The sequence below is a fragment of the Lynx rufus genome, unplaced genomic scaffold (assembly GCF_022079265.1).
Source record: "Lynx rufus isolate CCGP_SWC_20201006 ecotype Redwood Valley unplaced genomic scaffold, mLynRuf1.p SCAF_3, whole genome shotgun sequence".
In the NCBI taxonomy this organism is placed as follows: domain Eukaryota; kingdom Metazoa; phylum Chordata; class Mammalia; order Carnivora; family Felidae; genus Lynx; species Lynx rufus.
In genome coordinates this window covers 51,714,334-51,858,512 of record NW_025814845.1, presented here as the reverse complement: position 1 = coordinate 51,858,512, position 144,179 = coordinate 51,714,334, and the positions used below count along the sequence as shown (strand labels likewise).

Below are 144,179 nucleotides of genomic sequence, written 5' to 3'. Positions count from 1 at the left end.
ATAAGTTTGGTGGTGTCTGGGTTGCTCAGTTGATTAAGTGTCCGACTTCAGCTAAAGTCATGATCTCACAGGTTGTGGGTTTGAGTCCTTGAACAGGTTCTGTGCTGACAGTGTGGAGCCTGCTTGGAATGCTCTCTCTCTCTCTCTCTCTCTCTCTCCCTCTCTGCCCCTCCTCAACTTGCACTTTCTCTCTCTCTCAAAAGTAAATAAACTTAAAAAAAAAGTTTGTATAGCACTATCTTCAATTAGGCCTTCAGTGTAGGCTCTCTTTCCTTTCTTAGCCACAGATTCAGTTCTGATTTCCTAGAATAAAGAGGTCAAGATGTGGGCTGAATGGCCCATGTCTTAGCATAGTCATCTCAAAGATTTTTTTTTTCCCTAAAAAAACCAGTAAGAAAAACTTGAAGGAGCATAAATGCCATTATGTACCTGACGAAGTCCAAATATCAAAAAGTCTGATCCTGGAGGAAACTCTTTCTAAATGGAATTTGCTGAAAGAAGGTAGGAAAGGGTAGAAACTAGTGATGGTTTGGGGACAGGGACCTCCATCCTCTCCTGCTTGACTTTGTTCTCTGTTTGGCAGACAGTATGTTATTTTTAGAAATCTAGGTAAAAAGAGGACACTCTGCTAACAGATTAAGAGCTTTCACCAATTTTGATCTTATGTCTTAAGTATTTGTTGACTTGCTTCCATATATGACAATGATTGTATTCCTTTTTTTGAGAATTTGTGAAGATGGATGCTTCCAAAATCATCATGTTCTAGCTATTTGATTATTGCTTTTGACATTTTTTAGTACCTGGAAACTGAGATTGGCAAATGAATATTGTTTTTTTCCCACATGGATTCTACTCTCTTAATCTTGACTAAACTAGAACTTTGGAACAGGAATAAGCAAAAACATTCAAGAATATAATATCTTCAAGAACATAATTATCTATGTATCTGTCTATCTATCTATCATCTATCTATCATCTATCATCATCTATCATCTGAGAGCACTAGCTAATTAGATTACCCTGGATTCCTATCTGATATTGTCTTCCATGATGGAGTAGATGGAGTGATTTTTCTATACATACTATGCCCCATTCCCTCCTGAATTATTTATGAAATTGATCCTAGCATATTCTTTTGTCGTTTCTATCTCATCTGGTCTGCCATGTGCATTCACATTTCCCTAAGTATTTCTGCCTCTTTAATAGCAATTTAAAAGTCTAGCAGCATAGTTGGTGGTGGTAGAAAGCAGATTTAATTCCTGGTAAAGTATTTCTGGGTGCCATTAGTTCTGCCCAAGGTTGCATATTATTTTCTTATTGTATTTTTACTTCACGGTTTCTACACATATGCTCATAACTACATTAAGGATGAATTACCAAGAAAATAAGTCCACCTATTTGAGGACCCACATTCATTATAGTTTTATTCATAGATTCATTTTATGTTCTTGTGGTATTCAACATTCATCTCTCACATTTGAGAAATCCAAAGTTGGAGTGATTCAGGGATTAGTATAATTCCATGATTTCCAACTTAAAAAAAAAAATAAATCCTCCTCTGTGGACTCTATCTATCAGACAAACTGTCTTTATAAACTAATAATTAATTTGTAGTCCCATATTTTTATCATTAATAAAATAGCAAACTTCCAAGCAGAGCTTCTGATCAATCTTAATAACCAGATTGAATAGCAGTTTAATTTATTATGCTTTTGTCACATGTCAAGCACTGAGAATGTAAAGGTGAATAAAGCATATTCCTTCCTTCAAGGAGTTTATAATCTAGTGGGAAAGATATACATCAATGTAGTCTGAGTTCATACAATGTAGTCCCAAAGTAAACTCATTAGTTTTAAGATGTTCTATAGCCTTTTATTAGATAAATTTGATTTTCATTAAATTTTTGAAATTAGGTCAAAGCTCTTCATGTCTGTTTTTGAATGGGTTGTTACTAGCCACACTGTGATGAATTATCATTAGATGAAGTAGGTTTGCATTATGGGGAAAACACTGGAAAAGCAGTTTTTGTTTGTTTTTTACAGTATTTCATGCAGTGGTGATACAGTTGAAAATATTAGATTTGCTCCCAGTCTGTCAAATGTACCCAAACCACAGGAGGGAGAAACTACTGTTTTGCAAGAGGAATTCTAGAAGCAATCTCTTTTGTGAATGCTGGTTGGCATTTTTTACCTGGGCAAAGCCTCAGGGGAGAGTATTCTCTAGTGAGCAATGCAGCAGAGATGAACAGTGAAAATCTGAGATTTATTACAGTCAGGTAAAATATAACTCTATGTGTTCTAGACTCCGATTTCTTTTACTGGCTAATACCAGAAGTTTAGGGGGAAAAAGGGGGAAAGTTTCACTCCAAGGCCTCTGTTAATATACATGGCTTGTCTTTCTCCTTCACACAAAAACACATAAGCACTCATATTTAAACACACACACATTTATACACAAAGCCTCCAGTGATTTGGACAGAGCTATTTATGGAAGTGGTAGGCTCTGGTTCCTAAATCCCACAGTAATTACTTTATTTCTTGAAGCATGAGATTTGATTACCCATATATTATTATTATGCATGCTGTGTAGTGTTTTTGACTGTCACTTCATGCAGCTCTTCTTAAATAAGAAAGTCTCACAATTTAGCTAAGGAAGACCAATGTTTTGCATAGACAGGGCATATAATGGCAAGCTGTGGCAAAAAATCCATAGGGTTTTAGGAAGCCCTGAAGTAGAAGCGTTGTCCAAGGGAAGAAGTTTGGACATATGAAAAGATGAGTGAATTTGAGGAGGGGAACAGGTAGCTACTAATTAAACAACACATATTAAATGTAGTTTCCATAGCTTAAGTGAAGGTGGAGTCCCAAATGAGGAGACGAAATGTAGGCTAATTAATTTCCTTTACATACGATGCAATAGCCAAGGCTAGGGCTAGGGCTAGTGGCTCGGTGAAAACCTTTTACCATTATGAACTCCTACCCCACTATGAAATCTGTGTATTTTGGGAATATGATGGATAATGAAAATGACCAGAAAGCAAGGGGAAGGGACAGTTACAAATGGCATTAGAAAAATCTGATTTCCCATATCGGGAAAAAATAAATCTGATCCCTGTTTTACCAATCCAACAGTAAATCTGATGGATTGAAACTATTATGAAAGGCTAAGTATCACTTATAGGGAAACATAGGAAATATTTTGTAATTTAGGGGAAGGGAAAAATTTTTAAATGAGATTCTCAAAGCACAAGTTCTAAGATGGGAAATAGTCAGATATAGTTACATTGAAGTGAAATATTTTTGCTCAGTAAAGGATGCCATTGACCAAATAAAGTGATAAATTGCTCCTCAGGAGACAACATCTGAATTTTGTAAGATGAAGAAGGGCTCAATTTCTAGACTATAAAGTGAATTCTTTAGAAAACAATTCTTTAAAAAAATAAAATTCCTTTTTTAAAATTTATTTATTTATTTAGAGAGAGACAGAGACAGAGTGAGTGGGGAAGGGGCAGACAGAGAGGAAGAAGACAGAGAATCCCAAGCAGGCTTTGCACCATCAGCACAGAGCCTGACGCAGGACTTGAACTCATGAAATCTGTGATCATGACCTGAGCCCAAACTGAGAGCGGGATGCCAAACCACTGAGCCACCCAAGCACCCCTAAAAAACAAAATTCTTTTAAAAAGGCAGGAAAAATAGGCAAAGGATAAGAACTAGCAATTTACATAAGGGAAAGCCTGATTTGCCACTGAGTATACAAAGTAGTAATCCAAGAAATGGAAATTAACACACTGAGATACAATTTTACGTATACATTGGTTTAGTCATCATTAGAAGGAAGTATGCTGCCAAGGTTGGAGAGGATGTAGGAGACTACAATTTTTATTGTGCTATGCTTGAGAATGCAAATGGTGCATTTTTTTTTTTTTTTCCTGGAAGCAGAGTGCCGGTCCTTAGTAAGATTAAGAATATGCATGTTTCAGGACCACTTCACCCCCATGGATAAATGCCAGGAAATTTTTTCACAGGTCACTAAGGAAGCTTGTATAGGAGTTTTTACCAGGCTATTGTTTGTGGTAGTGGGGAAATAAAGGTAGAGTAGGCATCTATCACTAGGAGATAAATGAGTAATCTGGTGGCTGCACAGTAAGGAAAATCTCATAACAACTGCAAACGGTGAACTAGGTGTACGTGCAAATCTCGAACAAGATACGGACAAAACAAAGATAAGGAAGCAGAATAAGAGTCACAGAATAAGTGCATTTTTATAAGTTAATACATGCCTTTTTGTGAGCACCTGGGTGTTGTAGGTGAGTGCTGAATCACTAAATTGTACACCTGAAACTAATATTATACTCTATGTTAACTAATTGGAATTTAAATAAAAATTAAAAAAAAATTAATGCATGACATAGAAACCCATTTGTGATATTGTGATTTATAAAAAGAAATATATATTTAATCTTTGTCTTTGGCTCCTGGCCAGAGCTCCTAAAACCTTTGTAACTTCTTAAGTGATAAAGGTGCTGGGAGTATCTTTTGTTCTAATATTTGGTATTGGCCCTGTTCCCAAGACAAAGTTTCTAAATCTCTTGTAATTTCCTAGGTGTTGGGAGCATCTCTTTTTTCTAGCAAGGTTGCTCTTGGTGGGCTCCTGGAGAACTTCAGGATGGGGGCTGGTCATCAGGAAGACCAAGTCATGTTTAGAAGCTTGGAGCTTCAAGCCCCATCCCTCATCCTCTGGAGAGGAAAGAAAGGCTGGATATCGAGTTAAGAATGAGTTGTGCCTATGTGATGAACCTTCTCTAGAAATCCCTGAACCACGGGGTTTGGAGAGCTTCCAGGGTGGTGAACACATCCACATGCTGGGAGGGTGTCGTACCCCAGCTCCCCAGGGACAGAAGCTCCTATGCTCAGAACCCTTCTGGCCGTTACAGCATGTATCACTTTATATGGCTGTTCATCTGTATCCTTTATGACATCCTTTATTATGAACAAACTAGTAAACATAGTATGTATTCCCCTGAGTTTTAGGAGTCATCTTAACAAATGATCAGACTAGAAGAGGGCATCATGAGAACTCTAATTTATAGCCAGTTGTTTAGAAGTACAGGTGACAACCTGTGTCTTGCAACTGGCATCTGAAGTGGGAGTGCTCTTGTACGATCCTTGTGGGATCTGACATTAACTCTCTCTAGCTAGACAGTGTCAGAACTTAATTGAATTGGAGGGCACCCACCTGGTGTCAGAGAATTGGTTGGGGTGGGGCAAAAACCCACACATTTGGTGGCCAGAAGTATTGTGAGTAGTTGAAGAGAAATATGGGAGTTTTTTCCATGCATGATTTTGTAAGCAAACATGCTAGGTTAAGGACAGATGTTGAACACAGTAAACAGGTGCCTGAGGGGCAGGAGTGTGGGTGGTGGGGACAGGAGTAGAGAGCAAAGATGAATGGGGAAATATATCACAGAAACAAATAAAAGGAATTCCATGTTTCCTCCTGGCACTTCTCAAACAAAGATGGACTTTGAAGTATTGTGTCATTTTTTTAAAAAAATTGGCATTCATCTTGGAAATAATGATGGAAGGAGCCAAAGATCCAGGTTAGAAAGCACGCTTTTGTTCTGACTCTGTTATAATCAGTAGAATGATCTTGGCTTTTGGATGCTCATATTTCTCAGCTCCAAAATAATGATCCTACTAATGCTCCCCAATCTTGAGGCCCATTAAGTGAGTTCTAGCATGTAATACTTCTTTGTAAAGCGTAAAATGCTTTTCCAGTGTTAACCAATTTCATTTTCCTTGTAGCAAGTTTATTCACACAAAGAAGCTTTGTGTCTTTTTAATAAACCAGATTGAAAATTGAAAACCGAGCTTTCCTTTCACTCTCATGTGGCTCTCGATTCACCTTGGAGCAAGTATTGATCAGTCTTCTTTGTCCTGAAAGGGACAGTTTAGCGAGGTCGTAGTCATTTAGAGCTAGCCTCAGGAGTCAGACTGTCTGAATTAGAGTCCAGCTCCCACTTGATCTGAGTGACCTGGGGAAGTGACAAATTTTTATGTGTCCATTCTCTCATCTGTAAGGTGAGGGTAGTCACACTGACCTCAGGGCAGACCTGCGAGGAGTAAATAAGCTAAAGAATATAAAATACTTAGAATAGTCCCTGTCATATAGTCAGTGCTCAGCAAATGTCAGTTGCTATTGTTACTATTATTACTTAGGATAAACCTCAGGGACTGACCTTGGCCACTCTACTTACATTTTTTTGCTAAAAATAATCCAAATTGCTTCTAGGAAATATCAGAGAAGACAAACAAGCAAAAAAGATAAAATTGATGAGGAAATGGTCCAGATATCTTCCAAAGTATAAAAGCATTTATGGCAGTTATGTTTTACTTACCAAAATGATCGATGTTCACACATTTTGGAGGTTGGATTCGAGTCTACTCGGTTGTTTCCAACAGTGGGAAACATTTAGTTCAGTAATCTCTCTTTCTTATTTCTTTTAATTCTGCTCTTCTTGTCTCTGGTTCAGAGTTGATTGAAATCGATGACCACATCATACCCCCTCAGATATTTCATTTTTAATATCCGTATTTTTTAATGCTTTAAATAGAATAGCATTCCTTAGACTGTTCTGATTTAAAGAGTAATATGTTTATGGTGGGAAATTTGGAAATAAAAAAAGAAAAAGGATAAAATTGAAATCATTCATAGTCTATCTAAAGAATAATAGTTTACGTTTTAAACTAAAAACACTAAGTTTAACTTTACTTGGATTTGACAGAAGGAAAAAGATACTACAATGTAACTGAAGGGGATAATAACCTTTAATTACTTGAAAAGATATGTATTATCAGTTGCTAGAAGTTCCACTAAAGTTAAACTAAAATACTAAGAAAAAAATGAAAAGATTTTAGATAAAGTTTTATTGTTGTGGTGGTGTTTATTAAATTTTTTTAAGTTTATTTACTTATTTTGAGGGAGAGAGAGCACACACATGTGAGCGAGCATGAGTGGGGGAGGGGCAGAGAGGGAGGGAGGGAGAGAATCGCAAGCAGGCTTCCAGCTACATGCTAACAGCTTGAAGCCCGCTACTAGCATGAATCCTGCTACCAGCGTGGAGCCTGACTCAGGGCTTGAACTCACGAACTGGTGAGAACACGACCTAAGCCAAAACCAAGAGTTGGACACTTAACTGACTGAGCCGCCCAGGCACCCCCGTTGTGGTGGTGGTTATTAGTGAGACTTGGAACTACGCATTTTTTAGCACAGACTGAAGTTTCCAGATAATAAAACTTAAGGTACTATCAGTTATTAATAAAAATCAGATAATCCTTCGCTAATTTAAAAACAAGTTTAAAATTTAAGACTACTTTTAGGATCACTCTTTAAGAGAAATTAATATGAAAAGACTGATCTGTAAGCAAAATGTATGGTAAAATGACAAATCACTTTTAGGAAACATACAAAGAACTATACATTGTGAGTATCAGCTTGGTCTTATTTGTCCTTCTGAGTTACATGACTACGTGGCTTCATTATTTCTGAAAGTTCTCATAATCTTAGCTGCTCAAAATTATACCATGTATTACTTTGGATCATAACTTTTTATGTTTATTTGTTGATAATTAAAAACTTTCTTTGTGAATTAAGAAGAGAAATACTTTCTCATTAAGGGCATGTTATAATTTATACACTCTTCCTCAAAAATTTGTATAGTAGTATCTAGTCTAATTTTGAAGGCAGTTTTCACAAAGTTCGCAGACTTCCTGCTCTGGTTGGAACCATTTTTTGCACTGACACAGTGTTCCTACAGAGATTTCTTTTTTAAATTGCATATCTTAGGTGCTATGGACTGAATTGTGTCCTTCCCTGCCCCTCCACCCCCCAACCAATTCGAATGTTGAAGCCCTGATTCCCAATGTTACTATTTTTGGATATAGAACCTTAGGAGATAAGTAAGGTTAAATTAGGTCTTCAAGGTGGGTTACTTATCAGATAGGATTAGTGTCCTTATAAGAAGGGACCATAGAAAGCTCATTCTTTCGACAGTGTTCAAAGAAGTTACAGGGATATGGTGGCCATCTGTGAGCTAGGAAGAGTTCTCACTAGAAACTGACAACCCTGATCTCAGATTTCCAGCCTCCAGAGCTGTGAGAAAATAAATTTCTGTTGTTTAAGCCACCCAGTCTATAGTATTTTGTATGGCAGCCCAGGCTGACTGATGCATTAGGTGATTTCACCATTTCTTGGATCCTATGTTTGTCTTGTGGATTGTGTTTTCATTTTGCTGGAATTTGTCCAGGAATAAACCTTTTTAGGAGGAGTATGTGGATGGTGAACTTTCTGGGTCCTTGAATATCTGAAAGTATTATTTTGAACTAAGATATAATGTACTGTATTTATCCATTTGTTTTTCCTTCTTTATATGTAAGGTCAAATTCTTTCACATTTTAAAATACAGAAATTGGCATACAAAACTTAATCAATAACAAAAGCTCGTAAATTGTGAAACAGAAGGTAGAAAAATAAATACAGCCAAGGTGATGCAGACCTTAGTGATGGTTGAAGTTATTTATTTGATGATCGCTTCAGTTACTTTTATGTAATAGTGTCATCATGTATTTCTCTAGTAGCATACATTTGTACAAAAAATTGTCATTTAAAGTCATTGAGTTCTGCATTAGCCCTTGTATTGTCTACTTGAAGACTTGTTGTGTGAGATAGTTAAATGTCTTTATCACTTTGCCTACCATTAGCTGGGATTATGTTATTTGCACCTAAATGAAGGCTATGTGATATACATCATGGATTTAGCTGTATAATTTCAAACTATATTCTTCAGCCATTGCAATGGAAGAGTGAGACATTGGCAGTTATGCCATCATGGTGACCCAGAGTTTTTTCTTAGCTCACAATTGCAATCTTGAGCATTATAACAAGCTTACAATTATATGATATTCACATTTAGTAATCTCAAGGTTTATTCTTTGGTAAAACTTGCAGTTTTAATTTTTTCTTAATTGAATGGCATGTCACAGTTAGTTAAAAAGCTTCTCTTAAAAATCAACCAGTGAGTCCTGTTAAATAGATGCAATGGTTAGAATAGTAGTTCTTCATTTTACTTGAACTAATTACATAAAAACTTTTATTCACTAGAAATTCTTTCACATATTCTGAATTATGGCACATGCCCGGCATCTTATATCCTAAAATAGAACCACTTTTTATTTCAATGCTTCAGAAAATTTTGTACAATATTGTCCCATTTTATAAAACAGAGAATGACAAACTCCTCTTTTATAAGTATATGAGTATGTGTGTGTGTGTGTGTGTGTGTGTGTGTGTGTGTGTGTGTGTGTGTGTTAATATACATTCATGCTAGGAAATAACTGATCCATCAGCTTTACTTATTTATAGACCTTTTCTTTTGTATTTGTCCAGGGTGAAACTGCGGTTCACATCTCCATCCATCTCCCCTACATGAGAAGTAGAACTACTAGTTCAGAATTTCCATTGGTACAATTATTAATTACCCACAATTTGCTTTCACCTTCTGTACTTGATGACTCTGTGAGAAGTTAATCCAGAAGTCTGTTGGAAAGAATAGCTCTTATTTTTTTCAGATCTTTTATGTCTTTGGCCTACATTTTTCTGGGCTCTTATTTCTCCATCTAGCTAATGCCAGAAGCTCTGTCTCTTTCTTCCAGAAAGTTCTCATAACTACTTGCCTGGGTAATTATATTTTAAAGAGCATTTGAATTAATTTTGGTTATGTTTTCTGTCATTTCAGTGGGATTTTGGGAAGGAAAGGAAGCAAACACATTTACTCTTACCACCTTCTTGTACTAGATGTCTTTCTTTCTTACATGATTCCCCCCATTTATTCAGTTAACAACTTTAGGGGCTCCACCTAGCCATCATATTTTTCTTGTTCCTCAGAACAAACAAAATTACCATCCATGAGGCCATCAGTTCTCCTATCACTTTTGTAGCATCTTATTGGGGAAAAATATGTTTACTACTCACAAATTATACTTTTCACCTCTGACATTATAGAAAATTTGTTATTTGTTTCTTTTTTGTGAAATTAAAAAAAAGTTACTTCATTTAAGACAAGTACCCTATACTCTAATTTAGGTCCTATATATCCTAAATATATTCTTCAGAAGTAAACTTTACTTCTAATTTGGGCTGTAGAACACCATGATAAGAAGTTAAATACAGGAAAAGAAGTAAATAAAGATCCCTTAAAGTAAATATGAAAACTCCTGGCTTAGAACTTTAAACACATCAAACTTTAAAGACATCAAGTTGAATAAACTTTCATGGATAATAAGGAAGTTAAAGTAATTCCTATTGTACCAGGACCTCTTTCAGGGATTGAATCAAAATGCCAATATTAAAATGCAAGGCAGACTCACTGTGCAAACTCTTGAGACCATGGCTATACAGGTTTTCAAGAGAACTGTAGTAACATTGGTGATTTATGGCTGGTTGAAATAATGCTGTTCCTGTCATGAGCCACTCTGGACAATCCCAGGAGACTAAAGCTTCCCTTTTCCCATCAATCATTACCGGGGTATTGAATGGGAGGCTAATGATGTTGTTGGCCTGTGGTTATATTCATGTCTCTTTTTTGGAGAACAATAATCTTCACATTTCTGCCTGTGGCCCTGGGCAGAGCTGGAAATGAGAATAAAATTTTCTATTTCCCATCCAAAGAATGGAAATGCTGCCCCAGAGTCTGCTCATGATGAAAGCTGAGACTACTGTTCATTCTCAATTGGTGCTCACCTCCTCACCAATAAATCCATAGTTTCCAAACTCCTGGTGGAAAGTTGAAAAATAGCACCTCATGTTACTATTGATCCCAAATTTGGGTTCCTTGACAATTAGATGATTAATTGAATAATTATTGCTGGCACTGATAATGTAATTACTACTGCCCAAAGTCACCACAGTAACCTCAAAGCTGTGATTCATGATAAAGAACAGTGGTGTTTTCTGACTTAGAAAAGACCATGCTGATTTAGGCCCTGTGCTGAAAGAGCACTCAAGTGATGACAGGTTGAGTATGAGCAAGGCAGCCCAGTGACATCAAACTATTTACATCAGACATAGAGAAAAATAGGTCACCTAGTGTAGATATGTCATTGCCATACTTTATAGTCTTTTTCCTTTTTTTAAAAAATTCTGCAGTGTCTATCTTTTGTTCCCATCCAATATCATATTTTCCCATAGTCTTCACATCATTCAATATATTCATGTCCATGAATACTGTGTATTTTGTTTTTGCTGTTAAGTAGAATACTGCTATGAATTTACTCTTCTGATCCTATCCTTAGTATTTATGTAAATTGCCCAGAACTTTGGGCATTTCTACTTCTCATTTTCATTCCCTTTATTAACTGTGGGATATTGGGTGAATTGTTTAACTTCTCTGAGTGTGATCGATACGTAGCATGTGAGGCAATTTTGAACATTCTACAAATTAAAGTTCTACAGATTCAATTAAAAAAACATCATTTCTGTTCTTTCTATCAACTTCTAGCACAATATCTTATGCATAAGAAACATACTGTGAGTTCATGAGATTAACTAAATGAAGACACAGCCTTTGCCCTCAATAAAAGGTTGATTGTTATAAATGTGTGACATCAGTTGGGAGCTACTATAGCCTTGTGTTACTTAGCTGAGAATGGTGACTTCAATTCTCCGATTCTATGGTCTGTAGAAATTCAGAGCCTCTATCAGTATGTCTGTTTATTCTTTGTGTAGAGAGGGCAATGAGAAACTTAGGTAGCCTGGAACTCTTCAGGTTTTTTTTTCTTCTTACTTTGTTTTTGTTCTTCAGTGTATCGCTCCAAGGTGAAATCTAGCTCTTTAATTGATTTTTCAGTGCCAAAATATCACTCGAGCAAGTATTCATGAATACAATAGACTTTATTTGTGTTTCTCTGTTAAATTAAAAAAAATATTTTTGTATAAAATTTCCCACTCACATCTACTTTCCATACGAATCTACCTTCTGTGTCCTTATTTTTATACAAATGCATATCATAAAATGTATGGTAATATGTAATATACTTTATGTTTGTAATATGTTTAATATATATGTTATGTGTTTAAAACATTCACACAGTGGCATTTTGATGTGCTTCTCATTCTACATCTGATATTTTTCACAAAACTTTAGTTTCTAAGATCTATGTTGATATATGTAATTTTAGCAATCATACCTAACACAACATTTTATTTATCTTTCAACTTGGATATTTAAAGATGCTTCCATTTATGAAACAAAACAAACAAGCAAAGGGGAAAAAGAGAGAGAGAGGCAAACCAAGAAACAGACTCTTGGTGATAGAGAACAGACTGATGGTTACCAGGGGACAGGTGGGTGGGGGGATGGGTGAAATAGGTGATGGGGATTAAGGAGTGCTGCCCTTGTCCTGATGAGCACCCAGTGATGTGTGGAAGTGTTGAATCACTACACTGTACACCTGAAACTGGTATTACACTGTGTGTTAACTGGAATTTAAATAAAAACTTAAAAAAAAGATGCCAAAAGTGGAGTAGGGCACAGGGTGTGCATATACTTGGTTTCACTAGTCTATCAAACTCATGTACCTCAAAATGATCCCAATAATTCATAACCCCACAGTTCTTTCTAACATTTCATGTTGTCTGAATTATCATATTTGTGAGTCACATTGGTGTAAAGTGGATATGATAACTATACATGGGTGGATCTCTGCACACACATGGATCTGTTTCTAGATCTGGCTTCTTTCCTATTATTATAACACTGCCCTAATTACTAAAGCCTTGTGAAATATCTTAATATCTTGTTGATTTAAGATCTGCTATTTTCTCTACTTATTCAGAATTATACAGTTATTTTTAGAACTTTCTTTTTTATTTTAAAATTTGCAAATTATGACTGCTACATCGTGTGAGTCCAAGGGTCACCATTCATGTGGAATACAAACTATGACAATATGGTCCTGTGGTAAATTCCTTTAAACTCTTTAAATGTTTTGACTGCATTTGCCACTGAATGTGAAGGCTAACTTGGCAGAAATAGACATATTTATTTTATTATGGGCTTCATGTAGTTATATATTTATATATAATCTATGAGGATACAAATTTTCCTTCATTTTCTTTTTCACTGCTGCAACCTAGATGAGAGTCTGACACAGCAGGAACTCAATAAATAATTGCTGAATGAATTTCTATTCATTCATTCATTCATTCATTGATTCATGTGTATGGGATATCTCTCCACCTATTTTGGTCTATCTGGATGTATATTAAATGCCATTTAACGCCATTTACCTGTTTTCCAGAATGGCTTTGTAAAAGCTTTTGTTAGGTTAAATCCGACCCTTACAGATCTTATTGTTATTATGACTGGCATATTACTCTAAATAGTAACTATTGGCATAGAGTAACTTTGCTTTTTTTTTGTATGACGTTAAGTTTCTTATTGCTACATTGTTGTTAGTTGTAGAAGTTTATCCATTGATTCTCCTTTTTTTCTATATTCATGATCCTATCTTTTTGAAATGACATTTTGATCCTTTATTTGAATATTTAAGTCTCTTTTTATCTTGTTTGATTGTATTGGTCTCCATGAAGCATGCATGATGTTTGCAGTATGTTTTTCTAGGCACCTGAACACAGTTAAAGATTTCCTCTTTGTCTATTTTGCTAAGAGTTTTTAAAAAATAAGTAAAAGTTACATTTTATTGAATATTTTCATTTTTACATTATTTGAAATGACATATTATTCCCCTTTAATCATTTACTGTAACTAATAAGTTACCTAATTTTGGAGCATCTTTAAATTTGTAAAATTAGTATAATTTATAAAAACAATAGAACTTATAGTGTCTACAAAATACTGTTGGACTCATTTAGGTAATCCTTACATAGAAGTTTTGTAAATATATTCACAAATGGAAATGATTTAAAACGTTAATTTTTTAAGTGTCTAATTTTGTCATATATGTTATACTGGTCTTATAAAAATTAGAGGCCACTTTGTCTCTATTTCTGTACTCTAGAAAAAAATTATAGAAGCTGTAGGTTATTATGTGTTCCTTGAATGGTTAGTAAAAACTGTCTGGATAAACTATCTGGGTGGAGACTTTCGAAGAGATGTTTTCATCTATCATCCTATTACCTTTTTTTAAAACAAATTTTTTTAGTCTTTATTTATTTTTGAGAGAGAGAGAGAGAGAGACAGAGTGCAAGCAGGAGAGGAACAGAGAGAAAGAGACACAGAATCCGAAGAAGGCTCCAGGCTCTGAGCTGTCAGCACAGAGCATGATGGAGGGCTTGAACTCACAAACCATGAGATCATGACCTGAACCAAAGTCAGACACTTAACCGACTGAGCCACCTAGGTGCCCCAATCATCCTATTACTTTTAATGGTTACTTACCATGTCTAGTCCTTTTTCTTAGGAAATATTTCCTGGCCAATCTTGGCAATCAAAAGATTGATAATAATAATAATAATAATAATGATAATAATAAAAATCTCTGCTTTATAAGCAGTGAGTTTCCCTCTTTCATTCTGAATCTTGCTTATTTATCAGTGTTTTCTTTTTTCTTCATGAATCTTACTAGAGAATTGCCTTATTAGTTGCCTTTTAAAAATAGATTTAGTTTTGTTAATCCTTCTCTTCTTTTTCCACTTCATTGATTTTTGCTCTTATCTTAATTATTGGTTTCTTACATAGTTTTAAAAAGTATTATTGCAAAAAATCTTCCATTGCTTATTTTCTAACTTTTGAGTTGAATGCTCAACTAATTTTAGGCATTTTATTCCCTGTTAGATGTTTTCATCTACATTTTACTTCATATATGTAACTTTGCTTTCAAAATTATGGTGTGCAGTCCTTTCATGGTACTTTAAGTATTTCATAATATGAGCTATTTACTCTGACCCATTGATTTTGGGATGTAGGATAATGGGTTTTCAATTATATGGTATTTCATTTTCTTTTGCTATCCTTTTGATTTCTAATTGTTTTAAACTGTAGTAGCTATTGGAGGCCTTAACAGGCGAGGGTGACACAGTCTGTGGTAGGGGCAGGTCCCGTTTGGAAGGCACTATTCTCAGGTCTGCAGGAAGAGGAGAAGGAGGAGGAGCTTTGGAGACGGAGGTAGGCGGCCAAAGCCGTGACAGTACCGGGTATTACCAGATGAGCTCCCGTTCAGGACCTTTGCTGGCCTGACGTTCCCGATTTCAGATTGGTACTGTGCATTCAGGTTTCTGTGACCTTGGACCTTCGCAGACATGGGATTGGGGACCCAGGGTTCAGTGCCAGCAGCCTGGGTTACCATCCCGGTGCCTTTGGTCTCTGGAAGGTGAGAGGCTTGCGCTGCAAGTATGAGCAGTTCACTCCCCCATTCCGATTTCTGGTAGTCCTGCCCCTGAACTGCTTTTGGGCTAGAGCTTGGTCCCTTACGCTTGACTGGGCCCATGGGGCGAAACACCACCGCATCGTGACTCTGATTAGGGCATTTGGGGAGGTGTCCATGAGGACTGGGGTTTGCTTGATAGGTGCCATGTGTCGGACTCCTCAACTATGAGTCTGTGATGAGAGACCTCTGGCACCTGTGGCACTCAGGTGTTTCTTATCCAGTCCCCACAGATCTTCTGAGATCCCGTGAGATTAGGCTTCCTCTGGGAAGAGTGGTGTCAGCAGCAGTGGCTGGGGCCCTCTCCTGCCATTCTCTCAGCTGCCTCTGTTGCTCTGCTCATTTCAGCTTTTCCTCTCCTTGCCCTTCCATCTGGAATCACACTTACTGCCCCTCACACACCCAGAGCCACAATGCAGACCCCGCCGGCTCCAACTACATCCTGTTTGCCTCCCAGGGAAACCTCACGCTCCACTCACCGGGACCAGACCTCAGCCCAACCTGCCTCCATTGCCTGTGATTTGTGTGGATGTAGAGCAAGTGGGGTTTGGAGGGGACCATACACAGGGCTGCACGAAGACGAGAAAGAGGAGAATGCTGACTGACCTTGGAAGGTGGCCGAAGCTTCCAGACCCCGGGTGTTATCAGGTAAGCTGCCATTCTGGTCCTCTGCTGGCCTGACACACCTTATCTGATGATTTCAGGATGGCATTGCACATCACATTTCTGCATGCAGCCTTGGACATTGGCATTTGGAGGATTGGGCCTCTAGGATTCACTGCAGTGGAACATTTGTTAGAACTGATGAACCTACATTGACACGTTATTATCAACTAAGGTCCATAGTTTACATTAGGGTATACTCTTGGTGTTGTACCTTCCATGGGTGTGGACAGATGTGCCATGGCATGTATCTATGTAGTATCATAGAGAATGGTTTCACTACCTTGAAAATTATGCTGTGCCTAGTCTTCCCTTCACCCCTTAACTCCTGGCAGGTAATAACCTTTTTGCGGTGTCCATAGTTTTGCCTTTTCCAGAAATGTCATATAATTGGATTCAGACAGTATGTAGCCTGTTCAGATTGTTTTTTCACTTATTAATTCCTCCATGTGTTCTTCAAAGGAGAGCTCATTTCCCTTTAGTGCTGAGTAGTATTCCACTGCGTGGAAGCACCATAGTTTATCCATTCACTGAAGGACATCTTGGTTCCTTCTGAGTTTTGGCAGTTATGAATAAGTGGCTGCAACCATCAATGAGCAGGTTTTTGTGCGGATATAACTTTTCAAAATTTTCAGTGACTGCAAGTAACACAACTGCCATATCATGGTAAAAGTTATTTAGTTTTGTTAGAAACAACCTGTCCTCCAAATTGTGCCATTTTGTAACTCCCACCAGCAATGAATGAGAGTGTCTGATATTGTTTCTTCACCAACTTTTAGGGTTGGTCAATATTCCAGATTTTGGCTGTTTCTTGTTTTGATTTGGGTTTCCCTGTTGACATGTGATGTGGTTGGCCTTTTCACGTACTCATTGTTATCTGTCTATCTTCTTTGGTGGGGTATATGTTAAGGTCTTTGGCTCATTTTTAATTGGGTTATTTGTTTTCTTGTTGAATTTTACAAGGTCTTTATATGTTTTGGGTAACAGTCCTTTGTCAGATGTGCTCTTTGCAAATATTTTCTGCCAGTCCATGGCTTGTCTTTTCATTCTTTTTACAGTGTCTTTCAAAGAGCAGAAGTTTTTAATTTTAATGAAGTCCAGCCAATCAGTGATTTCTTTCACGGATTATGCATGGACATCTAGGTTTCTCCTATTTGTCTTTTAAGAGTTTTATAGTTTTTTTATTTTTACATTTAGGCCTGTGATCTGTTTTTGAACTAATTTTTACGAAGAGTGTAGTGTCTGTGTCTAGATTCATTTTTTTATTAATGTTCATATCTAGTTGTTCCTGCATCATTTATTTAAAAGCCAATATTTTTCCCATTATATTTCTTTTGCTCCTTTGTCAAAGATCAGTTGACTGAATTTATGTGTGTCTATTTCTCAGTATTCTTTTCTGTTCCACTGATCTGTTTGTCTGTTCTTGCACCAAAACCACACTCTCTTAATTACTGTAGGTTTATAGTAAATGCTGATGTCAGGTAGCCTCAGTCCTCTTTTTCTCCTTCAACACTGTGTTGACTATTCTGGGTTTTTGCCTCTCTGTATAAACTTTAGACTCAGCTTGTCAATATTCACAAAATAACTTGCTGAGAGTTTGATTGGGATTTCTTTGAATCCCAAGATGAAGTTGAAGAGAACTGATGTCTTGATAATATTGAGTCTTCCTATTTGTGAACATGGAATAGCTCTCCATGTATTTAATTCTTTGATTTTGTTTATCAGTTTTGTAGTTGCCCTCAGATACTGTACATATTTGGTTAGATTTATACCTAAGTATTTTTGTGGGTACTAATGTAAATGGTATTGTGTTTTTAATTTTTTTTAAAGTTTATTTTATTTTTGAGAGAGAGAGAGAGAATGGGGGAGGGGCAGAGAGAGAGAGGGAGACACAGGGTCTGAAGCAGGCTCCAGGCTCTGAGCTGTCAGCACAGAGTCTAATGTGGGGCTTGAACTCATGAACCTTGAGATCATGACCTGAGCCAAAGTTGGCACTTAACTGCCTGAGCCACTCAGGCGCCCCTTGTGTTTTTAATTTCAAATTCAATTGGTCATTGCTGGCAAATAGGAAAGTGATTGACTTTTGTATATTAATGTTGTATCCTTCACTTCTTGCTATAATCACTTATTAGTTCCAATAGTTTCTTGTTGGTCTCTTCACATTTTCTACATATATTATCATGTCATCTGTAGTGATAGTTGCAGAAAACAATGCTGGTTTTATTTCTTCTTTGCCAAGTTGTATATCTTTTATTTCCTTTTGTTGTTTTGTTGCATTAGTCAGAACTTTCAGTATGGTGTTGTAAAGGATTGATGAGAGAGGACATTTTTTGCCTTGTTCTTTATCTAGCGGGAAAGCTCTGATTTTCTCACCAGTAAGTATGATGTTAGCTATAGGTTTTTGTAGATTTTCTTTACCAAATTGAGGATTTCCCCTCTATTCCTAGTTCATATCATGAAACTTTTTATCATGAGTGGGTATTGGATTTTGTCAAATGCTTTTTTTGCATCTATTTATATGGTGACATTTCTTTTTTAGCCTATTGATGTAATGGATGATAGTAATTAAATTTTGAATATTGGACCAGCCTTGTATACCTGAGACAAATCCCACTTGATCATGATGCATGATTCTTTTTATACATGTTTGGACTCAATTTGCTAATATTTTGTTGGTAATTTTTGCGTCTCTCTTTATGAAAGATATTGGTCTATAGATTTCTTTTCTGTCTTGTTTTAGTATTAGGTAATGCTTACCTCATCAGATTACTTTTTAACCTGATTCATGATGGATTTTTGAGTATATTCTGTGTATGTGAAAAGAATGTACATTCTATGTTTACTGGACCTACTTTTTTTGATATATTCATTAGGTCAAAGTTGAAAATATAATTCTAACACCTAAAGCTAATGTAACATTGTGTCAACTATACTTCAATAAAAAATCATAAAGATATTCTTCTAATCTTTTTTTTTCTTTGCTTGATCTGTTGGTTTTTATTTTATTTTATTTTTTTAAAACTTTTTAATGTTTATTTATTTTTGAGACAGAGAGATACAGAGCATGAATGGGGGAGGGTCAGAGAGAGAGAGAGACACAGAATCTGAAGCAGGCTCCAGGCTCTGAGCTGTCAGCACAGAGCCTGACGTGGGGCTCAAACTCACGGACCTCGAGATCATGACCTGAGCCGAAGTCGGGACACTTAACCGAGTGAGCCACCCAGGCATCCCAATCTGTTAGTTTCTAGATGAATGTGTTTGAATTTCTACTAAAACTAAAGATTAATTTATTCCTGGTATTTAAGTTTTTGCTTTGCATGTTTTGAGGCCCTATTATTGAGTGTCTGTATTTATGATTATTAAGTTATTAGCATGTTGTTTCTTTTTCCAGGGTGAAATGCTCATCTTTATCTTTTATGGAATTTTTTACCTTAAATTATATTTTAGCTGGTACATGTTGCTTAACATATATTTTCATCCATTTGTTTTGCATCTTTTTACATCTATTTCTTTGTTATTGAGACTTCTAGAATAACATTGTTGGATTTATTTGTAAAAAATTTATTTTGAAAGTTTTTATTTCATAAAAAGTGAGTTTAACTCAGGGCACCTGGGTAGCTCAGTCGGTTAACCATCCAACATCAACTCAGGTTATGATCTCACAGTTCCTGCGTTCTAGCCATGTATTGGGCTCTGTGCTGACAGCTCAGGGCCTGGAGCCTGTTTCAGATTCTGTGTCTCCCTCACTCTCTCTGACCCTTCCTGCTCACACTTTCTTTCTTTGTTTCTCTCTCTCTGTCTCTCAAAAATAAGTAAACATTAAAAAAATGAAAAAAAAGTGAGCTTAACTCTACTTATTATAATTAATGTAAGTCAGGACTTATTTCTAACACTTTATTTTGTATTCATACTTACCGTGCTTTATTTCTTTCCCACTTTTGATTGGAGATAAAATTTCCTTTGTTCAGATTTGTTTTTATTTCCTGGATCCTTGGGTGGAAAGAGTGCATTCTCTTTTTATTTGTCTATTCATTACCACTATAATTAAGATCCATAGTTGTATTTATTTTTTCCTATCAATGAAAAGCAACAACCTCAATTCAGTTTCAGTTTTAATTCCATTCTTCTCTCCCCACTGCCCCAACCATGCTTCATCTTCATTCTGATTCTTCATCTGATGGGTTTGGTGCAGTGGAGGGGATCAATGACAAGTGCCTTCATTTACTTTCTAGAGTGGACAATCAAATTGACTTTGGTGAAGTTATTTTGAGGAGTGAGATTTTGGGAATGAGTAACAATTCATAATCCACAGACTGTTGTCCCCAGCTTGGTTTCTTTTCCCCTTCTTTTCTCTCCCTTTTCCCTTCTTACACTTCAGTCCTAGATATTCTCCAGAAGCTCCAGAGACTTCTATTTCTGTTGTTCAGAGATGTATCCCCTTACTATTGAACTTTTTTTAAAAAAAATTTTTTTTTCAACGTTTATTTATTTTTGGGACAGAGAGAGACAGAGCATGAACGGGGGAGGGGCAGAGAGAGAGAGGGAGACACAGAGGGAAACAGGCTCCAGGCTCTGAGCCATCAGCCCAGAGCCTGACGCGGGGCTCGAACTCCCGGACCGCGAGATCGTGACCTGGCTGAAGTTGGACGCTTAACCGACTGCGCCACCCAGGCGCCCCATGAACTTTTACTTCAACTAATTATATTCAGTCTCTTGTGGAAGACTCTCTATTAATATTACAAATCGATGAATTTTTCCTAAAAAAATTTCCCTTTAAGAGGATATGTTGTACCACTTGGGGAAAAAATGGAACAGTGTTATTATTATTATTATTATTATTATTAATTTATTTTTACATAAGATAATTCTTGTGTAATTAGGGGGAGTAAAATCGGAAAAGAAAATCTATTTAAATATTTGTATTATGGATCAATGAAAATTTGGAAGGAGCAGAGTCCTTACAAACATTGCTAATGAGCTTTAGGATTTTTTTTTTTTTTTTTTTTTTTTTTTTTTTAGCAGTGAGAAATTCTTCTCTGTGCAATTTGGTTCAACTAAAATCTATAGTATAACAGATGATACATATTTGGTGTGTAAGGTTAATGTCTTGGCAGAGAAAAGACTCTTTAGGAGGTGAGTCCCCCCCCCCCCCCCCATCTCTGGCAGATTGCAATGAGCAATTTTTTGGAAGAAAAGAGTGGTTAAAGCAGAGGGAAGCAAAGCAACAATAGGTTTTTTAATGATGGTTATGGTGCTCAAGTAAGTAACTTATACTCTATATTTCTGCATTATAGGACTTGAAGACACTACTGAACTTGAGTCTCAAGATTTCCAAGTTTTCGACTGTTAGTAGGAAATGCTAGGATAATTACTTGCTGGTAAAGTGCTTTGAGATCCTTAAATAAAAGCTTTCAGTGTGTGAGTTTAGAGCTTTACTTTAAAGGGACAGAGAGAGAACCTTTTGGTGGTAGCTTTATCCATTTTTTTTTCTGTATTATAATTTTTTTTTCAGACACATTAGGGTTCTTTTGTGGATTGCTTCTGTCTTTATGGAATTCTGGCTTTTAACTCGTACCCAGGCAGCTTTTGGAAACAAAATGATGACAAAAGCAACATGCAGTCACTTCTTTGTTGTGTGGGTTTTTTTTCTCCCCCTTTAGTCTTTTATCTTTATATGTTCCTTTCTGTCTGACATTTCTGCATTCATCACCCTATGTCTAGTTGCAATAAGGCTATTATAAGATGGATGGATGAGGAGATGGCAGGAATACAGACAATTCACGGTTTTCATTTCCTTTGTAGCTGAAGTTTTAATAGTTTTCTAAATCTGTATTGATCTTCTTATCAAACCTCCCCCTTTTTAAATTTTTTAAATTTATTTTGGGGGAGAGCACAACCAGGGGAGGGGCAGACAGAGGAGGACACAGGATCAGAAATAGACTCTGTACTGACAGGCTGACAGCAGCAAGCCTGACGTACAGCTCGAACTCATAAACTGCAAGATCCTGACCTGAGCCGGAGTCAGATGCTCAACCGACTGAGCCACCCAGGTGCCCCCAGAACCCCCTTTTTAAAGCAGGCAGATAGTAGTCCTTCTTTCTATCTTATTCCCAAAATGTTTTCCATGAGTCCTCTTTTTACAATATTAAATAAGTCTATTGCAAAGATACGGAGATATAGATTCACTTATGATTCAACGAACTGACAACTTAGTATGTGCTCAAAGGCTTCAGAACCCCCTTCTCTAGAAGTTAAGGTCATTGTACTCCTAGGCTTCCTTTTTCTAACTCAATGAGCAGGAGCCTGTGGAACAAATATTCAAAGGGAGGTTTTCTGATGGGTGGTCTTGTCATTTCCAAATTGTGATCTTCCCGTTGAGTTGGAAATGGAGCTCAAATCAGAATGTTTAAATGAGTAAAATATTTCCTCCCTAGAAAGTCAAAGTCAATTACATGAGAATCACCTTTGGTAGGTTGTACATTTATTTTTTTAAAACAGTCCTGTTGTTCACTCTGATTTCATTCAGAATTAATATAAAAAATGTTACAGCACGAAGACACTATAAAATAATTGAAAATGAATTTCCAAAAGTAGATGGTACACCAATTTTATTCTTTCCTAGGTGGACTGTTTTTTTATATTTGGAGGAGGCACTTACAGATTATTTGAGTACAACACAGTATGTGTAAGACAGTCACAATTATCTTTTCCCATAGCACCAAGATGTCCATAACCAACAGTGAAGGTTCAATCTATCGTTTGGCTATTGGTCACCTTTATGTCATATATATTTAGAAACATGTGACTTGAACTAATGCACATTTCAAGGTTATTCTATGTGTTTGTTCAGGTAGAATAAAATATCTGGATAGATAAACCTTTCACTGACATACAGTTGATATGGTTTACCTTGTTATAGAATTCCACCTTCCTTAGCCTTTGCAGTCCTTGCTGTTTTTGGCTTGCAGACCTAGTGTTGCCAATTCTCTTCACCTCCGATGGCAGTCTGTGCTTTAGGAAGTCCATGGCCAGCCATAAGTGGAGGCTGTTATTCATCGTGCTGTAATAGGCCTGGTGTTTGTAGTGCATAAAGTTAATCCTGGGACCCTGTAGTGTCTGATAGGAAGGCTTTTGTAATCCCCATTGTATTTTCCAAATTCATGTGGTTGGGTTTCTGCTTTGATTTTGTTATTTTTTCATTCACTTCTGGCAGGACGTCACTACGCTAGGTTAGGCTGTGACACTGTATAGTCTTCCTTTGTCACCATTTCTTCATTTTCTGTGGTTTCTGGGTCCTATTGTCACTTGCTCAGCTCTAAATGTTGCCATTTCTTGAAAATTTCCTCTGCTTCCCACCCACTATATTGGATTATAGACCCCTGCAGATATTGAATTTGAGTTCACCGTACAGTTTGGATGCTATTTTGGATCTCTCCTGAAATCTAGTCCTCCATGCTTATCGATTGTTTTATATTGACACCATTCATCTGTAACTTCCTTTCCTTGCACCATCTTGTGATGTGATACTCTGGTATTTTAGAGCTGAATCAATTAAAGCTAGGACATTTTTTTTTCTTTTTTTAATTTTAATTTTTTAAATTTTATTTAAAGCCAAGTTAGTTAACATACAGTATAATGATGGTTTCAGGAATAGAATATAGTGATTCAGCTAATATACTTGATACATGCTACTGAATGCAAGAACAGATTTTCTTCTCTTGTGGTAGATGTTAGAGGTTAGATGTTTCAATAAAAGACATTACTTTCACTTGTATCTAATTCAAGATCTTTTTAAAAAATCAAATCCTAAAAGGTTTATATATAGTTTTCCTTAACAAGAACTTTGAATAAATGAATTGGAAGTACTCTCTTGACAATCGTAGGGTTGTAACAATACTGACTCCATCTCTGGCCCTCAATCTTGTTCATGTTTGCTTGGCCACCTCTCTTGGGGCTCCGTGTTCCAGGGTCCTTGAAGATTAGTATGTGTACCTTAGAAATGCCTGCTGAGGATGGGACAAAGAAGGCTTGCTCTGGCCTCCCATGAATCTGTTAGAGATAACGTAGTGTTGCCCCTTCCTAATGCACAGGTGGTGCCACAGGATCTAATTAAAGATTAGCCATCTATTAGGTGCATGCAAGTCCTTTGAGGTGCAGGTGGAAACCCTTGCCCTCACTACCATGCATGTCCTCTTTATAAAATGTGTGGACTAAGGTCTGGGCTTTGTGGAAAATAACTGCAGCTGCCATGGACTGTCCTCCAGCTGATACCAACCCCCACTCCTGTCACTTAGTTACCCTGAATAAAACTGGTCTCAAAATGGCTTCTCAGTTTGGGGAATACTTCAGTGTCTCTCCTCCACTTCTAACAATATTATCTTTTCAGTTTCTGGTATCATTTTACCTCATTTTACTGGTTGTGTGTGTGTGTGTGTGTGTGTGTGTGTGTGTGTGTGTGATCCCAATGCTATCCTTGCTTGAAATTTTTTTTCCAGCTCTATGGAGGTATCATTGACAAATAAAATTGTAAGATATTTAAAGTGTACATATGGTAACTAGATATATATATTGTGAAAGGAGTCCCACCATCTAGTTAATTAACTTATCCATCACCTCACACATTTATCTTTTTTTTTTTTTTGCTAAGAATATTTAAGTTCTACTTTCTTAGCAAATTTTGATTATATAATACAGTGTTATCAATTATAGTCACCATGTTTTATATTAGATTCCTAGATTATATTTATCTTATAGCTAAAATTTTGTACCCTTTAACCAACTTTTCTACTCCCTCCACCCCACAGTCCCTGGCAACCACTGTTTCTAAGAGTTTGACACTTTTTTTTTTTTAAGGTTCCACATGTAAGTGATGCCATGCAGTGTTTGTCTTTCTCTGTCTGGCTTACTTCATTTAGCATAATGCCTCTAAGATCTATCCATATTGTCACAAATGGCAAGATTTCCTTCTTTCTCATTGTTGAAAGGTATTTCATTATATATATATATATATATATATATATATATATATATATATATACTGCATCTTTTTTCTCCATTCACCCATTGATAGACACTTAGGTGGTTTCTATATCTTGTCTATTATAAATAATGCAGCGAATATGAGAATGTAGATATATCTCTGAATTCTTATTTTAGTATTTTTAAAATATATATCTGGAACTGGAATTGCTGGATCACATAGTAGTTCTGGTTTTAATGTTTTTGAGGAATCTCCATACTGTTTTCCACAGTGGCTGCCCTAATTTGTGTTCCTCTCATGGTCCACAAGTATTCTCTTTTCTCTATATCCTCACTAACACTTGTTTCCTCTTGTCTTTTTGGTGATAACCATTCTAATAAGTGTGAGGAGATAACTCATTATGTTTTTAGTTTGCACTTACCTGATGTTTAGTGATGTTGACCATCTTTTATATACCTGTTGCCTATTGCATATTGCATCTTTTATATACCTGTCTTCTTTGGAAAAATGTCTGTTCAGTTCCTCTACTCATATTGTACATACTTGAATATTTTAATAAACTTTTTACAGAGATAGAGCCCTTGAAGTAAAAATATCAAACCCCAGAAAGCTGTCATTACCTTACAAATGTTTCCATATTTTCCTGTTTACAAATTGATTATATGTTAATATTCCATGTGTATGTAAAAGTCTGATATATGACACAGTTGCCAATAGGAGAAAGACAGATTGTTTGATGGATGGTGTAGGGCAAACCTTCTCAATAAATGCAGAGAAATAAAGCTAAATGCCTACTTGGCACCCTAAATAATGTCTTCCAGTTTGATTACAGATTTAAATGTAGGAGGCAACTGGTGGCTCAGTAACTTGAGTGTCTGACTCCTGATTTCAACTCGGCATGATCCCAGGCTTGTGGAATCTAGCCCAATGATGGTCTCCACGCTTAGCAGGAAGCCCGCTTAAGATTCTTTCTCTGTCTTCCTCTGCCCCCTCATCTCTCTCTCTTTCTCTCTGTCTCACTCTGTCTCTCTCTGTCTCTCAAATAAATAAATAAATAAATAAAATAACTAAAAATAAAATATCTAAATGTGGAAGTAAAATTTATGATTGTATTTCTAAACTTTATTTTGTACCATTGTTTGTTTTGTTTGTTCCTGAGTAAGCATGATAATTATTTTTATTATTATGGCATTTATTGTCTGCCTTGATATTTGGTAAAATGTTTCATCTCTGTATTTTTCTTTTTCTAAGTTGAATTAGTTATTTAATAGCATTTATCCTTCCATATAAATTTAAGAATAGGTTTGCCAAATTCCTCCAAAGATCTGACTATAATACTGATCAAAATTGCAATGAATATGTGAACTAATCTGAGATAATTGACCTAGAAAGTGTTAAGTCATTCCCTCTATATATGTGATATGTATCTGTAGATGATATGCTTTTTAAATCAAAGTGTAGGCTAATTTCATGTGTTTTAATAGAGTTTTTATTTATTTCTTTATTACAAATTTTTTTTAAAAGTTTATTTCTGAGACAGAGAGAGACAGAGCATGAGTGGGGGAGGGGCAGAGAGAGAGGGGGACACAGAATCCGAAGCAGGCTTCAGGCTCTGAGCTGTCAGCACAGAGCCCAACATGGGGCTTGAACTCACAGACTGTGAGATCATGACCTGAGCCAAAGCTGGACGCTCAACCGACTGAGCCACCCAGGCTCCCCTGATTGATTTAAAAGACTGTTACATAATTATTAGATTATTTAAATTTTATGTTGCTATTTTGGATGATATTTCAGATTGCACAAGATTTTCCAGTTAGCCATTACTAGTATATAGGAATAGTATTCATTTTTAGGTTGGATTTGCAGCTTGCAATATTATTGAGCATTCATATTAGTTTTAACAGTTGGCATACTTCAGTGTCTACATAAATGATGATAACATCTGCAAACAACAAAAGTTAAATTTATTTTCTTTTAATTCATAAAATTCTTTCACCCTTTTATTATAATAAAGAGTTGCCTAAGCCTCGAATGTTATGTTAAATAGTAATGCTATTTGAGGACATATCGTATTTGCCTTATCTTAATGGGAAGGCATCTAAAGTTTTGTATTAAGAATATAAGTTGTTCTGATAAGAAAACAGTCAAAAGCAACAACAAAAAGGAAAACTGTAGATCCATATCTCTTTTGAATATAGATGAAACAATGCTCAACAAAATGCCAGCAAAAGAATCTGGGAATATAGGAAAAGTAATTATACACCAAGACCAGGTGGGATTTATCCCAGGAAAGCAAAGTTGGTTTAGCATCTGAATGTAATACATCATATCAGTAGATAAAGAATAAAAAAACAACAACTTGATAATTTTATTAAATGCAGAAAAAGCATTTCTCAAAATCCAACACTATTTCAACAAGCTAGGAATATAAGAGAATTTCCTTAACCTGATAAAAGCTATCTGTGAAAAACCCACAGCTAAGATCATACAGAATGGTAAAAGACTGAATATCTTACCCCTAAGATAAGAAGCAAGACAAAGATGTATGCTCCTGCCACCTCTATGCAATATTGTTCTAGAGATTTTAGCAGAGAAATTTTAGACAACAAAATGAAATGACAGGCACTCAAATTAGAACAGAAGAAGTAAAATTTTCTCTAATCAAAGATGGCATGATATTGAATATAAGGAATTCATTAAAACTTTTAGTAGTAATAAATGAGTCCCCCAAGTTTAGAGGATTCAAGATCAATATACAAAAGTCAACTGTATTTCTATACACTAACAATGAACAATCCCAAAAGTGAAATTGAGAACATAATTTTACTTAAAATAGCATATAATTTTCAGAGTACAGGTCTTTTAGCTCCTTGGTTAAGTTTATTGCTAGGTATTTTATTCTATTTAGTATAATTGTAAATGGATTTCTTAATTTTTCTTTTTTGCTACTTCATTATTAGTGTAGAGAAACACTAATAATTTTTTTCTTTAAAAATATCTGTTTTAATGTTTGTTTACTTTTGAGAGAGAGACAGAGCATGTGGTGAGGGGCAGAGAAGAGAGGGAGACACAGAATGTGAAGCAGGCTCCAGGCTCTGTCTGAGCTGTTAATCTAGAGCCTGACATGGGGTTCAAACTCATGAACCGCGAGATCATGACCTGGGCCAAACTCAGATGCTTAACCAACTGAGCCACCCAGGTGCCCCAGAAACACTAACAACTTCTGGGTATTAATTTTGTATTGTGAAACTTTACTGAATTCATTTATTCTGATATATTTTTGATGGAGTCTTTAGTGTTTTTTATTTATAGTATCATGTCATCTGCAAATAGTGACAGTTTAACTTCTTCTTTACCAGTATGGATGCTTCTTTTTTCTTTTACTTGTTTGACTGCTGTGGGTAGGACTTCCAGTACTATGTAAAATAGAAATTGTGAGAATGAACACCTACCCTTACCTTGTTCTTTATCTCAGAGGAAATCCTTTCAGTTTTTCGCCATTGAATATGATGTTAGCTGTGGATTTTGTATATATGGCCTTTATTATGTTTCTTCTAAACATACTTTGTTGAGAGTTTTTATCATGAATGGATGTTGAATTTTGTTAAATTCTTTTTTCATGTATTGAGATGATCATATGATTTTTATCCTTTATTTTGTTGATGCAGTATATCACGTTGATTGATTTGTGAATATTGATCTATCTTGCATCCCTGGAATAAATCCCACCTGATCTTGGTGAATGATTCTTTTAGTGTTTTGTTGAATGCAGCTTGATAATATTTTGTCGAGGACTTTTGCATCTATGTTCATCAGAGATTTTGGCCTGTAGTGGTTTTTTTTGTTTGTTTGTTTGTTTTGTTTTGTTTTTGTGATGTCTTTGGTTTTGGTGTCAGGGTAATGCTGGCCTTGTAGAAGGTATTTGGAAGCTCTCCTCCTCATCCTCCTCTTTCTTCTTCTTCTTCTTCTTGGAATTGTTTGAGAATAGGTATTTACAGCAGAAGGAATATGGTCAGTGCTAGTTAATAGTATTGTATGGTGACAGATGATAGCCACACTTGTGGTGAGCATAGATAACATATGGAGAAGTTGAATCACTATGTTGTACACCCAAAGCTAATGTAACATTTTGTGCCAACTACACTCAAATAGGAAAATTAAAAAAATAAAATAGCATCTAAAACAAACACTTATGGATAAACTTAAAAGAGGAAATGTTAAATTTATACTCTGAAGGTGATAAAACATTGCTGAAATAAATGAAAGAACACCTAAGTAAATGGAAATACATCTCATGTTTATAGAGGATTGATACTTTTAAGCTGAAAATACTCCCTAAATTGATCTACAGATTCAATGCAATTTCAGTTAGTATCCCAACTTTATTCTTTGTAGAGATTGACACACTGATCTTAAAATTCATTTTGAAATTCAAGGATCCAAGAGGCAAAATGATCTGGAAAAATGGAGCAAATTTGATGGACTTACATTACTAATTTCAAACCTTACTGCAAAACAACAGTAATCAACACAGTGTGGTAGTGGCATAAGGATAGACATTAAGATCAGTGGAATATAGAGTCCTTTACATTTAAGGTCAATTGATTTTCAATAGAGGTGCCTTAACAATTCAAAGGAGAAAGAATAGTCTTTTCAACAAATCATCCTGGGACTAATGGCTATCCACATGCAAAAGAATGAAGTTGGACTCCTGCCTCATCCTGAATACAAAAATTAACTAAAACTGGATTACAGACTTAAGCATGAGAACTAAAATTATAAAACTCTTAGGAGAAAATTATATGTGTAAATCTTTGTGACTTTAGATTTGGCAATGGCTTCTAGATACAACATCAAAACTACAAGCAATATGACACAAAAATAGATAAATCGAGGTTTATTAAAATTAACATTAATGTGCATCAAAGAGCATCAAGACAGTGAAAAGATAAGTTATAGAATGGGAGGCAATATTTGCAAATCTTGTATCTTATAAGAGACTTGTCTCTGAAATATTTAAAGAACTGTTAGAACTCAAAATCAAAAAAACAAATGACATAAAATTTAGGCAAAACATTTGTTTTAGAAATTTCTCTGAAGAAGATATACAAATGACAGATAAATGAAAAGATTCTTAATATCATTAACCATCAGGGATTTGGAAATCAAAACCTATGTGAGATAACACTTCAAACCCACTAGGATGGCTACAATGGAAAAGAGATAATATGAAAGACATGGTCAGGATGTGGAGAAATTAAAACCCTCACACCCTGACTGGTGGGAATGTAAAATGGTGCTGTCACTTTGGAAAACCATGTTAATTCCTCAAAAAGTTAAACATAGTGGGGTGCCTGGGTGGCTCAGTGGGTTAACCATTTGATTTTGGTTCAGGTCGTGTCATGTTCATGAGTTTGAGCCCTGTGTCGGGCTGTGTGCTAACAGCTCAGAGGAGCCTGCTTTAGATTCTGTCTCTCTCTCTGCTCCTCCTCAGCTCACACTCTGTCTCTTTCTTTCTCTCTCTCTCAAAAAAAAGTTAAACATAGAGTTACCATTTGATCCAGAAACTCAACTCTGTGGCATTTATCCAAGCCAAATGGAAGCATATTTCCATACAACAACTTGAACATAAGTGTCCACAGCAGCATTTATCATCATCATCATCATCATCATCATCATCATCAAAATATGTAATTAAGTGTAAATTTATTATTTATAATAACCAAAAAGTGGAACCAACCCAATGTCCGTCAACCAATGAACAGATAAACACAATGTGGTGAATCTATACAGTAGAATTATTTGCCCATAAAAAGAAATAAAATACTGAACTATACTAAGGCATGGATGGACCTTGAAAATATTTTGCTAATTGAAAGAAGAATGTCACTTATATGAAGATCACATACTATATGATTACATTGAGATAAATCTATAGACACAAAATTTAAATAATAGTTTAACTGCAATATAAAGTTTTATGTTGAAATTTATTGTCTTTCAAAACTTTAACATGTTGCTCAGATGTCTTATTGACTGTTATTATTAAAAAGTTTAATCCATAATTATCTTTTATGAGTGATCTTTCTTTAAATGCTTTTCAATTTTTTCTTCCTTTATGATACTGTTACATTTCATATAATGTGTCTAATATGGATATTTTTATTATTTGAAAATTGGTTAATAATCTCTCCTGTCTGGTATTCCATTTTTCTTTTAAATTTTGTGTTTCACATCTTTAGTTCTTAGTCATTATTTATTCAAATATCAGTCATTTTATCTTCACTCTTGGGACGTCTCTTATATAAATGCTGAAAATTCTTTCATCCTTCGCACCTCTCAACATTTCTGTTTGTGTCACTTTCTTTCTTCCCAGTATCTTCTGAAGAGTTCCTCAATCTAATCTTTCAGCCATTAATTTGTTTTTGGACTTTATTGATTAGCTTTTTGTCCTCATTATTGAATTTATAGTTCATATATTACATATATATTTTTGAAAAATATTTCATTTGGGGACATATCAAACATACACAAATGTAGACAGAATAGGAAAATAGACCACCATGAATGTATCACTGGCTTAAAAAAATTATCATTTTATGGCTAACTTATTTTTATACTTGCTAATTTTTCTCTTTCCCTTTAAATGATTTTGAAGTAATCTAATAACCTCATAACATTTCATCTATAAATATTTTTGAATGTGTCACCAGAGATCTGAATTATTTATTCCTAAGCATAACCATAGACCATAATCTTTTCTGAAAAATTGACATTAATTCCTCAACATTATTAAATATCCAGTCAATATGTAAAATTGGTATTTACATCTAGTTATTTCTCTAATCTTTTATAGTTTAATCCTTTAGTTAATAATTTAATAATCTCTTAATATTTTATTCCTTTATATTTTATAGTTTATTTGGTAAAATTAGTTTTGAAATATGGAGCATATATGCAATTGTGTGAGTTTTCTCTGTAATCTCTTTAAATCTATAGATCTCCCTTAATTTATTTACCAGAAAAAAAATCAGTTTTTTTTCTTGTATAATTTCCCACAGTCTGAATTTTGTTAGTTGCATCCCTGTGGTGTTCTTTAAAATTGTTTCTATGATGCCTGAATTTGCTAAAAATTAGTAGTGAGAAATAGATGTTTGAACATATTTAGTTTAGAATTTTGGACAAAACTTCTCAATGACTGGCTCCTTCTACCAGAACCATAATGGCCTCTTTAGGTGTTGGATAATATCAGCCATTGATCGTCATTGTTTAGGTTCATTGTTTCATTAAGAGTTGCAGAATGATGATATTTTATTTCCTCATTTATTCTCATTTATTAGCTGAAATAGTGTATGTTCTGGATTGAGTTGTATACCTCAATCCCTGTACCTGTGAATGTGACCTTGTTTGGAAGTAGCATCTTTGCATATGTAATCAAGATGAGTTCATTATGGGGTGCCTGGGTGGTTCATTTGTTTGTGTCCCACTCTTGATTTTGGCTCAGGTCATGATCTCACAGTCATGAGATCAAGCCCTGCATTGTCTTGGTGCTGGGCATGGAGCCTGCCTAAGATTCTCTCTCCTCCCTCTGCCCCTCCCCTGCTTGTGCTCTCTTTCTTTAAAAAAAAAAAAAAAAAAAAAAAAAAAAAAAAGAGTTCATTAGGATTGGCCCTTAATCTGATACGACTGGTGTTTTTATAAGAAAAGGAAAATTGGCTCTGGAGGGAATATGGCCTTACCAATATTTTGACTTTGGTTTTCTGGCCTCGAGAACTTACGTAGAGTAAGTTTTTTATGTTTTTAGGCTTCCCAGTTTGCATAATTTTTTTTATGGTAACACTAGGAAACTGTCTACAAAGAGAAACTTTCCCTCAATTCTTCAGTTTACCCTAAAGTTAATTAACATTGGAAAGGAAGAATATTTGCTTGATTTCTTTTCAATCATTTACCAGTTTTTTTTTTAATTTTTAATGTTTATTTTTGAGAGAAAGAGAGAGAGAGCAAGTAAGCAAGAGCACACAAGTTGGGGAGAGGCAGAGAGAAAGAGGGAGACACAGAATCTGAAGCAGACTTCCAGGCTCTGAGCTGTCATCACAGAGCCTGACATAGGGCTCGAACCCAAGAACTGCGAGATGGTGACCTGAGCCAAAGTTGGATGTTTAACCATCTGAGCCACCCAGGCGCCCCCATTTACCAATTTTCTAAGTAATGATTTCAAAACCTGGCATCTTCCCAAAGTGACGAGTGAGGTTATTTTCATTTTGCTTTTTTTTTTCTAGGTATCATTATGTTATGCATTATATGCAAATGCATTTAAATATATTTGATGTCTTTAAATGCATTGCAGTTTTTCTTGAAGTTCTTATTGCTCCATATTTGGCCAGTGGGAGCCTTTCGATTGGCTACTAAGTGCTTTTGGCTCACTCTCTTAAGCCTTTGGTAATTTCCTTGTTTAGTGACTGATATAATAAAATATTTCAGCTTTATTTCCTAGTTCAGGTCTCAAATCATGTATTTCTTTAAGAAGCTGTAGTTTCTTCTAGTGAAAAATGGTAGTTAGAGACCACAAATGGGCACCAAGGGAGTTTGTTGTTTCTGGGTTGGTCTTTATTGTACCTAAATAATACATATATTTTTAGAATAAATACATTATGAATTCATATTGATATTTCTAACTCGAATTCAAGACTAAAGGGTTTCTACTTAAGCTCATCCATTTACATTGATTTTCTCCTTTTCCCATGCTTCTAATTCCAGTATCTCTATATAAATAACATACTACTACAACGGTTATAGATTCAAGTCTCAATACTACCACCTAAAATATGATTATTGAAAATTTTTTTCAGTTCTTTTTTGTCTTTATGATATATTGCTCTTAGGATGTCAAATCAAATTTCTTTGTGTAATTTTGCCTTAAAACTTTTAGATTGCTTTTTGGTTAGTTTTTTTTTTTTGTATGATTGTGTACATCATGTCAAAACCAAATGGGTATAACAAAGTATACTTAGGTCCACCTGCTATTCACAGTCACTTCAACCTACTTCTTCCCTCTCCTATAGATAATTATTTTCCTACCTGTAATTCCACTTTGTTCTGTTTTTATAACTGTTTCCTGCTACTACAGACTGATCCTATTCTTCCTTAAATCTTTTATAATGCGTTTATCCTCATTTTATGTTTTTTATATTTGTGTTATATTTACAGTTTAGATTGCTCAGTTTGTTTTCTGTCATTGTATCTAACCCTCTCCTGTGACATCCAGCCCCCATCTGCTGCAGACTTTGTTTTCCTCTCCATGTGGTTTCACAACAACCTTCTGTCTCCCCAGGGATACCTCAGGATCTTTGATTTTTTTTTCAGATCTTCAGTGCTTTTCTTTTAGCTATGTGGTATATCCAGGGATTGGACTAGGGAAGAGAAGTAGTAACCCAACAGGTCTACCGCTAACAATTAGGAGCCCCAATTAGTTATTTTGAGTATTTTTGAATTCAAAGGATGACCAGCAAACACTATTTGAATATTATCAACTCTTAATGGGGAATGGATTTTATTTATTTAGAAATAAATGACAGAAATTGCTTTCAGTTTTATGTGTGTCCAACTTTAGTATACACATGAATTGGAACAACCAGTTACATTCCCGTTGAATTGTTGGCTTTGTTATTTTATTACTGTCTTGTGTAAGGAATATATTTCTCTTTGCATTTTAATACTTTCTTGCATAATATATTTTCTTGCGTTTTAAAGTATGCTGTATGTTTTGATTATCAGCATAAAGTGGGGTTTGGAGCATGATGGACTTGAATTAAATTCCAGCTCTGTCCTAGCAAGATCTGTGACTCTGGGTCAGTTACCATAATAATTTTATAAGTATAGTACTTGATGCCTAAAGAATGTTCAATTAATTTTGGCTTTTATGATGATGATGACAGTAAGTGATGCCTATGATGACAAAGATGACAATGATGATGTGAGGCTACACTTCTGTTTTCCATATACCTTCAATTGTAATGAAAGGTAATAAGTAAATATGACTAAGTAATGAGTATATATAAACTATCAGAAATACATCTGTTCAGTGAAATTAGATAGATGTTACAGTATATATGCTTTTATCTGAAATAAGATCCTGAAGTGAACAATTTGATGCCAACAATATCATAACTTACACTAGCCTTTGTCTTATAATTTGTACTAATTTAGATTTTAAGGAAGGAATAGTAGGCTTTTGAGAATTTTGTCTTTTGAATAAAAATATATGAGAAAAGTATTCTCTATTTCCATTTGATTTTTAATAGATAACTAAAATGTTAGCTGTGTTTCAGTATTAGTTTTGAATTCTTGGTGAATTTCCTGCTTGCATATTTGCTTATATATATCTTGCTAATATTTATCATTGTAAGCTGCAGAGACTGGGAAGAAATTAGGTACCTTGAATTTTACTGAAGGAAAAAAAAATCCCTCTCATCTTATTAAAAGGCATTTAGCTGTTGTTTAACACAATTCATACTTTCTGGGATTTGGAGTTTTCTAAATTTTCATTCTAGTAAGTTCTCTGAGTTTTTTCAACCTGTGTCAAGAATGAGTGTTCATTTGCCTGCATTTATTTAAAGAAGGCGTAGGAAGGCAGAGTAGGATGAAGCTGAAGGAAAGATGGATAATGGTAGAGGTGATGGGCTGAGTGATGCTCATTGGGTACCCATGAGGTATGGGGTTATGGCCTCTTCTGCTTCCTTGGATGTGACTTGTAAAGATGAACTACTGGAAAGAGAAAATAAAAATGTGTTTTTGATTCAGATTTAAAAATGTCTGTTAGCAAAAATTGATTATACTGCTTTACAAGGGGATAAATCCTGTTTTAGAAAAGACTATTATACTTCTCTGTAAGACTAAATGCCCTTAAAATAGTTTCAAATACCTAGATTTAATACCATATCCTTCAATTGTGTGATATTTATATGATAGGTATATTTAAACAAAACCTGCCTTCTTTATTTTTTCCCCATGATTTTGAACTAAGTTGGTAAATTCTTTTACTCATTTATTCAGCACATACTTATTTATTAAATGCTTACCGTGTGTGGGTATTTTCACTTGAAAATCAGAATTCACTTAACGACAATTTAAAAGCAATCTTTTTGAATCTCAAATGGATTCAGTGCTTTTTATTTAGTATGGTTAAGATGCTTTACCCACACAAACCCCAAAGCTGCTGTTTATGGCAGAGCAGTTATTTAGCATTGTCTTTTTTTTTTTTTCCTCCCTAGAGGTAACTACAGGTTTGAGCTGTTTGATCCATACTATGTATGAACAGCAATGGGACTTTCCTGGCTAGATACAGGGGTGAAATTCATGGCCCTGGAATAGAACAAAGGCAGTTACTCCATAGGACTGATATTAATATTGTGTTCTAACCAACTAAGCTAAACAATCTCAGGCTTTGAAAAGATGTTCTTTGATGAGGAGAAAAGCAAACTCAACACATTTCAAAAATTTCAACAGACTCCACAGATTTCAACAACCAAGCATTTAAAGGTCAACAATAAAACAACTTTATTTGTCTTGCAGCTGTTAATCTGAATCTGCACTTAGGAGGCAATTTCATATTTTAATTTTTGGGGGGGTTTACCTGTTTTTCTTTCCCCAAGCAAACATGCTAAGAGTTGGAGGTGAACCATCATCATTGCTGATAGATATATTCTCAGACCTGAGCTGGCTGTACAAATAAAGTCCACTTTCCATGGTAATCAGGACCAGCAATGTCTGACTGTGAGAGGTGGCTAGCCACATCCACAGACAGTACAATCTAATTCCTTTTTCCACAAATGTTGATTAAGCTGAAGGAGGATCCTTTGCAAAGTTAATTCAATAGCACCGTCTCCTTTCCCTAAAGGCTGGAGGATGATCTCACTATCACATGAGGCCATTAGCTTTCCCTGCAGCAAAACTCGCCATCTGGCCATCTGGTCTGGCCTCTGCTGATTGGATGGGAGCTTTTCTAACACCCTCACTCAGTCTTTTGGTGGTGAGTGTGAGAGTAGAAACTGGAAGGGGCAGCTGGACAACATATGACTGCTGTTATCTTGGGGGGCAGGGGGAGGCAGCCAGGTGAGCTCTAAGTGCTGCCTGATATTATCAGGGCCTGCCTGGCACTGATTGTCTATTGTCCAGCATTAGTCTCAGATGACTTGGTCATTTATGATCAATGTGGCATGGTGGACAGATTTAAAAAAACCCAAAAAACTATTCTTTATAACCTTACAATCTTGACTTTTAATCCTGTTACTGGACAGCTGATCTAGGAAAGTCACTGAAGCATTGCTTTTATTAACAATGGATCGAGAATTTTCAAAATAACAACCAGCCTTAAGCCTTGAATCAAATCTAAGTTTGCTTTGTTAACATTCTCTATGTCAGTTCTGAAGATAGTCCCTGTTTTACCATCTCTTGGCATTACAGAATTAGAATTCTGATTGGATTGTTGGGAATAGGGGGCAGAATTGAGTATTGTGTTGCCTTTGTTGAATTCCATTCAGGGTTAATTGCTGTTAATTATGCAGCTGCTTTTTGGTTCATTTCTATATAGTTCTACAGCTAAACACAGGGGAAGGAAGAAGACACAGGGAAGCTCCAGAAAAAGTTAAGACTCCACGAAAACAGCTGAGCATAGCTCACATGTAAGACTGAAAATCTGTTATTTTACATATTTTTTAAAGGTTTTGGTCCAGATACAGAATGGAATCAGTTAGTAACAACAACATTTAGTTGTCAACATCTAGGAGATGGTGGTACGGTCACTGCTGGGTGGAATGTTTAAATATTATTCCTAAAGTGAATAAAAAAGTGAGTCTAATTACTAATGACATGAAATAAAAAAAGGTAGGATAGTGGGGCTGGAAAAAAAGGCTCCTCAGCTCATTCTGACTGATGTTAAATGGCTACACTGATAAATCAGGGACTCAGTATCATGTGTTCAGCAAGTTAGGTTTCGAATTTGCTGGGTAACTTAGCTTAATTTATTTGACAGAAGTAGTAAGTCTTACTCAATTGGCAAAATAATAAATGTTCCCTTTCTTTTGGATTGTATATTTATTTACTTGACTTTGCACATCAAGTGCATGAGTTGATGCAAAATTAAACACCATTAATTAGTGAATTTACTGTAATTGAATCGGTGTTCAGTGTGATGTACCTGAAAGGCACTGTGGATTTTTAAAACACTAATTACAACAAAAGGAAGAGAGAAGGAGGTATGGTAGGAACACATGCTATTCATAGATCAGGGGGAGGGGAATCTAAGTTGGCAGAATCCTTATAATTTCTTTACTTTCTCCTCATTCTAACCTTACTCCAACATGGCCTAAGTTCTCTATTCAGCTCACATGAGAGAGGTCTATGATGCAATGGAACCAGTTCTGTCTAATTTTTTTCCTGAACCAAGCCATGTAATGTATAACTTTTATATGTTAAAGTTGACCCTAGGGGTGCCTGGATGGCTTTGTCGGTTAAGGGTCTGACTTCGGCTCAGGTCATGATCTCACCGTCCATGAGTTTGAGCCCTGTGTTGTTCTGTGCTGACAGCTCAGAGGGTGAAGCGTGCTTCAGATTCCGTGTCTTCTTCTCTCTCTGCCCCTCACCCACTCATGCTCTGTCTCTGTCTCTCTCTCTCAAAAATAAATAAACATTAAAAAATAATTGACCCATTGACAGCAATTCGTTTAGGTCCTCCTGTTACAATTCCAACACAGGTAAAGGGCAGTTACAGTCAACAGGATGTCAGCATTGCTGTGGCAGGGATGGAACACATGCAAATGACAGAATGTAGATGAGAGCTCTGAGTGCTGCATGGCCAGTGAAGAATAGTTTTAGCAAAGGGGTACATTTGAAATAAGATTTCATAGGACCATTGGCAATTCTGAATAGGAAAAATAAAGGTTTTCTTAAAAATGAATAGTAAGCATCCACTGAGTGACAACTGTATGTGAGGCATGATGAACTTTTCTATTCATAAATTCTTTTAATCTTTGCCATAGTCTTGTCCTATAAGGATTATTAGCCTCATTTTACAGAGGAGGAAATTGAGACTCAGGTATCACGTCTAGGTCAGATAGCTGGTGCAGGATGAAATTGGAGTCCAGGTATTGGCCCTTGTAGCCCTGTCCCCTTCCATTTCCATTGCATCATGGTGGCCTGTCCTCATAACATCTAAACAGATACAGTGCCAACACTGGAAAGTGGAAAGCTGCGACCTTTTCCTTGACCCCAGAGCACCCAATGCTTTCCATAGTGCTTGCTGTCATCATTACCATTGTCTGCCTACTCTACCTCTTCTGGTCAGAGGAAGCCATAGAAAGAGGTTCTCATACCCATGAGTTCCTCTGTACAGGCACTGATAGACCTTGGCAAGTTGCTTCATGTTCTATAGTTCTCAGCAGCCCTCTTCTTCTCAGCTTTCACCTTCAACATCCTGCACAGCATGCCTGTGGCAGCACTGCTAATCTGCTGTCAGACAAAGGGGGAGAAAAAAGCAGGACACTGACACAATACTTGCTTTAGGTAAATCTTTCCCCAGTCAGTACTTCCTATCCTGGGATTATTTTGTGAACACAGATTTTGTTAGAAAGCGATTGATCTAAACATCTGGGGGCTCATGCACTGACATTAGCTCCTTCTAATTGCTGTAATGTAGCTCCATTCTGATTTCATGCAAGCAGTGCAATCTTCATGCATAAACTATTGATTAATTACACATTTAAGGCATCTGAGAGTATTGGTCTAGCGTATTTGTGGTTCCCTAGGATTCTCTTCTTTATTTTTCCTGTTTGAACTTTTTCTTGTTCCTTTACCTCCCCACCACCTCCTGCCATTCTAATTAGTCTCCAAAGCATTCACTTTATGAACAGAAAATCAGAATTGTGCTTTAAAATTTATCTGTTAACTCACATTGGAATTTGGGAGAGTGGCTGGTGTGAACTCTTACAACTCATAAGAACATTATTTTTTCTTCTCTACCGAATAGTCCCATTGAAACACATTTGGATAGGAAGACATTATTGATAAATACCCACGGCCCATGGGTTAGCAGATTGTTTACACGTGGGCACATGTGTGTGGTGTGTTACTGCAGTGGCTGTACATTCCTCCAGGAGAGGTTCTATGGTTATGTGTGTTATGAAATTTCAAATAAGGGAAGAACAACAGCTGTAATGGGTCCAATCCAATGATGGCAAAAGGTGAATAAAATTACTCCCTCTGGGAAGTAAAACGTTCATTTAGTGGAGGGAAATTATCATTTCCAAGTAGAACATTTGGCTTCCTGAGAGTGAAAGTGGCTGCACAGCTTGATAATAACACCTCGGGCTGTAATAGTACCCTTTCCCTTCTGAGAGCTGGGCTCTTTGCTCTTAAATTTATCCTTACAACATTCTTTTAAGGTGGGTAGGCTCAGGTGTTATTGGCCATCTTTTATGGATGGAGAAACTGAGAGGCTGGAAAATTCAGTACTTTATCCTTGGAAGCTCAGAAATCAATCTTTAGGCCTGGGTTTCTCCACTTTGGTGCTATTGCCATTTTGTCCAGCTAATTCTTTGTGGTGTGGGCTATGCTGTGTACTGTAGAATTTTAGCAGCATCCCTGGTCTATGTCCCCTAGATGCCAGAAGCACCTTCTAGTTGTGACAACCAAAAATGTCTCCAGATACTGTAAATGTCCCCTGGCATGGAAATCACCTCCAGTTGGAAACCCCAATCTTCTGTAGTTTGTAGAAAATCTTAGGCAAATTTGAAATAATTAAAATTTGCTTTCACATTCATAGTTTTTCCTGTCTGTAAAGATAGTTCTCATGTAGGATTCACCATTACAGTGACTTTATGTATATTAGTTTAGTTCATTCTCACAGCAATCCTATTTAATTTCATTTTACACGTAAGAAAACAGAGACATAGAGAGGTTAGTTGCCCAAGTTTACATAGCTAGGCAACAGGATTGGTTTCATGGGCATGGGGGCTATGCAGTTGTATAGGGCACCATGTTTAGAAGGACCTGATGTTTAATTTAATGGTCTGCTTTTGCCATATTGAAATTCTTAATCATTTTTGGACAAGGAGTCCCACATTTTCATTTTGGCTTGGGTTGCACAAATTATGTAGCTAGTCCTGCTGGGAAGTGAGAGAACCAGGATTTGAATCCAGATAATCTAAAGAGTATATGCTTGACCTTTTTACCATAGTGCCTCTCATTCTTTTACTTGTTCATTAACTCATTAACTCATTCAGTAAATTGTACCATGAGTTTATTGTGAGCCAGGAACTAGGCTTGACAGTGAGGAAACAATAGAGACATAAAGATACGGCCCCTTCTCTCATGAAGCTAACAGTGTCCCAAGGGTTGTAGACCAATAAAATGGCATTTGTGATTCAGCATGGTTACTTGTTATGACAGGAAAGGCATCATTGCTATGGGAGCTTATAGGAGGGCACTTAACACCACCTGGGGGGATCAGTTTATAAGCTGAGGTGTAAGGGCTGAATAAGAGTTTCACAATTAAAAATGGAGAACAAGTGTGATCTACACAAAAGGAAATGGCAGTACTAATGCCAAGAAGTGAGAAGTGTGGCACAGTTAGGAAATTAAAAATAGTTTAATGTGGATGGAATGTTGAGTTAGTCAGCTTTCACTATCATGGTGCAGTAACAACCCACCATCTCAAGTTGATTATTACAACAAAGGCTTGTTTCTCATACATATTGCAGGTGATCTATTGGGCTGTGGTGCTCCTCACCGAGTCTCCATTTTAGGACCAAGGCTGGAGGAGCAATTAATTCCTAACAGCCATGACATTCTCATGACAGAGGGAAGAGCTAGAAATGATTGAATTACAATCCCATTGGCTCATACTCCATCGGTTAAGCAGGAATGTGGCCAAGGTAGTCCTTATGGAGCAGGGAAGCATTCCTCTTCCCATTGCACCATAAGTCACATGGCAATAGGCAGTGATATTATATTCCTCTTAAAGAGAGGGCAAAGATTAATTGAGAATAATAATATATATTCTACCAAGCCAGGGTGAGAGGAAAGGAGTAGCAAGAGAAGAAGTTTTAGAAATTAGTAGCAGCTAAGTTATATAAAGTCTTACAGATCATATCCCAGTGTTTGGTCTCAATTTATTACTCCTTTCTCTACTTTCTATTAAGTCTTAAGTATGTTACTCAAAAGCTGTTTTCAGATTCAACACAAATCAAGAACAATAATAACAATAAAGAATCAAACAACCCAAATATAATAAACTTATTACACACTAAAGTACAAATGATTCATATAGGATATTTATATTTTTACAGAAACAAAGGAAAGAATCACTAATTGTGGAATGTCATAGTGGTAATAATGTGTTGGTAAAAGGTGATTTTTTTAAATTAATAAAGTATAGTTGACACACAATGTTATATTACTTTCAGGTGGAGAGCATAGTGATGCTACACTTCTATGCAGTGCTCAGTGCTCACGACAATAAGTGTAGTCATCATCTATCACTCTACAACATTTTTACAATATGATTGACTATGCTGTACTTTTTCATCTCCGTGACTTATTTTATATTTTGAAATTTCTAACTCCTTTTTTTTAAGTTTATTTTTTATTTTGAGAGAGAGAGCATGTGCACAAGTTGGGGAGAAGCAAAGAGAGAGGGAGAGAGAGAATGCCAAGCAGGCTTTGTACTGTCAGTGTGGAGCCCATTGTGGGACTCAAACTCACAATCCATGAGATCATGACCTGACTTCAAAATTAAGAGTCAGTTGCTGAACCGACTGAGTCACCTCCTTCATCTATTTCACCCATTCCCATAACCAGCTTGACTCAGGTAATCATCAGGTTACTCTCTGTACTTAAGTTTGTTTTGTTTGTTTGTTTTTGTTCATTTGTTTCAGTTTTTAGATTCCACATATAAATAAACTTGTACAATGTTTCTCTTTCTCTAACTTATTTGGTGAAGTGTGAATTTTTATTTTATCTGTGAAGGAAGGAGTTTTTTGAGGTCTCAGAAATCCTGTCTTCCTATAGCTGACTTCTAAGTGTGGTTCTACTGATATAGACCCATCCACTAACATTTGTCAAGTTCATTTTATACTTTCAGAACTGTGGTGATTGCTGCATTTACAGCTTTCAAATGCAGTTAAAACTGGTGACAGGCAGCTTAGTAGACAGAAAACTGAAAATCTTGACCTCTAATAGACCTACCTTTGACCCTTGATTCATTCAGTTGATATCTGTATACATTTGCGTAGTTATGTAGCATCTTTGAGTCTTGGTTTTCTCATCTGTAACATGGAATTTTAATACTGCAGATCTAACAGCAGTAACAATGAACTATTATTGAGGACTCTGTGCATGCCTGGCACAGGGCTAAAAACTTTGCATTATGATGTTTAAACTTTTTCACAACCTATGAAGTGAAAACTATGATTGTGCAGAGGAGGAGACTGAGAATTAGAGCCAGTTAAACAGCTCGCTGAAGGTCAAGCATTTAGTATCGCATGGAATCTGAAAAGGATCCCAGTTACATCATGACCAAAGCTCAACTCTTTATTATCACATAGTACAAATAATGATGAGAACAATAATAGTATCCAGCCACTCTTCCAAGCCCTTAAAAAAAAATTAAGACGTTTAATTCTCAAAAAAACCCTTCAGAAGATGCAAGTGTTAGAGAATCTCAGATTTAATATTATATACATGTAACCATTTATACCTATTTATGTATGTCTCTTTATTAATTAAGCACCTTTCTCTTCTTGATCAGGGATTTTAAGGGACATACATTAGGCTGTGTAAGTTTTTAGACATTAACATATTTTCAATGGAAAAATTCTAATCTGCAAGCTTGAGAAAACCTGATAAGCTTATTAACATTGTCCCTAAAGAATAAATAAATTTTGATGAAGATGTAAGGTTCTCACTCTCAAATACAAGGTATAAATGATACCAAGTAGACTTTTTCAGGTATTTAGACTTCTCAGAGGTATCTTTCTTACTTTTTCTGGGTTCCTGGCTACACTTTGGATATTTGAAATGTGAGGTTAAATGACCTATGGATGAATGAATTATTAATATAAGTTATTTTCACAACATTTTCCTGACTCTGTTTCTGTGATTTCCCCCCAGGGGTCAAATGTAGCCTCTTTATTAGATTCTCATGCACAATAGATAGTCATTGGCTTTATTTGTCCTATTCCCAGACTCATCTCACAAACAGGAATGTCCTATACTTTGCTTGACATTATTTGAGATATTCCATATATGGGTTCTCTTTTATATGTGTCTTTTCCCCCCTGAAATCAAATTGAAAGAAGTTACAAGTTGAAAACAACCAGTCTGCATATGCTTTATCCTCCAGCATAATATTTGACTGGCATTTTCTAATTAAAACAAGGCTTCCAGAACAGTCCTCTGATGCATTCAGCTCAATGGCTCTTGTGAACTTCATTTATAATATCGTAATAAAATCTGAGGTTGAATAACTAACAATTTTAAGATTTAGTTATGAGGCCAAATGAAGTATTTATTCTAGCATCAAGCATCCCTGCTGTCTTTAAAAAACAGCATTATATTTTCTCACCCACAATAGTAAAATGCACATTATTGGCTTATTTCACCCATGCTAACAAAAGGATTCACCACCACTGAGTGGGTATTTACTTAACACAATGTTTCAGTCCCAAATCTTAGGATTTTGTAATGTGCACCTTTGATAAATTCCTCAGAAGGTTCTTATGCATACTAATATTTGAAACCCACAATTTTAGGGATTAGAAAAAAAGATATAACTTATTTTGTCAACATAGATTTATCAACTATAATGCTACTGGATTCTTTTCAGAGATTTTAGTTTAAAAATATAAACCCTAATACTCATTAAAAATAATTTTACTATTTGTTGTTTGGAGTTAAAAAGGAGTCTGAGATCTGAGTACTCGATGTTTAAGTTAATCTAGAAAATTCATCAAACCAATGACATAGGACAAAGGGTGCTGGTCGTGAAAAAAGTCTAGTGTGCATTTTCTAACAGGTTGCAACTCAAAGTGTGGTCCATGGACTAGTAGTATCAATATCGGAGCTTGTTAGAAATGTAGACTCTCAGGTCCCACTATTAATTTACTGAATTAGAATCTGCATTTTAATAAGATGCCCAGGAGATTCATATGCACGTTAAGTTTCTGAAGCATTGCTCGAAGAACCTTGTAGTTTTTAGAAAGTGTAGCTTAAATATAGGCTCAGAACTGTTTGTTTACACAGGAGGATTCCTATTATAGTTAAAATATTAAAAAGTACACTTACCAGAAATGAATGGTCCTTGCAATAACTAAGGGGCAAACAATGAACCCTGGAATGTTAAGATGTTTGATGTTTAAGGACTGCAGCATTCGCTGTCTACATTAGGTAAATGTGTGAGCAGAGCTGACAATGGTTCCATAGAATCATGGAGACAGTCGTTTGAATTGTTATTTTTTAATTTTTAAAAGAGCTTTCTTTTCTGGTGTGCACTATACAGAATATAATGCATATTAAATATGGAAAACTCACAGATGACAGGAACGTTTGTGCGGCTAAAAACTTGGTAAAGAGGATAGAGTAAATGCATAATGGGAATCACTGTATTTATGTTGGTAAAGGAGAGCTACATTTTTATAACTTATTTTTTGTCTGGCGTAATAAAGAGAGGATTTAACAAATGAAGTGCCCGAGTCCTTCAAGGGAAGTAGGAGAACTCCTTGGAATTATTTAAATATGAACTGGAAAATCAGTTCTTTTGGATATCTGGGGGTGAAAGAAATGTGTCCTGACATGGAAATTTTATTCCATGTCCAAACCACTCATGTTGCATACATTGGGCAATGTTACTGGTGACCATGTAGTCAAATTATCTGGATAAGGCTTCAGCTGAAATACTGGTTAATTTGCCCTCCCATGTGCCAGAAATGTCTATGTGAGGGGTGAGCTATGGACTTTATAAATCAGGTTTGTAATCACTAAGCCCACACAACTTCAGGGTCATCTGTCCTTGACCTAATTTTATGACTTAATAAATAGGGTTAGAATATTGGCTACTGTGAAAAATGCAGCAATAAATATTTAAGGATGTTTACAATTTGGTTTCATTTACAGGTAATTTTTCCTTTTAGTGAATGCCTCTTCTTAAGGATAGGCCATTTTCACAGAGGCTATTAAGATGACAAATGTTTTAAAACATTGGGGAGTAAGTCCCTAGACTGGTCATTAATAGGTAAAACAAAATGGACATTTTTAAAAATGCATAAAATAGTAGAAGCTATTTAATAAGCCACTGTCCCTTCTTCTTAGAAAATATTTACCTTAGAAGAATTGATGTAATGACACTACAAAGTATAGTATTCATCAAATAGTGGCAGTCTATAGTCCTATAAATACTGGTTCTTTATCTACTTACTCATGTAGACACTTTGCACTACAATGCACATATTTCGACATTATAGATGCTTATTCATATTTTATGATTTGATCACAGCAGGAGGGGACAATTTTAAACGTAGAATAGAGAATAAGGAGAATCTCTCTCCCCTGCTCAGTACATGCCTTCTTCAGTGAATAAAACCATCTTTTTAGAATGTGTATTTAATGATAAGGTAAATAATGTGCTCCCAAAGTGGCAAAATAGGTGGATTAGGGAGAGGCTCTGTCATTCCTGGGAGGTCTTTAGCCCAGGAAAATGACTTCCTGTACTCCCCATATGAAGAGACATCGTCTTTCCTTATCCCATGATCCTCTCTCTTTTTCCTCTCTCCTCCTTCCATTTCCATCTCCAATAGGAAGAAAAAACCCCCACAAAATCTTCTGAACTGTTTTTAGAAAAATAAATTGTCTTTCCTGGGACATGAGATGAATAAGAGTTGGCATTTTTTTGTTGTCACTTTAGGTACAAGGGTCAAAGGTCATTATCTAACAGGCATCCAAATGGAATCAATCTCTCCTTCATAGATCCTGTCAGACGCACCTGAGCCTCTTGAGGGTTGCACAGAGCAGTTCATGGTCAAAGGCAGGAATGGATATCGGCACTCCAGGGGAGGCTATATTTTTCTGTCAATAGACAGAAGATTGCAGTGTCCTAGACAGGTAATCAGTTATCAAGCACTACAATCAGTTCACGTTTAAACATTAAACAGGTGGGGCAGGAGACAAGGAAAATTTGTCATGTTTACCAGGTTTGCCAACAACAACCAAAGAACTGCTTTATCCTTTTAAATCAGTTCTAATCTGTGCTTTTTGCTATCAATTTTTTGAAGATATTGAATGATTTTTTTTTTTCTCCTTGCAAATGCTCGGTGGATTCCCAAAGTGTCAAAAGTCTATGGGATCAATTTTATTTATATATATTTATAAATATATATATATAATCATATATATGATTTTATTATTTATTATATATATAATTATATTTATATTTATATTATATATATATTTTAATAATTCCCCCATTTTCCCCTTAGCTTTGGTTAACTGAATCCTAACATATTTATGAGTCAGCCCCAATAACCTCCAGCTTCTATGTCAATTTGATATGGTGAGCACATGGAAGAGCATAAAGCAAAGTTTCCTCTAAGATTAAACACTATCTCACTTGTTAAGAATTTTTCTTTCCCACCATTAAAAGTAAAGAAAAATACCTTTTTGTTTTTTTTTCTCCCTGATTAGAGGTCTTCACTGGATTTGTGGCAAATAAATTGACAAGTGAGGGTACCGATGACAAGAGAGTGATAATTGATGGTGGCAGGTGGGGGCCTGGTGTACTGGCATATCCTGTGGAGGGTGAGCCAAGGACATCTATCAATCAAATTGGTGACAGCAGCCAGGGAGACTTAATTGGAGATTCATTGAACCTTTAATGATGTGACAGAGAAAAATAAGGACGCTTAAAAGGCTCCTGGGCTATTTCTTTTCCTTCATCCCAATATTCTCATAGAAAGAGTAGAAGAAAGTGGACATTGCTCCAGGGTTGAACATTCATTGTTTCCATCAAAGTTAATCACACTGTTTTGAGAAGCAGAGTAGTGAAAGTATTTACCATAAATCCAATGTAAAATTAAATCCTTACCTGGAGATTTAGAGATTTGACTGTCCCATGACTTCAGCATAATCAGAAATACTTCACAAGTGCTGGGATACCATGCACAAAACACTGAGTTACAACTAGGGTGAAGATACTGTCTGCCAGGATATGGATTCCAAACACAATGAGGAAAGAAATCCTTAGTTTAATTTAAGTTTTTTAAACCTCATTCTTCTAAATAGTTCTCTGTACTAAACAGAGGTAAATATTTTCTTTTTTTTTCCCCAGAAGGTTCAAAAGAATTTTATTTCATTTGAGAAAGGAAAGGTCCTACAAAAGCACTTGTCCTGTAGAAACAAAGATTTTTATTAACATTAGCTGTGCAAGAAAGGAATCTTCTAGTTTCAAGGCACTGTGCTTGAATATAATGTGTGAAAAGATATGTAGCATGGTTTCTGCCATCCATGATCTTGTGTTTTCATATTTATGAGTTTATAAATGTATTGATTTATTCTAAATTACAGTTTTGAGCACCTACTATGCACAGTGCATTTTCCAAGATCAATGAGGCATGGAGGAATTTATAGTCTAGTGTGGGAAGACAGATGTATACGTTACAATGTTACAATGTTGTAGGTAATAGTTAAAGAAGGTCGTGAGGTGCTGTCCAGGAAGGAGACACTGTAGGTATAAGGCCATTTGAGTAGCATTCTTGAAAATTCACTGTAGTCATTGTAATATTTGCTATAAAAATTGGGGAAGGAAGCAAATATCCTGGACTTGTTGTGTCAGAGATTTTATACTTAATGGTGTCCAAATTTAGGAAAACTTGAATCATCTTATACATAGATTTTGTCACCCTTTATTCAGTTTTAAATTCAGCCTCTTGTCTTGCTTTCTTGGCTCCGCAAGTCAATGTCCACAAACAGGACCTATGAATTACTCAATGGAGAAAAAGGAACTAATTGTTTAGAGTTCCCAGAAGGTCAGCATCTTGTTCCACCTAACAAGAACTTGCTTTTCCCCATGCAGAGATCTCAGTTCAACATTTATTCCCCATATGAAGTTAAGAATTTATTTCTTAATTAGGAATTGTGTCTGTTTGGAGGTCCTCTTGTGGCTGAATTGTACATGGGTTGCACTTCACCCCATATCCTCCTGGACAAAAAAGTACATTTATCAGTAAACGGTGCCACAGCAAAGAACTTCTCCCCTCAACACTGAGGACAGCTCCTACTGGCCAAGTGTATACTACACTTTCCAGAAAAGAAAACTGGTTAAAATAATTTGGGGTAGATTCTATAGAGGAATAAAAGCATGTCAATTATAAGATGTGGAGGTTACTTTTGAAAAGGAAGACTATAGGTTAAAATTTTATGTAGTTTTGTTGTGCTGCTTTCACTGAAAAATTTTTATTAGAGTATAGTTAACATACAGTGGTATATTAGTTTTAGGTGTATAGTATAATGATTTTACAATTCTATATATTGCCCAGTGCTCATCATGATAAGGGTACTCTTAATCCCTTTTACCTGTTTCACCCATTGTTCCACCCACCTTCCTTCTGGCAACCATCAGTTTGTTTTCTGTATTGATGGGTCTGTTTTTCTTTTGTCTCTTTTTGTCTTTGTTCATTTGTTTCTTAAATTCCACATATAAGTGAACTCATATGGTATTTTGTCTGACTGATTTCACTTAACATTATATTCTCTAGGCCCACCTATGTTGTTGCAAATGGCAAGATCTCATTCGTTTTTTAATGACTGAGTAATATTCCTGTGTGCGCGCGTGTGTGTGTGTGTGTGTGTGTGCATGTACACACCACATCTTCTTTATCCGTTTATCTATTGATAGACACTTGGGTTGCTTCCATATCTTAGTTGTTGTAAAAAATGCTGCAAGAAACGTGGGGTGCATATGTCTTTCTGAATTAGTGTTTTCATTTTCTTTGGGTAGATATCCAGTAGTAGAATTACTGGATCATATGGTAATTCTATTTTTAATTTTATGAAGAATTTACATACTATTTCCCACAGTGGCTGCACCAATTTATATTCCAACCAACAATACATAAGCGTTCCTTTTTCTCCACATCTTTGCCAATAGTTATTTTTTTTATCATTTTGATTTTAGCCATTATGACAGGCATAAGGTGATATCTCATTGTGGCTTTGATTTGCATTTCTGTGATGATTAATGATGTTGAGCATCTTATGTCTGTTGTCCTTTTGTATGTTTCTTTGTAAAAAATGTCTATTCGGGTCCTTTTCCCTTTTTTAATCAGATTATTTATTTTTTGGTGTTGAGTTTATATATTTTGGATATTAACCCCTTACCATATATATCATTTTCAATTATCTTCTACCATTCAGCAGGTTGCTTTTTTGTTTTGTTAACAGTTTCCTTCGCTATTTAAAATTTTTTAGTTTTAGTATTGTCTCGATAGTTTATTTTTGCTTTTGATTCTCTTTCCTGAGGAGATGTGTGTAGAAAAATGTTTTTGCAGCCGTGTCAAAGAAATTACTGCCTATGTTTTCTTCTAGTAGCTTTATGGTTTCAGATCTCACATTCAGGTCTTTAATCCATTTTGAGTTTGTTCTTATGTATGGTGTAAGAATGTGGTCCAGTTTTTTCTTTTGTATGTAACTGTCCAGTATTCATTCCCAGCACCATTTGTTGAAGAGACTGTCTTTTCTTCATTGTATATTCTCGCTTTTATTTTTTGTTTTTTTTAGATTAATTGACCATATAAACATATATATAAACCATATAAACATATAAACCCAATAAACATGGGCTTATTTCTGGGCTCTCTATTCTGTTCCATTGATCTATGTGTCTATTTTTGTGCCAGTACCATACTGTCTTGTTGTTATAAGAATTCTGTCACCTATAACCCTTTATTCATGCCGCTCAAATATTGTAATTAATTTTCTTAGGTCTTAGAAAGATCCTGTTTCTAGGTTAGAAAATTATCTAAGGAATATAAGTTGTTCATAAACCATCAGCATGAACAGATTCATCTCCTGTGAAACAGACTGCCAAGGTTATAATAATTCTTTATCAGTATTTTGGTCAAATCATCACTGAGGTATTTGAATCTCCCTTACCACATTCCCATCAAATGATCATCTATTCCAAGTTGTACACCTGCAGCAAGGCAGACTCTATCTCCAAAAAGAGCTCATTCTATCTTTCAATGGTTCTGCCTGTTAAATACTTTTCCTTATGTTGGCTTGCTTGTAGCATCCAGAATTTGGCCTGGCGTCATCCTCTCTTTTGGTATATTTAGAGTAAACAGTGAACAGAACAACTGGACATGAGAGTTGTCCTACTTTTTAAAGATTATTATCCTATTTCATCTATGTTTCTCATTAAAAAAAATTCTCATTTCCTGTAACCATCCTTCCCATGTCTTTTCGTGATCAAAACTGCTTTACATTGTGCCGACCTGATTATGGTCCAGTGTCTCTGGATTCTTCCTAGAGCACTTCACTGAGAATTGAACACAACTCCTGGGAAGGTATGACCAGGTTTGAGCAGAGTAGGGCAATGTTTTCTCCCCTGCTAGTTGCATCTCTTAAATTTCTGCTTGCTATATTCAGTCCCAAATGACAGCATGGATATTCTGTCATTGTGGTTGTGCCGTCTAATATATATCTTCTTTAACTAGCTTTGTGTCACCTATGAGTTTCATAGAAACAACAGAGGTGTATGTGTTGTCACAAATGTAAGAACAATGGACTTTTTTCATGTTAATGATTATAAAATTGATTTGCTGGATATGGTTCTTTATAGAGAAACTTCTACCATTAGCTGATGATTATGCTTATCAGGTGAAGGATTGAGAACATTAACACTGCATCTCAGCTCCCTCTGGTGTATACAACCATCTTAGACATTGTTCAATATGGCGAATCACTGAGTACAGAAATATATATTATTGATACAATATAATGGGATTTGGCTTGCTGTAACTCTCCTTTTAAATATGCTGCTTGCATAGCCATGGATTATGATACTCCTTTTGAGATTTGAACTATTTGTGATACTCTGAGGCTCTCTTTCTCTTCACTGTGACATTTCGTGATGACTTAGGAAAGTTGTGCTATGATACTGAAGATACTTAGGGGAAAAATCGCATAGAACAAATATAAACATTAGGTTCATAGATGTCTAAGCTGGAACTATAAAAAACACTAGCTAACACAGTCTTTATTATAATAAGCAATAATGAAACATCTTGGATTTTATTTTTATAATTCTGTTGAAATTATAAATCCTAACCTGGTATTTATCAGCTATTAAGATTAAGAACCTATTATGAAAGAGTATGGATTAAACTAAAGGAAAAAATCCTATTTATAATAAAAATTACTAATGATAACTATTGAGAGTCTATTATGTTATAGACATCATGTAGTTACATGGGTTAATATGCACTTCATGATAACTTTCTAAGCTAATTCTTATTTAAATTTTTTTTAATGTTTATTTATTTTTGAGAGAGAGAGAGAATATGAGAATGAGCAGGGGAGGGGCAGAGAGAGAGGGAGAGACAGAATTTGAAGCAGGCTCCAGGCTCTGTGCTGAAAGCACAGACCCTGACGTGGGGCTCAAACCCAGGAGCCATGAGATCATGACCTGAACTGAAGTCAGACATTCAACGAACTGAGCCACCCAGGTGTCCCTCTAAGCTAATTCTTTTGATTTCCATTCTGTATTTAAGGGGTCAGAAAACTGTAGCTTGATATGGTCAGATCTCACATATTTGCCTTATAGGCCAAATATAGCCTTTGTATGGACAGATTTTGTATCCAGTGAGTTAAGAATATTTTTTTACATTCTTAAATGGTTGGGGAAAAAATCAAAAGAACAATAATATTTCATAACGTGAAAATTATATAAAATTAAAATTTTCACAAAGTCTTTTTGGAACACAGCTACATTCATTCATTTATCTGTTGTCTATGGCTGCTTTCATGCTGCAATGGAAAAGTTGAATAGTTGCAGTAGTGATCATATAGTATATAAGGTTCAAATATTTACTGTCTGGTCCTTTTTTTTTTAAATTTTTTTTAACGTTTATTTATTTTTGAGACAGAGAGAGACAGAGCATGAACAGGGGAGGGTCAGAGAGAGAGGGAGACACAGAATCTGAAACAGGCTCCAGGCTCTGAGCCATCAGCACAGAGCCTGACGCGGGGCTTGAACTCACGAACCGCGAGATCATGACCTGAGCCGAAGTCGGACACTTAACCGACTGAGCCACCCAGGTGCCCCTACTGTCTGGTCCTTTACAGAAAAAGTATGCCAACTCCTGCTGTAGATAATAAAAGTGAGGCTCTATATTTTTAAATTATTTCTTTAAGAAACATTAGGTTAATTAAAGTAATAATTTCTTTTAATTGATTTCTTTTATATTTCAAGCAATTTTATAACAGAAACTCATATCTATATATAGAGAGAAGATATAGATATATCCCATCTATCTATCTATCTATTTATCTATCGAGAGGAATGGAAGTGAGAACAGAGTTTACTTATTAAATGTTAAATCTTAGGACTGATAAGTTATGTGTGTCAGTGTGCATTCAAAAAGAAAGAAGCAGCCTCGCATCGGGCTCTGTGCTGATAGCTCAGAGCCTGGAGCCTGCTTAGGATTCTGTGTCTCCATCTCTCTCTGCCCCTCCCCCACTTGCGCTCTCTCTGTCATCTCAAAAATAAACAAACATTAAAAAAAGTTTTAAAAGAAAGAAGCATGTATGTTGACAGAAAAGCAATTGAAGAATGTAGAGAATAAAATGATGGAATGGGCAGATGTCAACTTTTAAGTCCTATAACCACTTACTAAGTTTTCATTTTCATGGTTGGTACTCAATGCAGTAGGAAGGCTTTTTGTCCCATTCTGGATTTACATTTTCCCATTTCTGAACCTCATTGATTGAACCTCCATAATATGGCATTGAAAATGTAATTTGAGAAGGAACATACAGAGATGCTTGGAAATGAGTGGTTCCTGCGTTAATGAAATGGTGATCTGAATTAAATAAGATACTGCATATAAGGGCCTGCCAGAAGCTTTAGGAGAAAGTCAATAAACCACAGCCATCATCATTGTTTTAGAAAATAGTGGCTAGAGTATTTATAATCATCAGAGTAATCCCAGTGTTAAAGTGTCTAGACTAGACCCAAGCTGGAGTCACTTATGTAAGCAAACGGAAACAACTGAATTTCTGTTCTTGGCTCTCCCAGAAAAGGATGGCCTAGGCCACCCAATTAGCACTTCCTTGCTCAGCTCAAGTTATGTAACCTAGCTCTAAGACTTCCCTTTTCTTGATATAAGGAAAGTAGTCCTGCTTTAACCCAATCAGTAAATTCCCAGTGTAACTTTCTGGTTCTTGCTCAGTTTGATCTATAAAAATCTCTCACCTTAAGCAGCCCTTTTGAGCTCCTATCTACTAGTGATTCATGAACAAAAGCCCATTAGATCAGTAAATTATCTGTGGAAAAATTTCCTTTAACAGCAGAAACCTAGATACTTTGGGGCAGTCTTTCATATCTTCAACATGTTTTATTGCATGTTTCCTTGTGCTAGCTGATGAAGACTCAATATGATTAAAGCAAAGGAGAAATTATTATTTTATTGGAGAATACTGATTAAATATATTTTTTCATTTTGTAGAGGCTACCAAACAACTAGAAGGTAGATATAAACATGTTTCTTCCTTCTACACTTGGATCTCTGGAGCCAGGAAGTCTTTTTTTTTTTTTTTTTGAATATTTATTTTTGAGACAGAGACAGAGCATGAATGGGGGAGGGTCAGAGAGAGAGGGAGACAGAATCGGAAGCAGGCTCCTGGCTCTGAGCTATCAGCACAGAGCCCGACGCGGGGCTTGAACTCACGAGCCTTGAGATCATGACCTGAGCCGAAGTCGGATGCTCAACCGACTGAGCCACCCAGGCGCCCCTGGAGCCAGGAAGTCTGAAGAACAAGTCCTTTCCCCTTAGTTTGGAATTTATGTAGAAACCAGGAGTTGGAAGGTACACTCCTTATTATCATTGGTCACAATTCCTTTACCTTAGAGATGTGGAAATTGAGACTTATATAGGGAAGATCATCTGCCTAAAGTAGAGGCAAGGCTAGCACCAGGGTCTGGATTCTTCCATTATACCACCATGTATTCTCTTCCAAGATTCAAAAGTTGGAAATTTTACTCCTTATGAAGATTAAATTCTTTATGCTCTTCTTTGGAGTTTTCATCTAAAGATATTTTTTAATTTCCATGTGTAAGTCATTTTAGAAGCTCTAAGCCTCAGCTAGTATGCCTTATAAATTCCTTCACATCATAATGTCTATATCAGAGCTTTTCCTGAGATATAAAATCCTTGATGATAAAGCCTGACTCTGGAGCAGTAATAGGATTTATCTGTACTGGGAAATGCAAACTCAAATGCCAAGAAGTGTCAGACAAGTAATGACTGTTTATGAATTAGTAAAAGTGTAGGAGATGAAAGACAATAGGGAGTAGTAGAGTATGTACTCAACTAGAAAAGAAATAGCTAACAAAAGCAGCGGCTGTTACTCAGCTGATCTGATTGTTACCATGCAGGAATGTCATTACAAATTTGCTAAATCCTCTGATAATTCAAAGAACCTGGAAATCTAGACTTTTAAACCTGGAAATGTTCTGATTTTCTTCTTACTGTGTAGAACAAGCAAAAACAATCTGTGGCTTAGTTTGGACCTTTAGGAAAGATCTTTAGCAATGGAAATCCATAAAATTATCATTACAAAATGAGAGTTTTACATGCAATTTGGTTTATAGGGTTTATAGTTTAATATTTTATGATTTTTCTTTTTCATTCTGGGAACAAGAGCATGCCGTGATTAGGCTGTAGGTCCAGTGTGGTTTGTGGGTGAAACATTAGATTGCATCAAATAGCTCTACTTTTGTTTTCTGCTTGAAAAAAACTGACACTTGTTATGGTTATGCTCACTGTGTGAGCCATCCCCTGTTGACTCCTGGACAATCACTATAAATCTCTATTATTCTGTTGTTATTGTCTTGTTATACTAGAGCTGTTAAGGCATCTTCTCAAGGGAAGTGAGCCCAGGTGTGTACATACAGAACAAGAAATGCTCTCCTTTAAACACATAAATAGCTATTTTATTTGGCATGACAGACATAAATGTTAGTGTAGCCAAAGGAATCTTGAACAGTTATTTGCATTGCAAATATTTCAAAAATGGAGCAAAGGTATCGGAGCTCAATCTGCTAGCCATTTGAGTTTTGTTAGATCAGAGAGTAATCCATCTTTTATTTTTTCCCCAGTAATAAGAGTTGAAAGAGTTGAAATGCAGTCCCTTACAATTGGGCTCCAAGGCATAAGAATTTCTCATAAAAAAAGAATGTATTCTTGTACCCCCATGAAATTCAGTTATATAGACCTCTTTTTATGGATACTCTTTCTTTATGGCCTTGTTCAGAGCAAACGTGCAGAGCTAGGTTCTTTTTGTGCTATACATTTCATCGTTTGGTATCAAACTGATGGAATACTGGAACAGTGCTTTCTCGCATTTCTGGGCATGATGGCTTGAAGGTCTTGAAAGCAAAGTGGTGCTAACTCCCTCAATTGCATGTGTGAATAAAGGCTACCCTTGATTCTGGTTCTTGCCAATTAATGAGGTGGCAAAAGTTTATATAAAACACTGAAGTGCTGATATGAGGTTGTATTTTGGAGAAATGAATGGAATTTTGAAAAAGTTTAATAAAAACTGGAAGTTCAGTGTCTTATTTCTATAATTAACAGAAGGCTAAATATATGGTTCCAAAAGTAGAGTAAGAAAGAAAGGAGAGATTTTTAGGTAACTGATTTTCTGTTTATTTTTAAGCTAATATATAAGTTAATGGAATCCTTGGTGAGTGTCTGACTTTTCTTTTTAGCTTGTATTATTTTCTCAATTTAGTAAAACAAAAAAGGAAGTTAAAATTACAAATTTGCTTAAAACTTTTAGGGTGAAGTTATAATAAACTGAGATTCCCTCCATCCACTCCTATACTACTACCTCTAAGCACTTTTACGTATATATGAGTAAAAAATATACATCTGAACATGCAAATACTTATTATTCTGTGAAAAATAGGATATTATTTAAATTATTCTGTTATTTAACAATGTAAAATGAACGCTATTCTAAGTCAATATGTGTAGATACATTTCATTAATTATGGCATTTTATTTTAACATAATGGTGGCAAAGTAAGGAACTGTGACGCAGGCAGTTTGGTGACATGTACTGATGTTCATCTTCTCCAAACCCAGTTATAATAAATGATAAAAATGGTAATCCTATGACCTGAAAATCTCTTTTTTAAAAAGTGTTTATTATTTTGAGGGAGAGAGAGAATCCCAAGCAGGCTCCGCTCTGTCAGCACAGAGCCCAGTGCTGGTCTCGATCCCATGACCCTAGGATCATGACCTGAGCTGAAATCAAGAGTTGGACGCTTATCCAACTGAGTCACCTCAAAAGTTGGATGCTCGACTGACTGAGCACCCAGGCACCTCAACCTAAAAGACTCTTGATTTCATCTGAGCTGCCAGGACAAAGGAAACTTGGACCATCTTGCCCATTCCATGAAGAAAAAAGATAATTTTCTGGGAATTTTCTGTACTCACACAGGTTTAGAAAGGGATGGTGGAGGGGTGCAGAAGCAGATACTTTAGCAAGAATATGGGCAGGATAATGTTAGTTATGAGAGTTAAAAAGTCTAAACAGGGTGATGTTAGGGAGAGTGAAAGGGTGTCTTTTTAAATTGCTTGGAAATAGAAAGTCCAGTAGAGAATATCTGATTGGCAAGAAGAAGCCAGACATGGGAATTGCATATTATTCTATGCAAAGGGTAAAGCAAGTGAAAATCCTAATATGAAGCAAAAATCCTACATACATTATTATGATAGTTATCAAACAATGTATTATTAGAATCATGGCCTATATGGCTCTTCCAAGCAATGCAGTGATTTCATTATGAAATTTAAAAATGTAATTTATTACAAGGATAATTACTTAAAAGCATCCAGAGAAGAGACAATCTGATTATATCTGAAAGAATGACAATTTACATGACAGCTGACTTTTCAATACTAGCAATGGAAGTCAGATGATAGTAGACTGATATAGCCAAAATAGGAAAGAAAATATCTGTTAATCTAGGATTCTATTCTGAACAAAATCTTATTTTTCAGAACAAGAGTGAGATACTTTTTCAGGCAAATGGAAATGGAGACTTTACTAACAATAGATTTTAACTAAAAGAATTTCTAAAAGATCTCCTTTAAGAAGAAGGAAATGATCATTGTGGAAAAATCTTAAATTCATGACATTCAGTAGATAAAACAATGGCAACCAAGTAGAAAAATCTGAACAATGACTGACTATATAAAACAATAACAATACTGTCTAATTAGTGAGGATAAAAATCTTAAGACAGAAATTAAATCTTATTCACTAATTTCATATAAGCAAGGAAAGAGTGTAGTTATTGGAATCAAGCATTCTAAGGTCATTGTATTATCCAGAAGGGAAATCAAGCTAGGACTGGTGAAGTTAAATAAGCATGCCAAAATTTCTGGGGAAATAACTATAAGAATAAAATTATTGAAATTCACTTCAAAATCAGAGAAATACGTGGAGGTGAACTTAATTTAAAAGAAGAAAGAAAAATAAGCAACTGCAAAAAGGAAAAAAAAGGACAAATGAAAAATAAAAAATAATATGGTAATAATAAATCCAAATTTATAATCAAGATGAATGAGATAAACTTTTCACCTCAAGACTGATACGGCTGAATTAAAAACAAAAATGCAGTTATGTTGTTTATAGTATGTAAATCTAAAGACAATGCTTTGAGAATGAGTCAGAGCACGTCATTCTATTTTTCAGAATGCTGAGATGTCTGTCCAAGTTACACAGCATTAATGTCAACACTTTATGGTGGCTTACAGGTCTTACATGATGTAACCTGTTAACCTTGATTTTGTCTTTCCCGGCTCACTCTGCTCCAACCCCACTGGCCTCTTTGCTGTTTCTGGAACTCACCAGACACGTGCCAGATTTAAAGTTTTTCTCTAGTTGTTCTCTCTGCTTGGAATGTTCTACCCCCAGATGTCTGCTCATCTAACATTCTCATCTTCTTTTGTCTTTTTGGCTCAAATTTCACATTCTCAATGAGGCATACTAAATTAATTATTCTTGTAACTGACTTCATTCCCTCCACTTCCTACCTTCTTATCCTGTTGTAATAATTATTGGCACCTATCGACTTTAATATCTGTAAAATTAAACTTTTAAAATTGATTGTTTATTGTTTGTTTGTTTTTCCTCCCAAAGAATATATACTCCAGGGGGAAGGGATTCTTTTTCTGTTTTATTCACAGATGCCTAAAATTGTGTCTAGTACATTTTAGGTGCTTGTTAAATTTATGGAAATAACAAATAAATGCTATTTGTACCTCTAGTTTATAGCACAACATCTGACACTAGTGAACACTCAATAGATGATATTTGAATAAAATAATAAATGAGTAAGTACAAAGCCAATAGGAAAATTTGAATTTGTACAATTTGTTTCATATTATAGAATATGCTGAGGATATGCGTATAGAAGGAAAAGATGGGAAGGAGTCAGGGCAACTGAGCCTTACTCCCTTTTCTGCCAGAAGAAATGGCTGGATTGCAGATCCCCAGCTTCCTAGCACTAATGAAGAATTCTCTTATCTTCTCTCTCAGGGATGATCCTTAAAGTAGAGTCTATACTACACAGCTTCAAAATTAATAGGTATATCATAATTAACAGTTTGGAGAACTGTGACCTACCTAATATTGCAAGAACCATCAGTTTTCAAGTCACAACAGGAAAATTTGACATGAAGAATTAGCCTCTCAGTCTGCCTTGCAGACATAGCAGTTGTCTTCTTCCGTGAACTGAATTGTGTCCCTCCTTCACCATCAAATTCATATGTTAAAGCCCTAACTCGCAGTGTGACTGTATTTGGTGATAGAGCCTGTGAAGAAGCGATGAAGATTAAATGAGGTCATAGTGGTGGTGCCCTGATGATATCATTAGTGTCCTTATGCGAAGAGACACCAGAAAGCGCTCTCCCCCTCTCTTTCTCTCTCTCTCTCTCTGCTGTGTGAGGGCACAGGGAGAGGGCAGTCATCTGCAGGCCAGGAAGAATGTTCTCACCAGGAACCTTAGTCAGCTGGCATCCAAATTTTGGACTTGTCAGCCTTCAGAACTGTGAGAAGTAAGTTTCTTTTGTTTAAGCCATGCAGCCTGTGGTATTTTGTTACGGTAGCCCAAAGCTTTCTAAGGTAACTTTCTAAGTCTTAATCCCTGGATGTATTAACAAAGAAAATTTTGTAAGAATATACTATCTAGCATATATTTCCAAGTAATTTATGCTAAATTTTGTTTTCATGTTTACATACTCGGTATAGAGATGATTTAAAAAAAAAGAATGCCTTCTTTTATAATTTAGCAGCATCTCACAAGTCAGAGTTCTCCACTCTACTTATAAAACAAACATATTGTGGACTCATCTGTGGTGATAGAAAATTGAATAAGAAAAATAATGGGGGTAGAAAATTTTATGATTCATAAAGACAGTCAGTGATAGGGGCACCTGGGTGGCTCAGTCGGTTAAGTGTCCGACTTCAGCTCAGGTCACGATCTCGCGGTCCGTGAGTTCCAGCCCCGCGTCAGGCTCTGGGCTGATGGCTCAGAGCCTGGAGCCTGCTTCCGATTCTGTGTCTCCCTCTCTCTCTGCCCCTCCCCCATTCATGCTCTGTCTCTCTCTGTCCCCAAAATAAATAAACATTAAAAAAAAAAAAAGACAGTCAGTGATATAATACCCTAGAGAATGTTGTGGCTAAAATTTTACTAAGCATTTAACCATGTGTAAAGACATTTAAAAATGCTTTAAATATTTTTAACTCCCTAAGTTTATTCTGTTTCTTAGAACAATCATTTACTTATCAAATAAAATTTATACTTTTCAGACTTTTACACAATTACTACTCTTGGAGAAACTTACTGTATGAGTACAATCTTATAGTCACATTAAATATTTCCAGTTCCTTTTTAAATTTGTTATATTTTTAAATTTTAACTTTTTTTCAAATTTTACTTAAATTCTAGTTAGTTAAAATATAGTGTAATATTGGTTTCAGCAGTAGAATTTAGTGATTCATCACTTACATAGAACACCCAGCGCCCCACACAACAAATCCCCTCCTTAATTCCCATCACCCATCTAGTTCATCCCCCACCCATCTCCCTCTATCAACCCTGAGTTTGTTCTCTATAGTTAAGAGTCTCTTATGGTTTGCTTCTCTCTTTTTTTCCCCTTCCCTTTCATCTGTTTTGTTTCTTAATCTCCACATTGGAGTGAAATCATATGATATTTATCTTTCTCTCACTGACTGATTTTGCTTAGCATAGTACACTCTAGGTTCATCTACATCATTGCAAATGGCAAGATTTCATTCTTTTTGATGGCTGAGTAATATTCCAGTGTGTGTGTGTGTGTGTGTGTGTGTGTGTGTGTATGTGTGTGTGCGCGCGCGCGCGCATGCATCCACGTGCATGTGTTTGCGTGTATAGATACATCTTCTTTGTGCATTCATCAGTCAACGGACATTTGGGCTCTTTCCATTTGGGCAATTGTTGATAGTGCTGCTATCAACATTGGGTGCATGTGCCTCTTCGAATCAGTATTTTTGTATCCTTTGAGTAAATGCCTAGTAGTGCAATTGCTGGGTCATAGCCTATTGTAGGCTCTGGGTCTGGAGTTCTCTCTTGTCCAGCAAGAGAGTGGACGCAAAATTAGAATGCTAGAGAGAGGCTAATGTCCAGGAGGAGACAAGAGCCCCGATTAAGGGTCCTTGCTCCATTTTTATTAGGATCAGAAGGCTTACAAACATGGTGATGGATGTGTGCAAAGAGACAATGAAACTGTGAACATTAACTCATGGGCATGATGGAAGGGGGATTTTGAAAGTAGGTGGTGTTAGGGGTTTGGGTTAATACAAAACAAAATCCTGGCGCTGGGGAAGGTTGCTATCTCAGGGTCAACAAGGCATCTTTCTTTTGCTAATTAATTAGCTCTACTCTGGGCAACTTTGCCTTGCTGTAGTCTATAGCCCTATTTACCTGTTTACTTAGTTTGGCCCTTCCTTCCTGTGAAAGCAGCTTTCTGCTATTGTACTAAGTTAGGGGCCATTTCTTCTCTGAATATCTAATCTTGTTTAACCTAATTTTGGATGCTTCCATCCTGAGATTTCCTATTCCTATACTTTTGTCCTATACTGGGGGCCTTTGCCCTGTTTACCTAATCTTAGATGTGTTCATCCTGTGGCTTTCTATTTCTTTATGCCTTGTTAACCCATCGGTGCAAGGTCAGGGAATTCCTAAACTTATTCCCCATAATAGGGTAGTTCCATTTTTAACTTTTTGAGGAAGCTCCATACTGTTTTCCACAGTGGCTGTACCAGCTAAATCAATTCTTGATGACACCAGGTACACATCAAGAATACGTGAGAAAAAAGTATGATAAGAAATAGTTCTACAAAGTTATTTACATCTGTTAATTCAAAGAAAGAAGAAACAATTTTTGTTGTCCATTATTCTTCAAGCTGTTTTCCACAGGATTTCCTAGGTGCTGTATCAGGCCATGCCAGCCAAATTTTACCTTCAGTTACATATGCTCAAGTGAATCTTTCTTGATCAAATTTTAGGTTTGTTTGCTTTTTTGCACCTATGTTGTAATTAGTCAGTGCTGCACAGAGCATTGCAGAAGTTTGTGTGTATGCCACATATAGATCAGACTTACCTTGATTACATTGGTGAAGATCATAAAAACTTGAGCTTTTAGTTTTTACTGTCTTTCAGTATTCCTGATATGGACTGAATTGCTCCCCCCCCCATTCATATGTTGAAGTGATTGATAATGCCCAATGTGACTGTATTTGGAGATAAAGCCTATAAAGAGTTGATAAAGGTTAAATGAGGTCATAATGGTAGGGTCCTGATATGATATGATTAGTGTCCTTACGACAAGAGAAACCAGAAGGCTCTTTCTCTTCTCATTGTATGAAGACACAACAAGAAGGCAAGCTGGGAAGAGAACTCTTCCCAGGACAAAATTGGCCAGCACCTGGACTTCTAGTGTCTAGAACTGTGAGAAAATAAATTGCTGTTGTTTAAGTCACACAGTATTGGTATTTTGTTATGGCAGCCTGAGCAGACTAATTCAGTTCCCTTCTCCTTTTTGCCATTTTAAAGGTGAGATACTTTATGTTCTGGGCCATATCATATAGAATAAAACAGACCAGTAAAAACAAGGTACAATATGCAGATATATGAACAACTCAAGATAAGTTGGTTCCTTTTCAAAACTGAAAAATATAATTAACCCCAGAGTAATATCTGTAAGAAAAAAAAAAGAGTCAAAGAAAAGGAAAAGCCATGCTTTCTAAACTGCAGAGATAAAACTAGCATTTTTTTCCATAGGTCAAAAAGCTTCCAACAAATGTAATCTATAGTATAAGCAGTCTATTTTTTGCAAATGTGATTTCTCAGCACTATGTATAATTAAAAGCTAATCAGACCACTCAGTGGGAATATAAAACATAAGGGCATATTAAGAGCTTTTGATATATTTAATTCTGACAATATTATATATGAAGGAAATTATTATTCTTGAGGAAAATTTACATGTTTCTTGAGGACATCGAGTAAATAGTGTGTGAGAGTATGATAGTTTTTTGCAGAAATGGCCTCAACAATTCACCTCTCTATGTGTGCTCAGAAGTAGTCCTTCACACTCTTACTCTGGACTTGACAACGTGACTTTCTTTGATCAATAAGATGATATCAGTTGTGATAGAAACTGACTTCAAAAGTACAGCTCACTGGGCTTTTCCTTTCTTGCTCCTCTTGGGACCCCTGTGACTATAGCATGCATATAACCTGGGCAAGCCTGCTAGGTGATGAGCTACAGGAGGCCGAATCATCTCTGTGGTCTTTTCTGACAATAGACCAGAGGCTAGGCATGAAATAGTCATCCTACACCATCCTCTTCCAGCTAGGATGGACTAGAACAGAAGTGCACCCAGCTGACCCATAGAATTGTGAGCAATAATAAATGTTTTTTTATTTAAGTCACTAATTTTGGAGATAGATTGTTATGAAGCAAATGCCAATTGATACAAAGAAATAGAAAATGAAATAAAAATAGAACAAAGACCAAGTGAAAACAAAATACCACAAAACAATTGTAAGTATCCATGTATACCTCCTGAATCCAGTGGTGGTCCTATTAATTCATTATATCAGATTCCCAAGATGAAGGAAAGAAAAAACAGTCTTTAAGTTCTAAATCAGTCTTAACTGAGGGAAAATAGCTATATGCATTTAAAGGTAATAATACCTATCATTTCTGAAATGTCTTCCATGTGTCACTCTGTTTACTTCTTTACATATTTCATATCATTTAGCCTTTGTGAGCGCTTTGCAAGGGAGGTGTTTGTAAAGTCTTTTCACTGATGCAGGATCTGAGGCTCAGGGAAGTTTAGAAACTTGCCCTAGGTCTCCCAACTGCTGAGTAAAGGAGATAAAAGTTTCATTTTGACTGCAGTCTTTTGTGACAACACACTATCTGAAGACCACCAGATCTGTGAATGGCAAGCAAAGGAATTCAGGAATGATTATATGAACAATATCCATTCTAGGCATCATTAATGCTATGTGTATGACAGCTTTGACAGAGACTTGAAAAAAATCGTCTATTATAAAATGGAAAGTCTATTTTGATGCAAAGGTTTTTCACTGATTTAAGGGAATTCTACAAAATTAAGTATCAGAATTGTTTTTCTTATTGGCAACTATTGATCTCTGACTGTGCCACTGTCTCATTAACACTTTTATTACCTTGTCAATCAAAGCCCCACCTGCACTAACCAGGGACTGAAAGGATTTGCCATTATTAAGACTATCTGGTGCCCAGAAGCAAAGAAATCCTGCTGAAAGTGTAACGATAAATCAGCAGGGATTTAGATAGCATTCTAGATGCAGAAAGCAATTCAGAAGTTTAAAAAAATCAGAGTATTCTAAAATCATTTGAAGAAACAGGTTTTTTTTTTTTTACTTCTTTAAATGTCTAGGATTTTAGTATTAAGAAACCTTATTTCAAGTACAATTGGTTAAAAGCTTGTGTTATTTTAAACGGTTTTGTGAACAATTTTGTTGTACAAGCTTGCTGAATTGCACTGGTCTCAGGACAAAAGTAATATGTAGGCAATAAATGTTTCTTATGTGTATAGCTAATTTTATCATTTCCTCTAATAGTGGTCTATTAGAGCAAACGGATTAGCAGTTAATTGGTATCCAACAAAGAACTATTTTAGTCATTATTTGCTTTCTTCCCCCGCCTTCATCAGTCATCTTAATCAATACCAACACACAGGTCTAGATTCCAGTGCTTGCCATTACCTTTTAAAAATCCTGCATTTAGAATGTCATTATTTGCTAGGTATTCAACAAATTACACACAAATTCACTCTTGTGAAGTTTTCCTTATTTGCCTCCTATTCAGCCATCAATAATTTCATGGTGATTACTTTCACAGTACATACGCATTTTCAAATGTGTAAGCAGCTAATTTTGTTTGGGTCTTACGTCAGCTTAACAAGTATTTATTGAATAGATAACCTGTACAAATTACCAATCTAGACCCATTAAAGGATATCCAGATGAAGATAAGATGACCTGTTAAAGTATGTACACAAGCAACCATAATATAAAGCAGATATGCTAAATGTCAGAAGAAAGGTATGCACAAAATGCTTCATGGGATCTAATGGAGTGTTAGGTCCAAGTGCTTGAAGGATCAGGCAAGGTGCCATGGATCTTAATGCATGAGATGGGATTAGTCATGAGGCAACCGTGACAAAAAAATACAAAAGAAGACAGGATGAGTGAGTATGTTATGTATATGTGTATGTGTGGTGAGGTGAAGTTTAGAAAACAAAGATGAGTCCTGGCACAGTAAAAGAGAACAGTAAAAAAGAACATATTTATGGGAATGCCAGATTCATATTTGAGCCTAATTTTATGGGCAATGAGAAACAGTGATTTTGTATCAGAGAATGGCATAATTGGGAGCTATGTTTTAGGAAAATTAACCTGGCAATGGTATATTACAGCATACCTCAAGTTAAAATAATATATGGAACACTTTTAAATAAACTACTACAGTTCTCTTGGATCCCTAGTGTGCACATTATTTTGAATACTACATAAATATGTATACCTGTAAATCAAATATAAATCCTTATGATTATAGATCTTATGACAATTATAAAACCCAAATAAATTTAAAATTAAATGCCAACTATATAAGAAAACTAAGATAATTCAAATTAATAATGTTAGACTCTAGACCAAGATATGACATAGGAGGCTCTTGAATTTCCCTCTTCCCATGGACACACTGAATATACAGCTACCCATGGCATCCCTTCTGAAATCTAGAAATTAGCTGAGTCCTACACATTGGGTGAAAGAGAAAGCACCCACATTGAAACAAGTAGGAAAGTGCTGAGACATACTCCTACCATAAAGCCCACCCTGGTACAGTGCCATATAATTGGGAGGGAATCTCCAACTCCCAGCTTCTTTTTGAGAAACAGAGTTTGACCTGCACATTCGGTACCTCAACTATTAAGGCTCCCACCTAAAGAATGGGACCCCAAAACATCTACCTCTGAAAGCCAATGAAGCCAATATCTGCAAGACCCACAGGACCACAGAAAACAAACAAACAAACAAACAAAGAAGTAGTTCTTAGTGGATGCACTAGCACTCACCATGGCTATTCCTACCAAGGCTCAGCACTGAAGGAACAGACAGGAGCACTCATCTCCCAGTCTTTCTTTGGAAGAGATTATACCATATATTTTACAAACTGCTGCCTAAGAGTCTGATTTCTGATCAGCCAGCATCTAGGTGCTGACCATAATCCTCCACTCTGGGACACTGATGGGTCTTGGCACCCTCTCAACTACTAGGAATCATGAAGAACAAAGATGGTGACTTGAATAATCATAAAAGTTTAAGAAGTAACCAGTAGCTCAGAATAGGATTATTTACAGAGTTCATATCTTGTATGAGACCAATCTATCAAGATTGGGACTATTTTATCTAAAGCACAGAAATCCACACAAAGAATAAAGGAAAATGAAGAACTAGAAATATGTTCCAAAAAAGAATAAAATAAATCTCCCAAAACCAATCTTAATGAAGTTGAGATAAGAGACTTACCCAATAGAAAGTTCAAAATAATGGCTATAAAGATGCTCACAGAGGTCAGGAAGGCAGTGCATGAACCAATTAAGAACTTCAACAAAGATAGAAAAAAACAACAGAAATCCTAGAGCTGAAGAATACAGTAATTGACCTGAAAAATTAATAGAAGTTTCAATAACAGACTAGATCAAGTAGAATTAAGGATTAGTGAACCCAAAGACAAGGCAGTAGAAGCCATTCAATTAGAGGAACAAAAAGAAAAAAGAGTGAAAAAGAACAAAGGAAGCTTAGGGGACTTCTTTTGCTCCCCTGCCACCACTGTCATGGTTGGCTTATTCCTTGTGACATGTGTGGTTGGGTTGCCTGGAGCCTTAGTGACATTCTGTGGGGCAAGGGGTTATACTTCTTAAGAAATTTCTAAAGAGTAGAATGCAGCCCAAATATGTAAGGGGTTAGGTTCTGATGGGGAAACTTTAAACAGTGGAAAACAAGAGATGGGCAGGACCTGTGAAGATTTATACTTGCTTTTGTTTCTCTTCTACTGGAATGTTCCAAGGCACATTTTTTTTTTCTTACAACTTCCAGAGATACTCTGTATGGTTGTGCAGATGCTTCTGCTGAATGATCAGATGTGTCTATTCATGGCTCATCAGGAAGCAGTGGCTGGCCCAATAATGTATCACTTTCCATTGCTTGCCATTCTTCATGCCTAACTCCACTTTACCTCACTCTCACTGCCCTGGATTGCTCCCACCCCAGATAATTAATTATTATTACTTAATCCTTGCTTCAATTCTATTTTCTAGTAACTTTTGAGCTAAGAAATGTTTAGAACTTTTAGCTTTCAGTCTCTCTTTTCCTCAGAATTATGCCCCATGGGTTATACTTTATTGATTTGTAGGCATTTTGATGTCAAAAAGTAGCAAAAATTAGAGTAGATAAACACATTTGCTTAGTAATATACACCTTATCTAACTTACAAATAGATAAAATTACTCAAATATCTAAAGCTAAATTTTAGTAGTTGTATTTCTAATAAATTTAAAAGTTTTCATTCTTACTTCATATTAATATTTAAATAATTTTTAAAAATTTAGGTAAATTGATTTTGAGTACATTGAGACTCCCATCATTTACTAAGAAATATTGCAAGTAGTTCTTCAGTTTTATGATATTATTAAAAAGAAAAGAATCTTGGGGACAAAGACGTGGATATGAATTCCAATTCCATAGTTTTCTAATTATTTTTAAAGTTTATTAATTTTTTTGAAAGAAGGAGAGAGGGAAAGCACGTGAGTAGGGGAGACCCAGAGAGAGAGAGGGAGAGAGGGACTCCCAAGCAGGCTCTGCACTGTCAGCGCAGAACCTCACAAACTGAGACCATGACCTGAGCCAAAAATTGAGTCAACTGAACCACCCAGGCGCCCCTCATTTTCTTATTATGTGACATTGATTTTCAGTTTTTTTTTTTTTTTTTTTTTTTGCTGTGTATATCCCCTATTTAAATGTGTGGTAGAATATTATGGATCCATTGTGTATAACATCACTGTACAAATAGCTTTATTTATAGAATTTACAGTCCTCTAAGCGTCCCAGGTTTATAGTCTTCTCTCACCCCTGGTTTGTCACATATTCTCTCTTCTTTTAATCAGAAACCCCTTCCTCCTCTTCACCTACCTAAGGTTCAGAGTTAGATTACAATATGAACATTTGGCCATAAGATCCAAATACTATGTTGATTTTGAGTCACCTGGGGTAAGTCACTGAGCTATTTGCGTATCTATTTCCTCAAGTATAAAATGCAAATGGAAACATTTGCTCTCTCCTTATTCCATAATGATCTTTGAAAGAATGAAACAATCACCAAAAGAACCATTTTTCAAGCACAAGGGATGGGGTACACCATTAATAAAATCGCCATTATTTTTCCATTTATTTTGTAATATTAAGAAAACAACAAAAATAAAGAAAAGAATGCAATTGCCTGACAAACAAGATGTCCAAGGAGTGATATGACAAAGCTGTAAAAAATTAGGGGCACTGTTTATCCTTAATGTAAGGAAATGTCCATTTGTTTATCTCTTTTCACTAAATTATGTGACTGATTCTAATTGAAAGATGATCACCCATACGGTACAGGGAAAAATTTATTCAACACAATTTTGGCCCCCAGAGGCAAATTAACATATGGATATAATTTAATATTTTATCTGCAGTGGATATTTTAAAATACAGACATGTTTTTATTGACTGAGTACTTTTTACATGAAGATTTTTAAGATTTTTAAAAATACATTGCTGTAAGAGTGAAGGAGCTGGAATTTGAAATTTAGCAAATGACTGAATTACCAGTCTTTGTTACATTTTAACCTAAGTTACCAAATGTTTTTATGCTTTTATTTTTATAAATGTTCTCTCATGTCATTTCTTTCCCCCCCTTCTCCTCCCCTCCACCCCCCAAAGAAGTGTTTTGGGGTCAGGTAATTTATGCCTAAACATGTATTTAAAATAGAAAGTACATGGCAAACTTTTCAATTATCCACCTACCAGGAGGTAATTTAGTAGTAATTAAGAGCAGAGACCATGGAGGCAGGCTGACCAGAGTATAAATCTCAGCACCACTACTTAGCCATGGCACTGACATAGTTGCTTAGCCTCTTTATAACTAAGGATGTCTCATTTGTAAGAGAAGGATAATGATAATTTCTGTGTAACAAAACTATTTTGAGGATTGATTTAGTTTCAAGTGTGTAGAGGGTTTAGCACAATGCTAGGCACTAGTACAGAGCCATATTGCATCCTGAGGCAAAAAGAAAAATCAGTTAAACTGTCTTTAATTAAGGACACTAAAGAGCTTGTCTTTAATTAAAATGTTAATTTTTGTACATCATGGGACTTTTGCATTTCTGATTTTTTGAAGCATCACATCAAAATATTATCAATCTTATTTATATAGTTTTTTGGCACCCCTTAAATTTTGTGCCCAAAGCAAGAGCCTCACTCACTTCACCCTAGTCCCTGCCTGGTCGGCACACAGTAAGCACTCAATAAATATTAGAAAATGTTGACATTAGGTCAAACAGACATAGGTTGCTTACTTCACATATGGGTTATGAGTCAGATTATAGGGTGTTTGTGACAGGTAATAAAGGGGCTCTTACCTGCTTTAAGGATTCACAGAGGGTCTCCCAGAAAAAGTAAAATATTAGTCAAGACCTCGAAGATACATAGACTTATATGAAGAAGCAAGAAAGGTGAGGAGAGAGTAGTACATGGAGGTGATAAATGAGAGAAAAATCTAGGGCATAAGAAGCTGACATAGTCTAGTATGGTTGTGGTGCAGAAGTCAAAGGAACTTGACTATAGAATTAGGAAAGTATTTAGGGCCAGACTAATTTATAAATAATATGTAGACTCGAGAGTGGCTTTATGGGTATGAAACCTGTGCAGTTACACAGGATTCTGTTTAGAAGAATCCCATGCTTGTTTTCATGCTCTGTTATCACCATCTCGAAATTCTTTTTGAACAAGGGGGCCCACATTCTCACTTTGTCCTGGGACATGCAAATTATATAACTGGTCTTAGGTAAACTTTACTATCAGTGTCTTTCAAGTAAAGTGACAAGAACAGATGAAAGTTTAGAAAGATCACTATTGCTACTATTTGGTGTGGGCCAACAAACACTGAATGCAACATTATCATTTGGAGACAGTTGCACTCTCCTAGGAGAGAAATACTGTGGCTAAATGTGGGAGAGTGGCCAAAGGAATGGAGAATGTAGAAGGCTATTCAAGATAATGAGAGAAAAGATCTCCAGAATATAGTTGAGATTAAAAAAATAAATACCCGGGGTGCCTGGGTGGTGGTTGAGTGTCTGACTTTGGCTCAGGTCGTGATCTCTTGGTTTGGGAGTTCGCACCCTGAGTCAGCTTGCTGCTGTCAGTGTGGAACCTGCTTGGGCTCCTCTGTCCCCCTCTTTCTCTGCTCCTTCCTGCTCTCTCTCTCTCTCTCTCTCTCAAAAACAAAAAATAAACATTAAAAAAAACCAAAGTGTTACATTTTGTGTAAGGGAATTATATTCTTTTAAAAATATTTGCATAAGCAAATACTGGAAAAATATATAAGAAACTAATAAACATGGTTAACCAAGTTTGCAGTAGTAGTTGAACAGAATGAATGGGGCATAGGTGGGAGGGAACTTCTGGGTGGATGTTTATAGTTTTTTATTTTGTTTTGTAATATTTTGATTTTTGAAACATGTGAATGCTTTTAAGTGTCAAAATGTAACATACGAAATAAAAAGAAAGGCATACATACAAAAGAGATATTGACAAAGCATACTCTATGGAACCAGTGGTTGTGTGTGAGGGTGGTAAGGAACAGGGAGAAGTAAACAGTGACTAACTGTAGTAGTCCTCATGGTTGAGTCCCTACAGTTTTTTTCCACTACAAATGACTAGACCAAACCAATGGTCATAATCTGTTCTCCTTTCCAGTGATTTGTTTAGGAATGGATTTATGACCCAATTTTGGCAAACATGATCCACAAGAACATAGGCCTGGGAATGGTATTAGTTTCCTAAATCTGCTGTAACAAATTACCACAACGTGAGCAGCTTAAAACAACAAAACTGATTTAATCACCGTTCCGGAGGCTAGAAGTATGAACTCAAGGTGTCCACAGGGTGGAACCTCTGAGGGAAAATCTGTTGCATTCCTCTCTCCCAGCTTCTTGTGGTTGCCCACATCCTTGGCATTCCTTGGCTTGCAGCTGGATCCCTCCAATCTTTGTCTCTGTCTTCACTTGACCTTCTCTCTTTTGTACCTCCTCTGTTCCTCAGTGTTCACATGATGTTCTTTTATAAATTAAAAAAAAAATATTTATTTATTTATTTTTGAGAGAGGGAGAGCAGAGAGGGGCAGAGAGAGAAAGAGAGAGAGGGAGACAGAGAATCCCATGCAGGCTTTTGCTGTCAGTACAGAGCACCACACAGGGCTCGAACCTACAAACCATGAGATCGTATCCTGAGCTGAAACCAAGAGTTAGACCCTTAACCAACTGAGCTACCCAGGTACCTCCACATGATGTTCTTATGAAGACACTAGTCATCCTAGTTTGGTGACTCACTGCCTTCAGTTAAAGACAATAAAGGGCTTATCTTTAATTAAAACATTGATGTTTTTTTCTTCATGGATTGACATGGCATCACCCTAACTAATTATATTTGCAAAGACCTTATTTCTAAATAAGGTTCCAGTCATATGTATCTTTTTGTGGGATAAAATTCAACCCATTATGGAGGTCTTTTGGAAAATTCTCATTCCTAAGTAGGAGATGGAGGAAGACACCATCACTTTTTCTTTTCAGGATGTTGTTATGTCTGGAAGTGATGTCTGAACCTGTCACCACCACCTTTCTTTCACCCTGGGGATGAAGCCAACATTCAAAGAAAGATAGTTCCACCAAAACTATAGAGGGGCTAGTGGTAAGGAGAGGTGTTATGTGAGAAACATTTTTTTATTGTCTAAGTCATTCTTAGCCAGGATTTTTATTATTTTCAACTAATAGCATGTTGAGTGACATAATGACACTCCGATTCCTTAATAGTCGATCAGATGTGTGGTGATACTCTGGAAGTACTAAAGCAAAAATGGTTCTGGGGTAAAAGATGGCACAACTATGTATGTATGTATGTACATATGTATATATGTATGTATATATCAAGAGAAAAATGATACCTTCTGGAATAATGTTACTTTTTCTCATAGAAATATGTGATCAAATGACTTTAATTAATAGCTTATAAATTATTTATTTATTTATTTATTTATTTATTTATTTATTTATTTTAATGTCCATCTATCCTCGAGAGAGAGAGAGAGGCAGAGTGCGAGCGGGGGAGGGGCAGAGAGAAGGAGACACAGAATATGAAGCAGGTTTCAGGCTCTGAGATGTTAGCACAGAGCCCAAAGTGGGGCTCGAACCCATGAACCAAGAGATCATGACCTGAGCCGAAGTCAGACGCCCAACCGACTGAGCCACCCAGGTGCCCTGTAAGTTGTTTTAATTAAGGGTTTCTCTACAGGACATTCCCACCCACAGCCAACTTCAGGTTAATTTGTGATTCTGCAATGACACTTCTGGAGTTTGACCAACATGGAGTTCTATTGTCATTAAAACTTCCACAGAAGATACTGTAACTGTATGAGATTTGTAGTGCAAGCACTTTGCCATATGTATGCAACCACTTGGTCTGAAGAACCAGAAAGCAAGGGGTTGCATAAGGAGGCTGCCGTAATGGTCCCTGAGAGAGATGACAAGGGCTTGATGTAGTGAAATAGTGAAAATGCTATTAGAGAGGATAGGATATACTTTCAGAGGAGGAATGTAAAATTCTTGGAAGTATGCTAGAAAATGGAAATAGACAAGGTAGGGAGAAGAGCTATATCTGATGCCAAGTGTTTGAACCCCTCAATAAGTCCCTTCTTTACAGGCTGTCAAAACTAATCAGGCCCGCTAGGCTTGTGAAATTGGTTTGGGGACAGTTTGTTTGATGTGATGTTTGATTTCTTTGATTTTGTTTCACAAATAGTAAGGAAGGAAATCATTTTTATTTAAGCTTTTATGTTAATTTGTGCAGTGTTGGGTCCAGATGGAATAACAATGGGTTTCCTTTAATCTCCCATTAACCTAGCAAATATCTTTTTAAAAGTGTTCATCATTTCTAACAGTTAGGATTTCTTAATGGCTTGGGTATGGTTTGATGTCGATCTGAATTCTTTTTTAGGTCTCCTTAAAACCATGAATAAAAATGGTATTTTTATAGAAACCATTTTATACATATTTAAACAAGTTACTATGATACCAACCAATTAGTACAATTCTTAGGAATAATGCATAATATCATTTTGTATGACAATATTTCTTTTCATGAAAACACAATGAAAACATACTTTATTTATGACATACCACAAGTTGTTTTAATCTCATTTTCACATTTAGGTTAATTTCTGAGAACAATTAAGCGCAGTGAACACTGAATCCCAGTAAACATAGATTGGGCACCATTCTGCACACTTTTACCTTTATCTTTGTGCTAAAATTCATGCTTTCTTGCTGCTTCGGATTCTTTGTTCCGTCAGTAGTTTTCTTGTTTTCCTGTATCTTCAACATTTAACCTTTACACATGTTTTAGTATTGCCTATATTTATAAAATCCTTCTATAAACCTCTGCTTCCTCTATTTAATATTTTTGTTTCTCTTGACAGCCACTCTTTCATTTATTCAACAAATACTAATTCAGTGCCTATTATTATGACTAGCATATTCTAATTTCTGCAGGTACAGCAGTTAATAAAGCAGATAAAAATTCCAGCTTTGGTGAAGTTAATGTTATAGAGTGTGGAGACATATGATAAACTGAGAAGTAAATAAAATACATAGAACTTTACATAATGGTAAGTACCAGGGAAAAGTAGAAGAGGAGGAAAAATATGTAGAGAGATACCTGGGGGGGGGTTGCATTTTTATATTCATTGCTCAGGGAAGACCTCCCTGAAGTAGTACTATTTGTGCAAAGACGTGAAGGAAAGGAAGAAACAAATTACAGAAATACCTGAAAGGCACAGTATTTTAAGAAGCAGGAACAGCATGCGCAAAGGCCCTTGGGCAAGACCACATTTGACTTATTGGAGGAATATGAGAAGGCCACTATGGCTGGAATTGAGTGAGGTAAGTAGGCAGTTGTAGAATTTGAGGTCAATAAGGCAGGTAGGGGATAGATCGTGTAGGGTATTGTGATCGTCGCAAAGACTTTGAGTGAAAGGGAAGCTGCTGGTGTGTTTTGAGAAGTGATATTTCAGCTAGAATATTCTTGTTCTTGTGTGACAAATAGACTTGAAAGAGGCAAGAGTGTAAGCAGAATGGCCAATTAGAAGGGTGTATTGGCTATCTAGAGGAGATGGTGGTGGCTTAGATTAGGGATAGCACTGAAGGGAATGAATAGAGGTAAGACGTGGGCACATTTCCAAGAGAATGGAAACATGATGTCTGGATGGATTCAGTATCATTTTATTGAAAAAATTGTTCACATATGCAAAATTCTCTTCTCACCTCTTTGTTGCTCTCAACTTGCTAAATTTGAGGTCGTTGTTTTGTTTTATATTTTTCTTTGCCCCTTTGCTTGCCCTGAAACTGCTATAAAAAATCATTAAAACTAATAGGTGTTCCTCAGTCTTGATGTTATATCACTACTTTGTAGCATTTATGCTGTTCTTTCTCCTTCCTTCTTCAAACTCTCTTCTCTCTAGACCTATGGGTGAGTCTCAATTTTTCTTGGTATGTCAATCTCTGGTCTGATTGCTCTTTTTCAGGGTGCTAAATGGGCTTTCCTTTTTCAGGTGTTAGTTCAAATATCACTCTTTCCGTGAGGCCTTACCTGAGCAACTGATACAAAGTTGCAAACTCCTGAGTTTTCCCTGAAAACTGGCTATACCTAAGGGATTGAATAAGGTTGCATTTTTAAATCATTCATCACTGTTCAGAGATTTAAACTCACAAAATTGCTCATTGATGTTGGGAGCACTGTGTATGTATGTAAAGAGATGATATTGGCCTGAAATTATGGGAATTTCATATATTACTATTGTAGTTATAATTAGTATTAGAATATTATAATTGTGATACAATATATCACATATATTACATGTGGACTCTTCATGGTGAAGTCCTCAAATGGAGTTATGCTTATCCATGACATTATGTTTAATGTTAATAATGGCCCATGAGAAGACAGTAAATAGTGAGGTTAAATCTTGTCTCAGAAATTAAAGAGATATCCATAATATAAATAGTGACTTTTTATTGTACAGGGGAAGGGAGATCCCTATTAATTGATGAATTGTTACTTGAGCAAGATACCTTCTCTGAGTTATAATTTCAAATTTAATAACTTTAAAATTGTTTACTGCAAAAGGTTATAAAATTAAATGAATTTTCATGTAAACTCCAGTTTGACAAAGAATTATTAAGTTTCTTGATGATTTAAGCATTGCTCTAAGTGCTAGAGATATAATGATAAATATGATAGCTCCTGCACTCAATTAGATTGTAATCTGGTTGAAGCAATGAACCTTAAAACCAACCATTACTAAACATTTCAAGTACTCTATTAAAAGTTGTTGGAGTCAGAGAGGGATAAGTGACTGAGTCTTTCTTGAGGAGGTAATAATTCAGTTGAGTCTTGAAGTTGAGATGTTATCTTGGTAAGGCTGGAGAAAGGAACCTAAGTTAGCAGAACATCATACCCAAGAGCATGTAGGAATGAAATAATAGGCCTCATTCATGTTGTAAGAAGCTCAATATTGAAATCAAGGTATATTTAAAGAGGTTGTAAGACAGAATAAAGATTTAGGTAGTGGCTTGTACAGTAAACTAAGAAATCTGAACCAAAAGTCAGTGTTACTATGAAGGATTCTAAGCAGGGGATTAATGTGATTATATTAATAATATTAAAAGGTTACTTGAGCAGTGAGGAGGATAGATTAGAGGGACTCTGAGCTGGATAACGGGGAGAATTCTAATATCAATCAAGAAAAAATGATGAGGTATGGATTAAACAGCAGTGATAGAAATGGCATAAATTTGAGGCATAGGTAGGAGGTAGAATAGACTGACTTTAGTAACCAATTGAATCTGGAAGCCTCCAACTTTCTGTTTTAGACTGTGGATGGATGACATGTTTCACTAAAAGACAGGAAGTAAAGGGGGAGTAATCAGAGTTCAAGGTGAAGAGAGTTTTTTTTTTTCTCTCCCAACATGCTGCATTTGAGCACTTCATGGAATATCCAGTGATTTTTGTATAAAGATAAAATTACTTAACATAGTTCTCAAGACTATGTTTTTGTCCCTCCCTTCTAGTCCAGTCTTATTTATATGACTGTGTTCCCTAATGCTCTCTGTGGGAGCAACGTACGTCTTCTTTTCTCCCTTGTATTTACCATCACAGAGCCTTTGTACAGAATATTCTTTCAGCCTGGATTACCCTTCCTTCTCTTCATTGCTCAGTTGTTTTTTTTTTTTTCTCCTTATGTCTTGGCTCAGCTTTAGATTAAATTCCTTGGGGAAGCCTTCCCTGCCTTAACAAGATCAAATGCTATAGAATTTTGTTACACTCTGAGGCCGTCCAGACTATATTAACTGTGGAAGGGGTAAATACTAAAAGAAAGACAAAGTGGCCAAAAAACAACAGATTTCCTTACATTTTTAAAAATCTTTTTTACCAGTGTGTGTCTAGTCTCTGGGTTCCAAGAATTCCTGGATCTATTCATATCATTGTTGATTGCAACAGAAATCCAGAGGAAGAAACTGGATATGGAGAATATCCCAAGGGAAACAATGATAGGATTTGATGACTGAACAGATATGGGTATTATGGCTAGACTTTTCTTTCTGAGTAATTAGAAATGTTGGATGATAGTAGCATTGACAGTAACAGGAGAATCAGGAAAATGAATTCATTTTTCAGGAAAGAGGATTAAAAATAAATGTGAACATTGAGAAAATTCTAAAGGACTCCATGCTAGCTGTGAGACTGATAAATCCTAGCAACTGCACCTCTTCATTAAAATTTAATAAAAGCTTTATAGGTTGTTAATGATTCCTTTCTTTAGTGAGGTAGACGGCTCATCGACAAGGAAGGTCTTTTTCGTGAAAACAGTGGCTGCCTTGTAACTTCCAACCTCTTTTTATCAGACCTATTATAGAAAATATTAGTTGAAAGAAGTCATGTTAGGTAGTGATTTTGTTTTCTTTCTTTATTGGCAGCATTAATTAACCTATTAGGCGGGTTATTCTGATGCCTGTTATTAGGACACATTAGGAGTTTTATTGCACTGGGATATGCTTAGCAGACATGACCTCTTGCTCTACTTTTCCAAACATCTGTTCTTCAGAGTTCACCCATAATGTCACTACCTAATTAGACTCTAACAGCATGAAAGTTTTTCTGCTAAATAGAAAGTGCTTATGATAAACCATGACATAGGAAAACTAGAGACCTGACTTAAAGGAAAGGAAAGGTTATCTTCAAGCTTAAGTCTTTTATTAGTGAGTAGATAATGCTGCTTTTGTCCAAGCGTCTTTGAAAAAAGATTACACATCACTCATATAGCTCATTTTTCAAAGAGAAAGGTGGTATAGAAAGGCCACAGGCAGGGTTATGACCTGGATTCTGTGGGACCCAAAAAGACAAGGGGATCTTCAGGATCTAGTGACCTGCCATAGAGTTGGTTCTGATGCTTCCCCATAGTCTGTATAAGACATGGTAATGGCTATTTCGAAGGCTTCACTAACCCTACATTTGTATATGATGCTAATTTCCAGTGTTTTCTCCATTTTGGGGAATAGTTCTTTACACAAGTACTCAATGATAATATAGTCATGACCATATGAACTCTCATTTAATAAAATTTACCAATCAATATTCAGAGTAACATAATTTAAAGTTTTTTAGTGACTTGATGTGGTGTTTGTTTCAAATTCAGTGCTATTTGGTGTTATTTGTGATTGAGTTGCTACTGGAAAATGATTCCAAAGGAAATTACTATAATTCTATAATCAGGTTACCAACCTCTGGTCCCTGAATATACATTTATTTATTCACTAAATATCTGTGAACACCTAGTGGAGAGAAAAAAAAAAAGATATCAAAGAGTTTTCATCCCTGGATTTCTCTGTTTGGGGTAATTTTTACTAGTAGTTTATACAGCAAACCCTGGGATTTATGCTTTCCTTGTACATCATGATTTTATTTTACCACCAATATTAAGTACCCAAGGCCTAATGGAAGCTAGAACAAAACTTAAAATTTGTACAATCTAATCCAGAATAAATGTGTTTTTAATATTTATAATTAGGATTATTTTTATTAATAAGTAGTGAGTTGTTATGGGTTATGCCTACAGTTATTCATGGAATTACCATGTATTTACACAGACTTTTATATTGATATGTTTGGGTTTTTTTTCCCCCAACATTAACAATATCTGCAGTTCTGTTTGGGTTCTCTCAGAAACTATCATCATGTTACGCTTTAACACATTAGAAATCCTGTGTGCTTCCTTTAACTTTGGTATAGACTACTGAAGGAGCATGAATATGCGCTTATCGGAATATGTATTAAGTAAAATTTACCTTAGAAATAAATTCATATTTTCACTCTAAGATCTGGGAACTGTTACAAAAATTGATCTCAGGAATGGATGTCTAAATATCTTCAAGTTGCATTAGTAGTAGATTTAGAAGTGAGGAGGGTAAAAGAATAGGAAGGTTATTCAGGGTTCTCAACAGTTAAATGTCTCATAGAAAGGATCCTTTTCTACACATGTTCTTACTCACTGCACATTGCGCACAGATGATTCTAATCACCATTACTCAAATCACCTGATGCCTCAATTACCTTGGCTTCAATGAGCACATTCCAAACGCCAGAGCACCCATATACATACCCTGATAATAGGCTGCCAATTAAGTTATCTTTCTCTGGAAACTTATTATGGCAGCTCAGTGAATATAATATCATTAGCACCCTTATATCATCATAGCCGGGGCAGTTGCTGACACCGCATGAATATAACTGCTAAGCTATCAAAGTAGCTGCTCAACCACAATAGCCTTGAAATTATTAAAAAAAAATCTGTAACTATGTGTGCTTGTGTACATATATGTGAAGGCTGCAAATGTGAGCGTATGCATTTATGCATGCATGGGCAAATAAATCTATTGTAGAAAACAGGTGAGGAAAAATGATTGTCATATGCAAGGAAGGCACAAATACTTAGATAAATTATTAGTAAAAATTTCCTGATAAAGCTCTTGAAACTTTGCCAACAATAAAAATGATGTCAGTCATAGCTATGGTCAGTATTTCTGTAACATGGAATGCTCCCAGATTAAATTATGTCTTGTAAAAACATTCTATAAGGTATGTTGCTTCCACACAAGATCTTTAATTAGAAACTTCAAGAAAAGTATGAAAGAAATTTTGAGAATGTCTAAACTGTCACTCTATAACTAGAAGTAGAGACATTTTTTTGTAGTTAAACATGAGGTTATACAAAAATTGCTATTGTTGTTTACTGTGATTCCAGTGTAAGTTGGAATCATTCTTATTCATTCTTGTTAATTAATTTAATTGACTCATTTTTTTAAGGAGCTGGTAAAAGCCATCAGGAAAATCTGTTTTATCTGGACACTATTTCTCCTTAGAGTGGTGGTAAAGAGCATAACAGTCTTTTTGACGGGGTCAGAATCCAATTTTTAACACTTATCCTTGGTAAATTCTTTGTTCACACTAAGCATCAATTCTACATTTATAAAATGGACATGAAAATAAGCACTTACTCTATCAGTTCATTGTGAAGATTCAATAATGCAATACATATAAAGTGTTTAGCGTGGTGTCTGGAAAATATTAAATACTCAATAAATGATAAATTCCACTTCTGTGATTATTTATATTTAAAGTTATTTTTTTTTAACATTTACAAATTCCACTGACTCTTTTTTGGTAGTTCTTATATAAAACTGGCCTCTGCTGATTTGTTACAATTTAGATTAGACCCATTATTACAATTTGGTCTTTATTGTTATATTTCTTCAATGTTTTCCTTAAGCAAAATGTTTATTAATCATATTAATAAGGAGAATCGCTTCCCACAAAATGACTGCTGTTTTACCATTTTATTTTAAGTTTTTCTATCTTTTTTTTTTTTTTTTTTTTTTTTTATAGCTTTAGCTCTGTTCTTTAAGCTCCCTGGCTGATTGCCTACGTGTTCAGTTCCTTTGTTCTCTGCTGCGGTACAGCAAAATGAAGGGTACTTAAAATACCTCTTAGAGGGAATGAGTAAGTTCCTAAATGAGGTTTTCATGGAAAAAATTGTCACTCTTGCACCTTCCCACTCCCTGCAGAGAAGTATGGACTGCATAACACTTCCAGATGAAACCATTAATCTGACTTTCTTGGCTGTATCAGTTCAACGTACCCTTGTGCTTGAAGATATGCATGATATGCTCACTTAACCCTTTCACATGCACTATCGTGTAGGCTGAACTTCAGCTTTTCTCCTACCATGTATAGTCTATGTGGTAACAAGATATTTTACATGTTTCCGACCACAGACAAAAGACTGTACAATAAAAGAGAGTATTTAAGATAAAAACAATTCTAAAAATCAACACAAATTCTTAAAAGCTGAGACTAATTTTATACCATTATTTCCTTGGACTACTAAACTATACTCAAAGTATTTAAGTGTTACATTCTGGAAGACTCTGTTGGCTGTAGTTAAGATAAAGAGGCTTTTGGAAAACATGGGGCTAAATGTATTTACACATGGTCTAATAATGTAGGAGTAGAGTATTGCCAAATCATTCATCAAATATATACCTTTTATCATATGCCTTAAAACATGACACAGTACTGTCAAAACAGGAATCCCTTTCATTATGGACCACAAAGGTGATATTGCAGTGCGAGATTGTGAAATGCCTTTACTGGTAGGAGGTCATTCTCTCTGCTGTAATTAAAAGCACTACGGAGCAACGGGTCCTGATGCCAATCATTGTGGTTGAAACTAGAATATGGTTAGGAAAATAATGATTGGCATATTGGTTTCTGTGAAACTATCTTACTGAAAGCATGGCATAAGATTCATTATTCTGTAAAAAGAACATCTTGCAGAAGTTCTGTGTGAAAATCAACTGCCTATCAGAGAAGTCAGGGAAAAGGGTGTTGTGGGGGAATCAGAAGAAGCTGTTTCATCATCAGGTTTGGCTTTCATGCCTTGCATTCGACTCATAATGCAAGTCATGCAGAACATGAAGAGACAGGAACAAAAATACAGATTCCCACTAGGCAGTTCCTTTTGATAGCCATCTCATTAGTAATAATTTAAGACTCTATTCCTTTCAGCATTCAGCTATCTGAATGTTATAGGGCATGGCAGTACCATTCATGGGAGTAGTGGAAATATGCTTTACCTAATCTTGATTTATGCCCCTAAATTTGTAAAGCACTGGCCTTCACTCTGCTGAATCCCCTCATGCTTCCTTCGGTGCTCATGCATGAAAGTCTGAACTCTGCTTAAATTCCCCCTGTGGCCATCCAGTATATGGAACATCTGACTATTATTTTCAAAAAATAGTGGAATACAAAAATAATAGGGAAGTAAGCAGAAACCCTTTCTGAAAGCAATATTAAATGTTGACAGTAAAGGGAAAAATAATTATTTTTTGAAATCAGTTTAATTTCAGAGGACTTCTCTTCATATTTCACCTATATTTCCAGGTGATACAGACCAGTGATGTAATTCTTTCTATCTCCATAGACGTGAAGGTGCGGTAATGGAAGTCACTAAAATGCAGGAGGCAAGAATGGGAGAGAGGCCATATCAGAGCTTTGTAAGTGTGTCATTAAAAAAGTACCCAAATGAATCTTCCCAAGGAGGATTGCCTGAGGATGAGAACTCATTGAGGAGGCCCAAGATTCTAGTAGGAACTTGCTGGGCAAACCTGAGGAAGCAAGGTGGGTGAGCACCTGGGTGGCTTAGTCAGTTAAGCGACCGACTCTTGGTTCCAACTCAGGTCATGATCTCATGGTGCATGGGTTCAAGCCTCACATTGGGCTCCACACTGACAGTGCAGAGCCTGCTTGGGATTATCTCTCTCTCCCTCTCTTTCTCCCTCTCTCTCGAAATAAATAAATAAACTTAAAAAAAAAAAGGAAGGAGGATGCACTCTATACTGAATGAATCTTTGGATAGACATCTTGATACTGGGCACTGTGGGAATTCCAAAAGGAAAAAAAATATGACTTTGGACATTTAAAAAACTAATTATAGAAAAGTTAAACAAGAGGGATTTCGAAATAGGGCAGGAGTAATGATTGTGTCCATAGGCACACATAGCATCCAAATTCTGTATACGTGGCTACACAGCAGTGACCGTAGCCTTGGAGTCACATCTAATGAGTCCTCAAGTTTTGTTGATTCTGTTCCTGCAGTATTTTCTAAATTCATTTCTATTTGTATCAACTCTTCCCAAAGTTCCCCTAGATTGGGGTGCCAACCTCCCTCACTTAATAATCTCCAACTTCCTATATGCAGCTAAGCAGCCTACCCGCCACCTTCTTCATGCTGCCGCTGGAGGGGCTTTTCTAGAATGCACAGCCGATCAGACTGTTTTTCCCTTAAAACCCTTCACTTTTGTCTCCATCATATTCAGAATAAAATCTAACTTTCTAACGTACAAGGTCAGCCCCTCCATTGTTTGGCCCCTGCCTCCCTCTGAGATTCATCTTTCCCAGCCTGTGGTGTGCTATCCACAGGTCCCTGGATCCTCATACTTTTACTTCCATGTGTCTTCACAGGAGTACCTTCTCCCTCCTTTGCTTCAAGTCCGCTTTTAGTGATCCAGCTGTGTGTCCTTCCCTGTGGGCCATCTCTTTCAGTCCCTTGAGACCGTAGTTCTTTCTCCAGGGTGTTCTCACTCTGTGCTCAAACCTGTTGTAGCATAAAAGTACTGAAATCTCCTGTGAACTTGTCTGTCTCCCTCATTAGACTCTAAAAATTCTTGATGCCTATATCTTATCCATTTTTTACATTCTCTAGACATTAGAGAATATTGTTGAATGAATACACTGAAAGAACAAATGAAATACTTGTTGAATCAACCTATTCATAGTGTAGCCGGTCAATGAATTTTCTGGGCCGATTCACAACGTGTGAACTAGATTGAGATGACCCCTGCTTTCCTGGGCTAGTGAGTAAGAAAATAAAGAAAGAGAAGAGTGCAGAGCATTGAAGAAAAGGGAGTGAGGGCCAAATGAGAATTTGGGGGAAGGGCCCTCAGAAAGCATAGGAGACAATGGTGCCTTCTTAAGAAAATTTCCTAAATGGGTCTGAAGTGACATGCACAACTGTGGAAATATGTTCCTTTTTAGCAAACTAAATGAGACTAATGTATAATTACTGTGGTCATAAGATCACATGTGAGAGCATGGTTGCAACCTAGAAGTATTTGCATGGAAAGAGAAAAAGTAGCATCTGTATTATTTCCTGCTCTGCTTAAAGCCAATTTGTGTAACATTTGTATAAAATCCTGCTCGCTTTCTTTTTTTGATATGTGTAATTGGAAAGAAACTTGTTCCTCCGTATCTCACATAGGGCCAAAACCCTTTTATAATGTGATTTCAACTTTGGCCGACAATTTCTGCTCCAGGGAAAGTAATAATATGGTCTTTGCTCTTTGCTGGAAGTATTCCTTATCCTTCCTAGGACCTTAAGAACCCTTCTGTAACCCACCTTAAGAGCCAGCGAATCACGCCAACTTTGGGAACATAAAACTGGGTAATAGAAAATTCCCTTTACAGATAGAAGGCTGTAAGCAGTGCAAATACTATTTGGACTTGATATTGCTTAGCAGTGGTAAGGGCCTGTGAAATCTGATGAATCTTTATCTCTTGGTATCCTGAATTTCTATCTCATTGAAATAAAAAGAATTGCTGCATTTTCAGCCTTAGAGAGATGAAGCATTGTGGCATGCCACTGGTTAAGAGTACGGGACCTGGAGTCAGGCTGCCTACGGTTGGAACATAGCTCCCCTATTCCTAACAGTGAGACCTGGGGTGAGTTTTTCACCGGCTTCAGTTCCTTTGTCTGTAAAATGGGACAATAATGGTATCCATTTTTTGAGGGTTATTTTACTTCACTTTAAAGTTTGTTTATTTATTTTGGAGAGAGTGAGAGAGAGTGCGAGAGAGAAAATGTGCACACACATGGAGTGGGGCAGAGAGAGGAGAGTTCCAAACACACTCTGCACTGACAGGCGGAGCCCCACATGGGGCTCAAACTCGCAAACCTTGACATCATGACCTGAGCTGAAGTCGGGCGCTTAACTAAGTGAGTCTTGAGGGTTATTTTAAAGATAAACTGATAAATATGTAGAAAATATCTGGAACAGAGACTGTTACAAAAGGAATGTCCAGTAAATGTTAAGGGCTATTGTGGTGGTTGGTGCCATTGTTGTTACTGTTCTTTGTATTATTTCCCAGTTTGTTAGACCTATGATAAAGGCATCAGGAAAGACTTTTCTGTGGAAATGAAGTTTAAATGACAAGAGCAGGGTAATGCTTTTCAGACAGAGTTAAAAGCAAATGGGAAAACCTAGAGACAATAGGAAGCTTGGTGTGCTCAAGGAATGGAAACAACAACAACAACAACAACAACAAAAACTCAAAACCCTGTCTAGCTGGTGTGTCAGGAGCAAGGAAGAAATTACTAGGGGTTGAAATCAGAGAGGGAAGTGAAAGCCAGAACCTTTATGGTCTTAGAAGCCTTATATGGTCTTATCAGCCATAGAAAGGATTTTATCCATTTTATTCCAAGATTAATGGGCAGCTCTGAAAGGTTGTAAGTGACAATGCTGGTAAGTGACAAAATGGCTAGAGATTGCATACGACTTGGAGTGGATAGATGAATTCTATCCCAAAGGGTGGGAGAGGAGGGATATGGTTTGATAGAAAGGTATAGGGATCTGTATCCAAAGTGAGAATTGGTGGTGTCAGTTGTGGTGTCTCAAAACTTGAGGCTAGGGGTTTGTTTGAATTTTAGAGCCAGTGTAGAGTCACTTGAGCTGTCTGAGAAGCAGACAGTATAACAGAGGAGTCTAAAGAACCTACCAATGAACATGCTTAGAGAAGACTGTACCCATGGAAGCCTCTGATGCTGTTGAAGCCAGTCAGTTGTGCTAAACCCAGCATACCGTCCTGAAAGGGAAGAGATAGCTAAACTTGAACTTTCTCTGTCACTGAGGATATAAGAGAAATTATATGAAGAAACATTTTATGAGTTGTCTAGCTTTTGGACTCTTGTTTGGAACACCGAAAATGTGCTCACATATGCACATATAAACTGAAAAGCAAGTGGGCTTTTCCTACCTTTTCTCCTACCCTAATGCAGAAGCTGCACATGGCTGAGGGTCCCACAATTTGTGGTTAAATACAAGTCTCCATTTTGGCTTGACTCTTTCTCTCCCAGTGGTTGTGGCTCTAAGCAAATCCTTCTCCTGAGTCCTAGCTTTTTCCTCTTCAAAGTGGGAGTCAGAAATGACAATATTTGAGAACTATTTCATAAACCTTGGGAAATAAGGCCTTTGTGTGAGGCAAGAGTGGCTATTGAGGCTCCATGGGATAGATAGAACATCCAGTAATCAACCTTCCTCCTCGGGCTGGCCCCTACCTTCTCTGCTTTGGTGCCCTTGATGTCAGCCTCCAACATGCCCTGGGGGGCTTCTTCTCTTTTTTCTCCTTCCAGTTACTGACCTGCTCATCAATCACTTCCTTTTTTTCCTTTTTTTCTTTTTTTTTTTAGTGATCTATGTAACTATCCCACCACCAGTTGTATACAGTTAAGAATACTGTAGCTGTGGAATAAATCTCAAAACAGAGTAAATTGATGCCTTCCACTTTATTCTTCCTTTTCAAAGTTATTTGAGTCTCTCTCCTTTTCCATATAATTTTTTTTGGATAACCTGTCTATACCTACAAAAAAAATCTTGTTGGTATTTTTATAGGAATTGCTTTAAATCTGTATATCAATAATCAACTGACACATAACTATCCTCCAATTATCGAAATCCTTACTGAAGACAGAGCTGCTATTTAGGCATGACAAAAATCTATATAGGATACGAATAATTTCCTTCTTAGTCATTCTATAAGAATTGGTGTTCTAGAATAGCCTCTAAAATTAAATGGAAAGAAATAGGGAAGAGGAAAATGGACATTACTCTTTAGTTTGTGAGGTTCTCAGAACTGATCCCATTCTAGAAATGTCCACTTTAGTACCAGTTTGTCAGATTCTCCCAGATCCCAATCCAGTGTTAGACAGGGACAACACATTTGAAGAATAAGGCATTAACATTTGTGAAAGGAGGCATTGAAAAAACAGTGCTCCTTGGATTTTCTCATAGGAACAACCTAATTACATCTCTTATTTAATTTTCTGCAATTCTAAATGTAAATTGGAGGGAGCTAGTAGATTTTACAAGTCAGTGTCCTTGTTTCAGTGATATAATGATAAACCATGCTGAAATAATGGGAGGTTCCACTTCATTACACCACTGTTTATCATTTTTAATGTTCTGCAGAAAATGTATGGGACATATGGCATTTGAAAGAATTCACTGAATCCTTATCTGACTTCCAAAGATCCTTTGAAGCATCAATGTGGTGGCCTTAAGCGTGAGCCCATTGACTGAATTTTAATTTTAATGGGAATCAATGAAATTTTGATATTTTATTAGCTGTTTAACACTGTCAAGAAAAAATGTTTTTATTCACCACTAATTATTTATATTTAGTATATGCCGTGCATTTATAATCATTAAAGTGTAATAAACAGTAGTCAATTATGCACAACAAATACCTTTTCAGATATAGTGCTAATAAAAGCTAGGTATGCATACTTACTGGCAGTTTATAATCCATAATGGACCATGCACCATAAAATTATGAAATTATATCACTTAATGGTTTCGTTAACCAGCTTTTTTTTAATTGAAAAAGTAATTTATACTCATGGTAAAAAATTTAAGCACTGCAAAAATGATACAATGAAAGTAATTCTTGTTCTTTCTCTAGACCCCTCCAGCACTCAATTCTCTAGTGTGGAGGGATAGCTGTAGGCCCAACTTCTATTTACAGTATTTATGTGATAAAAAGTAGTTTAAAACCTCACTAACTCACACTAACTGAAAGGAAGGTCACTGCAACTTGATGTAAAATCTGAATTATAGTATGTTTCAAGAGAAATATAGCTTTACTACTTTGGGCTATACTGAGTAACTCCTAACTGAGGGGGCTGATGGAGCTGAGCATTTATTTTAAAGTATCCATTTGTGCCTTTCAAACAGATTTTACTCATATTAATTCTTTTAATGCAAAGATTCTGATACTGTGGTACTTTAAAATAGTTTGCTGTCCTTCACAGTTAAGTATGCTAAGTATTTTCCATGTTTACAATATTCTTTGCTTATCAAATTTCATTTTACAGAAAGCACAAAAGTAAATTCTAGCTCAAAACCTGAATTGCACTCATGTCCATTCATATACCACACATTTCAAAGTATTGAACTTATATAGATGCCTTGCTATGTTTCTATTGAGGGCTGCATATGTTACTTGTGAAAATACTTATGGAAACATGAAGATGTCATATATAATTCTTTTTAAACTTTATAAGGTGTTTTTGAATACATTACCTTATTTTATTCCTACAGCCCCCACATGGCAAGCATTAGAATGCTAATCTCTAAAGTGAGGCAGTTGTTCTTCTAAGGGGATCTTACTGGACAATCAAAATTTGGAAAAGACATTGATAAAGGGAAATGAATCATTTTTTAAGTTTATTTTATTTTATTTTAAAAATTTTTTTTATACATTTATTTATTTCCGATAGAGAGAGATGGAGCACAAGTGGGGGAGGGGCAGAGAGAAGGAGACACAGAATCAGAAGCAGGCTCCTGGCTCTGAGCTGTCAGCACAGAGCCTGGCTCGGGGCTGAAACTCACAAACCACAAGATCATGACCTGAGCTGAAGTCGGACGCTTAACTGACTGAGCCACCCAGGTACCCCAGTTTTATGTTTATTTTAATTTTGAGAGAGAGATAGAGAACAAGTAATGGAGGGACAGAGAGAGAGAGAGAGAGAGAGAAAGAAAGAGAGAGAGAGAAAGAATCCCAAGCAGGCTCCACATTGTCCCCACAGAGACTGATGTGGGACTCGAACTCACGAACCATGAGATCATGACCTAAGCTGAAGTCACGAGTTGAATGCTTAACTGACTGAGCCACCCAGGTGCCCATAAAGAGAAGTGAATCTTGGTAGAGAATGTAAAAGTAGTGAAGGAGGAAAATGTAGGGAAAGTCATAGAAGTAAAATTTTATAACCCATTGCATATAGGACTGGAGAAGAGGGCAATGGAAGTATATTGTTCTAGAGTTCTTACATTATTCAAAAGAGTATCCTATTATTTGAAAGTAGACTGTGGTAAGTTAAAGATGCAAATATAAACACAGATAAACACTAAAAATATAAAACAGTAGAAATAATAAAACAGTGAAGATAAATGAAATAATTAAAAAAACCCTCATTTAATACAATGAAGGCAGGAAAAAGACAAAAAAAATAAAGAAAAATGGCCCAAATAGGAAACACAGGAAGATGGTGGACTTAAACGCAAGTATATCAATAATTACATTAAATACGAATAGTCTAAACACTCCAAGTAAAAGTCAGAGATGACCAGACTTCGTTAAAAAAAAAAAAGCAAGTACTAACTGTATGCTTTTTGTGATAAAACAAAAAACAAAAAAAATTCACATATAATTGCAAAGATAAATCAAAAGTAAATAATGAAAAAGTTACAATGTATAAACCCTCATCATAAGAAAATACAATATCTTGGGGCGCCTGGGTGGTGCAGTCGGTTAAGCGTCCGACTTCGGCCGTGTCACGATCTCAAGGTCCGTGAGTTCGAGCCCCGCGTCAGGCTCTGGGCTGATGGCTCAGAGCCTGGAGCCTGTTTCCGATTCTGTGTCTCCCTCTCTCTCTGCACCTCCCCCGTTCATGCTCTGTCTCTCTCTGTCCCAAAAATAAAATAGAAACGTTGAAAGAAAAAAAAAAAAAAGAAAATACAATATCTATATTAATAACATATAAAATAGACTTTAGCACAAACATATTTCCAATGATTATTTTTAGCAATGAAAGCATTAGTTTATCAAGACATAAAAATTTTATGCAGTTCATGACAAATTTTGAAAACATGAAGCAAAAACTAAATATGTTAAATAAGAAATAGATAAATCCTGCTACTTGTGATGACATGGATAGAACTAGAGGTGATTATGCTAAGTGGAATAAGGTAGAGGAGGATACACACAGTATGATTTCACTTAATGTAGAATCTAAAAAAAAAACAAATGAACAATAACAGAAGAACCAGGAACAGACTCAGAGACACAGGAAACAAACTATTGGTTACCAGAGTTAGGAGGGGCTGATGGCAAAGTATGTGAAGGGGATGAAGAAGTACAAATTTCCAGTTATAAAATAAATGAGTCATGGAGGTGTAATGATTGACATAGAGAATATAGTCAATATATTGTAATAAATTCTATGGTAGCAGATGGTAACTAGACTTGCCATGGGGGGGTCATTTCATAACATATAAAAATATCAAATCACTCTGGTGCACACCTGAAACTTAATAGGATATAGTATGTCAATTATTCTTCAATTAAATAAATCCACAATTATTGTTGAAGGTTTCAACACTGTTCTTTGGAAATTCAAGACTAGGAAGACAGAAAAATCACTAAAGAGATAAAGTGAGCAATGCCATCAGGAAACTACACCTAGCAATTGTCAGCTAGACTTTGACAAATATGGAATTTGTATACAACAACAACAGAATGCATGCTTTTTTGAAATGGACGTGGAACACTCACCAAAATACACCATATACTAAGCATAAGATACCTAAAATATTTGAAGTCATAAATAGTATATTCTTTGAGTGCAAAGGATATAAATTAAAATTATTTAATAATACAAAAATTTCTTCACATATTTATAAAAATTTCTAAATAGAAAAACAAATTACAAAGAAATTTGGGAAATATTTTGAATTGAATGAGAACGAAAACAAAAAATTTTTTTTTTCATGGAGTGAAAGGAGTGCTTAGTGGGAAATTTAAACTTTAAATGTTTAATATTAAAAAAGTAAAAATGTCTAAAATTAATGCACTAAAGGCAGAATAATAGAGGAAATCAATGAAATAAAAAAAATCTGTAACAATGAAAGCTTATCCTTTGAAACCATTTAATTTGATAATCTGGCCAGATTTATGACAGACAAAAATAGAGAACACACAAAGTGCCAACATCAGAAATTAAAAAGGAGACTTCAGTCCAAATCCTACAGAAATTAAGATAATAATTAAGGATTATTAGGAACACTTCATGCCACTGAATTTGACAGATTAGGGGCACCTGTGTGGCTCAGTCGGTTGAGCATCTGACTTCAGCTCAGGTCATGATTTCACGGTTCAGGGATTTGAGCCCTGTCTCAGGCTCTGTGCTGACAGCTCAGAGCCTGGAGCCTGCTTCACATTCTGTGTCTCCTTTTCCCTCTGCCCCTTCCCCACTCATACTGTCTGTCTCTCTCTCAAAAGTAAATAAACATTAAATTTGACAGATTAGATGTAATAGACAAAGTTCAAAATTTGCACAGTAAGTCATAGGAAATCTAAGTAGCTCTATATTAAAGAAATTGAATTGATAATTAATAACTTTTCCAGTCATCTTTCGTGATTTCTATATTAAGCATATATGGAAAAAGAAATAGCTCTACACAGTTCTATACAGATATTTCAGAAAATAGAGAAGTGACATTTATAAAGGCATTTTATGGAGTCATAATTATACTGATACTAAAACCGGACTGATTACATTACAAAAACACACAAATAACTACAGAAGGCTATCTCTTGTGAATGTAAATGGGAAAAAAAATTCTTAACAAAATCAAATCAAAGAATACATGAGAAGGAAATATATCATGACAAAATGGGATTTTCCCAGAAATGCAAAGTTATTTAAACATTTGAAAATCAGTGAATGGAATTCATTATGTTACTAGAAAAGAGGAAATTAACAATATAATCATCTCAAGAAATTAAGAAAAAGCATTCAACAAAATTAAATAATCATTAATAAAAACTTTCAACAAACTAGGAAAAGAAGAAAACTTCCTCAATCTAATAAATGATATCTATAAAAAACCTAAAGTGAAGGTTATTATTAATGTTGAAAGACTGAATACTTCTTCCCTAAAATTGGGAACAAGATAAGGATGCCTGCTTTTTCACCACTTTTATTTAGCATTTTAGTAGATGCCCTAGTCAGTGTACTAATGAAAGGAAAATAAAAAATATAAATAAATTTAATAGGAAGAAGTAAAACTATTTTTATTCATAGATAACATGTTTGTATATGTAGAAAACCTTAAGGAATCTATAAAAAAGCTATCAGAATCATTATAGACAATAGTCAAGCTATTTAGAGAGCCCAAATATTCACTGACTGATGAACTGATAAAGATATATACAATAAAGATATATGCAATGGAATATTACTCAGCCATCGAAAAGAATGAAAGCTTGCCATTTGCAATGACGTGAATGGAGCTAGAGTGTATTATGCTAAGCAAAATAAATCAGAGAAAGAAAAATACCATATGATTTCACTCATATATGGAATTTAAGAAACAAAACAGATGAATATATGGGAGGGGGGAATAAAGAGAGAAGAAAACAAACCATGAGAGACTTTTAAAGATAGAGAGCAAACTGAAGGTTGATGGAGGGAGGGGGTGGGAGATGGGCTAGATGGGTGATGGTGATTAAGGAGGGAACTTGTTATGATGAGCTCTGGGTGTTGTATGTAAGTGATGAATCACTGAATTCTATTCCAGAAAGCAATATTGCACTGTATGTTAACTAACGAGAATTTAAATTTTAAAAAATGGAAAAAAAAGAATAAATAAAAAAGCTATCAGAGCTAATATGAATTCAGACAGGTTGCAGGATACAAGGTCAACGTATAAAAATCAATTTCATTATAATGCATATGCAACAAAAATGGAAAATAAATAAAAATACCATTTACAAGAGTGTCAAAACATAAAATATTAAGGGTGAACTTTAAAAAATATATGCAAATCCCATACACTGAAAACTGCAATATATTACTGAGAGAAATTAGAGACCTAAGTAAATGGAAAGATATGCTATGTCCATGAATTAGAAGACTTACCATTTTAAGATGTAAATTGCTCTCACATTGAGATATATATACAAGCAATTCTATTCAAAGTATCAGTGGATTGTTTTGTGTATGATAGAAATTAGCAAGCAGTTTTTATAATTTGAAAGGATATAAAAAGCTAAAACAATTTTGAAAACGAAGAAATTTGGAAAATGTATACCACCTAATTTCAAGACTTACTAAAAACCACGGAAATCAAGACACTGTGGTATTGGTATATGAAAAGACATGTAGATCAATAACCAGATGGAGTGCCCATAAAAATATAGAAACACACATATGGTCAAATAATCTTTAGTTAGTGTGCCAAAGAAACCCAAAAGGATAGTCATTAAAACAAATTGTATTGGAAAAACTAGATATCCACATGGAAAAAAAGTGTGCCAGTCCTCTTATTTCACATCTTACACCCTTAGGTAAAAGCAAAACGTGTAATTATAGAAGAAAATATGGAATAAAATCTTGATCTTTTCTTAGATATGTCACAAAAAGCATAAATTATCAATGACAAAATTTAATACATTGGATTTCATCAAAATTAGCAAGTCTAGTCTTCAAAAGACTTACACAAATGAAAAGGCAAGTCCAGATTGTGAGAAAATATTTGCATTAATACATATGAAAAAAATGGATTGGTATGTAGAATATAAAACAAACCCTTACAGTTCATTAATTCAAATAGTTCAATGTAAAAGGTGCAAAAAATTTGAATAGCTCACAAAAGGAGTTATATAAATCACTGATAAGCACGTGTAACGATGCTCAATATCATTGATCATTAGGGAAATAGAAAATAAAACCAGAATTGAGATCCTATTGCATAGTTCCTAGATAGCTAAAATTAAAAAGACTAAAAAAAGACAAAATGTTGGTGAAGATGTGTATCAACTGGAACTCTCATACATTGTTGAGAAGACTAAAATATTACAACCACTTTAAGAAACTTTTTGACAGTTTCTTATAATATTAAACATATAAGTTCTATATGATACAGCAATTCTACTCATAGGTTTTTACTCAAGAACAGTAAAAAAAATCGTATACACACACAAATTGCATAAGATGTTCATAGAAGCTTTATTTTTAAGAACTAAAAAACTAGAAATAACCTCAATGTCCACCAATAAGTGGATGGATAAACAAATTGTGGTGTATCTATGCAATGAAAACTAATAAGCAATAAAAAGGAATCAGCTATTGATACAAGCAGCAATATTGATGAATTCCTAAAATGCTATACTGTGTAAATGAAACCAGTGTAAAAGGATATGTACTTTATGATTCCATTCTTGTGAAGTTCTAGAACAGGCAAAGTTAATTTACAGTGACAGAGAACACTTTAGTGGTTGCCTGTGGCTGGGGTGGGGGTAGTTCTAGGGAGGGGACTTAATTGCAAAGCAGTAAAAAGAAATATTTTGGAGTGATGGAAAAACATGTTTCTTTTTTTTTTTTTAAATTTATTTAAGTTCCAGTTAGTTAACACGCAGTGTAATATTAGTTTCAGGTGTACAATATAGTGATTAAATACTTCCACAAAACATTTAGTGCTCTTCACAAATACACTTTTTAATCCCCATCCCCTCCCTCTCCCCTCTGGTAATCTTTGGCATTCTTTAGCTTGTGATATTGGAAATATCTTAATTGTGGTAATGGTTATACTTGCCACAACTTCTTGGTATATTTATACATTGATAAAATTAAAACAAAAAGAATCATGGAGATCATCTAAAATAAATCTACTTTCAATAAATAATGGTATATTGCTATGATCCTATCTCTTCAAAATGCCCTTTGATTTTTTTCTAACCTATCCAGATATTCTCAGGTTCATTCAACAAATATTTATTGAATATATATAATGTGCCACAAGGTACAAAATCTGCCTTATATATGAAACAAGAATAATAAATGTATATATACTAGTACAGTGTTGAATAATGTCCCTCTCCCAGAACTTGTGAATATGACCTTATGAGGAAATAAATTCTTTGCAGATGTAATCAAGTTAGGATGAGGTCATACTGGATTACAGTGGGCCCTAATCCAGTGACTGGTATTTTTATAAGAAGAGGGAAATTTGAACACAGAGACATGCACAGAAGGGAGATAATGTGAGACACAAGGAAGATAGCCATGTGAAGACAGGCAAAGCTTGAAGTTATTTATCTACAAGCTATGGAATGCCAAAGACTACCAGTAACTACCAAAAGCAAAGAAGAAGCAAGAGAATCACTTCCCCTAGACCTTTCAGTGACAGCATGGCTTTTTCAACACTTTGATGTCAGACTCCTAGTCTTGATATCTTAGAGAAAATACATTTCTTTTGTTCTGAGCCACTCAGTTTGTGGTGCTGTAACAGCTCTAGAAACTGACACAATATTCAGTTTTTAGGGTGTGATGCAAGAAAATATGGAGCTTTGGAAGAGTTAAAATAATATTAGTTTGGATTCCCAAGGAAGATCTCTTAATGAAACAATCTCTAGTTCAGATGGAGAGGTGATTAGCAGTTAGCAAGATGAAGATGAGGGCAATGAGGAAGAGAAGGTGTAACCAGGCAGAGAGATCAGCATTTACAGAGTCTCTGAGTAAGGAAAGATCTTGCCATATTTCTAGGCTCAGAGAGAAGGCAGCCTGCTGGAGAGTGGAGAGTGAAGGGAAGAGATGAGATTGGAAAGTGATTTGATTCAGAGCATGCCTTTTAGGGACACATTAGGAGTTTCAATTTTATTGTAAGACAACGGAAAGCTATTTTATGGTTTTGAGCAAGAGATTGATGTCATCACATTGAATGTGGTTTTTTAATTGATCTGCTGTATTTCTCTAAGAAGAAATCATAGGGATACAGGAGAATGGGCAGAAAAGGAGATTGGGAGAAATTAAGAGGGTAACTACTGTGGTAATTTAAGTGACAGACATCACTGGCTTAAACTATAGTGGAGAGTCAGTGAGAGGCAGACTTATTTGAGATCATTTTCGGAGGTAGACCAATCAGAAACTGGTAATGAATTGGATGTGGGGGTGAAGGAGAGGGAGGTATTAAGAACAACTCCAGGTTTCTGGCATGGACAATTAAGTGGCTGAAAATTCCATTTACACTCATGAGAAGACTGAGGGAGAAACAGTTTTGGCAAGAGAGGATCAAAAGTTGCATCTTGGACCTTTTAAGTGCAGGATGCTTGTGTGATATCTAAGTGAGTATGTCTAAGAGATAGTTGGACAGATAAACCTGGAGTTTACATTTAAGAATTGTAAATGTAGGGGTACCTGGATGGCTCAGTTGATTAAGTGCCTGACTCTTGGTTTCAGCTCAGGTCATGATCTCACGGCTTGTGAATTTGAGCCTCGCATCAGACTCCACACTAACAGTGCAGAACCTGCTTGAGATTCCCTCTCTCCCTCTCTGCCCCTTCCCCACTTGCTCTCTCTGAGAGAGAAAAGAATTTAAAAAAAGAATTGTAAGTGTATGTGTTATATATATATATTATATATATATTATATATATATAAACATGTATATAAACTTATGTATAAACTTAATTAATTAATTAATTAATTAATTTATATTCCATTATAGTTAACATACAGTGTTATATTAGTTTAATGTATACAATATAGTGATTCAACAATTCTATACATTACTCAGTGCTCGTCATGGTAAGTATACTCTTCATCCCCTTCACCTATTTCATTCATCCCCTCAACCACCTCCCCTCTGGTAATCACCACATTGTTCTCTATATTTAAGAGTCTGTTTTTTGGTTTGCCTTTTTTCTTTGTTTATTCCTTAAATTCCACATATGAGTGAAATTATATGGTATTTGTCTTTCTCTGACTTCTTTCACTTAGCGTTATACATTATACCCTCTAGGTCCATCTGTGTTGTTGCAAATAACAAGATTTCATCATTTTTTTGTGGATAGGTAATATTCCATTGTATTTATATGTACACACACACACACACACACACACACACACACACACAAAACATCTTTATCCATTCATCTGTTGATGGACACTTGGGCTGCTTCCATAATTTGGCTAGTGTAGTATAATGTTGCAATAAACAGAGTTGCATGTATCTTTTTGAATTAGTCTTTTTATATTATTTGGGCAAATACCCAGTTGTAGAATTACTGGGTCATGTGGTAATTCTAGTTTTAATTTTTGAGGAACCTCCATATAGTTTCCTGCAGTGTCTGCACCAGTTTATACTTCTGCCAACAATGCATAAGGGCTCCTTTTTATCTATATCCTCACCAACACTTGTTTTTCTTGTCTTCTTTATTCTAGCCATTTCTTTGATGATTAGTGATGTTTCATGTGTCTGTTGGACATCTGTATGTCTTCTTTGGTGAAATATTTATTCATGTGTTTTTCCCATTTTAATCGTATTATTGTTTTTTGGTGTTGAGTTGATAAATTCTTTATATATTTTAGATACTAACCCTCTATCAGATATGTCATTTGTAAATATCTTATCCCATTTAGTATGTTGTCTTTTTGTTTTGTTGATTGTTCCTTTGTTGTGCCGAGCTTTTTATTTTGATGTATTCTGTATGGCAATATTTAAAAATTTTTTTAATGTTTATTTATTTTTTGAGAGAGAGAGAGACAGAGCTTGAGAGGGGAAGGGCCAGAGAGAGAGGGAGACACAGAATCCAAAGCAGGCTCCAGGCTCTGAGCTGTCAGCACAGAGCCTGATGCAGGGCTCGACCTCACAGATCGCAAGATCATGACCTGAGCCAAAGTCGGATGCTTAACCGACTGAGCCACCCAGGCACCCCAAGTATGGCAATATTTTAAATCATGAGAGTGGAAAGGAACATATAGGGAGGGAGTCTATAGTCATGAAAGGCCTTACACTGAACCCTGAGGAATTCCAAACTTCAAGGGTTGGGTAAGAAAAGCACTCAGCCAAAGTGCTGAAAAAGAGCAGCCAGAGGGGTAGAAGGACTACTTGGAAAGAATAGTATCATGGAAGCCAAGTGATGAGAATGTCACACAAATGAGAGTATATCCAACTATGAAAATATTTGAGATGCCACACATCTTAGACTATCTTACTCTTCACCAATGTTCATTGTCCCTCCCTGTTAAAGTCATGCATGTCTATGGACTTGCCTTGACCAGACATGACATGAGTCATTTCAAGCTAGCATATACTTCATGTATCCTTTTTCCTTTAGACATGGCACAAGCAATGATCCAGGTAAAGGATGCTCTACCAGCCTGGCTCCTAAGTGAAGACAAAGTGGAACACAGCCATTGCTGATCTGTGATGGACATGTAACATGAGTGAAAATAAACCACTGTTGCTTTTGTTGTTTGGGTCTTTGTTACTGTAGGAAAGCTAGACTATTTTGAATGATAAACCAAGTAAGATCAAGCAGAAAAGAGTATCCTGGCTGATAGCAACATAGATATTTAGTGATGCTGGAGAGGGCATTATCAGAAGCATGGTAGGAGTAGGTATCAGTTTGCAATTAGGTGAAGAGTGGATGGGAAATGAGAAATTGGAGATAGTCTAAACTCTGAAGAATTTGTGAAGTGGAGCAGAGAAATAGTGTAGATACTTATGATGGGGGATATGAGATCAAGGTTTTATCTTTTTAAGGTACAGATGGAATTAAAGCGCATTAGGACATTGAAAAGGATGAATCAGTAGAGCAGGAGAGGACTGAAGATGTAGGAGTATAGCCTCTAAGAAAAGGAAAGGAGAGAAAAAGTGGGTAGATTGGAATCTGATAGGACCTGTGCTTCAACAGGAGGGAAGAAGGAACAGATGGGGTTGCACATCCAGGGCTGGGAAAATTTGCAATTCTAAACAAAGGCAAATGTCTTTTAAAAATATTCACATTTTAGGAACTAATCTTCAACTTACTTTTATAGCTCCATTTTAGAATGTGGGGATTTGATACAGTTTCTTATGTAAACTCTCAGTCCAAAAAACTAAATTTGGTTTAAAAAAATCCCATTAGGTTTCCATCTGCTTCATTCAGATTTATAGGGTAATTCTACTTGAATTTATAAAATTCTTTTCCTTTAAGATACCCTGGTCAAAATCTAGGAGGTGCTGGAAATGTCTCATCTTTGTGAGTCAGACAAAGTGATTGATCCTTTAAGCACAGTTTTACTGATTATATTCATTTATGCATGCCCTGCCCTACTCTATACCCCTAAGCATCAGAGCCTCCTGATCTTTCCATCCAAAAGCGTTTCCAGAATCTCCTTAACAGCTTACAGCACTCTTTGCTTTGGGGACTGATGGAGAAGACATTATAAGTGTTTTGGGGGAAAGTGTGGCTATAATTTATTTTCTGGGGAATAAATAGTATTGCACACGTCATGATAAAAATGGATGAACATGAAATGATTTATTTCCTAAAAGAATATAGGGATGCTTTATAAGATGCAGTGTAATTGTTGGGATTTGTCCCTGGCCCAGTCTAATGTTGACAGGGACACAGCCACTATCTGTCTGGAACATTTTCCCTAGAGCTTATTGAATGGCAAATGTAATTCCTGGGGGAAAGCTTGATGCTCATAGTCTCTGAAGTGCTTGTAGTTGAAAGTCAGAATAAAAGCTTATTTCTATGGCCCTGGCAGTGTGGTGGATATATTCAAGCTAGATCTTGTGCGTTCTTAATATTTGTATTTTCACAATACCAATTGTAATACCCCAAGCTTTTGTTAATTCCAATTGCATTTACAGTTGACCTTTGAACAATATGGGGGTTAGGGATATTGACCTCTTGCACAGTCAAAAATCTGAGTGTAATTTTGATTCCTTAAAAGCTTAATTACTAATAGCCTATGGTTGACTAGAAGCCTTGCCAATAAGTAGTTGATTAACACATATTTGGTATGTTATATGTATTATTACATGTATTATGTATTAGAAAAGAACATGTTATTTAAAAATTGCAAGGAAAACACATTTACAGTAGTATACTGTATTTATCAAAATAAGTACATATATAAATGGACTCCTGAAATTCAAACCTCTGGTGTTCAAGGGTCAACTGTCTACAATTTTTTGACCATTCCTGTATTGAAAGAGCAGGGAAACGCATAGATAGGTCTGGTGAGATCTCTTTATATTTGAGGGCTCAGTGGCAGGGAGGGTAAGAGAACTTTCCTGTTTCTTCTCTTCCTTTTCTACCTCCTCTTCATCATATTCCTTTTCCTTTTTTCTCTTCTTACTCCTCTCCTCCTTTTAATTCTTTTTCAACTTACATGTTATCTAAATTAAATATCCAGTATAAATAATCTTACAAACTAGATTGCTCCATAAATTAATAAAATTTCTTTAAAAAGTCTGCCATATTATACCTCTATTGATACTAAACATTCAGTAAATTTCAGGTGTCATTTACACTCATTTGGATATTATCTCCTGTTGCATACATATATGAATGGCCAAGTACATATGCAATGTGTTTTATGGAAGACTAATTCATGCTAATACTTTAAAAAAAATTATAAATGTCTAACAATCTCTTTATTCATATAAACTTATCTTAGCCTCATATTGGCTTCTGCTCAAGTATTACAGGACCTAAAATTTTAAGTGCTGCTTTGACATTTTTGAGCCTCACAGGGCTCCAGAGGCCTATCTATGAGTTTCCCTGCTCTTGTCATAAATACTTCCCATTAGAGGAAAGTCTCCCCATCCAGCTAGTTTCCACATCAACCAGACTAGCTGCCTTCCACCTGGTCCTCAACCTAATGGATTTCACTTCCCTTTTAGCCCATAAGTTATTCAAACAAGCCAATCACATTCTACAGCAGGAACAAAGGGGCACCTCACCCTCTTGTATAACAAAGCCTGCCTCTCGCATGGCCACTTTTGGTTCACTCTGTTCCTGAGAGCAACCTGTATGTTGTCCTGCATGGTATGCAGTGTCCTTTTCCCCTGAGCTGTGTGTATATGTAACTGACAAACTTCTCTCAATCTCATGTGTCCAATGTCATGTATCATGTGCTAGTCATCTTTATAATACTTAGAGTGGGAGAGCTCTCCTTGACCAATCAGGTAAATAGGAGAATACCAGAAACATTGCACTTCTATCCTCACAGAATAAGAACAGACATCATATGCTGCTGGATTTTAATCAAGCTTAGAGTCTATTCTCCCTATCATGAACCTTATTGTGCTTTTATTTTCATATGTAAACTTCCAAAGAGTGGAAAATTTTGGACACTATTTAAAAATTTGGGTTTAGATTTAGGTCATTGCTTTTGTCCTTTTCAGCTATTTTCAATAATTTATATACATATGCATACATGCATGCATATTTTGAGCTACTTTAGCTTTTATAATGTTTTTGAACATACTAGAAGTTGCCTTTGTAACAATTTGATTAAAAAAGAATATTAAAAAGAAAAAATACAAATGATCAACTTATTTAAAAAATTATTATCAAAATGATTGCTCAACTCAAACAAGTTCAGGTGTGTGTGTGTACATCTAACAGTGATCCTCTTGTCTAGAAAAACTATTTTGGAAAAGAAAAAGTCACTTTAAAACCTAAATGGAATGGTGGCTAAGGCTTTCAATAACATAAACTATAGTAAAAGTTATAACTAAATTTCTCGACCCAAATTATACTTTCTAAATGAAGCCTTAAATTAATCAATTAATTAATTCATTCATTGATTCAGCACGTACTTATTATGCTTCTGTATGTACTAAGTTTACTACTTTGATAGTTTTGAGAAGATACTCAATGTTGTGTAGCATACCAGACTAAGAAATAAAGCAAAACTCATAAAATTGCAGAGTTGGGAGGGTCTTGAGAGGTTACAAAGGCTCAGAGAGTCACAGGGACTCACCCAAGTTCACACAAATCCTGTCAGCCTGATGGGCTGCCATGTGTGTTTGCAGGACTGCATTCTAAAAGTGATCCACTGACCATCAGTGACATGAAAGACAAATTCTCTTCCAAGTGCCAAAACATGTGAAGCAATCAGAAAATGTTATAGGAAATAAGAGATTTATGTAGATAGTCCTCATGTATGAGACTCCATGAAGAAGGTAGATTTCGAGCTGAGCCCCAGGAATGGTTTAATATAATTTTCATATCAAAGCAAAGGATATTTTATTAAAAGGGCTGTTAGTGGCAAAGTTCTCTATAGTTAGGGGTGTGATTAACATACACTTGGGTTGGTAAGATGACTGACTGAATTAGAGGTTAAATTGCTTTCTAGAAATAAGAATAGACAGTAAAATAAATAGTTAGAAAAAGCACTCTAATTGAGTAAAAATGTTAGTAAAGTACTAATATTTCCATGACTTTAGAGAGTTAATGTGGCTGTGGAATAATTCTAAAATAAACAAAAAGAAGCTTAGAAACCTGAGGAGTCAAGCTCAGCATTGTTTACTGTCTGCTTAGTGAGATGTAATTGAAAGACCAATTTAATTTCTGTGGGCGTTGGAAAAGTTTTTCTAACCCGCCTTACCTCATCATTCCCCATCCCACCTCACCGTAATTGATTCCTGTTAATTATCAGACCTGCTTATAGTTGTTTGAACAAATATTAATAATGATTTTCATTTATTGAACATCTACTGTGTGCTCATGCGCTGTGATGCAATTAAAATACTTTTGTATGGGAGAAAGTGGTATCTTGTTAGGATAGATATATGTTTTTCTCTTTTTTAGCTAGAAAATGAAAGTCATCCATCATTCATGCCTAGAGGGAGGAAGGGAGGTGCACATTTGGGACCAGCATTTTGAGAGTAACTCACCTTGGAAATTGACTCATATTTGGGCTTTGAAGCTGTCATTTTCCCTATGAGAAGATAATTGTAATAGAGCCAGAACTGACAAGTGGGGTTTTGATGTAAACAATGAACAAACCGACAGATCGATAAATGCTGAGCAAGGCATGCTTCACCTCAGATTATATTGACTTACTGCAAAAATAATGGAGTGACAAAATGAAAATGTGTTATGTTTTATCTGAGTTATGGTCGTACCAATATATAAGGTAATAGATTAACTCAGATAAGACTTGCAGCAAAAGAAGCATCAAGAACAACTATAAGAAAATCAATTTGCAAACACCTTCATGAAAGCAAGTTTCTAAGGAACAATCAGCAAGCACACTTTACTGAAGAAAAATACTGGTCACACTTGTCTTCTATCTGAACTAGACAACTAGATTGGCTAGGAATTAAGTTTTTATTCTAACTTAAGGATTCGACCTTCAACAGAGGTTAGTTTTAGTAATTTTATTACTCAGAGGCCTTGCCAGTGTCCTAGTGGGTCCAAAATTCAAAATCTTGAGTGCTTTTTGACAAGCTCTGGGAAATATAACTGTGACAGACAATGATAGGGACCATTGGACTAGTATGTAAGTAGACAGTCATTGCTTCTTAACTCTTTCACTTCTGCCTCAGCTTTTGAGTTAAGATCATATTCTCAGAGTGGCCTTAATCAGTGACTAAACCAGATTGTGCTATAAAGGGGAGGCTGCTTCCACCCAATATGGGACTGCTCTAACAGGCAATTTTTATATCAGTGTGACCTGTTGACTGCCAGAGACTTTGTCAGACCTTCCTGCTCAGTTTCATTTTTTTCTTTTTTCCTTTCATAGGTGTTGCTTGCCCATAAAGCTTTTGAATTCCTAACTTTTCCTCAGGATCTGCTTCCTGCAGAACTCAACTGACACAGTGGTACTAGAACAGATCCAATAAAACAGCCAGTAAGATGGAATTTTGGGTCTGGATGGCCCACCATCTGGTTGGCAATGAGGATCTTATACCAGGCAGTATCCCTGGCACAAGGGCCCTATTCTTGGCATAACGTGGTGGTGGCTTGATGGCTAAACCTGTCAGTGGAGCTCAAAATGCTGATGACCAAACTCAGGATTTAATAGCTACCGAGCTTCAAAGATGACTGAATGCTCAGCCAAGACAGGACTGTTGGTCCAAAGTCATCATCCTGCTTGGGAAAAGCTGTATCCTGACACATCTGGGTGAATGTGCCTAAAGCATTTGGCTCCACAAATTCTTCTGACTCCCCAGAGCCTCCCAGAGGTGACTCATGCTTCCTTATCAAGAGCTAGCACATCTACATGTGGAAAGATACTGCTGAGGCCTCTTCCTTGCAAGGCTGCAGGGACCCCTCTCAGGATTAGTCCCTACTCCTCTCTTAGCTTTCAGGCCAATAAGTAGTATTAAGTTGAAGGACAACTAAGCTGGAGGCATGTGGAACATGATGTGGGAGAAAAGAACTTTGTACAAAAGAATCTCCAAGAATTAACCAGCATGAACCAGAAAGAGTTGCAGGAATTTACTTGGGATTGGATTTTCAGGGTGCCAGAATTAAATCAAAGAGGCTAAAATACAAGTTTCAATAAGGAAGAACATATTGACTTGGAACATACTCTCAGGATACTTGCTTAATATCCTACCAAGGACTGAGGTCAGGGAACAGACTTACTGCAAAGGTGACGCTTAGATACAGCAGCCCTTTTTGAATAAAGTTGAAATGTCTGAAATGCCATAAAAGATGGCAGAGGAAGAGATTTAAAAATCTTGGAAATTGATACTAGAATGGAAATATTATATGAGTTTAGAAGACTCTTGTAAAGCTGGGAAGACATACCATTCCCCAAACCCATAAAGAATGCTGCAGAGACAGTGCCTGCATCCCTCCTCTCTGTTGACTCATTTAAAACACGGTGATAATTTTCCCTACTCACACCTACTCTTCTGTAACAGGGTCATCCCTGAGGCCACTCTCACTCTGCACCACTATCACCAATGCAGCTTACACCAACACCACTGTGGTTTCCAGGGCCATCCCTTCCACACCCTTATGCCCCACCATCCAGCCTCCCTGGTCTTCTCATAGCCTGGCCATCACTGTCACCCCCCAGCATGATCATTATCATGGTCACTAAAGCAGAACCGTTAGGACTTGCCAAAGATTCCAGAGTGTTGGGTTGGGAAGAAAAGAGACTCAATTGATTTGTCCATGGAGCTCCACTCAGACCCATAGAATGAACATAGTAGATGGAGGCCTTCTGGAAGGTGTGGAGGGGGGTGGATAGGGAGAAGGAAGAGGTATATAATGGAATATTACTTGGAGATCAAAGAGAATGAAATCTTGCCATTTGCAACAACATGGATGGAACTAGAGTGTATTATGCTAAGCAAAATAGCCAGAGAAAGATAAATGTCATATGATTTCACTCATATGTGGAATTTAAGCAACAAAACAAATGAACATAGGTGAAGGGAAGGAAAAATAATATAAAAAGATAGAGGGAGGCAAACCATAAGAGACTCTTAAATACAGAGAACAACTGCGGGTTGCTGGAGAGGTGTTGGGTGGGGAGATAGTCTAAACAGGTGATGGGCATTAAGGAGAGCACTTGCTGGGATGAGCACTGGGTATCAATGTAAGTGATGAACCACTAAATTATACTTCTGAATTCATTATTACACTATATGTTAACTAACTTGGATTTAAAAAAAATAAAAAAATAAGTTAGGCATAGATTCCAAAAGCATCTCTTCCACATTAAAGTATCCTTATTGAATACCAGAGTTACTACAGACCAACCAGAAATCATATTTTCTGTAACTATAAGTCAACGTATCATAAAATTATCTGGAAACCATCCCTTAAATTTAAAAAGTGAATTATATACATACATACATACATACATACATACATATTTTAAAAATTTTTAAAAGAATGAATTAGTGAGAAGGAATCCTGCATCACTAAAATGTTTGGGAATGACTCTCCTCTGAAAGTCTGGGCTTATGGGAGAGAGGTTCTAATTGCAACTATCTTTTTGATAGCTATGGGGATGATATAGCTCAGAAACAATATAGGCCATGTAGTAGCAGTTAAATTCCAGAAACCAGGAGTCATAATTATTATAACAACTATAAAGGTCAGAGTGATAGCCCAGGGGGGGCTTCATCCACAGAGAGTTGTGGAGATGGTTAATGGAATGCAGTATGTCTAAAGGCAAAATAAGTGGGCAGCTAAAAAGGATATTCCTTAACATATATAATCAAAAGAAAGCAAGAATGGAAGAATGGGAAACTGAAGACCATAGCCTCAGTAAATTTGCTCAGTTTCCCCACTTATGCCAATTTTCAGTCTGGGAACCCACTGATTGATGAGGTTGCAAGGCCTTGAGGGAAAGCAAGATATAATAGCATAACAAACATGTTCTGTAACGATTTCCTCAGTCCTTTCTCAAAGGACCAATAGCCACTTACTCTGGTGACTACATATTGGGAAAAAAGATTATTCAAACATTTTGAACATGGACAAACAAGGCTTCAGCTATCCTTGATACCCAGAGGGGTGATGTATCATTATTGTTATAGCCTCCATTTACATGAAGGCACATGGAAGCTATACAATAAATACAATCAGTCTTAGCTAGATGTACATTACAGTGGATCCATTGGGTCTGTGAATCCAACTAGTCTTCATTTCCTTTGGACCCTGAATGTATAATTGGGATTAGCGTTCTTGATGAATGGAGGAACTCTCACATTGGGTTCCTGGTCTGTAGTGAAGAAGGCCAAGCAGAAGCCCCTGAGTCTGCCCCTCAATGTCCAAGGTGGTAGAATCGAGATTAGTACCACCTTTAAAGACCTAATAAACCTCTATAATATGGCCACTGAGGAAGCCGGATGTATCCTGGAGAATGACTATAGCCTACTTCAGTCTCAACCAAGTGATGGCCCCAATTTGCAACTGCCATACCAAACATGGTACTATCCCTAGAGCATATTAGTGTGACCTCATATACATGGTATCTGACCATTAAGTTGGTGAATGAATTTTTTTTCCCAATAGAGAAGGAGGGTCATAGTTTGTATTCATATGGAACAGAGAACATCATGCATTCACAAATTTGCCCCAGTGCTATGCTAAGTCTTCTGCTTTCTGTCATAATAACATAGTATCCCATGAGGCATCATATTGATCCATTACATAAACGATACCATGCTGATCAAGCAGGGTGATCAAGAGGTAGCAAGAATGCTAAAGGCCTTCATGAGGCACATGCCATCTAGAAGATGAGGAATCAGACTGACAATAAGAAACCAAATATGAATCTTTGAAATGATAGTATTCTTTAAGAAGATCAAACAACCACTAGATATTAAGTTAATTGTCTTAGGCTTCTTGTGTCCTAGAGACCCCAATAATTCCTTCTCATAAGACTGAACACTTACCCTGGCTGCTGTCTTACTTTCCTGAAGAGCTTCAATCAATACCACAGTCCAACAGCTTGTGAAGTACTTGGTTCCCAGGTAGTGAATCCCTATAATATAGTACCCGACCAAGGGACTGACTTAGTGAAAAAGATAAGGAGGTGGGCCTATTCCCATAGGATCTATTGTTTGAATTATAAAGATTCTTTTTTTGAAATGTTTAGTTATTGAGAGAGAGAGAGAGAGAGAGAGAGAGAGAGAGAGAGAGAGAGAAAGAGAGTTCATGTATAAGCAGGAAAGGGGCAAGGAGAGGGGGAAAGAGAGAGAATCCCAAGCAGGCTCTGAACTGTCATGTCAGCACAGAGGCCAACGCAGGGCTCAATCTCACAAACCATGAGATCATGACCTGAACTGAAATCAAGAATTGGACCCTTAACCGAATGAGACACCCCAGTGCCACTATTATCTGAATTATATACTGCAGAATCCAGAAGCAGCCAGCCTGATAGATTGCTGGAATGGGCTACTGAAGGCACAGCTGAAGCACTTATTCAAAAGCAGTAGTTGTAGACATGGTGGGGGGCATACTACAGGTTATAGCATGCCCACTGAGTCAAAGAGTCTATATGATATTATGAGCTCAGTTAATTGGTCTGGGAACAAAGGGGTGGAAACAGGAATGCATCCACTTACCACTATTTCCAAATACCCACTGGGGAATTACATTTACTTTCCCTGGAACTTTGGACTCTGAAAGTTAGAGGCACTGGTTCTCAAAGGGACTTTACTCTTGTTAGGGGATGCAGCAAGGATTTATTTGAACTACAAGCTAAAGTTGCTGCCTGAGCACTTCAGACTCCTTGTCCAGGGGCCAGTAGTCAATAAGAGGAATTAAGATATTGGTAGGGATAATTGACCTGATTATCAAGAGGAGGCAGGGCTACTGTTACTATGGGAACAAAGAATAATATATGTGAAACTCTGCACTCATTTGAGTGCCTATTGGTGATTTCTTGACCAACTGTGATTATAGACAAGATTATAGATTATATAGCAACCCGTATATAAGAATGATATATTACAGCACAGACCTTTAAGAAATGAGGATATAGATCATACCCTCAAGTAGGCCATTGTGACCACCAAAGGTAATAGTTTATGCAGGGAAAATTTAAATAGTGGAAGAAGCAGATGATTTCAGTCTTGGAACCAACTGCAGTGACAGGGGTTGTATGTAGTTCTTTTCCCTAACTCATCTTTTCTAAGTTTTCCTTTTGTAAGAAAGTTCCATCAGAGTCCTGAAGCTCCCCACACATATATGGAGAAGTGGATCCACATGGTGCAAGGAGGGGACTATGGCAGAGATAGAGTTCTCAGATTGCCTCTCAAGAAAGAGCTCATGGCCCTGCTTTCCAAACTGTGTTTAGCTAGCAGCCTCTAGCTATTAACTTCTTTTGGCCCACTGCTAGTTTTTTTTTTTTAATTTTTTTTTTAACGTTTATTTATTTTTGAGACAGAGAGAGACAGAGCATGAATGGGGAAGGGTCAGAGAGAGGGAGACACAGAATCCAAAACAGGCTCCAGGCTCTGAACTGTCAGCACAGAGCCCGACGCGGGGCTCAAACTCATGGACCGCGAGATCATGACCTGAGCCGAAGTCGGCCGCTTAACCGACTGAGCCACCCAGGCGCCCCTAGCCCACTTCTAGTTTTGAGTGAAGGTAACCTTCTTCTGGTTAGCCAATGACAGAGAAAGATTCTGGTACAAAGGCCTACACATTTTTGCCCAATGCATTAGAACTATTTAACGGATATTCTTCCCTTTGGAGCTTCTCTGGTGTTATCTTAGACTTTGTCAAATCTGCAATTCAGGCTAATGGCTCCCCTACCCAATCCTGCTTCCTCTTTTTTCCTTACACAGGTGTTACTCCTTGATAACACTTTGAATCTTCTCAGAAAGCTCAAATGGCTCACAAACCAAAGCATATACTGTATATATATTAAAACTTGTGAGACACTCCAGCACTATTCCCTAAGATAAAAAGAAAATCAGGACATGTTCCAGATCAGCTATTAGAAAACTTTAGGGGAGGGAATGGGTAGAGAAAAAGTGGCAAAGAGGTATTGTGTGAGAGCAGATGAGAAATATTAGGGGTAAACAATGTTGGAAAATGAGGACAGGATAATAGTCTAATGCTGATTTGTTTTCCATATTCTGGAAAACTCAAACTAGGGAGCTACTTTAAACCTTAATGGGAGTAAGTTTAAAACTAATAAAATAAATATCTTTTTTTATTATGTGTAACTATAGACTTAGGATAATAGTTACTTCTGAAGAAAGTTGAGACTGAAATACAGGTTCAAAAGACCTTCCAAATTTTGTGATGATAAATACATAATCATTAATTGAGGAAATGTTTGAGGCCATAAATTTACATTTATTTTTGAAGTTGATTTTTGGGAATATACCCATTCTTTCTTTCAGTGAATCCTTTGGATTTGCTATCAGAGACAGAATGCTCTGTGGGATGCCTGAGGTCTGGGGGAAGTGGTACCCAGATTTATATGTTCTTAGACATGGGTGCTCTCTTTTCCAGGCTAAATATCATTAACTTCATTCCCTGAAGGAATATAAGACATTTCTCTTAGAAGAAAATAAAGCATAATGACTGTCTTCAAATAGTTGAAAGGCTGGTACTATGGCCAAAGGGTAAATAGTGGAAGGAAGGAGATATTAACCTAGTGCAGGAAAGACCTGCACATAGAGATATCTTCACAAGGTGTTAAGCTCCCTGTCGCTGGGAGTGTTCAAGCAAAGGAGGGGCAGACATATCAAGGAAGTAGTAGAAGAAAATTTGGGAGGGCATTTATCTAGGTGATGTTAAGACTCTTTCCTAGTCTAAGTTTAAGGAGTTGAAATTAGGATCTAACATCACACGAGGGTCTGCTCTTCAGATTGCATTACATGGACTTCAAAACAAAAGAAAAGGGGCTAAGATACAGAAGCTGTAATACCTATGGAGGCTATAGGACAGATTGTATAATAAACTAGCAGCAAAAGTACTAAAGGTACATTATAAGGTTGTCCAATATCTTTCTCTAGAGGACTTAAAATGTATATAAAATCCTCAGATGTTATCTAGAATAACTGAATTCTGGCCCATTCTGAGGAGGTTGGGATACCAAAGGTGAATATATTTGAGCGTCTTCAATGTCTTACTTGGTCCCAAGATTTGATTCTTTGAATTTGTGCTGTCTTTAGAAAAATAGGTAATTTATCAATGAAATGTCTAAGTTAGGAGAGCCCCATTACAAATGTAACAAAGAAGGTTATCATCTATAGTGTTGGCTATTATGGTATAAGGAGAATGTGTTGTTTTATAACATACATGCGTATGAAGAATAGGTCTGGTATGGAAAAACATATACAGGCATACTTTGGAAGTATTTCGAGTTTGTCTTCAGGTCACTGCAATAAATCTTTACTGTGAATATCACAATTAAGTGAGTCAAATGAAGTTTTGGTTTCCCAGTGAATATAAAAGTTATATTTACACAATACTCTAGTGATTAAGGTAGTATTTGCTGAAAGTTGGGGTAGCTGTGGTGATTTCTTAAAGTAAGGCAACAATGAATTTGCTGTACCAATCGACACTTCCTTTCACAAATCACTACTATGTGTCATGCAAGGCTATTCAACAGCCTTTTACCTATGGTAGAACTTCTTTCAAAATTGGAGTCCATCCTCTCAAACTCTGCTGTTGCTTTATTAGCTGAGTTTATGTAATATTCTAAATCCTTTGTTGTTATATCAACAACCTTCAAAACATCTTCTCGAGGAGTAGATTCCATATCAAAAAACCACTTTCTTTGTTCATCCATAAGAAGCAACTGCTCATCCTTCAAAGTCTTATCATGAGATGGCAGCAATTCAGTCACATCTGTACACTCCCTCCACTTCTAGTTCTGTTGCTATTTCTACCACATCTTCAGTGACTTCCTCCACTGAAGCCGTGAGCCCCTCAAAGGCAACCATGAGGGTTGGAATCAACTTGTTCCAAACTCCTGTTGATGTTGACACTTTGACCTCTTCCTGTGAGTCATAAATGTTCTTAATGGCATCTAGAATGATGAATCTTTTCCAGAAGGTTTTCAATTTACTTTGCCCAGATTCATCAGAAGAATCACTGTCTTTGGCAGCTACAGCCTTCCAAAATGTATTTCTTAAATAATAAGACTTGAAAGTTGAAATCACTTCTTGATTCACGGGCTGCAGAATGGATGTTTTGTTAGTGGGCATGGAAACAACATTAATCTCTGTATATCTCCATCAGAGCTCTTGGGTGACCAGGTGCATTGTCAATGAGCAGTAATATTTTGACAGGATTTTTTTCTTAGCAGTAGTTCTCAATAGTGGGCTTAAAATATTCTGTAAAGCATGTTGTAAACAGATGCTGTCATCCAGGCTGTGTTGTTCTATTTCTATAGCACAGACAGAGTAGATTTAGCATAATTCTTAAGGGCCCTAGGATTTTTGGAATGGTAAATGACTATTGGCTTTTACTTAGTCACCAGCTGCATTAGCTTCTAACAGGAGAGTCAGCTTGTACTTTGAAGCTTTGAGGCCAGGTATTGACTTCTCCTCTTCAGCTAGGAGAGTCCTAGATGGCATTTTCTTCCAACAGTAGGCTGTTTGATCTACACTGAATATCTGTTGTTTATGTAGCCACCTTCATTAATTATCTTAGCTAAATCATTTAGATAACTTGATGCAGATTCTACATCAGCACTTGAGGCCTCATCTGGCACTTTTATTTTTATGGAGAATGGCTTCTTTCCTTAAACCTCATGAACTAACCCCTGCTAGCTTCAAACTTTTCTTCTGCAGTTTCCTTACCTGTCTCAGCCTTCAAATAGTGAAGAGAGTTAGGGTCCTACTCTGGGTTCATCTTGGGCTTAAGGAAATAGTGTGGCTGCTTTGATCTTTTATGTAGACCACTAAAACCCTCTCCGTATTATTAATAAGGCTGTTTTACTTTCTTATTATTTGAGTGTTCACAGGGGTAGCACCTTTCATTTCCTTCAAAACCTTTTCCTTTACATTCACAACTTGACTGCTTGGTACAAGAGACCTCGCCTTTGGTCTATGCTGGCTTTCAACATGCTTTCCTCACTAAGCTTAATCATTTCTAGTTTTTGATTTAAAGTGAGAAACATGTAGCTCTTCTTTTCACCTAAACACTTAGGACTGTTATGAAGGGTTACTAATTCTCCTAAGTTCATTATTGTTGCATCTCAGGGAAAAGGGAAACCATGGAGGGGGGGGTGGAGAGAGAGGGAGAGAGAGAGAGAGTGAGCTAGAATAGCCAGTAGGCAGAGCAGTCAGGACACAGACAGCATTTGTTAATTAAGTTTGCTGTATTTATATGGGCATGGTTTGTGGTGCCCCAAACAATTACAATGGTAACATCAAAGATTGCTGATCACAGATCACCCTAACAAATATAATAATAATGAAAAAGTTTGAAATATTACAAGAATTACAAAAACATGACACAGACACAGAGTGAGCAAATGCTGTTGGAAAAATGGTGTTGATAAAGATGCAGGTTTGCCCCAAACCTTCAATTTGTAAAAAATGCATTATCTGTGAAGCACAATAAAGTGAAGCATAATAACATGAAGTATGCCTGTGGTGGAGTTTTATTATATTTAAAGAAACAAAAATGAGGATAAATCCATATTATGTTCATAAAGCCAATACAAAATCAAATTATGGATTTAGAAGTAGTTTAAAGCCTATTTGAAAGCCTTTAAAGCCCAAAGAATAGTCATCAAAATAATTCACAACAGTTTGTCATTTGTTAGATTTTATTTTCATAGTTATATGAAAATTCCAGTTTATATTTACCCTTCATTGAGATGCTTATATGTGGATTAAATACAATTTAGGTTTGAGTGAGTGACTTCAGAAATTGTATGACAGAATAAATAGGCAGCATGAATTTAGAATGCACTCTGCTTCAGGGGATTGGTTGTAACATTAGAGGGAAAAAAAAGACATGAGGCTTTCAGTTGTGAAAATTGATAGTAGGAAAATAAATTAACTTCATTTCATCAAAACTTTGTTGTTTTAGCAATTTGCTCTGTGCTGTGAGCTCTATGCTGCTAGGAATCACCAGTCTAGTGTTTCTAGCATAGTGTTTCCCTTAGTTTGGGAAATAGGACTCATCTTCATAAAGAGATACATAGTAGTGTCAGAAATAACATGAGCTCTGGAGTCCAATTTTGTTTAAAAAGAGGTTAAATAAGAGTAAATATGGCTTATTTCCACTTGAGCAGAGCTATGTTTTTGTGCTTAGTCAAGTAGATTGAACATTCTAATAATTTTGAAAAATTATGAAAAATTTTATCATGCTTGGGCTTGATTAGTTGGTCAGATACAGAAACATTTACAATTATAGTTTGGTGGAGTTACCTATATGGACTAATTAACATGCCTGAATACATTTGGGAAGCATGTATTAAAAATAGAAAAAAAATGGATCTTGATAAATATATCAGGTCAACATTTCGACATTAATTGAGAAAAAAGTAGCAGAGGAGGCTACAAGCATGTATTATATCTTTCCCTTTGTAACTCACTCCCATTTTTATTCTTGTTGATGGTTCATTAAATCTCTTAATTGAATAGTTCCTCTACTTCCTTGATCACTAGAGTCCATTTCCATTCTACCTCTACAAAACACCAATATGAATTTAGTCTTTAGAAGGCACGCCCCACCTCTGAGGTCTAGAATTCACCACCCCTCCACTGTCTACAATCTCCTTATCTCTCTTTGCTCATATTAATCTACACACATCAGGCTGGGCTGACTCACTCTTTCCACACTCAGCATCCTGCTTGGATTGTTTCACTTAGTCAAAGATATAATTAGTTGTTGTTCTGTTTTGTTTTGTTTTGTTATTTGTTTTGTTTCGGCAATGGCTAAGCCCCCTTTTAAATGTGAGAATATTTCATTTGAGTATGTAGTTTTTGTAAATAGTACATATTGGATCACACATTCATTGCTACATAATGAAAGCATTAACTTTTAAGAATAAAGTTATTAATTACATCCCTGTCAATCTGAGTGAAGTTTTTGGATTGTAAATAACATTTTCAGAAGAGAATTCATGGGACTAAATAAAAAGGAACTCTTGGTCAATATATCATATGGTTTGTAAGGTCATTTTTAAGTGTCTTATTGGTGCTTATCAGTATTGGAATCCTAGAGCAATGTTATGGTGAAACTTGTCTTTAGTAGATATAGAAGTGAATTTTAAAGCACATCCAATGTTCTATAAATAAAGTCTTCTTTTGGATAAGTAACACTCGTGGAGATACTTAATTATAGTTTAAAATCTGCTACCAAATAATTTACTCTTGAAATAGAAATGAATTATTTCAAGAAAAGAAACAGACTTTAGAAAGAAATTTCATACTTTTATTAGAGGAGGCCACAGATTATATGTTTAATAAACATATTTCCTGAGGGTATGCAACATAGAATATCTATCTAACTATATCTACTACATCTAATCATTATGTTGTATATTCTTCACTCTTTTCTGTGCCCCCACTCTTGCCCTGGCTTGTGTCCCAGGAGGCTGTCAACTACAGTTTGTATTACCTTGATTTTCTTTTTTTCTTATTGATATCAGCCAGTGGAAGGCACACACAAGCAAGAGATCACATGACAGGACACAAGAGAGGTTAGGATACTTATCCCCATTCTCCTTTCTCTTCCCTGCCTTTCTGTGATTCTGTCAGTGGCTGGTTCTACAGTTAGGGCTTCTGTCATGTGGTTCCACTTGTACAACCCAACACCTCTCTCGGCTTCACTAATAATCATTCCTTCCCTACATTCCTCAACTTCCAGGGACTGCAATGACTTCTTGTTAGTTCTTGGGTGCTTCACTGTGGCTTGCTTAAGATTCTCTTGAATCTACTTAAATCCCTGTAAATAGTCCCTTTGTTCAAGAAGCAATCAGGATTGCCATGTGTTTCTTGGCAGAATCCTGAAAATTAATACCTTAATTTCCTTTTTCTTTTCAATATAACTAAAATTATATTGGAAATGTGTACTTTTTTATTGAAGTATAGTTGACACTCAATGGTACATTAGTTTTAAGTGTACAAAATAGTGATGCAACAACTCAATACTATGCTCTCAATGCTATGCAACTCAATGCTATGCTCACAGGAGTAGCTCCCATTTGTCTCCATGCAGTGCTATTGCAATACCATTGACTCTGTTCCCTGTGCTGTACCTTTCTTTCATCCCCGTGACTTATTTGTTGTATAAATGGATGACTCTCTTTCGCCCATTTTGCCCATTCCTTCACCTTTTCTCCTCTCTGGCAACCAACAGCCTGTTCTTTGTATTTATGGGTCTATTTCTGGTTTTTGTTTGTTTTGTATTTTAAATTCCACATATAAGTGAAATCATACAGTATTTGTCTTTGTTGGACTATATATCACTTAGCACTATCACTTAGCATAACATCCTCTAGGTCTATCCCTGTTCTCACAGATGACAAGATCTCATTCTTTCTTTTCTGTTGGAGTAATATTCTGTTGTGTAAATATGCCACAGCTTTTTTATCCATTCATCTATCAGTGGATACTTAGGTTGCTTCCTTTTCTTAGCTATTGTGAATAGTGCTGCAAGACACATAGGGGTGCATATATCTTTTCGAATTAGTGTTTTCATTTTCTTTGGGTAAATGCCCAATAGTGGAATTACTGGATTGTTTGCTATTTCTATTTTAATTTTTTGAGAAAATGCCATATTGTTTTTCACAGTGTTGGTACCAATTTATATTCCCACAAGCAGTGCACAATGGTTCCTCTTTCTCCACATCCTTGCCAACACTTGTTTTTCTTGTCTTTTTATTCTCACCATTCTGACAAGTGTAAGGTGATATCTCATTGTGGTTTTGATTTGTATTTCCCTGATGATGAGAGATGTAGAGCATCTTTTCATCTGTTAGCCATCTGTATATCCTCTTTGGAAAAATGCCTGTTTAGATCTGCTATTCATTTTTTAATTGGATTATTGTTATTTTTAAATATATTTTGGATATTAATCCCTTATCAGATATATCCTTTGCAAATATCTTCTTCCTTTCAGTAGGTTGCTTTTTCATTTGTCAATGATTTCTTTCACTGTGCAAAAGCTTTTTATTTTGATATAGTCCCAATAATTTATTTTTGCTTTTGTTTCCCTTGCCTGAGGAGATACATCTAGAAAAAATGTTGCTAAGACCAATGTCAAAGAGATTATTGTCTATGTTTTTTTCTGGGAGTTTTATGGTTTCAGGTTCACATTTAGACTTTTAATCCATTTTGAATTTATTTTTGTACATGGTGTAAGAGAGTCATCCAATTTTATTCTTTTGCTTGCTGCTGTCCAGTTTCCCCAGTACTATTTACTGAAGAGACTGTCTTTTCATTATTGTATATTCTTACCTCTTTCATCATATGTTAATTGACCATATAAGTATATGTTTATTTCTGAGCTCTCTATTCTGTTCTATTGATCTGTGTGTCTATTTTTGTGCCAGTATCATACTGTTTTGATTATTATAGTTTTGTAACATATCTTGAACAATGGGGTTGTTATACTTCTAGCTTTGTTCTTTCTCTGATTGCTCTATTTGCAGTCTTTTGTGGTTCCATAAAAAATGGAGGATTATTTGTTCTAGTTCTCTTAAACATGCTATTGGTATTCTTATAGGGATTGCATGAAGTCTGTAGATTCCTTTGAGTAGTATGGCCATGTCAACAACATTAATTCTTCCAACTTATGAGCTTAAATATCCTAATTTTCATGTATATTACAGATAGTTAAGAAAAGGTTGAGAAGATAACATTTTGGATATGAGTCAGCCTTGTATCACCTTAAGATTTACCAGCTTCATGGAACTGAAATAATACCTTAGCATAATACACATATGCCGAATAATGGAGACTGCTTGAGGACATTATGAATTAAGGAATCATTCTGACCACTTGACTAATCATAATACTATATTATGTGGAATATAGGTTCAGTTAAATAATAATGAACACTGATCTTATTTGACTTGTGCAGAGTAGAACCATCCCCACTGATGTGTAAGTATAGATTGAGTCTGCCATAGTTGCATAATATCATGAATATATTGTTGATTTGCTCAACCAGTCTTAATAAATTTACCCACAGGGGTGAGACTTAGCCGATGGGCATGTCAGATGAGTGTATCAAAACCCAATTTACTTTCTACTCTGTTATATTCCTGTGTCAGGGTGACTTGATAGATGGTTTCACAGTCTAAAAATTACCCTGTGTTTTGGGTCTAAAATATCAAAAAATCTTGGAAATCTGCAGCATACAATTCTGATTATTAAATTTTTTTTTGAATTACTGATGTTCAGTATTATGAGTTTGGCAAATCATGTTACATCCAGGTCATAGGTCAACTTCATTTAAATAGTGGCCTTTTGATATAGGCTGCTGAGGGTAGCAAAATGGAAGTGCTCCCTGCTTAATTACCATCTATGTGGTGTTATGGCTAATAATGTTACATGCACTCTTGCACCTCTTGAGATTTAATCCCCTTCTCAGCTGGCATTTTTATGTTTGAATTGCTGTGACTACTTCAACCAGATTGTAACAGCCCCGGGCAGAGACCGAGTCGTCTTCTAAGTCAACACAGAGCAGAGCACGTTGTCAGTGTGTTGCAAATGATTCAGGAGTAAAATTTTGCAGAATCTTACCTTACTGACACCAGCTGAATAATGAAGGTGATAGCAAAGAGACAAAAATAGATTCTTGCTATAATGTTCTTAGTTTTTCTTGGCTGATATCATTAAAATTGTTTTTTCTTTTCTATATGTCTGTGGACTGAGTGTTTGGCCTATAGAAAGAGGGGCTTCCTTAGTCCTTTCTGCTTCTTTTTTGCTATTTTCCTTTCTGATTTATAGTGCTAGGCTTATGGCTCACAAACTCTCACACTTCCCATTCAACATCTGTCCCCTATTATGGCACCCTTCAGAGAACTGAGATTGAAAGGAAATATTTTAATCTTAATAAATGGGTAACCTGTCTGAGACATGGAGATATTCCCCGTGCATAAGCTACACTTTAGAAATAAATGAGTTGGTCTAATTTGCAATTGTCCTTGAAAATTAATGGTATGCAATTAATAATATGCTAATTCATTTTATTCTCTGTTCCATATGGTATTGGCTTGAGTTTCATACTAGGTTTGCCCTTTTGAAAAGGGCTGAAAAATAATTTCTTACCATTGAGAAGTTTTAAGTAAGAGGCAAGGCAATTTATTGAGGGGAGCCCTAGACTAAAAGTACAGAGATGGGCTTTATTTATATATTTATTGCATGATCTTGGGTGGGCTACTTACATTTAAAGGATGTTGCCTACTGGGAGATAGAACTAACTTGATCTTTTTGTAGATATTCATTTCACAGTTTTCCTCCACAAAAGATGAACAAACTATATACCTTGACATGGGATTGCTAACAAGCCCACTTAGTTGAACTGTGAACAAATTCAGGATTTCTGTCTACTCTCTAGATACCTTGTCACTGTGAATGTAAGAATTATCTCTACTTCAAGGGCCCAGACTCACATTTGGTCTCATTCTGTTTAAAAAACCTAAGATTTCTGCTTGAAATCACCATGAGCAATTAGTTTTTCCTCACCAAGACCAGTTGGCCATATAAATGAATGGTTTTGCCAAGTGTTCTGGTGGCTGATAACTTTCTGTGCTTTTCCAGTGTTTACAGCTCTTCATACCTCTGGATTTTGAACTATAGCTCATCCTATACTTCTAGTCTCTCTCCTACTAGTAATTATGAAGCTACCACATACATTTAGGGGCATCATATTCATAACCTGACCAATCACAAGAGAGACCAGCTGTAAACAACTGGAACAGCTGGGCAGACCAAACCAGCTGAAGATCAGCTCTGCTCTTAAACTAAGATTATCTTATCAAATGCTGAGTATAAGCAACCCCATGGCTGCTCTATGTCTCCTCTGTATTCAGTATTTCATTACATGCCCCGATGTCTTACTGTCTTTCTGCCTGAGGGCTTTCATTCAGTCTTTGCACAAGGCAGACAGTAGGTTCTGGAAAATTAATGCCACCAGGAGATTCTTAGTTAATAATGAATGAAAATTGGAATAGAAATACTGCAGTGTTCTTGTCCCTTCGATTAGGCAACTCTAAGGTATATTCCACACTGTCTCCCAGAGATCCTTAGCAGGATTAAGCCCCTGTTGTCCACAGTGATATCTTGCTTATTAACACACACTTTGCTTCTTGTGTTATATCATCTCTCCCCTTGCTTCTTGAAATTGCTCCGTAAAACAGATAAGGCAAAACTTAGGAGGTGGCACTGAACCCTAGAGAAGACAGTGATTTTTCCTCACTGGAATTTATATGTATTCTTGGTGTGAGTTTCTGTTCTTTGCCACATTCTTGATTGGCACCATTATATGAGAACTCACAGATATGGCATCGTGTTATATGGCATATCATATTGCTTTGGATAAAGGAAACCAGTTTTTTGATGAAGGAGGCATATGATCATGAAATTTACTGGTTCTATCATTTATCTCTCTTATCCTTGAAGTGGCTGACCTAATGGAATTTTGGAATAGCCTTCTAAAAGCATAGTGAACTACAGCCCTGCAGAACTGGGGTAGTATGCTTCAAGATGTGGTATAACCTCTGACCAATGGCTACTATGTGATGCTGTATTTATGAAGAATACATGAGTCTTGGAACAGGGGTGAAGGTTGAAGATACCTTTTTCATTATTCCCAATGACCTAATTGGAGAGATTTTGCTCTCTGCTGGATTAAAGGTCCTGATTTCTGGGGAAGAGATGGGTATTTCTACCAGGGGACACAGTAATGGTCTCACTAAATAGTTGCCATCAGATCATTTGGAGCTGTTTGTGCTATTAGATTAACAGGCAAAGGAGTTACTGTGCTGATATGTAATTAACCCACATTAAAACAGGGCGATGAGGTTGCTGCTATGTCATAAAGACAGGGAGGAGTTTGTTTGAAATCCACAAATTTTTGGAGATTCTTTTTGAGTCATTAACAGACTTTTAAAACAAAGATTGTCATATCCTCTTGTTGGATTGGTCCCTTTATCATTATGTAATATCCTTCTTTGTCTCTTATTATAGTCTTTTGTTTGAGGCTTTTAAAACAACACAAAGATATAATCAGGGCTTGAACTTATCAGGGACAAGCAGAAGTACTTGCTAAGGTACTTAAAGTGAGTAAAACAACACAAAGATATAATCAGGGCTTGAACTTCTCAGGAACAAGCAGGAGGTACTTGCTAAGGTACTTAAAGGGAGTAGAGTGAGCAATAGCAAGAGCTGTATAATGTCAATTAGAGCCTCAGTGTCAACTGCTTTAGTGAGGACTGTAGCTTACTCCATTATATTTCCTGTTTTAAATCCCCATTAACCTTCTCACTGCAAGTCTTATTTGTTTTTTAGGAATTGTTATGGACCATCAACTTGCAGAAGCAGTGATGGGACAAATTGAACTTATCCTGGGAGATGAGTGAATCTGTTCATCACAAGTGGCACACTATAGCAGATGCTATTGATGCCCCAAGAATATACCCTTTAATATTCACTGTTGCAATAGCACTCATTGTTTTGGTACAAGAACACATTGATGATGATCCGTTTTTAAAATCTTTTGGCTCTCTGCCTGAGGGCTTTCTATTAGCCCTTGCCCAGGGCAAATCACAAGTGGTGGGGGAGTCAATATCTCTTAAGAACAGTTCTCACCCAATGAGGAAGGGGAATTGGAGCATAAATGCCCATAGATTATAACTACCTACAATGGGATAACTCTGACGCTCTTTTCACACTGTCTCTTAGAGTTTCTAGCAGGATTGAACCCCAGTTGTCTGCAGTAGTAGCTTGCTCATTAATGCACCTATATTGACTCTTTTTCTTCCCTTTCTCACTTCCCCACCACTCCCATGGTGCTTCTTAGGATCAATTTCTGACCTGCCAAATAAACCACTTACACTCAAAGCTGCTGCTGAGTTAAACAAAGTTAAAGAGGTGTCTTGAATGCTGCACTTCTCATATTTTATCGTTCAAGTGCACTATGTATCAACAAGAGGAAGATGTAGAAGAACTTGTCAATCTTTTTCAACCATATTACCTTTTTCTGTAATTCTTTTTCATATATTGAAGAAATACAAATTCTTTGGAAAAATACATTAAAAAAATTTAGAGAATCATTTGGAAAAAAAGCATCTCCATGGGAAATTAAAATTTTCTCAACTAAATCAAGATCTTTGTAACTATCTTTTAAGAATTTGTAGGCATAAATAGTCACCATCTATGTGATAACCAGAACCTTCTTCACCCTCACTCAGCCTGGACATGCAAAACAGAAATAATAACTTACTTTCTACATTAATATGATTTTTCAATTCATTACCATTTCTTTGTTCTTCCAGGGCTGTTCTGCTTCACAAATGGTATGATTGTTCATTACAGGAACTTCTCAAAGGACTCATCTACTCTTCAGTGGACAATATCAACAGACAGTTTATGTCCAGAGATTCTTTGAGTCCCTCAAAATCCTTGCCTTGCTATTTCCACCAAGCCTGGATGGTTATATTTCTACCTAATCCCAATCATGTCCCTGAATTGAAAGACTCACCTTAAGCCAAACTAAATAAATTCTGACTGCACTTTCCTCCTTTGAAACACTTATGAAAGTTGGCCTAAGAGTGAAGTTGTATATTACAGTAAAACCTTCGATTGCGAGTAACTTGGTCTGTGAGTGTTCCACAAGATGAGCAAACATTTCTAATAAATTTTAACTTGATAAATGAGCAGTGTCTTGCATTTGATGCCGAACCTTACGACTGAGCCAATGGTTCTTGAAATTCGCTTTGATATACAAGTACTTTGGATTACAACTATGTTTCCAGAATGAATTATGCTCACAAACCTAGGTTTTCCTGTATTTACTAGGAAAAGAAGATGTGGCAAAATTAAAGCTCAGCCTCACTATGGGTCAAGTCATATGCTGAACACTTTATATGTACTATTTCATTTTATTATTATGAGAGACTGAATATACAATAGACATAGCCAGACTTTACATAGCAGTAGAACTGTGACCCACATCCTCGAACAACCAACCTGGGAAACCAAATCTCAGTCTCAGCAGTAATCAGCTCAGAAGGACCAGAACTTGATCTGTAACAGCCAGTTTCCCTATTCCACAACTTCACAACCTCCTTCCTTCCCCCCCAAATTCCAACTGAGGAATAACAAAAGAAAGCAAATATGTTCCTCAAACAAATGACATAAGATGATCTGCTTCTAGTTGTCCTGTCCCCAGCTTCCCCATGCCAACAACCTGTGATTAGAGCCTACCTGAAGCCTTCCCTTCTTTTCACTATGAAGACTTTTTACTCCCTTGTGTCTCTATCTTTGTGTCTCTGCCAAATGTAAGTGATGGTGGCTGATTCCTTTACTCTAGCAAGCTCTGAACAGATAGCCTGTTTATCCTCATTTGCATGGTCTTTGTTTATCTATGCAATCATAACAACTCTATGAACAAGTACTTATGACAAATGAAAACATTGAGCCAAGCAGAGATTATGTACACTGTTCAAGTTTACAGAGTGGTAATGACAGAGCTAAGATCTGAAACCAGTTTATCTGAATCTATAGCTTATTTTAACCACTAACCCTTTTGGAAATAGTGCTAATTTGGTGTTCTGGAAAAGTACTATCCAATAAAGTTGAACTTGACTGGAGTCTTGTGATACTGGAAAATAGAGGTAGTTAAAAAAATTCCCGACCCTTTGTTTCCAAGATATTAGCTTACCACAAAGAGCCACCTTTCTTCATATGACTTAGATACGACTCATGGATGCCCCCCTTATTTACCTATGCCAAAACTGGACACATACCCTCCAAATTCCCATTTATTTGCCTCAGAAAAGATTAGCTGAACTGTTTGTCCCAACTTATCAGTTGGAACAAAGTGCTTATTAATTTACTTACCAATTTTAGTTCAACTTCTTTCCTTCTCCTGAGCCCATGATCTTTGACTCACCCTCAACCTGAACCAATATACAACCCTTCCTTACCTATTTTTCCTGAGACACAGCTGACCACAAAGAAATACATTCCTTGATCAACTGTCCTGACTTGCCATCAACTCCCCGCTACCCAGTTCTTTCTAGCCTTGTTTTCACCCCTCTCTGGAAAAAAAAGTCCTTTCTGCCTAATCTTTGAGATTCCTGCAGAGGTCTGTGGTCAGAGCTGTCTTCTTATTGCACTAGTCCCCCTTGTCCTATTGCGATTTCCTTTCCTTTTAGTATAATAATTCTTTCAAATTCTCTTCTTACTCAAATCTGGATTTGTTTTTATTTAACATGTCCAGTTGAAATGGAATGCCAGTCACATATGTAATATAAAATTTTCTAGTAATACATGGAACAAAAAAGAAACAGGTGAAAATGATTTTAATGATCTATTTTATTTAGCAATATATTCAAAATATAATCATTTCAACATGTGGTCAATATAAAATTATTAATAGGCTCTTTTATATTCCTTTTTTCAATTATATTTTTGCTATTCTCACTGGGCTCAACTTAGCTGCTGCTGCTGCTTCTCTTCCTGCCTCTGATCCCCCTCCTCGTCGTCCTCCTAGCCCTCCCACCTCCTCCACCACTACCATCACCAGCACCTCCTTATACCACCACCACTATGGCTGCTACTTTAGTCTTGCTTCTCATTGCTTACTTAAGAAGACTGCAGGTGTTTAGTTTCTGGATTTCACTGCATGTGACAGAATTTTTTCTTTCCCCAGCTTACATAGATACCTGAGTTCTTTCACATTAGAAAAGATTAAGGATACAAGGCAACATGTATGATTATTGCCTAATGTCAGATTCTCTCATCTCAGCTGGGGGGAAGGACATAGTCCTTGTTTATGAAAACAGTATAGTTATTTAACCCATATGCACAGAAATATAATAACCACCAAATGTCTCATAATCAGGCACACTTAGTGAGTTAAATTCATTGGGTATTCAGAATTGAGTATTGGGGTGATAAATAGTGGGAGTGGGGCTTCCCAAGGAACAAGGGGATAATTGTACTTGACCAAAAAGTGCCAATATATACCTTCTGTGAAGTTTCTGTGTCTTGTTCTCTTTTAAAAAAAAATCATAAAAACAACACCTGATGCTTCAGTATTCACATTTCGGTCCAGATCATCTGTGCAAATAGAACAATAGCTTAGGATCTCCTGCTGCAGCTTGAACGCATCTCTGGAGATTGCTTTGAAATATCACTACATACTCAGCATTTGAGAAACTGAAATTGATTTGAGAAGGATTGCTGCTTCAGTGGTCCATGTTACTCAACACGTTTCCCCAAGTGCCCATCCACTGTCATCACTAATGTAGCATCGTTCACCAACTGAACACACAGGAGCTCTTTGCTTGGCTTGCCAGTTAGAAAAATGATAGATGGGCCAGTGTCCAGGCCTCCTTTCTCTATGGATAGGTTTAAAATCATGTTCTTATTTAGATTATCTTTCACTTCATCCTCTTTTTTCTTTCTCTCGGTTTCAGCTATCATAAAGCAGCATAAACTTCACACTATGTAAAAGAAATTTAAAAATTATCTTATTCCACTAAAATGTATTCAGAACCTAGTTGTGTCAGGCATTGTGTTAAGCACTGGATATGAACAACTGAATAAAATACCCCAGAATTTGATAAGTTAGAAAGGATAGATATAGAAAAGTATATATATAACTATAATAAATATATGATCAATACCACAATAGAGTTGTTTTTAAAAATGTGGACATATCAATGAGTGAAGTTAATATCATTGGGTGGTGAGAGTATAGGGAGAAACCAGAGCATGGTGGTTACATTTCATCTGAATATTTAAGGGACATCATAGAGACTAGAAAACAAAAGATGCTCCAAGAGAGAAACACCAGCAGGGACACGATGTATTCAAGGTGAGTAACTAGAGGTTTGGGTGGGGTGGAAGAAAGCAGTAGATAATGTAAAAAAAATTTTTGATGTTTATTCATTTTTGAGAGAAAGAGACAGAGCACAGGCCAGGGAGGGGCAGAGAGAGAGGGAGACCCAGAATCTGAAGCAGGTTCCAAGCTCCAAGCTGTCAGCACAGAGCCTGATGCAGGGCTCAAACTCACAAACTGAGATCATGACCTGAGCTGAAGTCGGAAGCTTAGCCAACTGAGCCACCCAGGCGCCTCAAGTAGATAATCTTAAAGTTATAAACTGTGGATAGATTATGTATCTTCTTGCAAGCCATGGTTTTTTATCTGTTGGTGAGCCATACCATTGTAAGGAGTTGGCCATTTTTTGGTAGTTCATTGGGAACGGAAAGAGATTGTGAAGACGACACGATGTGACCTGTGACTTACAATTGTGATTTTGGAGATTTTGCAGAATAGTATGTAAGGAAATCCTAATATAATATGTAGAAGATACTTTAATTTAGGCATTGGCAAATGTATCTTTTTAATTCCATCTTTTCTGACCTGTAGCTGTCATTTTAAGTTTCAGTTCCCTGTCCAGGTGATTTTGTACTCGTTAATGGGCAGCCCCTTTGTGTCCAGTTACATGGGACTGTCCATGTCAGAGGGAATCTGCATATGAGGCATGATTCCTCTTCTTCTAGGACTGACCACTTTGGAGGATCTTCAGTTATCCTCAATAGTCAATCAAGGTTCTTAAACAACAACAACAAAACAGTATGTATTAAAAACAATCTCCCTGAAAATAAGTTGATGATAGATGATCTGAATCTCTAGTGCAGTGTATGTTTGTGTGCATGTATCTATCCAAGACATACAGACACACAAATACAGTCAGAGGTGATGAGGCTAGCCAATATTTATTTAATAGAGACATATACACCACAAACATGTATGGAGAGTGAGAGATAACAACAACAAAAACAACAAATAAAAAAGTGAAAAAACACCCACAGAGGGAGATACATACACTTGGATACATACACTGAGTGTAGCCCAGTATTTGAAAATAAAAAAGAAACAAGGTACATATATGCTAGAACATGGATGAACCATGAAAATATGTTAAATGAAAGAAGCCAAACAAAAAAGGCCACTGATTGTGATTCAGTTTACATGAAATGCCCAGAATATGTAAATCCACAGAGGCAGAATGATCAGTAGTTACCAAGGGAAGTTATCAGAAGTTACCAAGTGGAAGGGGGAAATGGGGAGTGATTGCTTAATTGGTACCATCTTTCTTTTTGGAATAACGAAAATGTTCTGGACTTAATTAGTGGTGATGGTAGCCCAACATTGTGAATATACTAAAAAACACTGAATTAAACTAATTAAAATGGTGAATTTTATGCTACATGTATTTTTTCTCATAAAAAATGAGTCACTTCCTCTCCCCCCCAACAAACCTCATGGAGAGAAAAAGCATAAATACAGTAGCCACATACCACACACACAGAAGAAAAACAAAACTTAACTACACAAACATATCCAGAGAGCTACATAGAGAATAAGGCAGAGACATAATCATAGACACACAGAGAGAAAGAAAAGAGAGGAAGAGACTGCATGGGAATCAGAGTTGAAGTGTGGGTGCAAAATATTATATTGAAATATAATGAAATCAAGGTAAATAGTAACCTCAATTTGTAAATAAATTACTTAATTAGGTAATATTGATGTGTCCCAAAAGGAGATTTAGGCTATATAAAAGTGATCTTTTTTAAAGATGACATTTATTAGACTGTGGCAATGACACAATATGTAAAATGATATTTCAGTCACTTAAACCAGTTAGTTATAGAATAAGAGAATATATGAAAGAAAATGATTGGAATTTGAGGCTTGTGGGAATATCTGTTTTAGTCATACAGAAGTATTCATTTTTAATATCCATGACATTGCATTACAAGTAAATAATCAGTGTTTGAATACAGTGTGGAAAGGAATAACATTCTTTAGGAATAAATTAAACTAATTTTCTGTATATAATATTTGGCCTTGATTTTCTTACAGTAGAAAGTAGCTTTATTATCTCAGTTGATTTTGTTTTCCTGATAAAGGACTGTTCTAATATTGTCATGCCTTGCAGCCCTGCTATTAATTTTAATAAGAATTTAATAAGTGTGAAATCCTTTGGGAATTTGCAGCTGAAAGTTACCAGATGTTCTGTGTGAGGACAATGTTGTTTAGGTGTAACTGAAGGCTGTTGAGCTGTTCTCACCTTTAAAAAGGAGTTGAGTATCCTGCTAATCTACAAGGTTCTTACTTAGTTTCCCTCTTTTTCATTCAGATCGCATCATTTCCTATTTTTATGATGAAAACTCAGGATTAGTTCAGAAAATATGTTGTCACTTCACCACTGAGTATTGCGAGAAAAGAAGAAAAGTTTGTCTTATATACTGGGGTTGGAAGAAAATAACTGTTCTCTATAGTGGTTTGACTTCACCTTATCTTTCCAAGGTTATGCGCCTTACTACATTCTTGAAAGAATGCTTCCAGCAAAGTGCCTCCTTATTATGAATGGAGTCCTCTTATTGTTCAGGGGAGTGCTGGAAGCCACCTTTTTTTCAGCTCTACTTCTTTTATTATCCTCTTTTATCTTGCTCACTTTCATCTCATGCTTTCTCTTTGGCTTATAAAATGAGTAAGCTGCACCCAAGGAGAGGTAAAGGCCATGACTCAGACAGTGGCCAATGGAAGCTTCTACAAAGTCTAAATCTTTTGATGAAGGTTGCAAAGTAAAACATAAAGGTCTTGCCATTTCTATAGAAGAGATGAAAGACTGTTTGAAGGGTAATATATATATGTCCAATTAAAGATTACTAAAATTAATGTTTGAAAATTTGACATTTGTTATGTTGTAGAATGACTGTTGATAAAGAGAAATGGGCAAAACTTCAACTGATCTTAGGGACCAAAGAATTTCAGTGAGGAGGGAAAAGGGCTTTGTTTTATAGCATCTTTTTTAATTCATGAGGTCATGAAATAACAGAGACATGGGAATGCATATTGAATAAATGGAAGGAAAATTGTTTTCCCATTGGCATCTGGTGAAGATCAATATCGACTAATTGGTGAAATATGTTAAGCAGTTATGTGATAGCTACCAAATTTTTAACTACTACACGTTACCTGTCAACCTCTCTGATTTTCTGCAGGATACGACACTCTTGAGCAACCACTTTTCGACTTTCTCTCTTCACCTCCTTAGCACTTCACATTCCTGATTCTCCTCCTGACTCCTTAGCTATTGTTTTCACTCTTCTTAGTCTGCTTTTCCTCCATCTGACCCTTAAATGTGAGTGTTTTAGATCTTGGTGATATTCCTTTCTTGTGATATCTATTCTCCCTAGCAGTATGGTTGCTGTGGACTCTTATCCTGATGGTTTCCACATTTCATGGGTGAGCCCACTTATAGTCATGGTTTTAACGGGCACACATGTATTTATAATCTCCAGATTTCCACCTGCAACTCAGATTTCTTCTAAACTGCTTCACCTTATTGAATGTTTCATGGGAATATCCCACAACCTTATTAAACAGTTTAAGACTGGGCATTTATCTTAAATATAGTATGTTCAGAATGAAATAATATATTCAACTTTATTTTAAACTTATTCTTTTAGTTTATAAAATATCAAAATATTTCTTCACTTGACAACTTGTGAATCATCCTATTTACCCATTTTCCCTTTTGCTCAAAATAACCTCAGCATTGTGCTCGTTCAATCACTTTCCCATCTCTTACCTCAGTATTGTACCTTTTCATTCATTTTTTGGGCAAATTTCTTATGAATTTATATCTTTATTATTTCAGCTCCTTCCTAATTTTACCCTCTCTAATTAATCTCCAGAACCATCCTTAAAAATTGCTGTTATGACCATGTCACTCTCAAGTTTAAAATATTTCAGTGGGTTTATGTAACTTGAAGGCTACATTCCAGAGTTTTCTGTGTGACATACAAGATATATCATCTTATGGTATCTATTTATTTATGCACTCTTGTCTTTATTACTTCTCTACCTTGAACCCAGAGGCCCAACACTAATGCACATCTTACAGTTTCTCAAATAGTTTGCCTTTTTTCTTACGGTCTTTCCTTCTCTTTTCCCTTTTTAGATTTGCTTTGAATGGCTTTTATTATCCATTATTCAAGATCTAGACTGAGCATCATCCTTCTATAACATCTTCCCTGCCCATCTCTCCCTCCCAGAATATTTTTTCCTTCTTTTACTAGCATAGTAATTGTTAATTTATGTAAAGTCTCTCATACCCCATTATACACTACATTATGAATTTATTAAAGCAGGAATCTTGTCATTTTAATGATGATAACAGTATAGTAATAACATTAGTCCCACTGGACGATTTTTGAGGACACTATCTGACATAATTATAAAAGATCACTGTAGAAGCTGTGTGTGGGGTAGTATGTAAAACAAAAGACTAGCTCTTGTAATAGTGCAGATGAGATGTGATAATGGTTTAAATCAAAGATGGTTGTGGGAGAGACAAGAGAGGAGTAGTTGATAAAATTTGCTGCTGGGAAGCTGATGGATGAGTATGTGTACAAAAGGAAGGTGTCAAGGATTTGTGCCTGATGAAATGGATGCATAGAGTGGTCACTCATCAAAACGGAAAGACAGTGGGATAAATGAATTTTAGGAGAATCAGGAGTTGAGTTTTGACACGTTAAGTTTCAGAAATCTATCAGCTATCTAAGTGGAATTTGTTGTTAGTAGTTAAATATGAGTCTGAAATTCAGGGTAGAATTCTGGGATGACATAAATTTTGGTATTAATGTATTACAAATATTTAAAATTGTGACACAAGAGATTATATAGGAATAAAAGTAGATATATAGATATGAGGAAAAAAGTAGAAAGTGTAGACATGAGGAGAATTCAACAAAAGAGTGGGAAGAAGTAGGCAGTAATATAGATAGAGTACCAAAAGAGCCAAGAGAAAAAAGTGTTCCAAAGAGGTAGTAATCAAATATGTCAAATGCCATTAATAAGTGATGATGATATCTGAGACTTGATCATAATTTTTAAATGGAACCTCACCATTTGTTTATTCCTTCATTAATTCCAAGAATGTATTTGAGAAAATTGAGAAGTACTGGTATGGAAACTCTAAATCAAATCTGAAGAAAACATGTACAGAACAGGAAGCAAATGGGACTCCCAATCAATTTCAGAATACATGTATATTCATGCATGTTCCTGTACCATCAGAGAAATTTGATGCAAAAGGTGACATGAGTGAACCTAAGCCCACCCTACAGTCTGTGGAAAAATTGCCCAGCACATTTCCTGAATTTTCTTCAGTTAGAAGAAAGGAGGCTACTATTTCCAACTTTAACAATGTGGCTTTTCTCTGAAGCGATATTGAGAGCTTCTATAAAACAATTAAATGTTGAGTGAAAGAAACCGGAAGAAGTTTGTTTGACATGATTAGAAATGGTAGAGTAGATCTGAGTAACATCTGATATTCACTGGCACTATGTGAACATGCATGCATAATGACATTTTTTAAAAAGGTTAATGCATGTATTATGTAAGCATGGCTTACTTTAAAGCTGTGCAAATTTTTCTCAAGAAATAAAAAAGAAAGTCAGTCTCCATTCTATCAATACTAAATATAAAAGTTCTAATACAAAACAGTTGAAATACAAATAAATTACATTTAAATTTTTTTTAATCATGAACTGTAGAACAATTCTTTTAAGGGAATTAGCAGTTGTTGAGCTTGTTTTCCCCAGTTTAAAATAATTAAAAATAAGGAACATATTCAAATGGCTTGAAATTCAAATGAACTAAAGGGGAGAAATTTCTGTCCCATTAATCTCCTCTAGATGCTTAGGTTTTTTTTCTTTCCAGAGACAGTCAAAATTATTAGTTAAAAAGAGGCAATTTATGTTTGTATTAACAATTATTTGTCAAGTGATTTCTATAAACCATGTTCTGTGTCAGATGCTGTGGTATCAGTCTTAAATGAATTTGAAAAAAATCAAATCTGACTCTCAACAATGTGCTACCACTACGACTCCACTCTGGGGTGGCTCTGAAGGACAGTGATAAAAAGAAATCTTCCTAGTCAGAACTTTAAACCTTGAGGAGAAATAGCTAGAACACTGGCATCAGTGGCTGTTGGTTAGATTGGATGGTCAGGGATTGAGAAAGAATACAATTAGGAAATTTAACAAAGTGGTAAGGGGTAGAGGTATGCTGATCTCTCTGAAAGGGCACAGTCTGTGAAGTCACTCAAATACCATGTGAATGTTGTGCACAGAGCAACATCAGAAGAGGAGCTTAATAATAAGATACACAAGGTAGTACATTCTCTCTCTAGCCATTCTTCTTCTTGCTCAATGGGCTTACGGATTTTCCATGGTATTGAGAATGGAGGTTAAGCATGGACTCAATAAATGGACTTCCTGGGGTATCTGAGTGGCTCATTTGGTTAAGTGTCCAACCCTTGATTTCGTCTCAGGTCATGATCTCATGGTTTGTGAGTTCAAGCCCTATTGGGCTCTGTCCTGACAGTACTGAGCTAGCTTGGGTCTCTCTCTCTCTCTCTCTCTCTCTCACTCCCTCCCTCCCTCCCCCACCCTCCCTCTATATTTCTGCCCCTCCCCACCTCTCTCTCTCAAAATAAATAAACTTAAAATAAAATACATAGACTTCCTATTACCAAGGACAGATGGCTCTAGCTACTGCTGAGTGCCCAATCTGTCAAGAGCAGAGACCAACATTCAGTCCCCAGTATGACACAATTCTTTGTGGTGATCAGCTAGTCAACTGTGGCAGGTTAGTTATACTGAATAATTTTCCTAATGGAAAGGGCCAGGGTATGTTCTGATTGGGACATATCCTGGACATACGTCCTAAATTGTTCCTCCTTCACATGGACCTACAGATAGACTTAGTCACTATCATGGTGTTCCCCTCAGTATTTTTTTCTTTTTCTTTTTTAAGATGTTTATTTTTGAGACAGAGAGACAGATTGTGAGTGGGGAAGGGGCAGAGAGAAACAGAAACAGAATCTGAAGAGGACTCCAGGCTCTGAGTTGTCAGCACAGAGCCTGATGCCAGGATCTAATCCATCAACCATGAGATCATGACCTGAGCTGAAGTCAGTCGCTTAACTGACTAAGCCACACAGACTTTCCTCCACAGTATTTTTTCTGGCTAAGAGACTCATTTTACAGCAAATAAAATGTGACAGTGGTCTTATAATTATGGAACTAACTGGTTTTGCATGTTCTTTATCACCCTGAGGTATCTTACTTGATAATACATAGAATGGTGTTTTGAAGACTCAGTTTTGGTGCCACTTTGGGCAACAACTTGCAAGTTAGGATGATGGCCATCTGGATGTTTTTTATGCTCTAAATCAGCCATCAAAATATGTAGGTTTCCTCCCATAGCAGGTTTCGTCAGTAGAGGAATGAAGATGTTGGAGATACGAGTGACTTTTCACTCTATTATTTTCAGTGATCAGCTAATGAAATTTCTCCTGTCTCCTTAACCAGCTTTTCTGGTCTAGATATTGATTCTAGTTCCCAAGAGAGAAATGTTTCTAGTAGGGCACACAGAAATGGTTTCATTAAATTGGAAGATGAGATAGGGATAATATTTGGGATTCCTTGTACTTGGAAATCAGCAGGCAAATAAGGTTACTGTACTGGCTTTGGTGATTGATCCTGACCATCATGGGGAAATTGGCTTCCTACTGCCTGATAGGTGAAGGAGGAATCTCTCCAGAGCGCAGGAGATCCTCTGGGATACTCCTTAATACTTTCACTTTCTGTTATTATATTCAATGGAAAAAATATTACTCGGAAAGGATGACTAATGGCTCTGACCCTTCAGGAATGCAGATTTAGATCCCCTCACAGGCAAGGGTGCTTGCTGAGGGCAAAGTATACATGAAATGGGTGGCAAAAGAAAGACATTATGAGTACCAGTTGTTATCATGCACCCAGTTGCCAAAATAAGGACTACAATAATCACAAATATTTCTTTCTTATTTTGATATAAATGTGTTTGTGTATATTTTACCCACTTTTACTTTCCTTCTTCCCTTCCTCTATAATCTAACATAACACATGGTAATAATAGCTAACCTATATTTATATTATGGCATTTAAGTTATAGGGCATCAAGTAGAAACATGACTTAGCTAGATGATAAATAAACATTATCTGAAGATGGATAGAATGTCTTGCACCTTTTCTTGGGGATAGGGTTTGCATATTTTTGGTTGTACAAGGGATAGTTGTTTCATTTGAAGTGAATATGTGATTTTGCTCTATCGTTTTATTTACTTTTTAAGTTTTGCTGTTGTTTTTATTGGAGAGTTAAATATGGTTAAAAGATATGTATACGATGCCAAGTTAATAGAGGGCAGACTGTGGTGACTTTGTAATGTGTATACTTAACTACTCTGGGACTGCTTTTCCAGACTTCCTTTTCCTCCAGAATTCTGGGTTGGGGTTGACCAATCAGAATGTGTGAGATATGAAAGGGGTAAGAGAAGAAGCTGCCACGTGTACACTCAGGAGCCTGGTATAGGCCCAGGCATAGCTGCACCACATATACATCATTGTGGATCTGCAGGCTCACCTCTAGGTCTTGCTAGAGCTCCTCCTTTAGCTTCGCCAAACACTGGGAGTGCATCAGGTCTACAAGAAATCTGCACCGCTGAAGGGGGAAGCAAGAGGCTTGAAGGATGTACATGGACAAGGCAGGTTCTGGTGAGAAACAGATGCAGGTTGGTTTCTCCTTACAGGTTAAAGCTCATTCTCACAGATTCCAAGTTGTCCTTGTTCTCTGCTGGTTTGTATTTATCTTCCCTTTCCTGACTGCTGGTGCAGTGTACTTCAGGCCTAGCACTATATGTAGGCATAACAGATGGATCTGAAGTAAATAAATCTCTAAATAAACCGTTATAATACCCATAGAGGTTCTGCTACTCTGAGGGAACATGACTGATAAATATTCTAGTTGGAAAGATACATGTGTATAAAAATAACTTTAAGATAGTATGTATATTCTATCACATTGGAAGCAAGAGAGAGAGAGAAGCAGGGAGAAGTAGGGAGAGGGAGACAAGGGAGACACCCAGAGATTGGAAAATACTTCATGCGGGGGGTGGCAATTTGTTCTCTGAATCTTGAAGAATGGGTGGATTTTCTATGGGCTTGATAAGGGAGCACAAATAGAGACAAGAAGGTTGTTATCTAGTGCAGACACACAATTACCAGGCATTGGCACAGGGGGGAACAAGATAGGCACAATTCCTGAAGTTTTGGAATTTATAGTCTAGCAAGCATGATTGACACTGAAAATGTAATGCACTTTATCTGGTGAAAGATTCCAAGTATGTGCTGCATGTTTTTGCTCTCATTGTAATTAAATGACCCTTGAATGACTAGCTGAATCTTGAATGCCCTAATATTTTCCCAGTATGGATAACTTTTTGCAAGATATCACTAACAAGGTGTAGGGAACAAGTCTCTAGGCTTTTGGTTTCCTCCCCTTGTTTCCCATTCCTACTCCTTCTGCCAGCTGCTCTCTGCCATCTGTCTGCACTATTCTATTGAAACAGCTGTTGCATAGACCACTAATGCTCTAATTGCCAAATCTCATAGACACATGTTTGTCCTTACTTTATTTGACATTACTTTGCCATTTGACATTGTGTTCATTCCCTTTTTCTTTAAATTCTCTCAGCCCCTGACACTCCTGTCTCCTGGTTTTCCTTCTACTTGTCAGCTTCTTCTTAATATGTTCTATTTTTTGTATTTAATAGTTGGTCAATGGCACCTGAATGTGCCAAGAATAACCTGAAAGTCAATTTAGTATTCCTTTTCCTATCGGTCTATGCATCCAATTGGTGTTTGACTCTTGAGCTAATAAATCATTAAATTCCTTTTTTGATTTGTGCCCTCTTATTCAGTTGACTCTCCGCATGACTTATTCCTCGGCTGCTATGAGAACCTCTTTTCTTACCCACCTACTTTATTTTTGTGTTCCTCCAATCCATCCTTCATGAAGCCACCAGTCACATATTTCTAAAATACAAATGTGATTGAATAAGTACTCTTCTTACTCTTCAGGGACCTCAGGATGAAGACCAAATTTCTTAAAGTGGCATTAAAAAATACCAACCCTGCACGATTTGATGCCTGACTGCTGTTCAATCTTCAAATTCTAATACATGCTCCCACCCCTCCAACCATGTCAAATAACTTAAGCTTCCCCAAAGATTCCATAATCACTTTATCTCCCTAAAAATGACCTTCTGTCTTTTTATCTACTCAGCTGATACCCACTCATGCTTCAGTAATAAGTTCTAGGGTTATTATTTACTTATTTTTTCACTCAATTGAAATTGATTGACCAACTTTGCTGTACCAGGTAGTTATCACTCTCCTTCATGAAGCCTTCCCTATCTAGTTGCTCTTTTTTTTGTTTTTTGTTTTTTTTGGCTTCCATCCCCATTGTTTCTGACTATGCATTGAATAGCACTGGCTATTCCCTGCTATCCATTGAAATTTGGATTCAAGTCCTGTTCTCTGTAATTAAAATCCTGTGCACATAAGTATTGATGTAATTAACTGTCCCATAACTTGTGGTTTCTTTGTCTCTCTTATTATACTGTGGTCTTGTTGATGGCAGGAATTGTATCTTTGTATTTAGTGTGTGTGTGTGTGTGTGTGTGTGTGTGTGTGTGCGCGCGTGTGTGTGTGTTTCCATTGGCTAATATGACTAATGCTACTTTTATTGTTTTTGGACACATTTTTCTGAATGGAGATGATTTAGAATTAGAAGACCTGATGGAATGAATTGTTTAATCTTTCTGAGTCCTCTCTGTCAAGCAAAACAAAAATAAGTGAGAGAGCAATGATTGCTCAGAACATTTCATGAGGGTTTTTTTTGGAATTTAGATGAGACACTCTAGGATAAAATATTTAATAAATGGCAAAGCAGTATTGTTTTGGTTCACAATGCAAGGAGTAGAGATGTTCGGGTGACTTCAAAGAATGAGGTTATGGAAATGGCACAGACTTGCAGTGCTGCCCCAGGGCTGAGCTAAATGCTTCTATTTGTTTGTCTCTGCAGTCTTTCTCTCTCCGCCTTTCAGTGCATTATGTTTCTAGTGCTGTCACTGCCTAGACATCCTAACACTGCCTCTGTGCCTTCTGTTTTCCTCTGCCACTCTGACTGAAGCTATCTCTATCTGGTGGGCCAGCGAACAGGGAGAAGGAGGCAGCCTAGCCCTGCCATCAGTATGATAGTTTCTGGCTCTCTTTGGTGTCTCTGATTGGACACCTGTTCTTTCACAGGATTTCTAGTTTACCTTGCAAATCTGTTTAATTTTCTTCTCATATCCAATTCTTGCTTTTGTACTGGTGCTCTCTGTACATGCTTGCTTGCTTGCTTGCTTGCTTATTTATTTATTTATTTATTTATTTATTTACTAACTTCTGCTAGCTCAAAGGTTTAATTTTCTAAATAAGCTTATTTACTGTATGACCTTTTCATAGCCTCATGATCTCTTTTTATATATCTCTTTAATTTCAATCATGAAAATTAATGAATTCTTTTTATATTTTTAATGTCAAATTCTGAAGAATGGCTAAACTTTGGACTAAGTTCCTTTATGCCAAGTCACCCCATAGAACTTCTGGCCAGATTATCAGATACCCATCTCAGGTCCCATCTGCTGGAATATACTGTTGGGTTATATGTAGTTGACATGACCTTTGATGTCAGGGCATTGACCTGGTTGACAGCATGTAATTATATAGGCCCTAGATATTTTTTGTTGAAAATGATGATGTTAATGATGGAATGAATATATATATATATATATATATATATATATATATATATATATTCATAGTGGAGAAAAAAATACTCTAGCAGGAGTATAATTAACTGGGCACTCTCATATATTATTGGTCAACACAAAATTGGCACAGCTTGTCTAGAAATCATGTTTCAAATATTTTTATTTCTATTTCCGGAACTTTTTCTTAAGGAAACAGTGATGTTTATAAAACTTTATGCACAACAGCATTTGTTGCTGTGTGATTTACAGTAATGAAAAATTATAAACTATCATGATTTCAAACTATTAAAAACCATTAGCAAGGATTTTGTCTGTTTTGTCCACTGCTCTATTTTGAGTGCTTAAAACAGTAGAACAATTCCCAGCACACAGGAGACATTCAATAAATACTTAATAGGTATATGCTGAATCTTTGTTATGGAAGATTGGATAATCATTAAAGATAATACAACTATAAAATGGGTTTTAATATGGGGAAAAGCAGTTCTTATAGTATTAGGTGAAAAGGTAAGATTCTCTTTCTCTCTCTCAGAACAAAATCTAAGTGTACTTATTTTGTGAGGTAGAATTATAGGTGATCTTTTCCATTATTTTGGTTTTCTGTATTTGAAAAATTATTAAAATTTATTTATTATTTATGGCCAAAAATTGTATATTTTCCAATTATTTTTTTTCTGACTTTTCTGATTTATTCTTAGGGAAAATGAGATAAAGGAAAGAAACTACTTTATGTTGTGTGTCAGGTGCAATTTTAGGGTTTTGTGTACGATTTCCTAGCATCCTCTCAACTGTGTAAAGTAGGAAACATCACAAGCAGTTAAGTTACTTACCCAAGATCACTCAGTTAGTTACATAGCAGGGATTTGAACACAATTCATTTTAATTCCAGAGTATAATTCCTTAACCACTGATCCTATACTGACACTCTGACCAGTCTCCCTTGATACAGACTGACCTCCCTCCCTAATTTTTCCCTTCACTGAAACTACACATTAATTTGACCCTTACACAAATTATTTGGCCACATTCCAATTGCTTCGAGTGACTTACATTTGTTTCTTAATTAGATAAAATAGTAAAAGCATTATTTTATGTTCCTATGTTCCTTTAATATTTTCCTATCACCTAGTATACCTATAAGTACAGTAAACATTTGATATTTATAATTATTAATATAATTATTAATTATTAATATAATGAATATATAGGAAACAAAAGAAAATAAAAATGTTATGGATTGTATATTTTTTTGCCTTGTAAAGGCCCCCTATTGCCAATGTTTTTATAAACTGCAAATATAATACACTAAAGTTTTAAATTTCGTTACTGTCATTTCATATTCATTAAAGGTTCAGAATGTTCAGTTCTTCATATTATATAGAAATGTGAAATCTGCTCTGCTTAGCCTACTTTCCAAGGTATTCCATAATCAGAACCTGGTTATTCTAACCTTACTTTCTATTTCTTCCACTATTCTCTTTCTCAAACACTCTGCTCAAGGACAGATGAACTACTATTTCTGGAATGCTCTAAGCACCCTTCCTTCATATTCTTGCTTGAGTTCTTCCTTTGTCCAGGAACAGTCTTGAAAATAATCTCCAAATGTTCAAATTCTATCTATCTTCCAAGGCCTGTGACTTAGTCCATCTCTTCCTTGAAGCTTTCTTTGATAACCTTGACTCATAGTAATCTTTCCTTCTTGTGAATTCTACTATCATCTATCTTTCCTTTCATCTCACCCTTGTAATTTTTTTATTGTGGTAAAAAACATGTAAGATGAAATCTCTCTTAAGAAAAATTTAAGTCTACAGCTGTTTCCTATATGCACATTGTTATACAATAGATCTTAAGAACATTTTTTGTCCTGTATGACTCAAACTCTATACTCATTGAATCGTAACTTTCCTTCCCACCACCCCCCAGTCCCTAGTAATCACCATTCTGACTACTGACTCTGACTACTTTAGATATTTCATGTAAGTGGAATCATGTAGTATATGTCCTGTGACTGGCTTATTTCACTTGGTGCAATGTCCTCAAGTCTCATCCATGTTGTCACATATGACAAGATTTCCTTATTTTTTTAAGGCCAAATGAAATTCCGTTCTGTGTGTGTGTGTGTGTGTGTGTGTGTGTTTAATCACATTTTGTTTATCCATTAATTGGTTAATGGACATTTAGGTTGTTTCACTTCACAGTTGTTAGTGAGCAATAGATTTTTGAATAAAGAAATTTATTGATATTTCCTTTATTCCATTTTTATGGAGCTAAAGATATGGATAAAAAAAATCAAAGAAGTAGCATTGTTCTCTCCTGACCATCCATTTCCTTTATAGCTACATTCATGCCTAAATCTTGGGTTATTTTCTTTTTCTCTTTTTGTTTAATATGAACACTTTTGATAAGCAATCATTTTTTCTTAATCCAGGTGACATCTCAACCATCAAAATTTTGCAAATGTTTAGGAAAAATTGATGATAATTTTAGTATATATTTACACTATGAAAAATTTAAGATAATTATAACAAGAAAATTCAGAAATTAGATTTTAAAAGAAGATTGCAAAATACTGAATTTATTACTATTGGTGCTTAGATATGCTGACTAGCTCAACAACATGCGTTTCCAAAGGGGTGAAGTAAAAAGAAAAGGAAGAGAAAGAGCAAAAGAGAGAGAAGAAATAAAACTACAAAGTTTGCTTTACAATACAGAAATGCTCTGTTTCATATTTATCCCATGTTGGCAATTGTACATGTATACACATACACACATCATTTGTGTGTATGTGTATATATATTATATATAATGTTTCTGCAAGAGCTGCTAAAAGATAAACTGTGGTGTATTAAAAATGTTGAGAGTTTGAGCAAAAATCAGTTCAAATTGGGCAGTGCCAAACCATGAATGGTCAGGAGCACTCCAAGGACAGGAGCTTGGGAAGAGACTTTTGGAGTGAAAAGACAGACACAAAGTAAGGAAATTGATGATTGGCTATAGCTTAAAGCCTAGTTGATTGTGATTGGTTATCCTTAGGTTTCAGTTACATAATTTTGATGCATTCACAGACTTAGATTTAGTTTTGCTTGTGTAGGCTGCCATGACATTAGAGCTACCTTGTCTAATGGCATCATGTTTAATTAATTTAACAATACAAATATAATTTTTATATATTTATATAACTATAATTATTTGTAATATATAATATATTTATATAAATATAGAATATACGTCTTTATATAAGTATAAAGTCTTGTATTTATATATTTATTTATATAGGTATAAGTATATATTATATATAATATTTTCACTGCCAGACTCTACACAATTTATTGAGGGTTACTGTAATAATGACTGAAGACATTGTCCATGACATGCTTCATTTACGTACTTCTCTAACTTGAAGTGTTAATGGATTTTCAGTTTTCCTTTTTTCTTTTAGACTGTTTCATATTTGTGACCTGGGCTATTAAAAATTAATTTTAGGGGCACCTAGGTGACTCAGCTGGTTAAGCATTCGACTTCGGCTCAGGTCATGATCTCACAGCTTTTGAGTTTCAGCACCATGTGGGGCTCTGCGCTGACAGCTCAGAGCCTGGCTGCTTCGGATTCTGTCTCCCTCTCTCTCTCTGCCCCTCCCCTGCTCATGCTCTCTCTCTCAAAAATAAACAAACATTAAAAATTTTGAAAAAATTAATTTTACAAGTAACATTTTGGAAAATGTATTCAATATTTGTTAAGTAGACCTAACATTATAGGTCAAGAATTTGGTGAATTCATTTTATTCATATATAAATCGAACAAAATTCATTGTAAAATTAATAGTCTACACCCAGGATCATGGAAGCATATCTTTCTCAGGAAAAAAAAAATGTATCCTTATTTTCTCTATGCTTTCATAGTCACATTTTGCAGAACTCTTAAACTAAGAAATGAGAAACAAATTGAAAGCATTAGATTTTCTTTTGTCTACAAGAAACAAATGACTTAAATCCAATGTTGGAAATAAACCATATATTATTTTTCATTTTTAAATTGTGGATCTTACTTAAATTCTCCTTTCTTATACTTATGTTTTGTCATACTATGTTTTTTCATATATCATTCTGCTTGAATTACTTTTCCCCTCCTTGTTTCCTTTAAAAGGATCCAAAACCTCTAGTAAAAAGGTTAATTTTCTAGGTTCCAATATCACTGAATACAGGAAAAATTTGATGTAGTTGACAAAGTAAGTCTTCAAAAAAAGAAGTCAACAACAGGGATTTCAGGGAGAGAGTTTCTTGGAAATTCAGACTTGTTCTTCATCATTAGTTTGATCCAGCTGAGAAAACTGTGTGAACAGGTGTACCTTTTTTAAAGAGAAAAGTGTAAAAACTTAGGATGCACTAATCTACATTGCCTTTATAACCATAAGATCCATTGTCCATGTTGATATGATACTTGGTCTTCTGGAAGGTATCTTATCTTTTATTTTGGCACAGAATTTAACAGGGATTTGATCTTAATTTTTTTTTTTTCAACGTTTATTTATTTTTGGGACAGAGAGAGACAGAGCATGAACGGGGGAGGGGCAGAGAGAGAGGGAGACACAGAATCGGAAACAGGCTCCAGGCTCCGAGCCATCAGCCCAGAGCCTGACGCGGGGCTCGAACTCACGGACCGCGAGATCGTGACCTGGCTGAAGTCGGACGCCTAGCCGACTGCGCCACCCAGGCGCCCCAGGGATTTGATCTTAATCATCAGATTCAGTTTTTATTCATAGCAGAATTCTGTGGTGTGTGTGTGTGTTGTGTGTGTGTGTGTGTTTTAATCTTTTAGTAAGAAACTATTGATTTTTCCCTACTGCCTTGTACCCAGAAATTCTCAAATCAAATAGTAGTGTTTACTTGTAGGTTAAGCAGATATCTCAATTCCAGGAGAAATGTTAAAGCACACATATTCCACTATCCAATAGATACAAATTAGCTAAAGTCATATTTTTTTGGAAATTAATTGTTAGATTTAGTTGTAGAGCCATGCATATGTGTGTTGTGTGTATATATGTGTATGGATGTATATGTATATACTTAAGATACACACACACATATTTGGGACAATATGGATGAATCTGAAGGACATTATGGTATGTGAAATAGCTCAAACATAGAAAGACAAATGTATGAGCTTATTTAAATATAGAATCTGAAAAGGAAGAAAAGGACCTACAAAACTTAACTCATAATAACAGAGAATAGAATGGTCATTCCTAGAGGTTGGGACATGTGGAAAAATGTAGATAAAAGAAAAATAGAAAGCGGAGTAGTGGTTGACAGGGAGGGAGGGGGTCATGGGGAGTGATCATTTAATGGTACAAAGTTTCAGTTTTGTAAGATGAAAAGTGTTCTGAAGATGGATGTTAGTGATGGTTACACAACAATGTGAATGTACTTAATACCTCTAAACTGTAAATTTAAAAATGGTAAAGATAGTAAAATTTATGTTATATGTATTTTACCACCATGAAAACATTGGGAGGAAAAAAGTGAAATGACCAAGGAAGGTCCTAGATGTCCCTCCCTTAAAGTCTTCTGAATTGCTTTCCCAAGGTCCCTGTAGTTTTTTCTGCTGGTTTTCCATCCAGATCCCGACTGTTAGCAATTGCCTGTGCTTATAGGGGTGATGTTGACTGATAATGAGGATTATAATTATGATGGTGGTGAAGATAACGATGATAACAATGATCAAAAGTGGAATTAATAATTATAGTAACTAGGAGAGAAAATGGAAAAGAGGGAGTGAAAAGAAAATGAATAAGAACAGAAAAAGGAAGATCAAGAAAAGAATTACTATTTTCCAATAGCTGTGCTAGTGGCTTTGTTCTTTCTTTCATTAAATATTTTTGGTATAAAAAATAAAAAAGAGAAAGTGGAAAGCCTATATGTTAAAGTCAGTAATATCATTATTTTAGGATAGATTTTTCTCGATCCAAATGTTCCAGTATTTGATACATATTAGAGCATTTTTAATTTCCAGAACAATTTAAGACAAACTCCTCTTGATTTTTCTTTCAGTAAAGTCTTTGCAATCTAGTTTAAAAATCTAAAAAAGGCCAAAGACCAAGTGTATTCATTTTTTATTCCAAGCATATACTAATGTGCTTGATGTCCATTAAAGTTTTATTTTATTTTATTTTTTTTAATTTTTTTTTCAACGTTTATTTATTTTTGGGACAGAGAGAGACAGAGTATGAACGGGGGAGGGGCAGAGAGAGAGGGAGACACAGAATCGGAAGTAGGCTCCAGGCTCTGAGTCATCAGCCCAGAGCCCGACGCGGGGCTCGAACTCACGGACCCCGAGATCGTGACCTGGCTGAAGTCGGATGCTTAACCGACTGCGCCACCCAGGCGCCTCAAAAGTTTTAAATATTTATTGAATTTGAATGAATGAAGTGGCATTATATTAAAATAGCCTCAATATGAGAACATAACAG

At 36.1% G+C, this 144,179-nt stretch overlaps 1 pseudogene; it reads right to left on the bottom strand.

Annotated features, from left to right (window-relative positions):
• Positions 1–39,501: 39,501 nt before the first annotated feature.
• On the bottom strand, positions 39,502–112,975 carry LOC124521063 (tigger transposable element-derived protein 1-like; annotated as a pseudogene).
• Between the last annotated feature and the right edge of the window lie 31,204 nt (positions 112,976–144,179).